The sequence below is a fragment of the Lontra canadensis genome, unplaced genomic scaffold (assembly GCF_010015895.1).
Source record: "Lontra canadensis isolate GAN:19392208 unplaced genomic scaffold, GSC_riverotter_1.0 scaffold200, whole genome shotgun sequence".
Taxonomy (NCBI): domain Eukaryota; kingdom Metazoa; phylum Chordata; class Mammalia; order Carnivora; family Mustelidae; genus Lontra; species Lontra canadensis.
The window spans coordinates 67,242-168,744 of NW_022631194.1; the positions used below are offsets into that span (position 1 = coordinate 67,242).

The 101,503-nt window shown below is 47.3% G+C and overlaps 8 protein-coding genes, 1 long non-coding RNA gene and 1 other non-coding gene across 25 annotated transcripts; 8 read left to right on the plus strand and 2 right to left on the minus strand.

The window, feature by feature from the left end:
* The first annotated feature begins 1,199 nt into the window (after nt 1-1,199).
* Nucleotides 1,200-20,547, plus strand: LIX1L (limb and CNS expressed 1 like). Of its 2 annotated transcripts, none has more exons than XM_032848156.1 (6): nt 1,200-1,590; nt 9,467-9,630; nt 12,778-12,918; nt 19,153-19,248; nt 19,520-19,597; nt 20,149-20,547. In XM_032848156.1, the coding sequence occupies exons 1-6, from the start codon at nt 1,299-1,301 to the stop codon at nt 20,389-20,391; spliced, it is 1,014 nt and encodes a 337-aa protein (XP_032704047.1). In that variant the 5' UTR covers nt 1,200-1,298; the 3' UTR covers nt 20,392-20,547. The 2 variants fall into 2 exon arrangements, with proteins under 2 accessions (XP_032704047.1, XP_032704048.1); XM_032848157.1 differs by having other exon boundaries at nt 19,520-19,613; nt 20,149-20,308.
* LOC116861554 lies at nt 10,761-10,867 on the plus strand. The gene has a single exon (XR_004381512.1). It is a non-coding gene; the product is annotated as a U6 spliceosomal RNA (small nuclear RNA).
* Nucleotides 20,548-23,169: 2,622 nt separating the features above from the next.
* Nucleotides 23,170-23,765, plus strand: LOC116861531. Its single transcript, XR_004381507.1, has 2 exons — nt 23,170-23,319; nt 23,551-23,765. It is a non-coding gene; the product is annotated as an uncharacterized LOC116861531 (long non-coding RNA).
* Nucleotides 23,766-26,323: 2,558 nt separating this feature from the next.
* On the plus strand, nt 26,324-28,026 carry RBM8A (RNA binding motif protein 8A). 2 transcript variants are annotated; one of them, XM_032848162.1, is made up of 6 exons: nt 26,324-26,456; nt 26,735-26,794; nt 26,915-26,992; nt 27,177-27,313; nt 27,623-27,759; nt 27,857-28,026. In XM_032848162.1, exons 1-6 carry the CDS (start codon nt 26,390-26,392, stop codon nt 27,900-27,902), a joined length of 525 nt encoding a protein of 174 aa, XP_032704053.1. In that variant the 5' UTR covers nt 26,324-26,389; the 3' UTR covers nt 27,903-28,026. The 2 variants fall into 2 exon arrangements, with proteins under 2 accessions (XP_032704053.1, XP_032704054.1); XM_032848163.1 differs by having other exon boundaries at nt 26,918-26,992.
* LOC116861530 (gonadotropin-releasing hormone II receptor-like) lies at nt 27,202-34,566 on the minus strand. Of its 2 annotated transcripts, none has more exons than XM_032848165.1 (3): nt 32,462-32,971; nt 29,291-29,498; nt 27,202-28,778 (listed from the first exon to the last, which is right to left on the minus strand). In XM_032848165.1, exons 1-3 carry the CDS (start codon nt 32,969-32,971, stop codon nt 28,366-28,368), a joined length of 1,131 nt encoding a protein of 376 aa, XP_032704056.1. In that variant the 3' UTR covers nt 27,202-28,365. The 2 variants fall into 2 exon arrangements, with proteins under 2 accessions (XP_032704056.1, XP_032704055.1); XM_032848164.1 differs by lacking the exon at nt 27,202-28,778 and adding an exon at nt 34,490-34,566 and having other exon boundaries at nt 29,075-29,498; nt 32,462-32,682.
* PEX11B (peroxisomal biogenesis factor 11 beta) lies at nt 33,583-39,087 on the plus strand. Of its 3 annotated transcripts, none has more exons than XM_032848158.1 (4): nt 33,583-33,703; nt 34,511-34,626; nt 35,043-35,244; nt 37,885-39,087. In XM_032848158.1, the coding sequence occupies exons 1-4, from the start codon at nt 33,648-33,650 to the stop codon at nt 38,288-38,290; spliced, it is 780 nt and encodes a 259-aa protein (XP_032704049.1). In that variant the 5' UTR covers nt 33,583-33,647; the 3' UTR covers nt 38,291-39,087. The 3 variants fall into 3 exon arrangements, with proteins under 3 accessions (XP_032704049.1, XP_032704050.1, XP_032704051.1); XM_032848159.1 differs by lacking the exon at nt 33,583-33,703 and adding an exon at nt 33,739-33,892; XM_032848160.1 differs by lacking the exon at nt 33,583-33,703 and adding an exon at nt 34,246-34,370.
* Nucleotides 39,088-39,856: 769 nt separating this feature from the next.
* ITGA10 (integrin subunit alpha 10) lies at nt 39,857-54,433 on the plus strand. Of its 4 annotated transcripts, XM_032848155.1 has the most exons (30): nt 39,860-39,987; nt 41,986-42,097; nt 42,282-42,391; nt 42,589-42,680; nt 42,912-43,026; nt 43,760-43,887; nt 44,064-44,212; nt 44,737-44,887; nt 45,085-45,250; nt 45,382-45,455; nt 45,695-45,839; nt 46,025-46,173; nt 46,399-46,542; nt 46,689-46,892; nt 47,350-47,480; nt 48,062-48,228; nt 48,321-48,463; nt 48,861-48,974; nt 49,174-49,259; nt 49,408-49,549; nt 49,721-49,813; nt 49,971-50,047; nt 50,155-50,244; nt 50,677-50,755; nt 50,900-51,013; nt 51,435-51,515; nt 51,658-51,771; nt 53,095-53,190; nt 53,469-53,582; nt 53,880-54,433. In XM_032848155.1, the coding sequence occupies exons 1-30, from the start codon at nt 39,936-39,938 to the stop codon at nt 53,943-53,945; spliced, it is 3,498 nt and encodes a 1,165-aa protein (XP_032704046.1). In that variant the 5' UTR covers nt 39,860-39,935; the 3' UTR covers nt 53,946-54,433. The 4 variants fall into 4 exon arrangements, 3 of the variants coding, with proteins under 3 accessions (XP_032704044.1, XP_032704045.1, XP_032704046.1); XM_032848153.1 differs by having other exon boundaries at nt 39,858-39,987; nt 49,408-49,813; XM_032848154.1 differs by having other exon boundaries at nt 39,858-39,987; nt 46,692-46,892; nt 49,408-49,813.
* A 13,221-nt stretch (nt 54,434-67,654) lies between these two features.
* On the plus strand, nt 67,655-84,558 carry ANKRD35 (ankyrin repeat domain 35). The gene is made up of 15 exons (XM_032848166.1): nt 67,655-67,669; nt 67,904-68,024; nt 73,114-73,244; nt 73,980-74,068; nt 74,424-74,488; nt 75,504-75,561; nt 75,754-75,824; nt 76,099-76,205; nt 76,815-77,002; nt 77,637-77,674; nt 77,841-79,841; nt 81,557-81,646; nt 82,649-82,714; nt 83,684-83,783; nt 84,318-84,558. Exons 2-14 carry the CDS (start codon nt 67,986-67,988, stop codon nt 83,744-83,746), a joined length of 3,006 nt encoding a protein of 1,001 aa, XP_032704057.1. The 5' UTR covers nt 67,655-67,669; nt 67,904-67,985; the 3' UTR covers nt 83,747-83,783; nt 84,318-84,558.
* A 3,428-nt stretch (nt 84,559-87,986) lies between these two features.
* PIAS3 (protein inhibitor of activated STAT 3) lies at nt 87,987-98,292 on the plus strand. Of its 3 annotated transcripts, none has more exons than XM_032848109.1 (14): nt 87,987-88,155; nt 90,784-91,201; nt 91,356-91,440; nt 91,644-91,694; nt 91,934-92,024; nt 92,542-92,676; nt 92,883-92,988; nt 93,881-93,954; nt 94,089-94,249; nt 95,599-95,732; nt 95,813-95,981; nt 96,147-96,280; nt 96,470-96,507; nt 97,120-98,292. In XM_032848109.1, exons 2-14 carry the CDS (start codon nt 90,787-90,789, stop codon nt 97,384-97,386), a joined length of 1,860 nt encoding a protein of 619 aa, XP_032704000.1. In that variant the 5' UTR covers nt 87,987-88,155; nt 90,784-90,786; the 3' UTR covers nt 97,387-98,292. The 3 variants fall into 3 exon arrangements, with proteins under 3 accessions (XP_032704000.1, XP_032703999.1, XP_032703998.1); XM_032848108.1 differs by lacking the exon at nt 87,987-88,155 and adding an exon at nt 88,735-88,867; XM_032848107.1 differs by lacking the exon at nt 87,987-88,155 and adding an exon at nt 90,362-90,465.
* On the minus strand, nt 95,857-100,860 carry NUDT17 (nudix hydrolase 17). Of its 6 annotated transcripts, none has more exons than XR_004381502.1 (8): nt 100,666-100,860; nt 100,295-100,481; nt 100,014-100,039; nt 99,790-99,882; nt 99,427-99,525; nt 99,065-99,201; nt 98,524-98,671; nt 95,857-95,968 (listed from the first exon to the last, which is right to left on the minus strand). XR_004381502.1 is itself a non-coding variant. In XM_032848110.1 (8 exons), the coding sequence occupies exons 1-8, from the start codon at nt 100,855-100,857 to the stop codon at nt 95,965-95,967; spliced, it is 891 nt and encodes a 296-aa protein (XP_032704001.1). In that variant the 5' UTR covers nt 100,858-100,860; the 3' UTR covers nt 95,857-95,964. The 6 variants fall into 6 exon arrangements, 5 of the variants coding, with proteins under 5 accessions (XP_032704001.1, XP_032704006.1, XP_032704004.1 ...); XM_032848110.1 differs by having other exon boundaries at nt 98,524-98,676; XM_032848115.1 differs by lacking the exon at nt 98,524-98,671 and having other exon boundaries at nt 95,877-95,968.
* Nucleotides 100,861-101,503: the final 643 nt, after the last annotated feature.

Here is a 101,503-nt window from a genome sequence, read left to right on the forward strand (position 1 = left end):
TTTAACCCACTGAGCCACCCAGGAGCCCCTTAAAAAACATTTTTAGTTATGTGAGCTCTACACACAAAGTGGGGCTCAAACTCACAACCCTGAGATCATGAGTAGCATGCTTTTCTGACTGAGCCAGCCAGGTGCCCCCGTTTTTGTTTTTGTTTTTTTTCCTACTTCTGACTTTTCTTTCCCCATCCTGAGCCACTGCAGAGGGAGGAAAAGGAGAGAGAGAAAAGTAGTAAAACCTCACCTAGGTAAGAATGGCATGATGGTTAACTGACAAAGGATGTGTAGTATGTATCTGTGTGTGTATGTGTGTACAAGAGTAATCTGAAGAACCCAGCCTAACAAGTTATCGACAGGGTAACTGTCTTAATCTGCCCCTAGACTTCTCAGTTTTCTGCTTTCTGCATATATTCTTATTATTCCTCACTCTAATGGGAGGTAAGGGAGCAGCCCATTCCACTCTTTCTCTTGATTTCCCCCAATCAGAGTAGGTAAAATCAGAAAATTACCTAACGATGTGTGATATAACGAAAAGATCAAAATATTGGGAATCAAAAGACCTATGTCTGAACCCCTCTTTGCCACCTCCTAGCTTTAATTTTGAGCAATTTATCTAGCCTCTCTTAGTGTCCATTTCCTTATCTGTAAAGTAATAAAATCTAGTCGTTGTGATTATTAAATAAGACAATGCACTAAAGTATACTGCGCAGTGCCCGACATATAGTAAGCATATGGTCATTAAATGTATTCTTTCCTTGTTTTAGCTCCACCGCCCATTGCATGTGATCTTGGACAACTCCCGTAACTTATCTATTTCCTCATCTCCATCCATGAAATGAAGTCGTCAGACAAATGATCCCTAAAAATCCTCTTACTCTGTCTACAATTCTCCTCAGCCTGACATCCAGGACTCCCCCCGCCTTCAGTACGCCCCTCCCCGCCCGCCCCACGGCAAGCTTCGTTCCAGGGGTCTGGCTTGCTTTCCAGTACTCCCCGCAGGACTCGGAAGAAGCGCCCAAGATAAGCTTCTCCCTTATAAAGAGTATCGCTTTTTCTCTTTGCAATTGGTTGCCCAGAACCTCCGCCCTCCTCAATGATTTGCCTATGGCAGAGCTGGAGCCCTCCAGTTCCCGCCCAGTCTCTGGTGATTGGCATAGAACCGGGCTCGTCCCCGCCCCCTCTTGACTGACGGCTGGGCCCCGGCACCGCCTCAGTCCCTGGGCGCTCGCTGGAGGGGGTGGCTGGGACCGTTAGCTCGCCAGGCTGGCAGGCTCCGGGCCGCTACTCCACTGGCGGCCGAGATGGAGACGATGCGAGCACAGCGACTGCAGCCTGGAGTGGGCACCAGCGGGAGGGGTACTCTGCGAGCGCTTCGGCCCGGAGTGACTGGGGCGGCGGTTACCACCGCCACACCCCCAGCAGGGCCCCCGCCCGCACCGCCGCCCCCTGCACCGCCCCCGCCGCCCCTGCTCCTAGCCGGGGCCCCTGGGCTGCCGCTGCCCCCGGGCGCTGCCGGCAGCCCGGCGGTGCTGCGGGAGGCCGTGGAGGCCGTGGTGAGGAGCTTCGCCAAGCACACGCAGGGCTATGGCCGAGGTGAGTCTGCGGGTCTGGCCTCCTGCGGGACACCGTCTGTAAAGGAGCCTTGCTCCCATAGTCCTCTGGATCGCTTTTTCTGGCGCAGAGCCCTCACATGCATTTCCTTTTGGGGAGTTTCCTTCTGGGCTACACACACACACACACAGAGGCACACGCGCGCGCGCGCGCGCGCACACACACACACACACACACACACCGGCACACACTCATACACACGTCTCACCCACTCCCCTTTATTGAGTTAATACTATATTGCTAATATATTCTCCAGGGACCCCTTTTTACAAATACAGCCATCTTTTCTTCCCACCCTTTCTCCTTCAGAAATGGAATTCTTCCTGTAGCTTAACATCCCTTTGCCTTTGAGGACCAGTCCCCATTGTGTAGGATCCTATCCTTTATGTCAGCTTTAAGACATTTCTCATCCATACCCTCTCAATCTTTCTGTTGTGATTTTGGCAATTCCTGGGCTCCCCTATTAACTTATTCCACCTCCTTAATCTTTTTTTTTTTTTTTTAAGATTTTTATTTTCTTAAGTGATCTCTGCTCCTAATATGGGACTCAGATTTACAACCCCGGGATCAAGAATCAGATGCTCCACACACTGAGCCAGTCAGGTGCCCATCCGCCTCCTTAATCTTGACTTTTGAATTATTTTCTTACTTATCCTGACTCTGAAATTTCCAGTGCAACTTCGGATTTGCTGGGGAGTTAGGTGATGCCTTCACAAGTCACTTATAATTGTGCTTTTGAATCTGGAACCATACTACTGAGCCCACACCAGCTTCCTATGACTTAGTATCTCACTTTGGTGTCCTTTTTAGTATGGAGCCTCACAACTTTGGCCTCTCTGCCTGTCTGGCTCTGTTTTCCTGGCCCTTGCCCAGGAACTGAGGATAAATCCTAGGCCTTGGCTCTCTCAATGTTAAATTCTGTGGAAATGAGCCAGGCAGAAACCCTATTTCCATTAGAAACCTTCATTTTACATATGCCTAATTTCTAGGGTTTCTGAGAAGGGGAATGTGACGGTTTTCTTTGTTGTTTATGTTTAATTAGTGCAGATTTTCCTGCATTTGAGCTCCAGATTTATAGTGTAACAAGGAACACAATACAGTGAGGGGTGTGGGATTCAAAATGTAGGTCTGGCATTTCTGAGACATCACTTCTTTCTGCTTCTTAAATCCTGCCTGAGCTGAAAGTGACTATATCTCTAACTTTCTAGTAAGACAATAATACAGAGAAAGGTTGTAAGGCCTTCTCAATGGACAGCAGTGACTTTTTTTCCCCCCTCCTATGAAACTGTAGTGAAAAGAGCATATGCGGGTTTTGGAGTCAGACAAATGTGAATTAAATCCCAGATTAAATCTCTGTCACTTGCCAGCTATGTTTTTGGGGAAGTGACAACTTCACCACACTTCAGTTTCCTCAAGGGTTACAAGGGGGATTAAATGAGATATTACAGCTGACACATAATGGGTACCTTCTATAAATGATGAGAATCGCCTCAGATTTGTTGGTTCATCTTTTCTTGGAAAGAACAGGTCTCATTTTCTCCCATTCTTCAATCCAAACAGTGTAAACACAAAGATTCCTATGAAAACAGATTTTTTTTTAGCTCCATTTGTTAGATGTGCCCAATGATACGTTTCCCATTACTTTCCTTTTGTTCTTCAACATTTTGAACTGCTACCATGGGGCTGGCACTCTGCTAGGTGCTTGGAATGCAAATGCATGTGATTCTGAAATTCATCACGAAGGAATATCATTATTTGTCTAGTTAAATTCCTAGATTTAACAGGGCTTCGTGATGGAACTGTCATCAGCTATGGTCCTGCTGCTTCCAGTCTTTTTAAGTTGAGACCAAGGGAAGGTCTTTTCCTCTGGGCATAGGAGCAGTCATCCTCACGAAACATTCCTCTTAGAAACTTACAGGCGTTTATTAGAATTGTAGAGGAATGAACCATTTTTCATGTCTGTGTTACCTAGAGAGCCTCTGGTTTGGCATCTAAACTGAGTGTCCTGTAAAACCTTTTTCATTTCCTTAGACAGGATGAAGGAGCAAGGGGATTTTACTGACAAAGAGCAATCAGTCAGGCTTCAGACTCTGTGGTGATGCCTTCCTCCAACCTCCCTACCTCCCACCGCACTCCCCATTATTTCTGAGTTTCTCATTTCCAGTCTGGGTGTCCCGCCAGTACTTTGGGAGAATTTGGCAGATAGTTCAGCTTCAGACAAGCAGAATCTCTGCCGATTTGGCTCAGAAGTCCTTCACCACATGGAATTGCTTATTCTGCTTCAATTAATGGGCAAAACTGCCATTGGCATGTACCCATGTACCCTTGTGACTGATGGCCTGGTATTTGGGGGCTGGCACTATTCCCCTGAGTATAATTTACTTTGATCTTTGCCCAGACCTTTATCTGATCCAGCAGTGCTTTACTGTATCTTCTGCAATTCACATCCTTCACCTTCTTTCTGACTGCTTCAAATTTACCTTTTCTGCCTTTAGATTTACCTGCATCCGTATAGGACCTCAGCATTTATTTTGAAAACACAAAAATGAAACTATTCTATTATTTCACTTGTTTGTCCTATATCTCCCCCTCAAAACACACACCCCAGTCTCCACCCAAGACACACACCTAGCTCAGTACGCTGTAAGATCTTTTTTTTTTTTTTAAGATTTTATTTATTTATTTGACAGGCAGAGATCACAAGTAGGCAGAGAGAGGAAGGGAAGCAGGCTCCCCACTGAGCAGAGAGCCCGATGCGGGGCTCGATGCAGGGCTCGATCCCAGGACCCTGAAATCATGACCTGAGCCGAAGGCAGAGGCTTTGACCCCCTGAGCCACCCAGGCACCCCAGTATGCTGTAGGATCTTAATTAGCTTGTAGTGTATAGAGTTTGAAATCAGAGTACCTCACCCCGTGAAACAGTGGCTGTGTAATTGTGGATAAATCGCTTAATCTCTCTAGGCCTCATCTACTTCATTCATTCAACAAGTACTTATTGATCACCAGATGCAGTTGTGAACAAGACAGATACTCCGTCCCTATCTTCATGGAACTCACAGTCCACAAGTATGTGTGAGGGTTAATGGTGCAGTAAGGCAAGATAGGGCAATTGACAGAGGGTCAGCTTTGAAGCAAACAAACATTGGTTCTAAAATCCTGGTCCAGCCACCATGGCCTGTTCCTTAATTTGTTCACTTTTTTTTTGTTTGTTTTTTGTTGTTTAAGATTTTATTGTCAAGTAATCTCTACACCCAACATCGGGCTCAAACTCACAATTCCGAAATCAAGAGTTGCATGTCCTGCTGAATGAGTCTGCCAGGTGTCTTCTTGTTCACTTTTTGCAAAATGGGTATTATAATACTTACCTTGATAGTTTAGTTTTGTGTGGATTAAATGAGATAATGAGCACATAGTTGGTACTCAGTGAGTGGTTGCTATTATTATTATGCTTTTGGAAACCCTTTGAAAACTGTAGGTGAGAGGTATTGGTAGCATTCGCATTTCCTTTGCCCCTTTTTGCACGTGACATGTAGTCCCCTTCTAATGTTTGACAACTGGCAGTCACTTTCCTTACCCTGTAACTTCTGCATTGCCCTCTTCAAGCGCATCATTTCAGAATTATTGTTCTCCCTTTATATCACAGTATGGCTACATGATTGGAAGTTCTGCCCAGCTGCTTCCCTAGGTTGAACAAATGGACCTTGTGTAGTATTTTCTGTTTAGTTATTGTTCCTTTTCATTGGAATCACAGACAAGTTCTTTATGTACAAGTGATTGTGGGGCTAAATTGATAGTCTGAATATTTCCATTTTGGGGGATGTTGGATTAGACCCTATATTAGTTTCCTGTAGCTGCTCTAACAAATTATTGCAAATTTGGGGCGGGGGGGCTTACCACAACAGAAATTTATTCTTTCACAGTTCTGGAGTCCCCATCCCAAGATCCTTAATCACATCTGCAAAGTTTTTGCTACCTAAGGTAACATTCACAGTTTTAAGGATTAGGGCATGGACATCTTAGCAGGGGGCATTTTTCAGCCTCCCATAGTCCTTGTCATAAGTCACAGTCATCTTGTCATCCCTCCCTTCAAATAAGACTATGCACTGGGCCATCAGGGGCACATTCTCTTTTAGCCCAGCATCTCCAGTTACTTCTAAAAAGCAATTGTAGTTGTCAGATGTGTCTGTACTACAGACACAGACCTGCTGACCCCTTGATTTTGGTCCATCATTACTTCTGGACTTCTGGCCTCCAGAACTGTGAAAGAACATATACACATGATTTCATTGTGGGTTTTAGGGGGCTTGTGAACTCCCATGAAGTTCAGTCATGGACTTGATCTTGGACCCTGGGTTAAGAATCCCAAATTGGAAAGAACCCTGGCATCAGGATGTCTGAATTCAGTCCCTAGCTCTGCCACAGCAGGTGACCTCAAGCAGGTCACTTCCCCTTTTGTAGCCTGAGTTCAGATGATCTCTGAAATCCCTGTCAGCTCTAAAGATCAATGAGTCTGTGAGCAGTTTCAAATGAGGATCACAATTAATTGCTCTTCTCCTGATCATTCTGCCCAATTTCCCATTTCATCCATTTCTGAAACAAGACTCCCCATTTCCTTTGGCTTTGAGTAATCATTAAAAAATAGTCCTGTGCTGTGAGCCAAGAGAAATTTAACTGGCAATAGACTGGATATAGGCTTTTTAATAGGACCTTCCCGGTTGCAGTGGTTTCCTCCCCTTTCCCTTTATTTCAATATTCTCCCTGTTATGTGCATGTCAGGAAAACTGTCACCCAGTGCATTGTGCTAAATTGTCTCAAAGAGGGAACTGGGGCTGAAAAGATCTCAGTGGAAAGGACAAAAAGATGGCTAAGCTTTCTGGGCCCAGTGACCTTTGAAGAGCCCCTGCCAAAACTAAGGGTGGGAAAGACAGAGTTTCCTTTTCATGCTGCCTTTTAATGGAAGAATGAACACTGTAAGAAGTCAGATACAGGGTGTTAGGAAAGAGCTTGTGCGCCTTTCACACCGCGGCTGAAGCAAGGAGTGCTTGCTTCAGTTGCAGAGCAGGTGAGCTAATGGTTGTTGCTGGCAACAAGATTCTGGATGCCTCATTGGCCGGCAAGGTGTATTATTCATCTCTGCATCTTGAATGCTCAGAATAGAGCTAGGGACATATTATGTGCTCACATTTCTGCCTAATGTGTGTTTGGCAGCCATGAAAATGTGCTATTCATATCTCCTGCTGCAGGGGCATAACTGACAGCCTTAAGCTGCTGTCCTCTCTGTGTCCATCACCTCGTGTGCACTGAGGCCACACATCCTGTGGCTGCCCTCCCCCTCCAATCAGTGACAAGGCCTAGCAGGGACAATAACTCACGCACATCCTGGTGATATGTGGATTTCTTTTGGCTTGGGGGCTTCCCACTGGCCTGGCCAAACCTTTCTTGGAACTACGCTGCCAACTGAGATTCTCACATCCAGACCTCATTCCTTCCCACAGCCTCTTCTACAGGTGTCATACCTTCAACATCATCCGAAGCCTCTGCCGTCTCCTACTTCCTCCACAATAAATCTCTTGCTTGTCTGTCCCATCTTGGTGTCTTCTCCTTGGCAGACCTAAACTAACACACTATAAAAGAATGAATAAGTCCTTGTAACTACGAGTAGAGAGCGGCCATGTTGGGGGATATGGGAGAATGCATGTGATCATTTATTATGATGAGGCTCTTGTTAAAGCCACTTGAAATGTTTGGAACCCTGCAGTCAAAGTGATCCTTTCCGAAGGAAAACTGATTTCAGCCTAAACCCTTCAATGGCTTCCCGCTGCTCTTAAGATAAAGCCAGTGTTCTGATGAGGCTTGCAAGGTTCACTTTGGTCTGGTCCCTGCTAACTTTTGCAGTCTCACTTGCATTACACTTGCCCTCACTCTCTCTTTTCGAGCCACACTTGTCCCTTTATTTGCCATCTTCTCTGCTGCTACAGAGCCTTTGGGTATGTTGTTCCTTCTGTTCAGAGCTCTATTCTCTCACCTTTTTGCCTAGTGAATTCATACTCATATCTGTACTTCAATATCACTTTGTCAGTGTAGCTTGCTTTGATCTTCTCAACGAGGTCAGATGCCTCCATGACATTTCCCATCATCTACCAAACTCCCTTATAGTGCTTATCAAGGTTGCGGTTTTTCATTTGTTTGAGGGTCTCTGGTTAATCTCTCTCCCTCTTTAGACTGTAAATTGCATAAGGAGACGGAACAGGATATGGTTTTGCTCACTATTGTCGCCTAGCATCCGGCAAGTAGTCTAGCACAGAGTAGGTACTCAATACATAATTGTGCAATTATTGAGCCCAAGTATTGGGGGAGGAGGGGACTGTTCTGGAATACAGTATTTTGAGTCTGGTTTTGAGTTTTGAGATTGATTTTACCCTCATATATTAGCAGATTACTGTTTGACAGATGGTGGCGGAAGTCAAGAGACTTCTGGGTCAGAGACAGAGGACTTAATTACTCACAGTACAGCAGGTAGCATAAACATCAGATTTGTTTGCATCAGCTCCCCTTGCCTCCCACATCTGATGCGAAGGGTTCAGGTGCGTGCTCCTGTAGGCCACGTGTTGCATTACAGAAGAACAAACACTGAGTTTGGGGAACTTGCCATGTCTTAGTAGGGAGTAAGCAGGCTTGTTCTTTGTCCCAGAGGAAGACATTACCTCATCCTTCAGGTTTCTTGCTGCAAACACAGTCCTGAGAAATGGCCCAAGGAAAGAGCAACCAAGTCCTTAAAATCTTGGCATACCCAGCAAGATGGAAAGGAGCATAAGAGACCTGTGAAGGAGTGTTCCTCCAAAAATCACTTTTACCTAGGGAAATCCTCAGAAGAGAAATTCATGCTCTTGCTCTCTCTCTTTCTCTCTCTCTCTCTCTCTCTCTCTCACACACACACACAGTATAGTATATATATACACAAAATGTATAATATTCCAGGATGGGAAAGGAATCTGGCTATGGGTTTGCTCACCAGAAGCATGGACCTGTGATGGCTAAAAGGGCCACATTTCTTTGAGTGTCAGTATTGCACAAAGGTTAGGAACATTGACTCTGGAACCAAGATAGACTGGATTTGAATTCTTACTCTGCTACTTTCTAGCTGTTACATCCTTTTTTTCAAAAAAAATTATTTATTTGTTTGAGAATGAGAGAAAGAGAGAGAGACTGAGTTGGGGGAAGAGGCAGAGGCAGAGGCAGAGGGAAAAGCAGGCTCCCCGCTGAGCAGGGATTCCTCCCCTGCCCGCCAATGCATGGGGGGGGCGGGGGGGGGGCCTGGATCCCTGGACCCTAGAATCATGACCCAAGCCTAAGGCAACCACTTAACTGACTGAGCCACCCAGGCACCCCTAGCTGTTACATCCTTGGGCAAGTTATTTAACTTGCCTGTGTCTCATTTCACTCATCTGTAAAATGGGGGCACAACACACAGGAAGAGTTCGGTAAATGCACTTCTCATTGTGCTGGTGATTATTATTCTAGGCCACCTGACCAACTGTGGAATGATCTAATGGCACTTCATCAGGCAGGGATAATGGTCTGCTGACCTGGAAACTCTGCCTCCAATATTTTAGTTATTCTGCTTTGGTGCTTAGGACTAATCGAAATGTGAACCAGCGAGATGGGGAGGGAGGCCAGGCATATACTGGTCTTGCTATGCAAATACCTTAATCAGAGTCTAGGTTTATTAATTTAAATGCTTTTAAGTGGTGATAAGGAGCTAAGGCAGGTTAGACTCTTGATATACATACAGCTGGCAGATACTGTCTTGAAACGTAGAACCACTCATTGCTGAACTTAACTGCTTCTCTTTTTGTAGTGAATGTGGTGGAGGCACTTCAGGAATTCTGGCAGATGAAGCAGTCCCGTGGGGCAGACTTGAAGAATGGGGCTCTGGTGGTTTATGAGATGGTTCCCTCCAACAGTCCTCCTTACGTCTGCTATGTCACTCTGCCTGGGGGAAGCTGCTTTGGGAGTTTCCAGGTAAGAGTTGCAAGCAGGCAGTAGCAAAGATAAATGCTTGGCTGCTAGTAGTGGTTTTCTCCATCACTTTGGCCATTTTTTGGTGTCTGAAATCACATATTTGAGCACCTGAACCAGTTCTGGGCAGATCATTCTGGTAAGCCTCTGAGGTTCATTTAGCCACAAAAGAACCTCGGTAGCTTCTCTTCCAGCCTCCAAAAAACCACGTCCACTTTCAATCGGATCCCTTATGAATAGGCCCTTTCTCTGTGTATCAGACTACCAGCACCTAGCCCATGTTCTAATCTGGCCATCCATCTTCCTACCATCTCGATTTGAGAACACAGAATAGTATTCCTTGCCCCCAGGGTTTCTTCATAGGCAATTACTAAAAGAAAGCAATGTTTCAGTTCTTTAAGAGGTCAAAGGGGAGGGACTATGTATGGTGGAGATAGTACTCATCTAAGAGAAGATCCAAATTCTTATTTTCCTCACTGCCAGGAGGGCAAGTCAGGTAAATTCTCTGGGCCTCAGTTTGCCCATCTATAACAAGAAGGAGATAAGTTAGATTATTTTTAAAATCTTTCTAGTGCTAGCACTCTACAGTTCTGTGAAAGAACTGTGATATAGGATGATGAACAGTGGTTGCTGTTATAGGATAATAAGAAATTTGACTAGCAGTCTTTGTTGACTTCCACCGTGACGTACTGTGGCCAGGGCCAAGAAGTTGCAGAAGGTGATGGTGCAGTCCATCATCCTCATCTTCAGATATTTGCAAAATAGATCTCTAATTCAGATCTGGCTTCATAAGCAAGCGAACATGCGGATTGAGGGCTGTATCACTGGTTTTGATGAGTACATGAACCTTGTATTAGAGGATGCCAAAGAGATTCGTTTTAGAACAAAGTCAAGAAAACAACTGGGTCAGAACATGTTAAAAGGAGATAATATTACCCTGCTCCAAGGTGTCTCCAAACTAGAAATGATCAGTGAAGTGAGAAATTTTCGAGAAGACCATGTAGTTTGTTTTTTTAGAGGTCGCTTGTTGGGAGTAGTTCTAAAACATTTGTTTGTATTGTTTTGGTTACCTTTAAGTTATTACCAGAGCACAATAAATGCTGTGGGATTGTTTTTATTTAAAAAAAAGAAGAGGGCTCACTTCGGCAGCACATATACTGCAACTGGAACGATACAGAGAAGATTAGCATGGCCCTTGTACAAGGATAACATGCAAATTCGTAAAGTGTTCCACATTTTTGAATCGTTGAACACTGAATAACTAATGATGTACTGTGTGCTGGCTAACTGAACATAATGACAAAAGAAAGGAAAAGAAATTTGACTAGTGTGAATATTGTCAATCAAAGATTCTTTGACATCACCCATAGGAAGGTAGCCTTCTGAAATGTCAACTTAGAGTCTGAATAGAAATTTAGAGGAGATATCTGATAGACATTTTGTTGTGTTTTATGGTTTGTATAACCCTTTGTCAAAGTTATAACCCCTGCTATGTGCTTCCAGAGCCCCTTGAACTTCCCTTATCATGTCACTTATCACAACATATCATAATTGATTATCTCACCTAGTGGATTATGCTTGGTGGAGGCAGAGATAGTATCTGTCTTCTTTCTTGTTCAATTTTAAATCCTTACTACCAACTCAGCACCCAGCAAAGAGTAGGCACTTAATAAATCCATGGCATGAATGAGGGCCATTGTGGTTCAGCTCCTGCCTCAAACAGAAAAGTCCTAAAGAGACTTCATTTCAAATACAGTGACTAAATTTTTTCCCTCAGAGGCCCAGCCATTTCAGAGAAATAAATATATGCTCATGATGACTAATGTTTATACTTTCTCTTCTAGAGAATAAGATCTTCCTTCTCTCAGGTCATCTTATTACTGAATAAGGATCTGATAATTTTATGGTGATGTCCATAACTGGACCATCATAGTAATTTGATTTCTGTCCCCCCCACAAAGAATAGAATTATCTATCTTGGCTTCTTTTAGCTTATACCTCTTATGTCCATTTTGGCAGGTGAAATTTCTCCTGGTGGTTTTCTTCGTGGATGACTTTTCAGGAATAGCACTACACTGTAGAATGAACAGCAGGCTAGTGAGTAGAGAGACAGGCTAGTGAACAGAGAAATTGAAGAAGATGACTTAAGGTTAATGCACCAACTACCATATTCTGAGAGACCTGTCAGCTCAAAGAAATTGGGAGTTATCGATACTGAGGGTAGCTAATTAGTGAACATACACTGATCGACTTTTAAAAACTGTAACATTACTTCCTTCCTTTCCTCTAACCCTAATCATAAATGATAGAGGCCACAGAGGACTTTGAGGCTGCCAGTGATGATGATGATGAATTATAAAGGAATGTTATAGTGCCTGAGGATTTAAGGTTGAGTGATTTAAGACTTCTGAAAATCAGACTTGTTCTATGATACCCATGTTGGATACAACGTAAAAAACATGAATTAACTTTTAATTTTTTCTTGGTTTGTTCAGGTCAGCTTTCCTTCCCCTTGGGGGAAGGAAAGACTGGGGAAAAAAAAAGACTATAAATTCCTTCAGATCTTGGACTCTGTTCAAGGATAGCTCATTGACTCACGGCATTACTGGGGGAAATGCCGGCTTGAAGCTAAAAGCAAAGTCCAAGAACCCCAGATGGGTGCTTCTGGTAGAGACTAGAGTTCTTCTCTGCAGAAGCAACCTAGACACAGATTTGTTCTACTCTTAGGGTATCTAGAGGCATGAAGACAAATCTTGCCTGTGCACAGAACAGGAGAACAAGATAGAGATTTTGAACGGGCTGGGCAGAATCTGGCTTTTGAGTAATGAATTCTGTCGACAGTTTAAACAGGGATATTTTTTATATCCAGTGGTTATGTGCTGACTTCAGCAGCCTTCCTCATTCTGCATTCAATTTGGTATGAGCTATCGCCGTCTCCAGTTCCTTAATGACTTCAGGATGTTGAATCAAAATTATGTTTCCAAATGCCTCAACCATTTTACAATACAAACTTTGGAGGTTGTGCTGAATGAACTGATTTATCCGAAGACTGTCCCAGCCTCTTCTTTCCCAGTGTTTCCCCTCCCACCATTCCTTCTGCTCTCTTAGATATACGCATGGACATGTTTTCTCTTTCTCTGCTCTCCCTAGTTTTGCCCTACAAAAGCTGAGGCCCGGCGGAGTGCTGCAAAGATTGCACTGATGAACTCTGTGTTTAATGAACATCCTTCCCGAAGAATTACTGATGAGTTCATTGAGAAGAGTGTCTCTGAAGCTCTGGCGTCTTTCAATGTAAGTTACTGGGAGTTGAAAGGAAGGAGAGTGGGGGTTGGAAAAACTGGCTGGTTGGGAAGTCTTGTAAATCACTGGAAAACAGAGCAACAATTCTTTTCTTTCCTGTCTGTACCTCCTTCTGTTTATTCTCTATCGCTCTTGTGTATTATATGTTCCCTATGTCTCAGTCACTGATTCTATGTGTATGTTTATGTTTTTGTTGCTATTTTTCTGCTTTCATTATGTCTCTTTGGTATCTGGAAACCTTTAATTCAAGATCTATGGAATTTTAGAGATAATCCAAAATAAAAACTGAGCTTGAATTCTACTTTTCCCAATTTTGGTGTAAGAACTTACTCCCTGGGGCGCCTGGGTGGTTCAGTGGGTTAAGCCTCGGCCTTCAGCTCAGGTCATGATCTCAGGGTCCTGGGATCAAGCCGGAATTGGGCTCTCTGCTCAGCAGGGAGCCTGCTCTCCCCCCCACCCCCAATGCCCTGCCTGCCTCTGCCTACTTGTGATCTCTCTCTCTGTCAAATAAACAAATAAAATCTTAAAAAAAAAATTACTCCTGTCTTCTTCCAATGTTTGTTTTGTTTGTTTGTTTGCTTATGAAGTCTTCATGCCTAGCATGGAGCCCAGTGTGGGTTTGAACTCTTGACCCTGAGATACAAACTTGAGCTGAGGTCCAGAGTCGGACGCTTAACTGACTGAGCCACATAGGCACCCCTGTTTTTTTGTTGTTGTTGTTATTCTTTTTTTTTTATATGCCTGTTCTTATTGCCACTTGTCTCCCTTAGTTCATCTATTAATAAAGAACACTTTATAATATAGTGTCATATTTCCTTTTTTCCTTTCTAGGAATGGGGTGGATAATTTATTTACTCCCCTCAAAAAGGATGTCTATTCTTTCAAGTGATGATGATAATGATAACCATAGCTAATCCTAATTGAGTATTTACTTTGTGCCAGGGATGATTCCAGGGGATTTATATGTACTTTATTTCATTTTATCATCACAATAACAGCTGAGGTATATGAACTGTTTTTACCCCTATTTTACAGATGAGGAAACTAAAAATATGGAAGTGCAATTTTGCCCGAAGGGATGTAGCTAGGAAGTGATAGAGCCACGACTGGAGCCCAATTGGACTTAGAATTTTCTAACTCAGGAGTACATCTTAGATGTGAATGCTGCCTTCTTTCTTCCTTTCCACAAGTTCACTGATAGGGTGATGAAGTTAGACAAATTCTCTGTTTCTGTTCTCTTTGAATTTAAGATGTAATTACATGTACTAAACCACTTTGATTATCTGTTCATGTATTTATTAGTGTTGAACACTTTATTTTATTTTTTTTAAAGATTTATTTATTTATTTGACAGAGAGAGAGAGACAATGAGAGCAGGTACACGAGCAGGGGGAGTGGGAGAAGGAGGCTCGGCAGGGAGCCTGGAGCCCATTGTGGGGCTCAATTCCAGGACCCAGGACCCCGGAATTATGACCTGCGCTGAAGACAGACGCTTAACAACTGAGCCACCCAGGCACCCCTGTTGAACACTTTAAATCATAAATTGGCTTCCCTCTGTTACCCAGGACCTATATGATTTTCTCCCATTTCTCTTTGCCCCAGTCAGCAGTATCTACAGGGAATAAAAACAATTTTTATATTAATCAAATTCAATTAAAATTAGGAAAGTACAGGGGCGCCTGGGTGGCTCAGTGGGTTAAGCCGCTGCCTTCGGCTCGGGTCATGATCTCAGGGTCCTGGGATCGAGTCCCGCATCGGGCTCTCTGCTCAGCGGGGAGCCTGCTTCTCTCTCTCTCTCTCTCTCTGCCTGCCTCTGTGTCTACTTGTGATCTCTCTCTGTCAAATAAATAAATAAAATATTTTAAAAAAATTAGGAAAGTACATTTATCACTTTACATTTATCACAGTACATTTATTAAGTCACCTAATGTATTATACAATGAAACATTAGTTTGGGTTATAGAAAGCAAGGGTTCATCATTTTGAAATTATGGTTCTACTAGTTATGTGACTTCAAGTAAGTTACTTAATCTAAATCTCAATTTCCTCATCTGTAACAATTATACCTATCCCATAGGATTATTGGATAGAAGAGCATATATTCAAGCACTTAGCGTATGTTACTTGTTTAGATGCCTTTGGTCGCAAGTAATAGAAAAATCTCACTTCAAACTGACTTAGGGGAATAAATCAAGAAAGAAAATTTATTCTCTTACGTGATAGGAAGTTCAGAAGTAAAGATTTCAGGGCTGGTTGATTCCATGGATCAAGAATGTGAATGTCATCATTTACTGGCCTAAATTCTTTCCATCTCTCCTCTCAGCCATCCTCTAGATATTGGCTTTGTCCTTGGGCTGGCTTCCCTTAGGATGGAGGACAGCTACAGAATTTCAGACATTAAAACAGACATAACTACAGTTAGAGATGGAAAGAGACCATTTTTCTTTCTTTCCTCTCTTTCTTTCTCTTTATTTTTTTAAAATTTTATATCACCTTTTTAAAGATTTTATTTATTTATTTGACAGACAGAGATCACAAGTAGACAGAGAGGCAGGCAGAGAGAGGAGGGGGAGCCTGCCTCTCTGTCTACTTGTGATCTCTGTCTGTCAAATAAATAAGAGAGAGAGCCCCATGTGGGGCTCGATCCCAGGATCCTGAGATCATGACCTGAGCCAAAGGCAGAGGCTTTAACCCACTCAGCCACCCAGGCACCCCCTCTTTATTTTTTTAAAGTAGGCTCCACACCAAACCCAATGTGGGGTTTGAACTCAGGACCTTGGGATTCAAGAGTCACATGCTCTACCAAATGAGCCAGCCAGGTGCTCTGAAACTTCTAGTATCTCTTCAGTAGTAAGGAGTCTCTTCCCAGAAACCCTCTGGCCCAGAAACCCTCCAGCAGACCTCTCTCCTACCTCCCAATGGCCAAAATTCCCACCTTAAAACCAATTACAAGCAAAAAGGGTTAGGATTTACCCAGTGGAATTAGAGGATAAAATCATTCTTCCCTGAGAGAGATGCATGGGAGATGGGTAGGTAGTGGAACAAGATTAAGATTCTGTAGTAGGGAAGAAGGAAATAGATGTCATCGGCAATGTCTACTACAAAGCATTTAGGCAGTATAAATTAGTATTATTCCTGCCATTATTTCTATTTGATTAACCCCTCAAAATTGAGAACTTGATAGATTTCTCATTAATTTCCCAGTAGAATTGCCATATCCCAAGTAACATTGATTTGGTATTAGCCATGGGTAAAAGGTGATGTTCACATTTCTTTGCTTTCAGCCTTTATTCTTTTAAAGTCCTGACTTGGAGACTGTATGTCTTGACAAATCACCCAGCCTCTGTAGGTCTGAGTTTCTTCATTTGTAAAATGAATAGGTTGAATTAAATTAACTCTAATTTCTTTGCAATAATATTCTAATGTTCCTACCATGTATGAAGTATTCTGTGATTAAATGTGTATTGAATAAATCGGGTTCATTTATAGCCATGTTAGATGTAGAAGTGTGACAGGAGGAAGATCTTGTGGGTCAACTTGTGGCACAACTTGTGGGTCATGCCACTTTGGTGTACTTCGAATAGGTTTCTGTTGTGCCATAATACTGAGCGCCTCTGCTTTCAAGGGACTGAGAAAGGCCAAGGGCAGATGGCCTTCTCTGCTAGCAGCCTCTTCTGTATACCCCAGTTGGTTGTACAGAGGTGATCATTACTTTCTATGTACTGTACCATGGAAAATTCTGGAGGTACTGAATAAGGCATCATATTGAATATTACAGGAAAAATGAAACTGGTTGCTTGCATCAGGGCCATAAATGCTAATAGTGAAGATTACCTTTTTCTTCCCTCCCTCTAGCTTTTCATTTTTAAATCCAAATTTTGTGATCTTTGCTTTGCCATGAAGGTTAACTATATGTTGGCGTGTTGTTTATCATGAGCCACAAAACAGTATGGGTTGATCCTATGTAGTTTTGACTTCTTGTTGACCCTAGCAGAGTGAAAACAAATAATAAGCTAGCACTTATGATATACTTACTGAGTGCATTGAATTATTTTATATGTAGTACATATATAGTAACCCCCCATGAAAAGTACCCCATAATGAACTGAATTTGGATTTGGATATAACTTGATTGGCTCCTGACCTCTACCTAGTCCCATTTCTCAAAAAGAGTAGAATCTTAGGTGTAGGGCAGGAATGATCATGTAGAATGAGCTAGAAAGAGCAGGCAACTTCTCAGGAAGCAGGAAGAGAAAGTTGGGTACTTGTGTTCCCAGTAGTCTCCTGGCTTTATTTTCCTGGATCAGGTTGACAAAAGGCCATCAATAAACCAGGACATGCCCTTATTTTGGAAGTCCCAGACAATGCCCAGGTTTGGAATTATCTCTAATAATGTTAAACCACGGGGTGCCTGAGTGGCTCAGTGGGTTAAGCCTCTGCCTTCGGCTCAGGTCATGATCTCAGGGTCCTGGGATCTAGACCTGCATCAGGTTCTCTGCTCAGCAGGGAGCCTGCTCTACCCCCCACCCCACTGCCTGCCTTTCTGTCTGCCTCTCTGCATACTTGTGATCTCTGTCAAATAAATAAATAAAATCTTAAAAAAATAATAATAATGTTAAACCACCACCAAACAGCACAAAACCAGAGCCAGTACCAGAATGTATTTGGATTGTGTAACTGGATACCCAGCCTAATGTAACAATGTACCACATTTTATATAATTGGAGTTTTAAGACCACATGTATCCCTTCTTAAAAAATTTTAATTTTTTATTTTTTAAAAGATACTTATTTACTTGAGGGAGAGAGCACAAGCAACAGAGATGGGCAGAGGGAGAGAGAGAAGCAGGTTCCCTGCTGAGCAGGGAGCCTGATGTGGGGTTCGATCCCAGGACCCTGGGACCATGACCTGAGCTAAAGGCAGACACTTAACGGACTGAGCCACCTGGGCACCCCAGTAATTTTTTAATTTAATTCCCAAAACAGTCTTAGGAGATGGATCTGTGATTATTCCTGTTTTACAGATGAGGACACAGAGGAACAGAGAAGTTAAATGAATGATTTCACCAAGGCTTCTCAACTAGTAGGAGATCCAGTCCATGTTCTTAACTTCTGTACTGTATTGTTTTTTGCACAGGACAATGTATCTTAGTTGTACCCTTACAGGGTCATGTTACCAATAAGACACAAGAGGCAAATGTCCAGGAGGCCAAACTGCTACCCAGAATTTACCATGCTGATGGCTCCTACTGTTTCCCTTGAAAATGCATTTGCCCAGTTACCCTTTAGGCTAGTCCAATCCTGTATGCTGAGCTCACTCTGTTATTTTGACTAAATCAGGGTTCTTCTCTCTGTCCAGTGTTCCCTCTTTGTAAGATAGGAAAAATCAGATTGGCCTCTGTCACCTGAGTTAGTATGTGTGATGACTTTGGAGTCCTCTAGGTCTGTGGTGACCAGAATAGCCATCAGCCACCATGTAGCTTTTTAGCACTTGATATGTGGCTAGTGTGAATTGAGATGTCCTGTAAGCATGAAAGAGACATCAGATTTTGAAATCTTAGTATAAGACAAAGAATGTAAAAATATTTCATTAAAAAGTTTTATGCTGGGGTGCCTGGGTGGCTCAGTGTGTTAAAGCCTGTGTCTTCAGCTCAGGTCATGATCCCAGGGTCCTGGGATTGAGCCCCGCATCAGGCTCTCTGCTCAGCGGGGAGCCTGCTTCCTCCTCTCTCTCTCTGCCTGCCTCTCTGCCTACTTGTGATCTCTGTCTGTCAAATAATAAATGAAATCTTAAAAAAAAAAGTTTTATGCTAATTATAGTTTAAGATAGTATTTTGAATATATTAGCTTAAATAAAACATGCTCTTAACATTAGTTTTACGTGTTTAATGTGGCAACTAGGAATTTTTTTTTTAAGATTTATTTTTTTATTTAGAGAGAGAACTTACAAATGCTCGCAGGGGGTTGGGGGGGCAGAAGGAGAGGAAGAGAGAAACCCAAGCATGCTGTGCTGAGCGCAGAGCCCTACACAGATGGATCCCACAACCCTGAGATCTCGACCCAAGCCTAAACCAAGAGTCAGACGTTCAACTCACTGCGCCACCCAGGTGCCCCTAGGAAATTTTAAATTAGGTTGGGGCTTGCATTATAGTTCCCCTGGACAGTGCTGCTTGAGGCGATAATCCTGATTGAAAATCTATTTGTCTTTTCCTTTCCTCTGTTACAGGGCAACAGGGAGGAAGCTGACAACCCAAATACAGGGATTGGTGCTTTCCGATTCATGCTGGAATCCAATAAGGGCAAGTCAATGTTGGAGTTCCAGGTACTTTTCCATGTACTTCTCTGACTCTGGTGACACAGATCAACCTGCGGATAGATACTAATCCCTAAGTCACTGATACTCAGTTGAAAGGGAAGGGAAAGAGGATTAGAATATTTTTCAAAATATAAAGACCTTCCTTTCCCAAAGGGCGTATCAGAGATGGTATGAGATGTTTACAAAAATACATTTTGTAAGAGGTTTCGCATGTAATTCTAATGCAAACTCCCCATATAAAATCACTGTCCTGACGCTTCATATCTTCTTCCCCCAGGAACTAATGACAGTTTTTCAGCTGCTGCACTGGAATGGCAGCCTTAAGGCCATGAGGGAAAGACAGTGCTCTCGGCAGGTAAGAGGTTCTATAGGTAAGTGCAAGGAGTGTGGCAGAAGAACTATTTTGAGGGGGCTGTTAGAAATAAGCAGGCCTATAGTTACCAGGTTGTGAATACTGAAAGTCTCCCTTAGAGGGCCCTCTTCATTCCTATCATCTTTGTAATTTAGATCTTAGCTGTGATTCTTTTGCTGAACTTGCTTCTTCCACCAGGCAGTTGCCTTAAGAATCTCCTTAGAGGACTTCGGTGCGAACTTCAGTTAGGACTCCAAGGTTAAGAGTTCCTAGTCCTGGGGCGCCTGGGTGGCTTAGTGGATTAAGCCTCTGCCTTCAGCTCAGGTCATGTTCTCAGGATCCTGGAATTGAGCCCCAGATTGGGCTCTCTGCTCAGCAGGGAGCCTGCTTCCCCCTCTCTGCCTGCTGCTACTTGTGATCTTTCTCTCTCTCTCTGTCAAATAAATAAATAAAATCTTAAAAAAGAAAAAAAAAAAGAGTTCCTAGTCCTGTTGGGCCAATGTGGTGTGAACCCTGACATCGTCAGTGATCTTCATATTCCTTTCCCCTTCCAGGAAGTGTTGGCTCATTATTCACACCGGGCTTTGGATGATGATATTCGCCACCAAATGGCATTGGACTGGGTGAGCCGGGAGCAGAGTGTGCCAGGGGCACTGTCTAGAGAGCTGGCCTCTACTGAGCGGGAGCTGGATGAAGCCCGGCTGGCAGGCAAGGAGCTGCGCTTCCACAAGGAGAAGAAGGATATTCTCCTGCTGGCTGCTGGGCAGTTGGGCAATATGCATTCTTCCAACTGTTAGGTGTCCACTCACATACTCCCTGTCCTCTCTCGGCCCTTTTTTTTTAATAATGTCTTTTCTAAGACTTAGTTGATTTCTGTACATACTTTCTCAGTTTTATACTTTAAAATATAGATATATATATGTATATGTATAAATTCTACACTTGGATTCCTATTTGCTGAGAGATCCCTTTTCTTCTGGTTTTTGGATGTCGTTTCATTTGAAACATCACCACTCCACTTTGTAAGAAGAGGAGGCTGTCTTCAGAGCTTGTTGGCTTTTACCCTTCCAGTAACTCTGTGTAGTCATTTCAATAGCACAAGATGATTGACAAAGTGTTCTTATAATATGACAGGGAGCTTGAATAAGGATTATGTGCCCCACCCTCACTCTCATTCCTTTCTCTTGGATTCCAGACAGGGTATGAGTATGAAGCTTTTGGCTTTGGTTTATCTTGAGCTGAGCCTACTTGATAGAGTTGTTCCTCCAGCAACTAGATATTTCCTAGCCTAGACTCCCCCCACCCGACCACCACCACCTTACTCCTTTTCTGCCTTCAAGTGGTACTTCACTTTGAGACTGGTGTCTTATTGTTAAAACCATTCCTGAGAAACTTCCCAGAAAGAGGAGAGGAATTATAAACACAACCCATAGGTGTTTATCACCTAAATTACTTCTGGGGCATAGATACCATATCAAGCTGGTCATCGAGCTTTCCAGATGAGCTTTCTCCGGAAAGGGTCAGTGTTGAAGCTGCTTATCTTCAAGTATTCCCGTTTCTCTCCTTCTCCCCTGCTCACCCAGCTTAGCTGAGTCCAGTATTTAGACCTTCCTGCCTGCTGAAATTGGTAGAGGGAAAACATTTCCCTACTCCCACTCCTCCCATCATTTCACTCTTTGGAAACAGCTGTCCTGTTTGGCGAGGGCCATGTTCCTCTCTCTCCCTCAAAGTTGCTGCTATTTGCTACCTTAGATGTCCATGGATTCAGTTGTTTTCTCTCTTTTCTTTCTTCTTCTTCCATGTTGATTATTAGAGCGTGAGTCAATCAGGAAAAGGAGCCTAGCATTATGGCACTTCCTAATTGGAACCTTGGGAGACTGCAGGAGGGCAAAGAGGCTCAATGATCAAATATTTGTGTTTTTAAGACTCCCTCTCCTGGTGCCCCCCAACCCCTGTTCCTGTCCTGGGTAAATAGGAGAGAAATGATAGGGAGTACAGCTGGGAGAATTTTTTGTAGGTCTCTCAAAGACACACTTCCCCTTGTTTCTGTAATCTCCTTTATATTGTATTATAGTTCAGTGCACTTTCTAAAATGTGCTTGGGAAGTTTCATGTTTCTGCAATTGGAATTTCCATTTAATGATGATACACTTTGTTTTTAGAAATAGGTTAGGAAATAGGCCACAATTTGCTCTTTTGGACCAGATAGGGATAAGATGAAAGTCAGCTTTTTGGCCTTCGAAATCATCTTGGTGACTAGTTCATATGGGATCAGTGGTAAGGAGTCTAGCAACTGTTTTAGTGTTTGAAAGGGATCTCTTTGAATTCTCCAAGCCCCATCTCTATACACCACGGAGCACTAATACGGTCGGAATAGAGGCTCCTACATTAAATAATAGGTATGTCTGTTCAGATTTTATTCATATTTATAATCCAGAAATCCTAAACCCTCATTTTTCCTATGCTCCTTTCTCTGGAAAGCGTGAAGTGGTGTGAGTTTTGGGAAGAATTTCTTCTTGCACCTCCTGGATTGATTATTTTTCTCAAATAACAACCATAAGATCCCAAAGAACTTGAGGAAAAATTGTTCCCTGATCTGTCATTTTCATTGTTACAAGAATTTACTTATCTTTTTAGTAGTTTCTATGTATTTTATATGTATAATTTTATACAATTAAAAATAGATTTTTGTCTAGTGAGCTACATTGACTCTTTTTTTTTTTTAAGATTGTATTTATTTACTTGACAGAGAGAGATACAGCAAGAGAGGGAACACCAGCTGGAGAGTGGGAGAGGGAGAAGCAGGCTTCCTGCTGAGCAGGGAGCCCGATGTGGGTTCGATATGGGGCTTGATCCCAGGACCCTGGGATCATGACCTGAGCTGAAGGCAGACAGTTAACAACTGAGCCACCCAAGCACTCCACATTGACTCTTTCTTGAGACCTATGTATCAGAGAAGCTCTAAAATGACCCATTCTTTTACAAGTATACTAAAACAGAATTTTGATTAGTATTTTTTGGATGGTAGAAATAAGATTGTACTGCTGGGGGAAGGCATTCTAACTTCCCTTCTCCAGACATTTGAGGAACCCAGATTTTGTCACTGATCCTTTCTTCTCAATCTCTACCCATTTCCGCTGACAATCTCACCCACCATGGTGACTTCAACTCTATAATACACACCATTCTCAAATCTATTTCTTTCACCCTTTCCAGCTTTTACATATGCATTTCCATACACTGGACATCACTACCTGAATTTATGACACAAGCTCTTTGAACTCATATTCAAAATAAAAGCTATTTCCACACATGCTCCTCTTTGCCTCCCCAAATCTGTTATTAGGATTGTTATCTACCTGTCTATCTAAGCTAGAATCTTAGGTCCATACTTGACTTTTCCCTACCATGATCTAATCAGTCACTATTGAGTTTACCTCCTATATAAACTAAAAAAAAGAAAGAAAAAGATTTATTTATTTATTTAAAAGAGAGAGAATGCGAGCAGGGTGAGGAGCAAAGGGAGAGAGAGAGAATCCTCAAGCAGACTTCCTGCCAAGTGCAGAGCCTGACCCAGGGCCCAATCCCAGGACCCTGAGATCATGACCTGAGCCAGACACTTAACTGGCTGAGCCACCCAGGCACTCCCTACATAAACTTCTTAATCTGTCTTGTCCATATCCACTGCCTTTCAGTAATTTATCATTTCTGGGCTGGAGCACTGCAGTAGCTTCTTTTTTTTTTTTTTTTTTAAAGATTTTATTTATTTATTTGACAGAGAGATCACAAGCAGGCAGAGAGGCAGGCAGAGAGAGAGGAGGAAGCAGGCTCCCTGCTGAGCAGAGAGCCCGATGCGGGGCTCGATCCCAGGACTCCAAGATCATGACCTGAGCCGAAGGCATGACCTGAGCCGAAGGCAGCGGCTTAACCCACTGAGCCACCCAGGCGCCCCTGCAGTAGCTTCTTAACTAGCCTCCGTCTTCATTCTTTACATCCTCCACACTATTGCTAGATTTGTTTCTAAAATACTTAGTACTGTACCACTAACTTGGTTAAACCATCACTTAGCTATCTTTGTCTTTAGCAGCATTCCCCAAAGTTTCATGTGTGAACCCTTGGTATTGAGACAATTTTAGGTGGTAGATGGGCAAATATTTTTAATTTTAAAATTTTTTAAAAATTTATTTATTTTTTTATTTGAGAGAGAGAGAAAGCATGAGAGATCACCAGTAGGAGGTAGGGGCAGAGGGAGAAGCAGACTCCCTGCTATGCAGGGAGCCTGAAAGGCAGACGCTTAACTGACTTAGCCACCCAGACACCCACATTTTTCATTTTTATTTAGTTATAGTCTAATCTGAAACTGTCATAGAAAAAAATACAGATTTTACATTTATGCCAGTGATATTTAAACTCAGTATAAACAAGTCAGTCTACTTAATTAACAAGTCAGTCTACTTAAGGAAAAATACTAATCAAGGAACAGCATGGGGGACTATCTGTGATTGAGAAAAATCATGAATACTCAAATACTTGAAGTTGAGAAATTACTGCCTACAAGATAGAATTCCAAAATTCTTAGCATGGCATACATTTTGGCCCCAACCTGTACTTTCAGCTTTATCTCCTAACCACACAGCATCAGGCAAACAGAATTTCTTGCCATTCTGGGATCTGTTCCTTCAATAAGTATCAAATGTCTGTGAGCCAGACACTGGTCTAAACTGTTAAGGATATCATAAATAAGAGTGTCTGCCATAAGGATTACACTCTAATGGGAAATCAACAATAAACAAGATAGAAAGTAAACAAGGTTAATTAGATCAGCATTTAAGCTCTGTGAAGGAAATAAACACAGTGACAGATAATAGAGAACCCTTCGATTCTGTTAGTATTTTGGGGAGACCTAAAGGATGAGGCTGAATGAGCCATGTGAAGAGCTGGAGCAAGAGCATCAGGAACAGGAAGTTCTAGAAGTCCTGAGATGGGAAAGGAGACAACATAATTGAGGGAAAATATAGGAAGAGCTTAATGAGAGGGAATTTGGTGATGGAAGTTGTTGTAAAGAGGCAGAGCAGGTGGTGTTTGAATTTTATTCCAAGTGCAAAAATAAGGAAAGGTTTTTGGTAGGGATGTGACCAGCTGATTTTTACAAAGATCACACTACCTACCGTGGTGAATGGGTTAGTGTCTCTTAGTCTCAGTACAAGTGCTTCGCCTGGAAAACTACCCAGTCTAAAAGGCCCAGTTCAAATGGAAGCCTTCTTATTCCCAGTCCTATTATAAACTTGCTTTATACTGCCATAACAATTTTATGACAGCAATTATCACTCTCATAATATAGATAAAATGATTGTTAATAATGTAATTATTTTTCCCTCTATTGCCAGCACCTTCTCTTATTAGATATACACATTATAACTGTTTGATTAAAAAATTAATAAGTAAGTGAATGTGCAGTCCACTATCGTTGAAGGCCTACATCAGGATTGCAGAATTTGGGGGCAATATGGGTTTGGCCTCCTAGGCAAAAAACTCCTAGGTTTTTAACATGAAATACCTGCACCATTCCCGAAGATGCTAAAGTCCCTATTTTGTTTACAGCTATGATTTTTTCCCCCTTAATTTCCGGAGGTGGTGGGTGTTAGGTCCCCCCCAAAATGGGTACCCCAATAATAGGTCTGTGATTAAAGGAGCGAGACTGATACAAAGCAAAGGTCAAGCAAAGCTTTATTTCACGCCAAGCATCAAGAATCAGACTGACCATCAAACAGACAGGTCAGGGACGCCCCTTACAGAGGACAACCCCTCCTTCCTTTCCAGACTAAACTTTTATAGAGCAAAGGCCATGTGGTTGGGCCTGGCCACACACAGGTGGCTAACTGAATTACAATGCACCCCACAGTAGCCATGGAAACTAGCCCATCACCTAGGTAGCTAGGAGACAGTATGCGCCCCCACTGATTCAATACCTCCACCTGGCCTGACCCACCCTTGTACTTGGGCTTTGTTACCTGGAGCTGGTTTCCGGGACTTGTTTTTAAGTCCCCTGGGTGAAGGGGAGCAGGGACTGTTTAAGGGTTAAACAACAAAGTTATTGTTTAACCTCAATGGAAGCCTCTGACTAAAAATATAAAATAGGTCCTTAAAGTGGGAAGAGTTTGAGAGTTTATCTTAAAAGAAGAAGAAAAAAAAAAAAAAAAGCTGCAGCAGCAGCTTATACCTGTCTCACCAATCCTAGTTCAGGGACAACCAGGTCTGTTAGTTTCCTTGAGAGAGACATTCGGTGCTGCACGAACCAGAAGCAGCTTTTTGAGCCACCATTGCTGACTGAACTATTTTTTAAAAATGTTACATCACAGGTCCAGCTACTCCTCAGAACAGCGTATGGGTCTAGAATTTTTTAGAGCGAAAGACATTCTTCAAGTTCCATTTCCTAGTATGGAGTCCAAGGAGATGGAAAACAATCTTCTAATAAATTAGGCAGTGCCTCGCTGTCAGTAGTATTTCTCCTCGGCTGCCCTAATCAGTAGGAGACCGTTGCCTACACCTACCCACTAGCTGTCCCGTAGAGCGCTGTTCCATTCAGGTCACCACCTACTCAAGATGGCTACAGGAACACTTCCGTCATCTTCCCGAACTAGGCCCGCCTTCATTTGCGTATTTTCACCGCGCCGGGGGCGGGACTCAGAATTAGCTTTTGATTGGGCAACTTAACCAGCGACCTTTCCCCTCCGCGACAGTTTCCCGAGGTGCCTAGTGCCTGAGCGGCAAGGGCGAGAGTAAGAAGGCAGGCAAGATGGCGGACGTGCTGGATCTTCATGAGGCTGGGGGCGAGGATTTCGCCATGGATGAGGATGGGGACGGTGAGGACAGTGGAGGCGGCTGCGGGAAGCGGGGAAGGTGCGAGAGAAGGGAGTTAGTAGGAAAATAATTCCCTTTCCCGGCAGGGAGGATGGGAGTCGGGGAACCGGGTTTCGGTTGGATTAGAGAGTGCGCCCCCTTCGGGAGGAATGGGGGCGGGACCGGGAAGGGAATGGGACTGAAGGTGGTGTGGGGCTGCTTTCAGATCTGTCTCTAAAGAGACTATTGGTACAAATACCCGTTATTTTTGTTACTCATTCTTTTACTTCTGGGGCTCCAGAGAGCATCCACAAACTAAAAGAAAAGGCGAAGAAACGGAAGGGCCGCGGCTTTGGCTCCGGTGAGTGTGGGGAAAATGGGTCTAGAATGGCGACAGATACGAGTTTTGGAGTCCCCGTTCAGACTCATGGGGAACAGTGGGAGAATGGGTTTCTGGTGATCTCTTGTATGTTCCCTATAGAAGAAGGGTCTCGAGCGCGGATGCGTGAGGATTATGACAGCGTGGAGCAGGATGGTGATGAACCTGGACCACAACGCTGTAAGTAAAATGGAGCCTGTAGGGATCTGTGTTTGTAGTGAATTATGGACCAATGAAATAAAGTCCAGTAGGAATGGGGTCGGATATACCTTAACCAATCTCAGGAATCCCCTCTTACTCCACTCTTTGTGATCTTGTTTGAAGTTTTTCTCTTGTGCTCAAACCTCCCTCCCTTCCCCAACAGCTGTTGAAGGCTGGATTCTGTTTGTCACTGGAGTCCATGAGGAAGCCACTGAAGAAGACATCCATGACAAATTTGCAGAGTATGGGGAAATAAAAAACATCCACCTCAATCTGGACAGGCGTACAGGATACCTGAAGGTATCCTAAGTGATACCCTATTGCTTCTCTCCCCCATAACCTTTAGACAGCATTGATAATTCTCCCATGTTTGCTGTGATTGGCCAAGAGCAAAGTTGAAATAAAATGAGATTGAAAATTGATTTTGTCAGACATAGCAAAGAGATGGAAGCATTTTGTATATACAATAAGGATATATGAGGTATATTTGTTGTTTAAAAGGTACAGAATTTTGTATTTGGGTATGAGTTTAGATTTGAGGAAGAAGATGCTTAGGTGATGTTTGGTGGAATATGAGGGTTTTGATCTCTGTCTTTTCTCTTGTCCCAGGGGTATACTCTAGTTGAGTATGAAACATACAAGGAGGCCCAGGCTGCTATGGAGGGACTCAATGGCCAGGATTTGATGGGACAGCCGATCAGTGTGGACTGGTGTTTTGTTCGGGGTCCACCTAAGGGCAAGAGGAGGTAAAGTGGAGAGGGGAAAATCTTGGTGAAGAGTCATAAGCAAAACAGAATAAGGACGTTGTATTATGTTCTCTGATGGGCCCTTCCTTTTCCCTAGAGGTGGCCGAAGACGCAGCAGGAGTCCAGACCGGAGGCGGCGCTGACAGGTCCTCTGTTGTCCAGATGTTCTCTCCAGAGATTCTGTTTGACCATGCAGCCTTGGAGAAATAGGGCTGGGATGGAACTCACCATGTTTATATTTAATCTCTCACCCTACTTGCTTAGTGGGTTTGGTTTTTTTTTTTTTTTTTTTTTTTTTGAGTTACGAATAAATGTCCCATTTTTGTTTTGTACATTTAAAATTATTTTCCTCTTCTAACATTGCAAGTTCCGAAGCACTATTTACAGTAAGGCAGTATAGGTCACTGTGAAGATGCTTCTAGGGCCTCAATTCTGTGTGAATTTCTACATTAAATATAGTCTCAAGTCTTAGCTAGGATCAAAGTAGAGACACTGCTCAGTACTTTTTCTTGGAAGCTAAGAGAGCAGGGGTGGAAGTGATGTGTCCTTGTGATATTAAAGCATAATTGTTTTGTTCCTATATACTCTGTACCATGCAGATGGATGTTATAGGAATGTCTCTTTTGTTTCTCCTGTCCTTCCTGCTGCCATATTTGTTTGTACTTGCAGCTGTCTAAGGGCTTGAATATCCTGTTGGGGCATTCTCTCAGAACCTTTTTCCCTGGAAGAGTCTGTACTGACTTCTTCTTGCCTTCTTCGGCAGCCAAGGGTAAAGGCCCCATAGAGGAGAGGATCCAGAGGAGCATTGAGGAGGCCAAAAAGGAAAAGGATGTGGCTGAGGCTTGGGGGGACTTCGGTTAGCATGGTGGGAGAGAACCAGTACCACAGCCCCAGCAGGTAATAAGGTGTCCAGCAGAGGATGAAAGTCACCAAGACGAGTAGGGCCAGTCGCAAGGCCCGCAGACGAACACGGGAGCGATTGTCTAAGGAGCGACGGAGGGCAAATTTACCGGCAGGGGCTGGGAATTTAGAAAACATACTCAAATTCAGAACCATTCAGCTTCTGAATTGAGTGTAGGCTGAACAGGCAGGGATGATGAGCTGGAGTTCTCCTGATATAAGGAAGAGAATGTAGCAAATAGGAGGTAATGTTACACATCCTCTTCCCTTCCCAGATTGGGACTAAATGCTCCCCCCTTCTCCCCCAGGGATTATGACAGACATGCTGGAGGAAAGGTTTTGATTGGGGTATGGTGTTAGGAAGCTACTGAGACTACCTGGAGACCTGATGGTATCTAAGACTAAATATTGACCACCTTTCTCCTTAATCCTTGCCCAGCTAACTCAACAATGAAGGGTGGCTAGAGGCTGGTTAGAATTGAAGGCATTTAGAAAATACTTGCAGCATCAGATGCTAGAGGGATGGTTACAATGTCACTTCTGGTTTGCTAGAAAACTATCAGATCAGTAAATGAGGCTAGAGGCAATAGTTCTGAGGGTATGGGTTAGGGCCTGGGGATTGGAGTCTCACCATGGTTCCCCTTCTTTGTCTGGAGACTAGATACACTGAGGACAATGCGGCTATAGCAGATGGTCATGACAGTCTGTGGCAGCAGAAAGAGGCAGAAGGTGAAGAGGTTATAGGTGATTTCTTGCCATCGAGCCTTGAAGCTGCCTTTGGTGACACACTGAGTGAAGGGGACTGGGCCAGCTCGGCGGACGGTGTGGAACAGGAACAGCTGGAGTGGAGTTTGAGGACTATTAGAAGTGGTCCTCCTTCATCCTTCTCACTAGTCGTACTTTCCCAGTTCATCCTTAATTCTCTGCAGAGCTGGGTAGTGCTGAGTTCATCTATAGTGCCATATTTAAAAGGTTAAAAACTTGAGATTCCGTTTTCCCTTTAGGCTACAGAGCTAATCAAGTTTGTTAAATCCCGGGATTTAAAGAATCTTGCCTTTACAAGTACTGTTCTAACATTGCACTTCGTAAAATTTCTACCACCTCACCAACATTTTTAGCTGAAGTGTTTTTTGTTTTTTTTTTTTTTGATGTGTCTAATTCTGTGGAAAAAGAAATTTTGTATAAATGGGTGCTGCTAAAATTTCAGGCCATTTTGCAGCCACTCTGTGAAGTGACCTTTAGTGATAGTCTTATGTACAATAATTATAACAGTGAAACAATGTTAAGTAATAAAATTTAACATTTTCCAAATGCTGTTGGCTGCCCCTCCCCCTTTTTGGTAAATTGCTGAGTTTTTGGTTTGAATCCTAAAGAGTATTTTTCAGTTAAGAGCTTCAGGGTTAATACCTTGGTTCAGATAAGGCAGACTGAGTCACTATTAGTTTGATAAAAGGCAAGCTTAGTGGTCTTGGATTCCCAGATATAAGGCATTTGGGAAAGTGATTTCAGCAATGAGGAACTTTTAGGAAAGGTGAATAGTATCAGCCACAGACACAACTGAATGGCTTGGGGTTAAGATCAGCTTACTCTGAGCTAGCCGGGGAATGGTTTTTCCCCTTCCCATCTTGAGTCCATATATTTGTAGGGTTTTTGGTTGGTTGGTTTTGTTTTGCACTGTCCCTAGATACATCTGATAGATTGTGAAAAGGGGTTTAAAAATAAGCAAGGCTTCTGGACTTAGAGTTTGGTCTGTACTTCTGCCTTTCCTTCCCCCTATTATATGCAGTTTACCACCTATTATATAAAGCTTCCTTTCAACCACTTGTGATACTTAGAAACTTGAGCCTTCAAAGATAATTTCTGACTTTTCCAGTACTCCCTCACCACACTAACACCACACTTAAGAAGAGGGTTTTTTATTGACATATTAGTCCTGGAAGGTAGGATTAATATTTTAAATAGAACATACGGTAATGCAGAATTTATACAAGAGGATGCTAATTTGGAACCAAAAATACCATCTTTTACACATGTATCATAATGTTATCAGTTTGCCATTGAAGCAAATGGAGATTACAGTTGTCAGAATGTAACAAAGGATGAAACTCCTATCCAATATCTTGTGGCCAATAGGTTTCAAGTGATTTAGCCAAAGTCATACAGCTAGTTAGTAGTAGAGCTTAGACTCAGAAAAAACAAAAAAATGCAACAGAAACAGGCTTCTACCTCCCAGTCCACATCTAAAATTTGCTTCATATAAACAACTTTAATACCTTTTGCACTGAGGCAGCAATGCTTCTTTTTAAAGCTTTGGGTAGCAGAGGTTCCTGCTTGCAACATTGTTGGAAACGTTATTTTTTGCCTTAGAACTATAGTCAGACTAACTTTTGGTAGTTCTATTTCTAATATTTGAGGATTTAGGGATCAAATTTTAAATCTGATTCTATAATGCATTATTCCAGAGCCCCTTCTAGGTAGAAAATCCTAGTCCTGGTCTCCCAAGATGCTGCTCTACTCCTTCCCCCAGAGGGTGATGTGGTTTTGATTTTTGGTCTTAAAGGAATTGCTTCATATTTCCTTCTTTTCTATATTTCTAGTTCATTATCAATACATAATATGTGATAACTGGTACTCAAGTTCGGATGCTCTGTTTTCTTTCCAGTTTTCACGATAAAGCTAGAGTAAAAAAATACAAATCTGATATGTCACTTTCTACCTTTTACCTTAGTCTCTCTCCACTGTCCTCAGGAAAAAGTACAAGCTTAATATCTGGAACCTGGCTCTTCCTTCCCATCCAGGCTCATTACTCACCCATTTTCTTTTTTTTTTCTTTTTTTTTTTTCTTTTTTTTTTTTTTTAAAGATTTTATTTATTTATTTGCCAGAGACAGAGGGAGAGAGAGTGAGCAAGCACAGGCAGACAGAGAGGCAGGCAGAGGCAGAGGGAGAAGCAGGCTCCCCGCCAAGCAAGGAGCCCGATGTGGGACTCGATCCCAGGACGCTGGGATCATGACCTAAGCCGAAGGCAGCCGCTTAACCAACTGAGCCACCCAGGCGTCCCAACTCACCCATTTTCTAGCCCTCAACTTTAGCTACAACCACTTTGAATTCCTCTACCTTCCACCCTCCCCAGCATTCCTCCTGCTTTAACTTGTCTAAAGCCTCTCCTATTTTAATAAAATAAAAAATCAGTTGTAATGTCTTTGAGAAGTTTTCCCTGACTGTCCAAGAGTGCGTCAGACATCCTCATTGTTCTTTTAGCTTCTATTGTCACCTTTAGTATAATGCTTGACTGCATACTGTATTATAATTACATACTAATATGCCTTCTGCTCTAGTCTGAGTTTCCTGAATGCAGCTCTTCACTGCTCAGTCCTTGATAGAGCATTAGAGTGTGTCTAGGGGTGATGTACATTATTTTTTGAGTGGATGAGTGACTACCGCAGAGTTTTAACCAAAGCCCCTGACTTCACTATCTTCTTTATAGACCCACACACATGTTTCATCCCTACAGTTTTCTGCAACAATCTGCTAAAAAAGCTGGGAGGATGCAAAGAGATGAAAGCCAAGCATAGGGAAACAAAGCTAAGGGAAGAGGCATAGATAGGGTACTACTTTGAAGACAAAGGCTCTTAATGGAGATACAGATTAACATGCTGTGATCTTAATTTGCAAAACAGCAGAGGCTCCCCTCTGAGGATTAGTGGGTGACCATGGTCAAGCACACCGCTTGACTCCAAGCGCTCATGTTGTTTACCCAGATTCTTGTCACCTCTAGCCTTGGGTCCCAACAAGTCACTCACCTGGGGCAAGGCAAGCAGGAAACTAAGTCCCCAGGCTGTCCCTAGAAGTTTCCTTCCAGCTGGGCGGGGTCCAAGCAGGTGGAGTACGGCTCCCTTTCGGTCATGTCCAATGACCACAGGCAGGAAAGCTGCAGCATACATGGCCATTAGTTTCAGGAACATGAGTGTCCGACATGCGATGTCCCCGGCCAGCCACTGAACAGTGATATTCCAGATGGCATCTAGAGGCATAACCACAAAAGTGACTAGTAAGTCAGCAGCTGCTAAGTGGGCAAAGAGTCGTCGTACAGGGGAGGGACAGAGTCGGCTGGGTTGTGGCCGAGTCACTGACCACAGGACAGCCAAGTTCCCTCCAGCTGAAGAAATGAATAGCACAATAGTCACTCCCACTCGGAGCTTGGCTGCAGCTGAGAAGGTGGGCAGCTCTGAGCCCTCTACCTCTACTCCTGATCCCGCCCAGACCTCCTCCTCCTCCTCTAACCCCCGAGGGGTGCCATTGCCTGCAGACATGGTGACCTGGAAGGGAAAGGGGTGGGATGATGAAGTGTAAATATGAAGAGGTGAGCTTCGTGCACTGATTCTTCGCCCTCCTCCTGATTAGGATCTGAAGCTGGTTATTGAGAGTTTCGTCCATTAAAGCCTCTGTCTCTGGAGACTCTCCATCTGTGTCCTGGAGGTCACCTGCCCAACTGCCAGGGTCCCGCAGGGAACAGGGATCTGGTGCTGGCTTCTACTTCCATAGACTTCTTTAGCCCCTACAGCCCTGGGTTCGGCCGCAGCGCATGTGTGCGTGTGTGTTTGTGTGTGTGTTAGGGGTGTTTGGGAGCACCCCGGGGACAACCCCAACCCAGCCTCGCAGGCGAGATACTGCTGTGCCTTTTCGCCCCGCCCCTACTGCAAGCCCCGCCCCGGTCCTGAATATTTAAAGAGGAATGTACCGCCGGAGGCGTGCTTAGGAAATAGTGGCCATCCGATAAGGGTATGCTGTGATGGAGACACACCAAAAAACACGCCGGTATTGGTCCAGAGACACACGCTTCTTGATCTAGATTCCGAGGCCCGTCCCCTTCGCTTTCTTTTCTAGCGATGTTTGTCCCTCGCGAGACACCGTTGATTGTCCAGGAGGCGTGACTAGGGGCGGGAAGTGGGGCGGGAGCGGGGTTGCGGAGCTGGGGCTGCCGCTGTCATGGACGCCTGGGTTCGCTTCAGTGCTCAGAGCCAGGCCCGGGAGCGGCTGTGTAGGTGCGGCCCGAATAGGAATGGGGGTGGGGACAGAGGAGGATCCTCGTGAGGCGAGGTCCGTTCATACTACGGGGGTCAAAAAGGGTCAGCTCGGGCTACGGGGGCCCGGACGGACCGCCAGGCACTGATTTGAGCGGGCCGTGAGGAGATGATTCGTTTTTTGCTCACCGGAAAGATGGGGAAACTGAGGCACGAGTGGCCCAGCGGGGAGGCCGCTAAGGGTGGCCATGTCCACATAAGACCTACACTTTACTCACTGGGCGGTGGTGGCGTGAGGAGCATTCGCCCCGCGGTGGATAGCGGGACTCTGCCCCCCAGGGCTGAGTGGCTCTAAGTTCCCTTGTCCCCTCACCCTGTTGTCATCCGGGAACTCCTCTGCCTCCTCCTTGTCTTCCGGTTTCGATTCAGCTAGAGGGCTGAAACCTCCTAGTTAACCTACTCTGAAGAATAATCTCTCCACCTGTCCCCCACTCCCTTATATGTCAGGTATATACTCACCCTGATGTGCTCATGATGGGCCGACCCCCCTGGTGCCTTCACAGTCTACTTCAGACTTCATCATTGTCAAATCTCTTATTTTCTCAACTCCAAATAATGCCCCCAACTCCTTTTCTAGGCTGCTTTTTATCCTTACGCTTTTCCCTTCCCCTGGCATGAAGGAGAAACGGTAAGAAATGGGCATAAAGAGAAGGAAGGGGAATGTTCGCAAATGGGGAAAAGGGGAAGTCAGTACTTTCCTTTTGGAAGACATTTTTGAGAGGTAGCTTAGGGATGTCTCCACCTTACCTTGCCTGGCCTCTTCTCCAGGGCCGCCCAGTATGCCTGCTCCCTTCTTGGCCATGCACTTCAGAAACATGGGGCCAGTCCGGAGTTACAGAAGCAAATTCGACAACTGGAGGGTCACCTGAGCCTAGGAAGAAAGCGTAAGTAACCATGCTTTTGCTTTATTACTCCAACACTTCCTCCGTCCCCAGCTTCTCCCTTAGCCCTTCCTTCCTGTTCTTGACCTTCTCTGCCAGTTCTTACCCCTTATTTAGGTCTGCACTTATCCTCTGCATGCCTCTTGGTTGAGATAAGAGAGCAGGGGTAAGAAACTAGTGAAGGACAAGTTGTAGAAAACCAAACTGAAACACAAAGGGCAAGTTGGAGAAAACCAAACTGAAACACAAATTAAAATTTGAAGAAAAAAAATTTTTGAGCTGTTTCTCTTCTTAAAAAAAAAATTGTAATTATTGTTTCTATCACTTCTCGACTTTCACTTTCTTGCTTCCTCTTTCTCTGTGTCTCACTCTCTGTCTCTATTTCCAAATCCTTGCTTCTCCTTACTAATCTCCACAAGTTCTACGCCTGGGTAACTCAGCGGATGCTCTTGAGTCAGCCAAACGAGCTGTGCACTTATCAGATGTTGTCCTGCGATTCTGCATCACCGTTAGTCACCTCAATCGAGCCTTGTACTTCGCCTGTGACAATGTCCTGTGGGCTGGAAAATCTGGACTAGCCCCTCGTGTGGATCAGGAGAAGTGGGCCCAGCGTTCATTCAGGTTTGATATCCTTTTATCCTACAAGAACTTTTGTTTTTTCCATACTGCATAACTTGCCTTTTATGAGCAAAAGATCTTTCAGGGTCTTCCCAGAATATACACATCTTAATCACTCGGCTTCCAATCTTCATTTAGATTTTAAACTATCAGAGAATAGTGAATGGAGGCAGATGGAAGACAGATGCTCTTCCATGATGAATGACTAAGATTGGGCAAGATAAGTTATTATATTGCTTTAAATCTGCTTCTATCTATGCCACAGGTTATGCCTCTCACTGCCTGCTTGTTCTTTCATTCTAAAAATATTTAGGAAGTGCTTACTATGGGCCAGAGAATAAAGCAGAGAGTCAGATATGGTTCCCATTCTCACTAAGCTTCTAGTCTAGTGGGGGAGTCATATTAAGACAACTACCAAACCAGTTATTTTTGGAAATGTACAGGTGTTAGGAGATATATAACAAAGGGAGCTGATTTGGATTGAAAAGCCAGGGAAGAACTCTTTGAGAAGTAATGTTTTAGTTCAGACTTGAGGTGTGAATACAAGTTGGTCAAAGCAAACAGTAGCAGAGAAGAACTTCTCAGACAGAAGATATCCCATTCTAAGGCTTCAAACCAAGAAAAATTTTGTCAAATTAGAGAAATAGAAAGAAAGCCAGCATGATGGAGAGTGTCGAGTGAAGGACATAAGTTTGAACTGGAGATGTGGAGGGGACCAGTTCATTCATGCCAGGCCTCTTTGGCAGTGGTAGGATTTTTTGGTTTAGTTTTGTTTAAATTTTATCCTAAGTGCAATGGGTTCTGAACAGGGATGTGACATGATTCAAATTGTGTTTAAAGAAGATCTCTCTTGCTGTAGTGGAAAATGGATTGCAGTAGGGCAGAAGAGGAGGAGATGCCCTAATATGGTCAAGAGATGATGTTGGTTTAGACTAAGGTGCCTCCCAGGTGCCCCTAGATTTCATTTAAAATGGGATGTGGGGCGCCTGGGTGGCTCAGTGGGTTAAGCCTCTGCCATCGGCTCAGGTCATGATCCCAGGATTCTGGGATCGAGCCCCGCATCCTGGTCTCTGCTCAGCGGGGAGCCTGCTTCCCTTCTTCTCTCTGCCTGCCTCTCTGCCTACTTGTGATCTGTCAAATAAATAAAATCTTAAAAAAAATGAAATAAAATAAAAATAAAATGGGATAGGAAGGAAGCCATGGAGAGTTTTAAGAAGTGAAGGTAATGATGTGATTTATTATGTGAAATTAGATTGTTGGGTGCAGGGGCAAGAGTGGCCATGGAGAGACAAGTTACATGACTAAAGTGGTCATGTAACTTTAGTTTGAGCAAGAGGTGCTTGTGGCTGAGACTGTGCTGGTGGGCTGTAAGAGGAAGATGTGATTGGATTCAGGATGTGTTTTGGAGGTAGGACAATTATATTGAGTACAGACCACTATTGTCAGAGTGGATTTAAAAAAAACATGGACCGTTGGGGTGCCTGGGTGGCTCAGTCATTTGAGCATTGAACTCTTGGCTTCTGGTCAGGTCACGATCTCATGGTTGTTCGGTTGGTCGTGGGATCTCATGAGCCCCCTTCACTCCCCACCTTGGGCTCTGTGCTCAGTGGGAGTCTGCTTCAGATTCGTTCTCCCTTTCCCGCTGCCCCTCCTCACTCATGCTCTCTCTCTAAAATAAATAAATGAAATCTTAAAAAAAACAAACCAAAACTGTTCATTGGTTCATTTGCTTGTTTTTTAAGAAGGTTCCATGCCCAGCGCAGAGCACAATGTAGGGGGGCCTGAACCTAGATTAAGACCTAAACTGAGACCAAGTGTTGGACACTTAACTGACTGAGCCACCCAGGTGTCCCTGTTTGTTTGTTTAAGATTTACTTATTTATTTGTCATAGAGCACACAAGCAGGAGGAGTGGCAGGTAGAGGGAGATGGAGAAGCAGGCTCCCTGCTGAGCAAGTTGGTGTGGGCTGGGGGGGAGGGGAACTCCATCCCAGGACGCTGGGATCATTACCTGAGCCAAGGGCAAACGTTTAACCAACTGAGCTGCTGGCCAGGTGTCCCTGTTTGTTTGTTTTTTAGGTAATCTCTACACCCAACGTGGGGCTCAAACTCACAACCCCAAGATGAAGAGTAACTTTACTGACTGAGCCAACCAGGAGCCCCAAACATAAACTGTTTTTAAGGAATTGATAAATCTAACACATTTAGCAAGTTGCTTAACATTTTGGGCCTCGCTTTTTGTTTTTGTTTGTTTGTTTTAACAAAAGTATGGGATTTAAAAGATCCATAATGTGTCTGGGTCTCTGAAACAGCTGAAGCTTGTTCTCTGAAAACATTTGCATTATTATAGTTCAGGTTGAGTGTGTGTGGCTGATGGGTTGCCAAGTGGACGACTGAAATTTAAGGGTTTTCTTGGAAGGTTTGATTATGCTTCTGACTTTAAGCCAGGATCTTAAGGTACATGTAAACACAGATTAGTTACAGAAAGCTGGGGTAGTGGACAGTAGCACTTACTGCTGGTGTTCTTATGCATAATTCCTCTGTACTTACTCTGTGCTGTGGGGGGGAAATGTTTAAGCCTTCTGTTTGATATGCCAAGTGGTTATATGTGCCCTTACTGACTCTTCTGGCCTGTTTATCTCAGGTACTATCTGTTTTCCCTCATCATGAATTTGAGCCGTGATGCTTACGAGATTCGCCTACTAATGGAGCAAGAGTCTTCAGCTTGTAGCCGGCGACTGAAGGGTTCTGGGGGAGGAGTCCCAGGAGGAGTTGAAACTGCAGGACCTGGGAGTCCAGGAACTCCAGGAGGAAGCTTGCCTCAGCTGGCTCTCAAGCTTCAGCTCCAAGTCCTGCTCTTGGCTCGGGTCCTTCGAGGTCATCCCCCACTTCTGCTGGATGTGGTCAGAAATGCCTGTGATCTTTTCATTCCACTGGACAAACTAGGCCTCTGGCGCTGTGGCCCTGGGATTGTGGGGCTTTGTGGCCTTGTGTCCTCCATCCTGTCTATTCTTACTCTAATCTGCCCTTGGCTACGACTCAAGCCCTGATATTCTGGTACAGGATGAGGAGGGGATCTGAATTGGTAAGACGGAGTCTAAGATCATCCCCAGCGTACCAGCCTCATTTTAATTCTACTCCTTTGTTAAAGTTGAAATGCCAAGATTTGGGGAGTAGAGGGAGGAGCTTTGGGGAAGGTGAGGTGAAGAAAGGTAACTTGTGAAGTCAATGGGATGATTCTAATGTTCAGACATTCTGGAGCTTTTGCTTTTTCCTCCTTCATTGCAATGTCTATGTCTCTTTTGACCCTTTTTACTTTGTGTTTCTTAAGTCTATATAAGATTCTGTCTCTGCATTTTTTTTTCCCACCTTCTCAGTTTGCTGTCCCAGGAATTTGATCAGCAGAATTACTTTCTTTGGTAGGGGAGGTAGAAGGTCTGTAAGGTTCTAACTGCCTTCTTTTTTCTCACAAAGGCTGCTTGTGGCAGATTTTACCCCCTTCAGATGCCACCAAATCATAATTCTAGAGACTTTATGTCCCAGTGGATTCTCCCCTCATGCACCAGAGACTGTTTGATACTTCCTCCTTCATGTCTACCTCACCAGCCTCCCTCATGACTTGGCCCTTCCCTCTACTCACACCTGCAGATTTCTGCTTACACTTTTATTTCAGGGCTTTGTTCCCTAGCCTCTTGTCACCCCTTCTTCGCCTATCCAGAAGGATGCTCTGTCTAGCATCTTGCTGTAAATATTGTACAGTGATTCTGTGTAAATAGCTGTGGCCGTGCCCACAATGGAGAGCAAGCCTTCCAGGTCAGCATATTAAAGATCAGTTTGCTCATCAGTATCTGGTCTGGTCCTGTGTGTTCTGGTCATCTGAAGTCTCTAATTCCTGTTACTGTGGTGTGGGTGTTCCGTGGGATTAGCCACTAATATCATCACCCAGAGACTTTTTTTGAACACCTACACTATGCAGTGTATATACTGAAGAGGTAGAGATACAAAGAGCTAAGAAGCTCCACGGTCCCAACTTTAGAAGTTTATAGCCTACTTAAGAATATGGGGTCTAATATTAAAGTAATTATACTGGTTCCACAACCCACACCCCATACCAGTTCATAATTTCTAGTGCCTCCAAAAGCTATAATGCCACAAGGCCTCAGAGTCTGAGTCACAGACAGAACTAAGTGAAGTACAACTGGCAAGGTTTGGTTTCTGGGCTGGCTGTGTTCACATGTTGGGACTCCCCTGGATGGGAGGGGAAATGATATCACTGTCGCCAGCTCTTTCATTTTCCATATCCCAAGGTGAGATAAATAAGGTTAAGAAGTAAAAAGTCTCTGTCTCCCACGCCTACTGTCTATTCCAAACCTGAGGAAAGCATTAACTGCCCAGCAACAGACAACAAAGGATAGAAAAAAAGGAAGAGAAAGAAACTGCAGAAGTCAAGACTTGTGCTCTTTGGATATTGAGATGATGCCTCCAGGGGGCAGCACCAGAGCAGAGAAATTAGCTAAGATCGCTCAGTCTTTCTTTCCTTGGTCTGGGGCTCCCGGGAGTTCCCACCATCACTCCTCCCATTTTATTTTTAGCTGCCAGTGGGAGGGGGCAGGATGGGAGGGAAAGTAAAGAAAACAGAAAAGGAGAGGGACAGAGGCACAGAGGACTTCTCACTCGGACAGAGAACAGACAGGCATGGAACTCGCCCTCATCCCTCACCTGCTTTTGCCAGTGATGTTCCTGACAGGTGAGGAAGGTTAACTTGGTTCCTGGTGGGGAAGGAAGGTCTATGGGTGGTTTGGCATTGGGAACTTCAAGGTTAAAATCTTTGGAGTTAGGTGATAAGTTAACACTTGATTCTGTGGGTCGTGTGTGTGTGTGTGTGTGCATGTTTGTGTGTTTGTGCAAGTTTTCATTCTTATGCCCGCACATATGAGTGCTTCGGGAATGAGACTGGCAGGTCGTTGCGTTAGATTTGTATCCCATTATCTAAAATCTTTATCCTAAGCTCTGGAGGAGTGAGTGGACCAAAAGGAAGTATGATGTGACCTTCCACGTGGCTAGTCTGATTCCTATTCTCCTCCCAACTTCCTTCTACCCTTGGTGGTCTCTGGAGCCCGAGGCATAACTAACTCTGGTGAGAACTCAGTTTATCTAACCAATGAGCTACGGTTGCTAGTCATACAGCCCTGCCAGTTTCCTGGATGCAAAAAGACTCACATAGAAAACACCTTTCTGAAGAGGAATGTGGTTTGAGACAGAGCTTATAGCCATGGTGGTGGGGGTGGCCTGAGAGCTAGTTGCTTGAAAGGAGAGAGCAGGGCAGGGAAGAACCATGGGAGGGACGAGAGGCTTGGAATTTTTCCTCACCAGTGCCCTATAATCTTTGTTTCCTAAAATACCAGCTCTGATTTCTTTACATTTTTTTAAAAGATTTTATTTATTTATTTGACACAGAGAGATCACAAGCAGGCAGAGAGGCAGGCAGAGACAGGGGGAGAAGTAGGCTCCTTGCTGAGCAGAGAGCCCTGTGCAGGGCTCGATCCCAGGACCCCAAGATCATGACCTGAACCAAAGGCAGACGCTTAACACACTGAGCCACCCAGGCAACCCTCTTTACATTTTTTAAATTTTATTTTATTTTTGGGACGCCTGGGTGGCTCAGTGGGTTAAAGCCTCTGCCTTTGGCTCAGGTCATGATCCCAGGGTCCTGGGATCGAGCCCCGCATCAGGCTCTCTGCTCAGCAGGGAGCCTACTTCCTCCCCCCTCTCCTCTGCCTGCCTCTCTGCCTACTTGTGATTTCTCTCTCTGTCAAATAAATAAAATCTTTAAAAAATTTTTTTAAATTTTATTTTTAAGTAAATTCTATGCCCAACATGGGGCTTGAACTCATAACCCTGAGGTTAAGGATAGCATGCTGTACTGACTGAGCCTGCCAGGTATCCCATTCCAGCTCTGATTTTAAAGGGATTGGTGTGAGTGGGGACAGGGAGAGAATCAGCTAGGACAAGAGTACAGGATATCTTTAGGGTGGGCTAAAAGTTAAGGAAGAAAGTCAGGTAAGCAGGGGGCAGTTGGGAGGGTGGATAAGTTAAAAAAGAAGTGGGCTGTGGGAAACTTTGGGGTGATGGGACCCTTGGTAAGGATGGTTGGCAAACCATGTGTGTGGGCAGGAGAGTGGCCCCACCCAGTGAATGACCAGTCAGGTTTTCAGGGCTGGAATCATGCAGGGAACTAGACAGTGGAGAAAGAGATTGAGAGTATGAAAATGACACTGGGAGTCCTGAAGAGACAGAAAGAGGAGAGACCAGCAGTACTCACTAGGCTCCTCTTGTCGTCCCTGAGTTCCCAAGTTTGGGGAGAATCTGGAAGGAACAGTAGTTCTGGGCTGCAGAAAGGCCCTCTCCCTCTTTGACTCTTGCAGCTTCTGGGGGAGGATGTGTAGGAGGAATGATGTGGAAAAGAGGAACCTGACCCTTCCAGACATGTCTGTGAATGAGATTTCAGGGATGGGAATGGAAATACAGCTGTGCACCAGCATGGCAGAGGGCCACAGGTTAGACATCTGGACCCAAACACAGGAAGGAGATCATCCTTGCTTGGAGCTCTGAGTATCTGTGTAAGAAATGGGGAGATAGACTGAGATCAAAATGTTCCCTCTGTGTTTCCTTTCTGGTTGTACCTCTCCCAGTATTTATTAGCCTCTCTGACCACATCCTCCTATCCTATGACCCTGCCCCTCAGGTCTGTGCTCCCCCTTTAATCTGGATGTGCATCACCCACGCCTATTCCCAGGGCCACCTGAGGCTGAATTCGGATATAGCGTCTTACAACATGTCGGGGGTGGACGTCGATGGTGAGAAGGAAACCAGAGGGCCGTGGGATTGGACTGTGGTAGAGCTCTTAAAGGGAAGGCAAGGCAGATGGGAATCTAAATGACTCTGGTCTTTTGGAATTGGCTTGCTACCCTTACACATTTTCCCTCCGGCCTGTCTCAAAGGTCATGTTCACAAAATGCTTATACTCATGTCCTCCTCCAGGATGCTGGTAGGTGCCCCCTGGGATGGGCCTTCAGGTGACAGAAGGGGTGATGTTTATCGCTGCCCTGTAGGAGGTTCCCACAGTGCTCCATGTTCCAAAGGCCACTTGGGTAAGAAGATGCCTCACTCTTCCCCTCCTAACCCCTAACCTGATAGGCTAGTAGCCACCTCATATTCACCTCCATATCCTACACACTCCCTTGTCTTTGACTTGATCCTGATCTCATCCTCTTTCCAAATTGCCCGAAATTCAAGAACCTCATAGGGGACCCCATGATCTCATTCTCTTCCATCCCCATCCAACCAGGTGACTATCCACTGGGAAATTCATCTCATCCTGCTATGAATATGCACCTGGGAATGTCTCTACTAGAGACAGACAATGATGGGGGATTCATGGTGAGCTAAGGGAAGGGTGGTGGTGGGGGTCTCTGAAGGATTTTGGCAGAGAAAAGAGCAGCATGGTAAGGGAATCTGATCCATGGGGAGGGTCAAGGTCAAGAAGTTTAAAACCCTAGAAAGCAAGGAGGGGAACCCCAGGGGGTGGTTCCAGTGCCTCCTGGTTCCTAGGGGCAGTGCTGAGAGTGTGCTCCCAAGCCCTGGGGGTAATACTCCCCCCACACCCCCCAGGCTTGTGCCCCTCTCTGGTCCCGTGCTTGTGGCTCCTCTGTCTTCAGTTCTGGGATATGTGCCCGTGTAGATGCTTCATTCCGGCCCCAGGGAAGCCTGGCACCCACCGCACAACGTAAGCAGAAGAAGGGCCTGAGGACTCAGTCCCAGAACCGGGTGCAGGGTGGGAAAAAGCTGGGGCAACAGAGTATGATGCTGGACAGGGGGCCTGCGTAGCTTTCCTCATTGTTTCCTAAGGTTCCATGTTTCCTAAAAGATTAGAATTCAGACTCTTTGCCAGGGCATCAAGACTCCATGAACAGATCTAACCAACTTCAAAAACTCAACTCTCACCGTATCCTTCCACACACTGTGCCTTGGCCATGGCATTTCCCTCCCCATTCTCCCCTTGTTATCTATTTTATACCTCCTGTCCTTTTGTTTAAAGTGTTCTCCATGCAAATGCCTTTTCTTATATTCTCCTCTCCTCCAATGTCTTCTGTTGCCACCTCCTTTGACTCCCTACCATCAGAACTGACCCTCTGTTGTCCTACAGTATTGGTGGTGCCCTGTTTTTACCTAGCCCTTAATTCCTCCTCCTCCTCCTTTCTTCTCCTTCTTCTTCCTCTTCTTCTCCCTCTTCTCCTACTTCTTCTCTTTCTTCTTCTAGTAAATTGTATGCATGCCTGTCTCCTCTTTTACTCATTTCTACATTGACCCAGGGCCTAGCACACTACCTTCCTTGCATGTTCAGAAGTGCCTAAAACGTGTTTGAATGGAATGTACACTCCTGTGACCTCTTCCCTTGTTGTCCCCATGCCCAATATCTTTCTACCCCTCTGGTCCTCATCGCAACCCCTTCCTCCTAGGCTGTCCCACCTACATGGATGTTGTCATCGTCTTGGATGGCTCCAACAGCATCTACCCCTGGTCTGAAGTTCAGACTTTCCTGCGAAGACTGGTAGGGAGACTGTTTATTGACCCAGAGCAGATACAGGTAAGAGATGGCAATATGGATGGCCTTGTAGGGGGAGAGATGGCAGGGATGGGGGAGGAGTGGAGGTGAATGTAGGCAGTGTCTTTGGGAGTATCCAAATGCCCCTCTCCCTGCCCTCACATACTGTCTTCTCCCTCAGAATATGCATTCCATGTGAGGGCGCACATTGTTTTCAGGTGGGACTTGTACAATATGGAGAGAGCCCTGTGCATGAGTGGTCCCTGGGAGATTTCCGAACCAAGGAAGAAGTGGTGAGGGCAGCGAGGAACCTGAGTCGACGAGAGGGACGAGAAACAAAGACTGCCCAAGCAATCCTGGTGGCCTGGTGAGGCACTGGGAAGGGGAGCCTGGGAGGCCAGAGTGAGGAGGGCCTGGAAGGGTTAGGGGAGGGTCTGGAGTACAGCACATCTCATCACATTCTTCAAAGTGTCTATGTTTGTGTCTTTCCATGTTTCTGATTTATTTATCACTGTAGCCGGAACTCTCCCTATCCCTGCACTCCCTGCCTTTGGGTTCTCCACCACTCATGTCCTATCCTGCTTGCCAAATATGATTCATACTCTCTGAGTGTGTCCTCTCTCCAATGGAATAGTTGCTGAATGAGCCTACGAGTAAATGGATTTTGTACTTATTTGCGTGGAGGATATGCCGCTCTATATGTTCTATGTCATTCAAACGTTTTAGTCCTTACTGTATGCCAGTCCCCTTGCCGGACACTGTCAGGGAGATGGACTAAAAGGCGATGCCGGACTTCAGTGACTGCTGACTGTGTGTGTGTGTGTGTGTGTGTGTGTGTGTGTGTGTTTGCATACACGTGATCACACCTCACTACTTTCTCTCTCTTCTCAGCACAGAAGGATTCAGTCCGTCCCGTGGGGGTCGACCAGAGGCTGCCCGGCTGCTGGTGGTTGTCACCGATGGAGAATCGCATGATGGGGAGGAGCTTCCTACAGCACTAAAGGCCTGTGAGGCTAGAAGAGTGACCCGCTATGGGATCGCGGTGAGAATGTCCTCTGGACCTGGTGGGATGGAGGGGGGTGGTGACACTGAGGACTGGGAACTTGAAGAAGATGGGCAGTAAGCACTTCCCAAAGATCAGCCATCTTTCCCTTCCTTCACTTTGACTGCATTCTTGGGCCAGCTCTGACATCTCCCTCCGCATAGCTAACTGACCCCACCTGGATCTCCTGTCCCCAGGTCCTTGGCCACTACCTCCGGAGACAGCGAGACCCCACCTCTTTCCTGTGGGAAATCAGGACGATCGCCAGTGACCCAGATGAGAGATTCTTCTTCAATGTCACCGATGAAGCTGCACTGACTGACATTGTAGATGCACTGGGAGACCGGATTTTTGGCCTTGAGGGTAATGACTACCCTGGAGAAATGAGGGACAGGGAGGGGGCAGGCTGGGTGTAGGTGGGGTTCTGTGGTGAGTTCAGTAAGTCAGAGGAGATGTCTTCCCTGATACTGCCTTGATGTTTTCTCATGCTCAAGGGTCCCATGGAGAAAATGAAAGCTCTTTTGGCCTGGAAATGTCTCAGATTGGTTTCTCTACTCATCGGCTGAAGGTTGGACAGACTCTGACCCTGCTGTGACCCCTCTCAACATCTGACTCCTCCCAACCTGAGACTCAGGCAACTTCACCCCAGGGCTCTTCTAGATTTCTCCTTTAACCAGTGTCCATGCTGACCCTTCCATGCCTTTCCAACAGATCCCAGCATACTCTTAGTGACTTCTCACTCCTGGGGTTTTTACTCCTCATTTCCTGTTGTCTTTTCAAGAGTCCCCATCTGTTTCTGCCCAACAGGATGGGATTCTCTTTGGAATGGTGGGGGCCTATGACTGGGGGGGCTCCGTGTTATGGCTTGAAGATGGTCACCGCCTTTTTCCCCCACGGACAGCCCTGGAAGATGAGTTCCCCCCTGCTTTGCAAAACCACGCAGCCTACTTGGGTGAGTAGCGGAGGGTTGCAGGTGATGAGGGGGTGAGGAGGAAATGTTTCACCAGTGGGGGGTATGAGAGCAGTGTGTCACCCATCTGCTAATTTCCTTGGGACCTCCTCCTGTGCCTTTAGGGAACCCTCCTACTCTGACCCCATCTTTTTACTCTTTCACCCCGATTCCTTGCCCACTTCTAGGTTACTCTGTTTCCTCCATGCTTTTGCGGGGTGGACGACGCCTCTTTCTCTCAGGGGCTCCTCGGTTTAGACATAGAGGAAAGGTCATCGCCTTCCAGCTTAAGAAAGATGGGGCTGTGAGGGTTGCCCAGAGCCTGCAGGGGGAGCAGGTAGGGCATCCAAGGGAGGGTGGGACCCTTGGAACCTGAGGGATCTTCAGGCTGTGGGGGAGGAAAGGGAAGGGCTAAGAGAGGAGCCTGAAAAGTCTGTTGAATTCTGGTTGGCAGAGTCTGTCAGGCATGTGAGGATGAGAAGGGCAGGCTGGCAGATACCTCTCAATTGTCCACAATCACCTTGTCTTTTCTCTGGGGTCACCACTCCCCACCGCTCCCCAGATTGGCTCCTACTTTGGCAGTGAGCTCTGCCCATTGGATACGGATGGGGATGGAACAACCGATGTCTTACTTGTGGGTGCCCCCATGTTCCTGGGACCCCAGAACAAGGAAACAGGACGTGTTTATGTGTATCTGGTGGGTCAGGTAAGACTTGCTGGGTCCCCCTTGAACTTGTCTGCAGAGGAGGGTGTGAAGGGGAGAAGGGAGGGAAGTTTCTTCCATTCACAGGCTGGCTGAGAGGCTGGGACTACCAGGCCAGATCAGCATCTTCTGTCTTCTCCCTCCACCAGCAGTCCTTGCTAACACTCCAGGGAATGCTTCAGCCAGAACCCCCCCAGGATGCTCGGTTTGGCTTTGCCATGGGTGCCCTTCCTGATTTGAACCAAGATGGTTTTGCTGATGTGGCTGTGGGGGCGCCCCTGGAGGATGGGCATCATGGAGCACTGTACCTGTATCATGGCACCCAGAGTGGGCTTAGGCCCCAGCCCGCCCAGGTCAGGAGTGTCCGGATAAAGCAGGGAAGTGGGTGGAAGGAAGGAGTAGGGGGTGTGCTCCTCGTTCATTGGTGTTTCCCTGACCTTGCAACCCAAAATGGACAAGTATTTTTTTTATCAGTAGTCGGGTAGGATACAGTTTGCTGTACTAGGGAGTCCTGGACACAGGCTAGTTTCTCTTATTCCTTCTTATTCTCTCTCTCTCTCCTTTTAAGATTTTATTTATTTGAGGGGGAGAGGCAGAGGAAGAAGCAGACTCTCCACTGAGGGAGCCCTATGCAGGGCTCTATACCAGGACTTTGGGGCCATGACTGGAGCCAAAGCCAGATGCTTAACCAACTGAGCCACCCAGGCGTCCCCCCCTTCTTATTCTCTTATTCCTTACTGTGTGCCAGGTGTGTGGCCTGGGTCCCCAGGCGTGAGTGTCCCTGCTCAGTTTCTCCTTTCTTCCTCTCAGAGGATTGCTGCCATCTCCATGCCACAGACCCTCAGCTACTTTGGCCGCAGTGTGGATGGCCGGCTGGATCTGGATGGAGATGACCTGGTAGATGTGGCTGTGGGGGCGCAGGGGGCAGCCGTCCTGCTCAGGTGAGCCGTCCCAGCCCAGGACTATAAGCTGTGAAAAGCAAGGGCTTGGGAGCCACAGACTGAGATTTGGATTTCTTTCTTTTCTTTTCTTTTTTTTTTTTTTTAAAGATTTCATTTATTTGCCAGAGAGAGTGAGCAAGGGAGAGCACAAGCCCAGGGGAGGGGCAGAGGGAGGGGAAGGAGCAGGCTTCCTGCTGGGATGATGCCCTGATCTGAATGTAGACACTTAACCTACCCCACGGAGCCACCCAGGCACCCTAGATTTGGATTTCTTGACCACTTTACTCTGCTCCTCCATTCCCTAGTTCTGAAAATGGGAACAATCACAGTGCCTACCTCGTAGGCTTGTTCTGAGGATTCAGTGCCCCAGTGGGGTAAAGATCTTGACGCGGTGCTTAGCGTACGGCAAGCATTTCTTCAATGTCAGCTATTCTCTTTCTGCCCGAAGATTCTGGGGAGGGTGACACCTGTACATCCAGCCCCTCGTTCTTGTCCTTGACCTTTGGGAGGCCAATACTGGGGACTGCCTTTTTCAAAGGGCTTTCCTCTTGGCTAGCATTTCTTCCCCACCCTGCTCCCAGCTCCCGGCCCATCGTCCACCTGGCCCCCTCCCTGGAGGTGACCCCGCCAGCCATCAGTGTGGTTCAGAGGGACTGCAGCCGGCGAGGCCAGGAGGCAGCCTGCCTATCTGCAGCCCTTTGTTTCCAAGTGACCTCGCGCACTCCTGGCCGCTGGGATCACCAATTCTGTGAGTGACCCAAGCATCCTAAGCACCTCTCAACCCAGCCTGCCTCGGTCCCTGGACCCCTCTTCACCCTCGCTCCTACCTGCCCCATCCAGATCTGCGCTTTACAGCATCCCTGGATGAGTGGACAGCGGGGGCACGCGCCGTGTTTGACGGCTCTGGCCAGAGACTGTCCCCACGGCGGCTCCGGCTCAGTGTGGGAAATGTCACTTGTGAGCAGCTGCACTTCCACGTGCTGGTGAGGAGGGGGTAATGCTTTGTTAGCCACAGGGCCTGGGAGCCAGGGGAAGGCTGACTGGAGGAGGAATTCCTGCTGGACTGGCCCAAAAGCCAAGGCCAAGGTGGGAAAGCGAGGAAGGTCAGCCTGATCTGGGTTTGAAGCCTAGCTCCGCCCTCTACTGCCTGTGAACTCTGGCAAGTCACACAGCCTGCACACCTCAGCTTCCTGGCCTCAGAGGAGGAGATACTAATAATAACTACGTCAAGGGAGTTGTGTTAGAATCCGGTATAATGGGATTGATACCTTAGGACAGTACCCAGCATACAGAAGGTGCTCAGTCATCCCATTGTGCCAGGGGCCAGGGTTATACACCTAAACCTGGCTCCCCATGATCCTCTACTCTGGTTTTCCTCAGGATACCTCCGATTACCTCCGGCCACTGGCCTTGACTGTGACCTTTGCATTGGACAACACCACGAAGCCGGGGCCTGTGCTGGATGAAGGCTCACCCACCTCCATAAGAAAGCTGGTCAGCGGTGCCAAGCCCTGCCCCACCCCTGGGTCCCAACACTGCCCCTCTCAGTGAATTTGAGAGACATGGAGGGTGGACACCTGATAGCACCGCAAAATTTGACCTGGGCCTCCGCTCTTCTCTTTTCACTTTGCCCCAATTCCATTCCTTTCTCCTTGCCTTCCTATCAGTCCTCAGCCCCTTCTTTCCCCTTTAGGTCCCCTTCTCAAAGGACTGTGGCCCTGACAATGAATGTGTCACAGACCTGGTGCTTCGGGCTAATATGGACATCAAAGGCTCCAGGTGAGACAGACATGAGCTAGCCCAACCAGGGTGACCTGAGACAGACGGGAAGGAACTTGAAGGGAGCAAGAGGGTTGTTTCTTGCCCAGGTAAGCAGAAGTGATGCTTTTCACAGCTTTTTCAACTCCTGGGCTCTCCCTTATCCTAGGAGGGACCCATTCGTGGTTCGAGGGGATCGGCAGAAAGTGTTGGTGTCAGCAACCCTGGAGAATAGGAAGGAAAATGCCTACAACACTAGCCTGAGTCTCAGCTTCTCTAGAAACCTCCACCTGGCCAGTTTCATGCCTCAGGTGCCTGGGGCAGAGGAGGTTTGGGAGGAGTCAGGGCGGGAGGAGAATGGAGATTGGGGTATTGACCTGGGCTGTGAAGGGCTCCAGAGAAAGGCTCAGTGTTTGGAGGCTGCAGGCAGGAGAGCCCCTGCAGCCTCAGCTCTGGCACCACCCCCACTCCTCTGCTCTCAGAGGGACAGCCCTGTGAAGGTGGAATGCACCACCCCTTCTCCCCATGTCCGGCTCTGCAGTGTGGGGCACCCTGCCTTTCGGACTGGAGCCAAGGTGAGTGGGGGCCCAGAACAAGAAAGAGAGAGCAGCTCTGAGACAGCAGGGGCCGGAATCTGCAGGGCCTGGGAATTTAGGGAAGGGGTACACAAGAGCTCCTGGTGCCCTGCTGGCCTCATGAAGAGGAAGAGACCATGACCCCATATGACCCCAGGTGACCTTCCTGCTGGAGTTTGAGTTTAGCTGCTCTTCCCTCCTGAGCCAGGTCCTTGTGAGGCTGACTGCCACCAGGTGAGAACAAAGGGAACTTCCTCCCAGGCCTCTCCTGTTGGGGCTTGTGAAGGGAAAGGGTATATGAGAGGGGGCTAGGACGTGAGCCTCTCCCTCTAACCCTACAGCAATAGCCTGGAGAGAAATGGGACCCTTCAAGATAACACAGCCCAGACCTCAGCCCACGTTCAATATGAACCCCACCTTCTATTCTCCAGGTATGGCTCATCTCCCTGCTAGCCCTCCATTCTGACCCCAGACTCATACTCTAAGTTTCCTTCCTTTTCTTCCATGTGTTTTGGTGTTTCCCCCAAACCCTTGGGGCTGCTCCATCTTTTTGCCCTCAATCCCACTCCAGTTGAAATTTTTAAGCAACTTACTTTCCTAGGTATAGTTATACCTATGCATCCTAGGTTTAGGGCTTTGCTCTAGGCCCTGGGGATTGCAGGTGGGGTGAGGGGTATGGGATGTGGCCATCAAGTTTGTGCCAAGTCCATGTCATATCCCATTTCGATCTTCTTTATGTACCACCATCTCTTTATCCATGTGCTGGTTCTGCCTTCCGTGAATCCATGTCTGTGGGTTGATCATGTGCCCCTGTGTCTGTGTCATGGCTGTGACTGTGTTCTTCTGACTTGGTGTCCACGCAGTGAGTCCACTCTGCACCGCTATGAGGTTCACCCATACGGGACCCTCCCGGTGGGTCCCGAATTCAAAACCACTCTTAGGGTGAGAAGCTGGAGGGACCTTGGCATAAGCAGGGGGAGGGGGAGGAGTCTCTTTTCATTTTCCAGTGGCACCTAGGGGAAAGGGGAACAGATGAGGAAGGAGCTTCTGTCTCCCACTTCTTCCCATTTCCAACCCTCCTCATAGGTTCAGAACCTTGGCTGCTATGTGGTCAGTGGCCTGGTCATCTCAGCCCTCCTTCCAGCTGTAGCCCATGGGGGCAATTACTTCCTGTCATTGTCTCAAGTCATCACAAACAATGTAAGTCTGGGCTAAGGGTGTATGGAACCCTACCACCTCAACCTGGTGAATTTCCCCAGTCCCTCTATCTGCTGGGTCACTGCTCTCAGGACCCCTCACCCTGGGGGACCTTTCTTTAACACATGTGGCATACGTGGGGAGTATACGTGGGAAGTGTGCTCCTGCTCAACCTGGAGTGGCTGGCCTCTCACCATCAAGAGGGTCACTCAAGGAGCGCCTGGGTGGCTCAGTCATTAAGCGTCTGTCTTCAGCTCGGGTCATGATCCTGGGATCCTGGGATTGAGCCCCGTGTGCAGCTCTCTGCTCAGCAGGAACCTTGCTTCTCCCTCTGCCACTCCCTCTGCTTGTGTTCCCTCTCTCGCTGTCTCTCTCTGTCAAATAAATAGATAAAGTCTTTAAAAAAGATTGCATCTCCCTGTAGGCAAGCTGCACGGTACAGAACCTGACCAAGCCCCCAAGGCCCACTGTGCACCCAGAGGAGTTTCAGCACACAAGCAGACTGGTATGAGTGACAAGAAGGTGAAGAAGATGTCCAGAGTGGGAATGCAGTAGGGAGTGGTAGACTTCAGAGACTTGGGACAGGGGAGTGGGGAGTAGGTGATTTTTCCACCCCAAGATCTTTATCTGGTTCTCTCTTCCGGCAGAATGGGACAAACACTCGCTGTCAGGTCGTGAGGTGCCATCTTGGGCGACTGGCAAAGGGGACTGAGGTCTCTGTTGGACTACTGAGGCTGGTTCACAATGAATTTTTCCGGAGGGTAAATCTTTTCTTCCACTCTTCTCTTCCACTCCTTCCTGGAACTTCATCCTAGTCTTTGGAAAAGACTCATGTTCAAGTTCTACCTTTGTCTCTCACGAGCTGTTGGACCTTAAGCAAGTTATTTAATGTCTCTCATTCTTTCTCTCCATCTCTAGAGTGGGGAAGATAATACCTACTTCATGGGGTTGTAAAGAATAAATGAATAATGAGATGGATTCATTAAAACTAGCTATTGTCCCTATATTTTCCTCTGTTTGTCATCCCTTGTGTTATATCAATAACCAACATTTATAGGATACCAAAATTTAGCTAATTAATTAATTACTTTTTTGTTTTTAAAAATTTTAAATAAAAAATATTTTGTTATTAATAATCTATCAAGAGCCTACTGTGTAAAAGGACCTGTATTAGGCAGACACTGAGGAGAATATCCCCAACCCTTAGCACCATGCCTAACTCATTATAGTGGCCCAATACATGTCTCTTAAATGAATGAATGGATAGTTGATATTACGTGCATGATAGGTATTGGAGGGTACTGGGAGGCAAGATTGTAGAGCTGAAACGGATCTAGGTTATGAAAGTTCTCCAAAGCTAGGGAGATGAAATTCAACTCAATGTGATAGGCAGTCAGGAGTCAGTGTGAGTTTCTAAGTAGGGAAATGACATCTTAATTATAACAGCTATTAATTATAACAGCTATAACAGCTATGAGTGGTGATTTACTGTGAATAGCACAAGATCCCTGGGATGTAGGCATATTTTATGGGAAAGTTAAGTCTGAGACACCATCCTTCTCCAAGTCTGGTTCTCTATCACTCTTTGGTATCCTTTTTTCATTCATTCATTTATTTTTTCAATAAAGCTTTATTGAGAAACCAGTGTGTACTTGAGAGTGTGTTAGGCACTAGGCACTAGAGACACAGATGTTTATGAGACAGAGCTCCTGACCTCAAGGATCTTCTAATCCGGTGGTGAAAGACAGAGATGTAAACAGAATGTTATGACCTAATCCAGGGTGACGGAGGTTAGAAGGAAACACTTCCTAATTCCCAGAGAGGATGAACTCTAAACTTCAACTTGAAGAAAGGGCAGGGGTTAGCCAAAGAAAGGGGAGCTAAATAATACTGGGTAGGGCAAACACATATATGAAGGGCCAGGGGCTCATCCCTCTATTACCCTTCCTCTCTTTCTCCATTGATCTTCAGCCTTTTCTTCTCGTCTAAAAGATGCTGGAAGTTATGCCTACCAGCCTCATCTTTGCTATTGGGGTTCTAAGACCACACCACCTATGATGGCTCATTTTCAATGTCTTCCACAGGCCAAATTCAAGTCTCTGACAGTGGTCAGCACCTTTGAGCTGGGAGCTAAGGAGGGCAGTGTCCTACAGCTGACAGAAGCCTCTCGTTGGAGTGAGGTGGGACAGGATCCTGAGTTTGAGAGCCATGGAAAGAGTGAGGGTGGGAATGCAGCAAGGGCACCTGGGGGGCTTTTTTAGAACAGAGATATCCTCATAAGGCAGCAGCTGGGGAGTCAGAAGGGATAAATCAGGACACTGGGGTCCCACTCCCTTTATTCCTGCCTCAGTTGCTTTCTTTTTATTCTATTTCGAGGCTTCTATTTCACCCTCATATGTGAGGTGAGGCTAACTGGGAGAAAGGATATCAGTACCAAACAGCTCTCCTCCCTATACAGAGTCTGCTGGAGGTGATTCAGACGCGCCCTGTCCTCATCTCCCTATGGATCCTCATTGGCAGTGTCCTGGGAGGGCTGCTCCTGCTTGCTCTCCTTGTCTTCTGTCTTTGGAAGGTAAGCACAGCTTTGGTGGTAAGTATGGGACATGACGCCCGTGAGTTGAGGGCTCCTGGAATATGGCAGGGAGAACTGGATTTGTGCTGGCCAGCTAAGTAGGCTATGGGTGTTCTGCCCGGATCTCTTCCACTATACTCTACAAATGTTGGCTGAATGAAACTAAGCCAAATAAAATAAACTAGAATCTCATTTTTGGGAGCAGAACAAAAGTGAAGATTTCAGATATGTCTGAGGGCCCTTGGCAAGGTCCCCAAGGAGGACATTGGGTGATGACTCTTCTCTCTTCCTCTACAGCTTGGGTTCTTTGCCCGAAAGAAAATCCCTGAGGAAGAAAAAAGAGAAGAGAAGTTAGAGCAATGAATGTAGAATAAAGCCCTAGAAAGTCCTCTTGGCAGCTTCTCCAAAAGACTTGAGTGAGAGCCGAGGTTTGGGGGCTCAGCTGGACAAGAAGAGCCTCTAGACTGTCTCCCCAGACCTGCAGCCTGACTTGACTTTTGAGTCATGAGGATGCTGCTGGCAAGAGATGAGGCCTTACCTCAGAAGACAAGGGCTGGCGCCCAAAGCAGAAACACTCTCCCTCTGTGCTTCCCTTCTCAGGATCCCGCTGCCACAGTCAATCCTGGGGCCTTGGTTGGGTGCCCCTTTTTCCTTATCCCCAGGAATCAATAATTTTTTTTGCCCAGGTTCCCTGGTATCTTTTAGATTCCCCCTACAATCCTCCCTCACATTTGGAAAGGGTGAGGGCAGATCCTCCTCCATTCCCTGCCTCTCACCTTCCTGTCTGCTCCCCACTCCACAGAAGGGAGCTGATGTTGGCTTCAAAAAGTAAAGTCAACATCTGCTGCTTTCCTGTGGAGTCTGGTGATTCAGAGAGCCGGATGGGGAGAGTCAACAGGAAAAAAGGAGGGAGGAGGAAAAGCCACAAGAGACATTCTGTACAATTCCAAGGAACAGAGAAGTCTTTAGACGGGCAACTGCCATCCCCCTGAAACCTGAGACTTCATGGTGCCCTGGCCCGCCCTCAGGTGCCTGTGAAACGGAGCTGCCCCAGGCCTTCGGGGCATGGGTTTCCCAACTCGAGGCCTTCCGTGGGAGCAAAGCCAGGGCAGGGCTCCTGATTCTCCGGAGCCACGGGCCCCCAGGTGGCTAGAGCTGGAATAGCAGAGAAGAGTCTCATTGCTTTGGTCATGGCCAGTGGACAGAGTTGGATACCCTGGGGAGTGTTTTCTCTTCTCTTGCGTCTCACACACTCAAGAGCCCTTCTTAGGGTCACCTTCTAGAAACCAGAGAGAAGGGAGACGATTTCCTCTTGATGGTGGGAAGCCCTTTCACCGGCTTTGGGAAGCAGCAGCTCCATGGGGGTCTAAACACCCCATAGACCCTAGTCAGGTCTGCATTGATGGAGAAGCCAAAGTGGGTGACAGGAGGACTCTGGGGAGCAAGCCCTTATCTGCTTATCATTGGTTGTGTGGCACAAATAGCTCCTAGGAAAATGTTTCTGGAGCCATTGAAGTCATTCCTGGTAGGGCTTCTCTGGTGGAATCAGTTTGCCAGCCCTTGCCTGATATTTACTGGAAAGTTCCAATTTCCATCTCTGGGTCACCTGGTGAGGTGGTCCTGACCGGTAGTAGAGCGAATTAGATTCTCCACCAATTACTGAATAACGTATATTTCTTTGTCATCAAGACTTTGGATACCAAAGTCTGTTATTGGTCTCCAAGCTGTGGCTCTGATGGCCATTTGAAGAATCTGCACCTGTTTTGTGCTGAGAGGAGAGGAGACCTGACGGGCAGTTGACCAGCAGCCACAGAACTTGTTCTTCAGGGCTGTTCTTGTGGCCTGGGCACAATGTTTATCTTGGGAAGTCTCTGGTCTTCTGCATAGGACATTGTCTCTGTTTCCTAGCAGTGCGGACAGCGTTTCAGATGGTCAGAACAAATAAAGTTCAGTGTCAAATTACGTCTGGCTCTCTTTGAGTTCCCTAGGATATGGACTGCTCAGGAATGGTGAGAGAAAGATTCTCGGATTGTCCGAGACCTTATACAGTTGAGTTCCTGGAAGGCAAAGTTATAAGATATAATGTTTTCTGTGATTCTCTCCCTGGAGATGTCTTCTAGCCTCCTGCAATCCTCACCTAGTTAAGTGACTACAGACTAAAAATTGTGTAGGTCTGGTAAGCACATAGGCCTATATTGAAACCCCAGGTCTGCCATTTATTAGCTGTGTGGTCTTGGGCGAGTCATAACTACCCTGAGGCTCACATAGCTGTAAGAGGTACAGTGATTAAGAATGAAGACAGAGGGGCACCTGGGTGGCTCAGTGGGTTAAAGCCTTTGCCTTCAGCTCAGGTCATGATCTCAGGGTCCTGGGATCAAGGGTCCTGGGATCGAGCCCCACATTAGGCTCTCTGTTCAGCAGGGAGCCTGCTGCCTGCCTGCCTCTCTGCCTACTTGTGATCTCTCTCTGTCAAATAAATAAATAAAATATTTTTAAAAAATGAAGACAGACTTGGGTTTAAATCTCAGCTAAACCACTTTTTGACCTTGGATGGATTTAATTTATTTAAGTCTTGGCTTTCTTGTCTTTAAACTTACTAAGGTTGTGAGGACCAAATGAGATAATTCAAGTAAAGTGAACATATACTAGATACTCAATAAAGGTTAACTGTTGTTATAAAAATATTTTGTTATAAAATAATCAGCCTTCCCTGTGTATCACAAGGATTAAGTCAGAAGGTCTATGGAAGCACCGGGTATGTTCCTAATCTGGTGACCCACCTCCCCTTCACACGGGCCCTGAAGATTTGTTTCTCCCGTGTGTTATTGTTTCCTGATACTAAATCTTATCCCATGCTTCATCCCCTTTGACATAAGCCCTCATGCTCACTAAGACCATTAGAAGGTTCTAGTGGTAGAAATCAAGTCTACTTGATTTTTTTTAGACATTGAGTGTTCTTCTAGTACCTTCAAGGGACATGTACATGTAAGCAACGGTCTTAGAAATAAGACCACGTCTCTCTCTCTCTCTGTTGCTTAACTCCAAAAATGGTGGATGGTCCGGCCAATAGGCAGAGACAACCATTCCGTGGCAAGCTGGTGAGTTATTTGTGGCAGGAGGAGTCCATGGTGACCCTCAGTACACTTCACATAAACTATTGCTTGATCAACCTTTGTGGAGCATACACTTTCTGATGTGGTGATGTGGACAGATCTCCCCCTCTTTATCCCCAATCAGCACCAAAAGGTAGATGGATTTCTTCGAGGACTGGTTCATCTAATTCTTTATCCATGTGATTAAAAGAGCATTTTAAATATTTTCCCCACCTAGAGGTCCCTCTCTTCTCTAGCCTTGAGCTCCAGAATGGGACTTTCTCTAACCCACCCTATCCTTCAGTAAGCTTGTTACCTCTTCCTTTGAGGCAGTGCTGTTTTGAGAAGCCACTGTGGAAAGAACAGGCTCGCCTCAGACACAGGAGTATCCCTTCCTTTCTTCTCTGTTGCTTCTTCATCCCCTCCTTCATCTTTCATTCATTCACTCATGAGCCATTAAGCACCTACCATGTGCCCGGCAATGAGAACAATATAAAACACCACTCCTACCACCAAAGAGCCCAGTCTTGTAGGAAAAACAAACATGGAAACAAATAATGGCAAAGGTGGTTGCTATGCAACGTGGCAGCAAGGATTAGAAGCGTGTCCTGCACAATAGGCTTTTTTGAGCAGGGGTGGCAGAGTTGTAAGGGAAATCTTTACAGAAAAGAAAGTGGCTTGGGGGACCACCAAGTGTGAGAGCAGGCGTTCCAGAGAGGATTAATCACCAGTGGGGAAGGGAGTGGTAGTGGCTTAGGACAGCCTGAACATGGGGCTGTTTGTGGACATGGGAGGGGGAGACTGGAGAAGGCGGGGTATGGCTTCTGCTGTGCCTTGTAAGCCACATGAAGAACTCAGCTTTAGCAAGTAGCCTTTCGGCTTCCAGAGACCTTTGAATGGTGGCTCTGGCCTCAGGGGAGAGAAGATGTTGGGGGATCTTTGAGCATGATAGTCAAGAAAGAATTTTTTTTTTAAGTAGGCTCCATGCCCAGCATGAGGCCTGAACTCACAGGCCTGAGATCAGGAGTCATGTGCCTCACTTACTGGGTCAGCCAGGTGCCCCAAGAAAGAATTCTTGAGACCCTGTATGATGCAGCTGAGTAAGCATTGGTAAGTAGGACAGGGGTAGGACCCGTGGGCAGAAGGAGCTGCACTTTTGCTGTATGAAGCTGGTGCTTATACGCTTAGCGCTCAGGAAGGAGAGGATGCACAGGGAGTATTAGATTGTAAGTATCGTCTTCAAATTTTTACTTGTAAAATTACCTTCTCAAGATTCTCTGCTGATTATCATTCAGTTCAATATTAACCTGGTAAAATTTACAGGCAGTGATGAGACCCTTTAAGAATGTAGTAACCAGGGATGTCTGAGTGGCTCAGTTGGTCATGATCATGATCTCAGGGTCCTGAGATTGAGTCCCTCATCAGACTCCCCGGTCAGTGGGGATCCTGCTTCTCCCTCTCCCTCTGCCTGCTGCTCCCACTGCTTGTGCTCTTTCTCTCTGTCAAATAAATAAACAAAAACTTAAAAAATAAAAAAGAATGCAGTAACCAGCACGAATTTGATCCTTACCAAATCTATGCAGACCATAGGTGATCTTTTGGGCTAAAGGTGAACATGTTTCTGCTTCTGTCCCTCATCATTTCCCCCTGATCAATCTTCGGCCCTTAAATCTTTAAGCTTGTTGAAAGACAAAGGGCTCATTTTTTAATGAGCTGACAGGGGTTGTAGAGATGTCCTTACCTACGGACTGATCTATCTCTACAAGTAACTATTATGGAAGTCCACTGCTGTAGAGTCCAGAGGGGACATTGGTTCGAGTAATAAGGCTCATCTATTGGCTGGGCAAAGGAGTCAAGAACTGCTTGCATGTATATCAAAAATAGGAGAGAACAAAGCAAAAGAGGCAACATATTAGAATTCATATTATAATAAAAATAAGAAGTGTGATAAGAAGACCCTTTAGGGTGGACCACAGTCCACCTCCTGACCAGGAATTTAACCAACCATTAAGACCTTTAAGACAATGGAGGGTCTTTAAGAGCACTGATTTGGTTATTTATATCAGTAAGTCATCCTGTTATATTTTTGTCATCATCTGGAATGTGGACACAACATTCTACTTTAATAATGTCACATGTTCCTCCTTATGCTGCTGTTAAGACATCTATTGCCATTCTATTTTGTAGAAATGCTTTACACATTGAGTTACTTTAGTGCTTAATAATGTAATGCTATTCTGAGAGTGCTATTGTGTATTTATCAAGGGCCTCAAGGTGCCACATGACATCTTCTAAAACTACTGATGGAAGAAAAATAGATGTCAGATGGTCATACCCATGGAACACAGATCTTGTCCCTCATTGTTTTAGATATGGAAGATTAGCAGGACTGGCACTAGTCTTAGTGCTATGGCCATGAACCCAGGCATAACTTGTAGTACATCTTCCAATCCAGCCTGGTGCAAACCATGGCCATAGATTTGGCCCACATAACCATTGTGTTCCATTAGGTGCTAGCCTTCTGACATCTGGTCACCTTGTCTAGTCAGTAGCAAACCAACGGGTTGCCGGTAAAATAATGGTAAGCTCACAGGCTTCTTGGAGGGAGCTATCTCATTTGGAAAGTCCTATTGGATCATGAATCAAAGGTATGGTTTTTCTGTTCCCAGCATAGTTGTCCTACTGTTGTTGTTGTTGCTTAGTTGTCCTACTGTAGGACTAAGCATATATATCTGTCCCATACTTGTAATCTTTCCTGACTGTCTTGATAGGAAGCACTACATACTCAGGGAATTTGTTGTCATGAGCCCATCTGTGGGTTGGCATGTTCAGTTAAAATTTTGATAGTTTGAGGGGCACCTGTGTGACTCAGTCAGTTAAGCATCTGCCTTGGGATCAGGTCATGATCTTGGGGTCCTGGGGTCGAGCCCTGCCTTGGGCTATCTGCTCAACAGGGAGTCTGCTTCTCCCTCTTGCTCTCGCTCACTCTCAAATAAATATATAAAAAATCTTAAAATTTTTTTTGATAGTTTGAGGATAAGAGAAAGCCTTCTCATGGCCTGGAGAGTCCCATGTAACATTTGCCATAGGCAAAGAAACATACTCTTTAGTAGTAGAAATATTCCTATATATGCTGGAATTGGAGTGACTTCATGTTGGGTTTGGTTAAATGTGACCACTGTATGCTTGGCTAAAGCCTCTACTTGTAATTTTTTAAAAAGATTTTATTTTATTTGTTTGACAGAGAGATCACAAGTAGTCAGAGAGGCAAGCAGAGAGAGAGGGGGAAGCAGGCTCCCTGCTGGATCCCAGGACCCTGAGATCATGAGATCATGAGATCATGACCTGGGCCAAAGGCAGAGAGGCTTAACTACTGAGCCACCCAGGCATCCCAAGCCTCTACTTGTAATTTTACATCTATAGATGTAAATATATATGTATATGTATATACATGTATATATACAGATATATATACCTGGTTCCCAGGTATGTATCCTGCTTCCCAGGATATATTTGGCTAAGGGATAAAACCATTAGGAAGCCTTCTTTGCCTGATATCCAGCCTTAACAATATCCTAATTTCAAGGAATCACTAGCAAGTGGGAGAGGACTCGTCCTAGGAGATTAGGGCATCCCCAAGTGCATTCTCCAATTCAATTATAGGGAAAATGGGGCCATCTGTCATCTCCACAAGTTCATAGTTAATCCCATGGAGTGGGTACGCTTTGATTTTTAACGAGTGATTTTGTTTTCCCAGGCACATAGAATCGATCAAGGTGACAACTGAGTTACACAATTTGGGGGGAGTCCATCCCATTGGCCAGGTGTTTAAATAATCATATGTCTGGGGCACCTGGATGGCTCAGTGGGTTAAGCTTCTGCCTTCGGCTCAGGTTATGATCTCAGGGTCCTGGGATTGAGCCCCGCATCCAGGTCTCTGCTTAGCGGGGAGCCTGGTTCCCCCCTCTCTCTGCCTGCCTCTCTGCCTACTTGTGCTCTCTCTCTCTGTCAAATAAATAAATAAAATCTTTATAAAAAAAGAATATTTTATCGTATTTCTGTAAGTCATGGAAGAGACTTTTAAGAGAAAAATCATCAATCTGGAAGAGCAAACATTAGAGAACCAGCAATATTTCAAAGAAGAGTCATAAAAAACTGTAATCTTCCTCAATTCACTCAGTCCTGTGTTGTTAATTTTTTATCTGAGTGCTGCTTTCCCATTAGTTCTGGAAATTCTTACCCAGTTCAATTCCATGATTTTAAAGATATCAAAAACCTATATTTATTAAAAGTCCTTTTTGTGAATCTCCTTGAAGACAAAATTCATTCTGCAAGAGCATCAGAACAAGCACTATAAATGGCTAGAGTCAAAAATAGACAAGGTTAGGGGTGCCTGGGTGGCTCAGTGGGTTAAGCCCCTGACTTTGGCTCAGGTCATGATCTCACGGTCCTGGGATCAAGCCCAAGAACTCTCTGCTCTCTGGGAGAGAGCACTCTCTGCTGAGCAGGGAGCCTCCTTCCCCCTCTCTCTCTGCCTGCCTCTCTGCCTAACTTGTGATCTCTCTGTCAAATAAATAAATAAAATCTTTAAAAAAATAGACAAGGTTAAAGATCTGATATGAGAATTCATTATAATGCAATTGATAAGGAAATCAGTTATTTTTGTGACACATAACAGTTTAATATTTAGAACGTCAAGTGATGACCTTATCCAAGAACATATTAAAACTTAAGGAATTTTGGGGTGCCTGGGTGGTTCAGTTGGCTAAGTTTCTGCCTTCAGGTCAGGTCATGATCTCAGGGTCCTGGGATCCTTGTTCAGTGGGGAGTCTGCTTCTCCTTCTCCTTCTGCCCCTTGCCTTGTGCTCTCTCTCTCTCTCCCGCTCTCAAATAAATAAAATATTTAAAAAACCAATAAACCTTAAGGAATTTCATATAATTTCTAGAACAGTTATAGCATTTACCTAAACAACATAACCTACAGCTTATCATTATTAGTTTGACAGTGCTTCTGGAGTAACTTAACATACCAAATAAGCCTAATTTGTCAAAAACTTCATTTACCATTTAAATCTCAGGAAGCTGGGTGCCTAGGTGGCTCAGTATGTTTAGCATCTTCCTTCAGCTCAGGTCATGATTTCAGGGTCCTGGGACCAAGCCCTGCATCTGGATCCCTGCTCAGTGGGGAGTCTGCTTCTCCCTCTCCCTTTGCCCCTCCCATGGAAATAAAATCTTTAATAAATAAATAAATAATCAACCAATCTCAGAAGTTTGTTAAAAACCTTAGAAAGTTTTATTTATTTTTAAATATATTTATTTATTTGACAGACAGAGATCACAAGTAGGCAGACAGGCAGGCAGAGAGAGGGGAGGGGGAGAAGCCTCCCTGCTGAGAAGAGAGCCCCAATGCGGGGGCTCGATCCCCGGGATCATGACCCAAGCCAAAGGCAGAGGCTTTAACCCACTGAGCCACCCAGGTGCCCCAAAACACCTCAGAAAGTTTTAAAGCACATATCTAAAAAGGATTACAGATTATAAATTTAATATTTATATTTAACCAAGTTAACAATAAGGGAATCTACAAGAAGCTGTATAGTTGTTAGCAAAACTGAGCTCCTTTAACATTGAGACCTTTTGACTTGCTTAAGTAACCAAAGACAAAACAGAAGCTTTGGTTTTTTGGGTTGACAGAAAGAAAAGAGAAAAAAACTGTTTACATTTTCTTATCACGAGCATACCAACAATCCAAGAACACTTTGTTGTTGTTGTTTCTTTAACAAAGAGAAAAGGAGAATTTCAATCCTATACCACCATACTTTTAAAATTCATTTCAAGCTTAGTCCTGACTGCACGTAAAATTCTTCCCCAAGGGAGAAAATGTTATATAGGAGGATTTCCAGCTGAATGATGATTGCAAGCTTTTTGAGACCAGGAACATGCTATTAATCTTTGCTGTCATAGAAATCATCTCTCAGGTACAGGTGGGAGACAAAAGGAGGCCGTGATCAACAGTGTGGCAGGAGAATGCCAGGACTTAGCTCACAGCAGAGGCTCCATACCTCTGTACCATCTACCCACCCAGCAACTGGGCTGGGAGAGAGGTTCTGTCTACATTGCATAAGTGAAGAAGCTGAGACTCAGGCCAAGCAAATGATGTCATACAACAACATAGAGTGGTGAACCTGAGATTAAAACTTGGATTTGTCTGGCTCTGAAATCTCTATGCCTTCCACAACAATAAACTCTAAGAGAGACGGAGGACCACCGTCACAGAACTGTAGAAATTGATCCAGTCACCAGATTATGAGATTGTTCAGAGGCCAGTATGGAACCTTGGGGTTTTCTTTCTCTTCTTGTTCTGATAGGTGCCTGCACTGATGCTTTTTGATAAATATGTGGCTTCCTTTTGATTCTAGAAAACACTAAGTCTCAATGACAAAGGATGCAGACTTCAGCAAACTAAGGATTATATAGTTATCACTAAGAGCTGAGCTGGAAAGACTGTTGTAGTGCAGCTAGTTCTTTCTGTAAAGACAGTAGGATTATAAAATCAAAAGACAAGAGGGTCTGTTTTCTGCTCAACCAAACATATCTAAAGCACATTAGAAGTTTGATGCGATATTTTGTGTTATTTTATGAAGTGCTGCATGGAATTATTACCTGGTTGCAAGAAAACATCATGTAAAATGAGAATATTAGAAATAAAAAAAAGAGCATGGATAAAGGTTAAAAAAAAATTATTTCCCAAAGATCTCCCTTTACAAGCCGTCTACAACTTCTTTTTTTTTTTTTTAAGATTTTATTTATTTATTTATTTGTCAGAGAGAGAGAGAACACAAGCAGGCAGAGTGGCAGGCAGAGGCAGAGAGAGAAGCAGGCTTCCTGCTGAGCAAGGAGCCCGATGTGGGACTCGATCCCAGGACCCTGGGATCATGACCTGAGCTGGAGGCAGCGGCTTAACCAAAGGAGCCACCCAGGCATCCCCGTCTACAACTTTTTCATTCAGATTTTGTCCTAAGGCTTTTCTCTCTAAACCACCAGTCTTGTTTTAGGATAAAATTATCTTCTTTTTCCCTCAACAAAGTGTACTTCCATTCTTTGTATCTTTCTTATATATTTCCTATTTTCCCAGATGCAAACTTGCTTATTTCCATGAATGCTAATTACATTTAGCAGAATTTTAACACTTAGAAACCTTAGTCTTCAGTGAAAACTAAGTAGAACCAACTCTGTACTGTCCATTACACCAAAATTCTTTAGATCTGAAACCCATGAATGCATCTCATAATTTCTAAAAACATGTTTTTCCACATAGTACAATCTTTCAATAAACCATAAATCACATTTACCAAGAGACCCAGTTATCCTCAGTTTCTCTGTGATAAGAAGCCAAAGCACATAAACCTATGTTCAGTAATCAATGCTTTAGTATTTTATCTTGTTTGGAAAAGATTTAGCTAGCCAATGAATTCAACTTCAAAGTTTCAGGTGGAAAGATTTTGAAAGCTGTTTTAACAATTACCCATGAGAACTTTATGAGACAGACATTAACTGTCATTTTAACCCATACTTGGGGACAAATTGCAACAGAAAAAACACGAGCTTATTTGACCGTTAGCAATCATTGGTAGAATAAAAGTTTTCTATTTAATCCTGATAACTCCAAAGACTTATCTACCTTAATTAAACTAACAAACTTACATTAGCTAAAATACTGAATATGTTGTAAAGGGTCAACCTAAAAGTCAGTCCATTTGTTTAAAAAGTCACTGTGACTTTTCACTTTTTTTCAACTTAAAAGGTCACTGTCAACTTATAGCACCTGTGGGGAAATCTGAAGTGGGCGGTTTAAGTTCAGGGAGGGGTGTAATACTAAATACTAAATAGTATTGAAGTTTAAGAACCCCTAAATGGGCCATTTTTCATTATTCTTCAGAGAATACTGAGGTCAGTCATTATCACAGAAGAAGATAAGGTGCTTCTTTCAATCCTCTTGTCCAAATAGACTCCAGTGTGTTAGAAGACAGCCCATAGGGGAATCCTTTGGGATTGAGGAAGTTGAATCCATAGTCAATTCCTACAAAATGAATGAGGAGAATACATTAACTAAGTGGGAGTCCGTTACCAAAATCCCCTTCAGCTTCTGAATGGTGTCCTGTCAGGAATACTGCCAAAGTTTCCTGTGGTTCAGAGCTGGGAAGTGTCCCCTTTTCTTGATGGCTCTGACACCTTTGTACTACCTGAGAAGGGATGTCGACCTCCCTTTGCTTCCGCATTGCAGGACCAGCGGGTCCCAGAGGATGGACTGAAACGCTGCAGAGATTGGGGTTGCCTCTTTCCATTTTGGGGGAGCCAATATATTTGACAACCAATAATAATATCCTTTGTAAGCCTTTATCATTAATGGGTCAGGTAGAGGTCCTGGCCTTTTTTAAGAAGGGGCAGCTATTTTTTTTTTAACATTTTAAAATTGAAATTCAATTAACTGGCGTGTCTGGGTGGCTCAGTTGGTTAAGTGTCTACCTTTGGCTCAGGTCATGATCCCATGGTAATGGGATCAAGTCCTGCATCCGGCTCCTTGCTCAGCAGGGAGTCTGCTTCTCCCTCTGCCTTCCACTCCCCCTGCTTGTGCTCTGTCTCTGTCAAATAAATAAAATATTAAAAAAAATAAATTCAATTAATTAACATATAATGTATTACTGGTTTCAGAGGTACAGGCCTGAGATTCATCCGTCTTATATAATACCCAGCGGCAGCTATTTTATATCATATTAAGCATCATATATCTAAGATAGAAGTACTTTCATCTGAGAGCAGGACCAAGAACACCAAACAGCCCATGCGTAAGGACAAAATGATAGATATGAGAAAAGGAAAGTATGGAACCCCTATCTAATCTGGGTAATCCCTCTTTCTTTCTTTCTCTCTTTCTTTTTTTTTTAATAAGTAGGCTCCATGCCCAATGTGGGGCTTGAAATCAGAACCCTGAGATCAAGAGCCACATGCTCTGCCAGCTGAGCAAGCCAGGCGCCCCCAGGCAACTTTGTTGTGAGCTTTATCCACAATCCAGTCCAAGGAAGCAGTCCTCTGTTGGGTGAGTGCTCCAACCAGGTGATAGCTCCCACCAGTCTCTTTTGGGAAGCACAGTCAGAGTGTCTTGGATTTTAGGCTCATCAAGGAATCACACCTGGTTATTTAGGCAGAAACCTTACATGGGAATCTTGAAATTGGCAGCTGTCCTAAAGACATATGTGGCCACCCCATGCCTGACCAGAATATATGCATTAAAAGAATAGGAAAAATAGGAGAGTCTGACTTCTGGGCCCAATGCCTTTAGGGTCGAGGTAATGGTGTCTCACCAGGCAGCCAGAGCCATAGTGTAACCATGGGCAAGAGGTCCTGTCCTGCATTCGTTCAAGACACATTCCAAAGGGTCGTACTATTCAGGACATCTCTGAAAAAGGATAGGTAAGAAACAAACACTGGGGGTAAAGATAGATTTACTAAGTTGCATCAATACTCACTCCTTTGGCTCTGTCCCAGCCACCAAAAATGTTGTGTGATCATTAAGCGATGGTCGAGAAAGAATTCTTCAGATGCAGCTTGGTAAGTTTATTTATTTAGTTATTTATTTAAAAGATTGCATTTATTTATTCAACAGACAGAGATCACAAGTAGGCAGAGAGAGAGAGAGAGGAGGAAGCAGGCTCCCCTCAGAGCAGAGAGCCCGATATGGGGCTCGATCCCAGGACCCCGGGATCATGACCTGAGCCAAAGGCAGAGGCCTTAACCCACTGAGCCACCCAGGCGCCCTGGTAAGTTTATTTAAGTAGCACACAGATAGGACCGTGGGCAGAAAGAGCTGCACTTTTGCTGTATGAAGCTGTTGGTTATATGCTTAGTGCTCAAGGGGGAGGGGACGTGCAGGGAGTTATTAAATCACAAATGTCTTCTTCAAATTTCTACTTTCACAAGATTTCTCTGGTGATTATCACTCATTTCCATATTAACTATCAGTGAGATTTACAGGAAGTCATGAGACCCTTTAAGAATGTAGCAACCATGGGGGGCACCTGGGTAGCTCAGGGGGTCAAGCCTCTGTCTTCAGCTCAGGTCATGATCTCAGGATCCTGGGATCCACCCCCTCATCGGACTCTCTGCTCATCAGGGAGCCTGCTTCCCCCCCCCGCCCCCCCCCCGTCTGCCTGTTTGCCTATTTGTGATCTCTCTGTCAAGTAAATAAATAAAATCTCAAAAAAGAAAAAAAAGTGTAGCAACCATCACATATTTGATCCTTATTGAAACTATGCAGGCTATAGGTAAGCCTTTCCGGCTAAAGGTGAACATTTTTCTGCCTCTATCCCTCAGCAAAGGACAGACAGGCAGACCAGTTAGCTGTAACTGATGGTCAAGCAAGAATTGCTGAGAATCTGAATTTAAAAGGGCAGTGGAAATAGCGAAGATGGTTTTGCGGGGTTTACTTCAGATGCGGCTGCTTAAAATAAGAATTCTCTCCTCCCACTGTGCTGTTTTCTAACTTAGAGGTTGCGTTGCAATATTAAGTCCGATCCCGCTCCCCTCAGGTTTTGTTTCCCAGATTGCGAAGGGTCATGCACCGTTCGTGCACAGTCCTCTGCTCTGCACCACCATCTCCTCTGGTTTCCAAACAGCTCTCTTCAAAGCCTCTTCTGTGCTTGGGTTTCTGGTCCGGGAATGGGGGAAGGAAGCAGAGGTAAACTACGCGGGCCAGAGGTCTCTGGATATAATAAGAGTGTCGTCACCAGCGGTTAAAGGCGACAGTAGGTGAGACCACAGCGCACCCAACGAATCCCGGACCTGCCGGCCTCCTGTAACCGCTCCTGGAGGGGCGGGCCCGAGGCGGGGCTTGGGGCGGAGCTGCACCTGAACCTTCGCGGGAAAGCGGGGCTGGGAGAGGAGTTTTAGCAACCCTGCGGGAGTGCTACCTTCTACCGAGTGGGTTGGAGCTGAAGACAGGTTTGGTTTGGGAGAGCAAGGTTTGAGACCAAGCCCAAGTCGCCGCCAAAGACTGCGGGCTTTTTGCTTCTGCAACGTCAGAGTCGGGCAGGGCCAGGGGCGGAGTTTTAAGTCTGTTTCTCGGCTTCTTGTATCCGATTGAAGCCGGAGGGACCTGGGGCGGGTCCTGGGGCGGGTCCTGGGGCGGGTACGGGGCGGGTCCCACTTGGCTTTTGACAGCTTGCTCTCGCATAGCCGCAGCCGAGTCCCTTGGGTTCGGGAACCTGTAGCCCCGCTCTCCGCGCGTCCCCGTCCCCCCGTGGCCCTGGCCCCGGCCATGAAGCGCTTCTTCTCCTGCTCCAGCTCACAGGTGGCGGTAGGTGCCAAAATGTCTGGGAGGATGGGGCTGGGGTCCAAGCCCTGTGGTGACAGAAGTTCTGAGTCCGGTCTTCATGCACTATCGCCTTTTCTCTTCCTGGGTCTTTCCAGCGCTTCCACTCCCGCAGTGCAGCCTGCCGGCCCTGCCTTCCTCAAGGCCCTGTCCGCTAGCCTCTGACTTGCCTTCCTAACCTCTGCCCTTCCCAAGTTCCTTTCCGTTGGTCTTTTCTTGTCGTCCTAGCATGTACACCTCCAACTTCTGAGATGTTTCCTGCAGCCCCTGCCCCTTCCCAAAGGCCCTGTCTACTTCTGCCATCTCCCAGTACTGAACACCTCTGAGCATCTGTCCTATCCCCAGCCCCTGCTCAGCCCCAAGTTCCGCTCTATGTCCCAAGTCCTGCCCCACGGCCCCATTTTCAGCCCTGACCTGTCCTCAGAATACTCTCCCATAGGGCTCTATCCTTGCTGTTTCCTCTCAGCCCAACAAAGGCCTGTGCCTTCCCCAAGCCCTATTTCATAGTCTCCTCTGTCCCTGCCCCCATCTCACCCCATGGCCCTTCCACTCCCATTCTCTCATCAGCACCACTGGGTCTCTGACATCATTCAAACCCTCTTTCCAATTGGTTGCTCCCACACCAGCAGTCTCCTCCTGTTCCCCGGTCAACCTCTGCCCCTCTCTTCCCAGCGGTTGTCCCACACCCCTTTTGCCCCGACTTCCATCTGCCTGCTCTCTGTGGGTTAATCTTGCAGTCCGCCATCCTGACAGGCCCTGGCAGAGGAGGCATAGCTGTCTGGCTGCTCCCCAGGGAACTGGGTAAGTTGCCCACAGAGTCCACCCTGGCCAGCTCACTGCAGTGTCTGGTTATCAGACTGGTTCTTGGGCCAGTCAAGGCCTTCCACCTGCTTCTCCCCAGAATTTTCCTTCATTCTAAACCCTCATCCAGTTGCTTAGGGCTTGTACTCTCTGCTTCCCTGGACTGAGTTGGGGAAAGATGACAGTAGGAGAAGAGGATAGAGTAGATATGCTCAGAGTTCCCAGTAGAAGTCACTTGACTCCCCCACGTTCTCCCAGAACCCAACACAAGGCTGATTATAGAAGGTGGGACACAGAGAGAGGGTGTAGCTGTTTCTTCCCTGCAGATCTCTTATAGAGAGACCTCCTATCTGGGGATGGTGTTTTCTGTGGAGATTGGGATTATGGCTCTTTTAGAAGTGAGGTAGCCAACAACCTGTGGACCTGTGGGAATACTACGCAGCCTAACCCGACTTACTGGTATCATTCATAAGCAAACATGAGAAATGCTCAGCTCACACTCTTCAAGGGCAGGCCGCGGAAGCTTGGAAGGGAGCGAGCTATGAGGCAAGAGTAGGACCTCTGTTGAGGCCTGTTCTTGTCCCACTTGCAACTGCTTCTTCACGTAGTCTCCACACGCGTAGATCAACCAATCAAAATGCATTATCTGGATGACTAGTATAGGTACCAGAAACAGAGGCAACTCAGACTCTGTCTTAACTGATAATGATTTTCTCATTCACATGGATTCTTCCCTAGTGACTGAAAGTCCTCCACACTTCCCTTTCCTTTCAGATCTGTGGAGTCTGCCTGCCCTTAGGAATGGGGAGATTATTTCATTTTTCCCGATTCTCCAATCCTTGGCTTCCAGTCTTTCCAAAGTTCTGGAAGGAGCAATGGACTGAATGTTGGAATCTGGAAATATCCATCCCTCTGCTCTTCACCCCAGCTCTACAGACTTTTGGCCATGAAGACTTTCCACCCATTCTAAACTCTCTTCAGTATAACAAGCTCATAGGAAGTAAATCAGGTGGCTTTAGAACTATCCAGCTGGAAAGAAAACTGGTTTCTCCGTCAGGATGGGATCGCAAAGAGCTTAAAACTAGGCCAGTGTCAGCTGCAAATTGTTTCCTCCTGAAACTTCCTCACCCTTATGATAAATTCCTCCACTCCCTGGGTGGCTAACCACTCTGAACCCGTTTGTCAGAGAAATAGTGTGACAGGCTTCCCGGCCACTCCCAAAACCTGGTTTCCAAGTCATGCCAGCGGACTGTCCCTGCCTGTCTCCATTCCCACCCCTGGGTCCAGGGCCAAAGCCCTGCCTCCTTTGATTGAGACCAGGACTGACAGTTCAGGGATCGTTTTCAAATTAATCTAAATTATCCAGAATATAGGAAGCTACACACACACACACACACACACACACACACACACACACACACCTAGCTCTTATGATCTCATTTTATTTTAGTCAAATAGAGGATGCCTTTGAGGGTTTCTTACATATTAGCTTACTCTGCCTATGTAGGAAGTGGACCAGAAAATAGCTTTAAACAGTTGGCGCTGAATCAGCTTGGAGGAATGTCAGTTGCATTAAAAAACAAAAAAACAAAACAGAAAACAAACAAAAAAACTAAATTGTGAGTCAGCTCCTGGTTCCTCTAGGACAGCCTTTCCATTTCCATTCACCTGTCCTACAGGTGTACCCACTCTTTCTCTCTGCTATTGGTGTGTTCCATCTCAATAGGAAGAGTAGGGGCACACAGCCAGAGATAAGGAGAGGTTGCAATTACTTCTACAAAAGCCCCCTAATCTTGGCTGCGGAAATACAAAGCTTATCCTTGGTTTTGACTCTGCTGATTAAAGTGATGATTGCTCCCCTGAGGCTGGGATGATAATCCAGGGCCTCTTTTCCGGAGGCACTGGGATGAGCGGTAGATGGATTTGGAATTCGGAAGCATCCCTCTGTCCTTCTTCACCCTAGCTCTGCAGAGGTTTGGCCATGATGAATTTTCCATCTCTTCTAAATTCTTAGTAGAACAAGATTATAGGAAATAAGTCAGGCAGATTTAGAGCTGTCTAGCTGGAAAGAAAAGTATCTACTTTGCTAAGGAGCCCCTTTACTGTCTCTACAGCCTGGCCGTTATACGTTTGCCGATACGGAGCAAGAGCTCTTCCTCTCGCTCCCCTGAAGGGAGAATTCTGACCCCTGAATTGCTGGCATATCCAAAATGTGCCCAGCAATGCTGGGAAGGATGGGGATTGGGATTAGCCTTTATCGTGCCCTGACTCTGTGGCCTGTTACATCACTAGGGAACTGAGGTTCAAAGAAGTTGTTACATGCCAAAATTCACAAGGATAGAAAGTGTTAGAATCAGGATTTTAAACAGACAACTTCAGATGGAGGTCAGCTGATGGCAGTGTCCCATGGGGGAGATATAATTATAGCTTCCAGTTTTTTTCTGAGGCTAACTGGTCCCCAAGGGACGTTAGATGATATTATTCCTAGGTCCCAGAGTCTATTTGGTATAGGGAGAAGTCATTTGGCTTATTTTGTCCTTTGAGAAACAACCTGTTCGGAGACTCTTCTCTGTGCAGGGAGTAGCGTCTGGGGGTGGGTGGCTTTGGCATGGAGGCAGTCTTAGACTGGTTACATGGTAATAAGAAACCTTCTTCCAGAACTCCGTAGCAGTGTGTGTGGTCTGGTGGTGTGAACTGGGAGTGGGTGCCAGGTGGCCTGGGTTCTAGTCTCAATTTTGCCCCTGTTTTGTGGTGTGACCTGGGACAGTTATCCAACCTCAGTGTGCTTCAGTTTCTTCTGCTCTCAAATAGATCCAATTATATCAGCCCTAACTCCTTTCCGGGGATGCTGAGAGGCTAATCGAAAGAGCACTGGAAAGGACTGTGAAGAATTACAAGAATTACCTTAGAATCCACCTAGCCTGAGATCATTTTATGGCTTGGGCATTTCAAAACTTCCCTGTTTTTGCTACATGATTTGCCCTGGCTGGGCAAACAGTATTTGAATATTGGTTATTTGGTTTCTGCAGACCCTATTTTTTCCCACCTCCTCCCAAGGCCTCTTTCTTGTTGAGATTACACCTCATAAAATCTAAGGTGCCACCAGCAATCCTTCACCACTTCCTGTTTGGTTATAAGAATACCATACCCTTGTATGGCCTTTTCCAGTTTATGAAGAGATTTTATATGCCTTATATGAGGTTAGCTCACTTAATGCTCACAACAGGATGAGGTAGTTATTATTTCCCACATGTCAAATATGAGGACACAGAGGTATTCAATCGCTTACCCTGGGTCAAAAAGCTGAGAAAGTAGCTGACCCAGGCCTTCACCTCAGGCCTGCTGACAAAATATTCATCCAGGAGTCTTTTCACCATCATACAGACTTTTGCATCCCTTCTTCCTTTCCCTTCATCTCTCTGGATCCAACCAGGCCTTTCTGGGCTTTCAGCCCTGGGTGTTTTTACACAGCTGTCTCTCATGCCCTGTGATACCTCAATTATTGTAATTACCCCCATCACCTGCAAAAAGTCAAGCTGGAATGATAGAACAATGCAAGCCCAGGTGTGGCTGTTGCTGGGGACAGCTGCTCCCTGCCAGGGAAAAGACGAGGGAGGGCAGGGGAGCTGCCTTTCGCTGCCTCCGCAGGCCTAGCCAGAGACCTATCTCTGCCTTTAGGTGGTTGTGCTTTGGAAGGGGAAGGGCAACCAGCTGAAGGGCATAAAGGGCATAGAAATGAGACTGGAAAAAAGAAACTCTGCTCCCCCTCCCAGTTTTGGGGCCCAATGCCCAAGGGCAGAGATGTAATGGCTGGGTATTTGGGCTCCTAGCTGTAACGTGAAGCTGGGTGCCTTGACTTCTCATAAATCTGAGGACAAGAGGCAGAACAGCCTGGGGAGGCAAGAGGTAATGTGAACCCCATCAGGAATGGTCAGCGTGGCTCAGTTTGCTCCAGCAAGACCCAGAGAGGAAAGGGGAAAGGAGTCATGGCTGGGATCACTCCGAACATGCGCACTTAACCCCAATAGTCACGTGATGACTTTAAAAAAAGGACATCTAAATACTACACTTTCAGTACTAGAACATGATTTTTAATCCAGGAGTCCAGGAGTCCAAGCACTTTTTGACCCAGGGCTGACAAAAGCCAGCAGTAGTCTCTCAGCGGCATTTGGATGTCCCTTTTCCTTTGCTGGGCACCCTAACCATCTCCTCCCTTCCTTTTCCCATCCCACTCCTGCCCTCTGTGTTCACACAACCCATGGCCCCTGACCAGGTGGAGAGATGGAACCGCAGTGATCAGAAGCTGCTGGAGGCGGTGCAGCGGGGGGATGTGGGGCGCGTGGCTGCCCTGGCCTCGAGGAAGTCAGCCCGGCCCACCAAGCTGAACTCGAATGGCCAGTCCCCGTAAGTGAGCCCTCCCAAGCACCCCCCCACCACCCCCCTTGATATGTGGTTACCATTAAAAGCCTTAAACCCGGAAGGAGGTAAGACCCGGGAAGCCCTACATCCCCAGGGCCATTTTTGTCTTGACCAGCAAGCATGTCTATCAGTGTTTGTTTGCTACACACCAAGGGCTGCACACAGTGAGGGAAGAGACATTGTCTCTGCGTCCCACCTGTCTCACAGTCCGGATTGACAGAACTGCCCCCCCCCGCCCCCAAAAAAGGAAAAGAAAAAGCAGAAAAGGACATAAAGCCCATGAAACAAACAGAAAACAGGTACACTCATTAAAGATAGCATCTATTTATTGCCCAAGTAGGAGGGTGTGTAGCTTGGGAAATTAGGAACAAAGTGGTAGTGGCCATGAGCCTCACATGGCTGGATGGAGTGATTAGGATGAGAGGGATATTATCCCTTGTCCTTTCCAGTGTCCAGCCCTCTTTTGTGTTCGAGCAATAGTCTAGCTTGCTCGAGACCTATGGCTCTCATTTCTGTCTTTGCTTCTAGCCCCCTCTGGCTTTGTGACAGTAGGCCACAGAGCCTTTTCCTCAGAAAGTCAGGCTATAGGGGAACTTCCCTGTCTAGTTTTGGGACTGGCTTTGGGGTGAAGGAGCATAGCAGGTAGTACTTATGAATATTCTTGTAGCTCTCATCCCCCAGCCCCCTCATCCTTCTGCCCCTTGGTCTTGATTCTGGCAGGTTCCATCTGGCAGCCTCCAAAGGCCTGACAGAATGTCTAACTATACTGCTTGCGAACGGGGCTGACATCAACAGCAAGAATGAGGATGGTGAGTTAGACCGTGCATTGGGCCCCACGGCAGGCCTCTCCCTTTAGAGCAACAGTGGTGGTGGGGGCCAACTCCTGGAGGTTCCGAGTGTAGCCCCCCACTTTTCTCCTCATCAGTTCTGGCTAGCATCCTCCCAGGGCGTCCCTCCCTGCAAGCTGGCTTTACCTCAACCCCCACTCCCACCTCTATCACAGGTACCAGGCACTCGGGGAACAGGAATTTCTGGCCCGTGGGGCTGAGAGCTTCTCTCTCTAATCTCCCCCTGATTATCTGTGCGTCTTTTGCCTTCCCTCTGTGTGAGTCATCGGCATGCGTGGGGCCACCCATCTTCCATCTCCCCTCTTTCTCTTTCCAGGAAGCACGGCCCTGCACCTGGCCACCATCTCCTGTCAGCCACAGTGTGTCAAAGTTCTGCTGCAGGTAGGAGCAACCTGTCAGTACTGCTTTAGTGAAGGGAACAAGTGGGCCCAGCATCTTCTATCTTGCTCTTGTAGTCACATGCGCTATTGGGTCAAATGGACCGCTCTCCTCCCCAGTAAGACAGGTGGTAATATGGGGCACCTGGGTGGCTCAGTGGGTTAAAGCCCCTGCCTTCGGTTCAGGTCATGATCCCAGGTCCTGGGATCGAGCCCCAGCATCGGGCTCTCTGCTCAGCAGGGAGCCTGCTTCCTCCTCTCTCTCTGCCTGCTTCTCTGCCTACCTGTGATCTCTGTCTGTCAAATAAATAAATAAAATCTTAAAAAAAAAAAAGACAGGTGGTAATCCTGCACTCATCAGTTCACAAGCATTAGGTAACACCTACTATGTGCAGATACCATGCTTAAGGCGGCCCTTGAGGGCAGGTCAGAAAGCAGAGTTCCCCAGGGGACTGCTGGCCAGTCCTCTGTAAGCCATCAGCAGAGCCCTTGATGGAGTGCTGAGTGGCTGGCAGGTGGAAGGAGGACAGAGGTGTTCAAATTCATCACACTTCCACTGTCTGCTTTTAAGGGACTTGCAGTCTAGGAGCACTAAAGGAAATATATATGTGAAATGACACGCAGAAAATCCAGAAACCGGTCTCCAAAAGTGCAAAAGGCACGGTTCAGCAGGCCACTGGGCAAATGGCTGTTCTGCTTTTGTTCTTCCTGGACCTTTCCAAGTTCCCCAATGCTTATCCTGAAGTACCCTGCGTGGACTCAGATATCATTTTCCCTAACATGCTTATGGGTCTATTGTCTGATTTTTCTTAGGCCCTAGTTTTAAGAACTGGGGCTGAAATTCAAGGCTGCCTATAATCTGCAAGGAGTGGACTGGCTCCCCTAGTAGTTGGGCAGAGCCATGGTCCTCCTTCCCTTTCCTGTAGTGCTATGGAAGTTGGGGAGCCAACGGGGGCGGGGTATGGGATAAGGATGGTACCACCATGCCCCATGCTGCTTCCCTTTGTGGCTGTTTGCAGCATGGTGCCAACGAAGATGCTGTGGATGCAGAAAATCGTAGTCCGTTGCACTGGGCAGGTGTGTGCTGGGGACAGGGGGTGGGGGTTGGGGGGAAGCAGGGCTGTAGAGACCATGGGGCAGAAGGCAGGGGGTGGGGGATGACATTTGGAGAGCAGGACAGATTGAATGGTTGGAGGGAATGCTGGGTCATAATCTGACTAAGTGTCCTTCCTGCTTCTTCTTAACCTAATCATCCTTCACTCTTCCCAGCCTCCTCTGGCTGTGCCTCCAGTGTGCTCCTGCTGTGTGACCATGAAGCCTTCCTGGATGTCCTGGATAATGTGAGTGTCTGCTGGGCAGGGCCCTGCACCGGGAGGCTGCTGCTCTCTCTGAGCTTGACTGGCTAAGCTCTGGGAGGGGGAGGGTGGGACAAGGGGGGCATGCCTCCTCTTCCTTCTCCCCCTGCTCCTCCACCTTTCCCTCCCAGGAGAGGTTTTTTTTTTTTTTTTTTTTTTGGAGGAGGGCTTTTCTTTTGGAGAGGTGTTGGGAGAGGACATTTGGTAGAATTGTCAAGCCCCTGGCTCCTCGTGACCTCCATTCCCACAATCTGTGCAGGACGGACGGACACCCCTGATGATTGCATCACTGGGGGGTCATGCAGCTATCTGCTCACAGCTACTGCAGAGAGGTGCCCGAGTTAATGTCACAGACAAGGACGACAAGTGAGCCTTCCCCATCTCCCCAGCCCAAACCCAGGCATTGACCACTCTAGAAAGGAGCTGCTGGGCAAACATGTGTGCGCATGGGCGTGTATGTGTGCGTGTGTTTTGCGGAAGAAAGATTGGTCTCTGTTTTCCTGGGAACCTCCTTCCTTCTGAGAAGTTGTTTGGAAGAGCTACATGCTGCTTTGCACTTTTCCTCTCGGGGAGCTGAGAAAGTTTTACTTAGACTTTCCTATTTAGCTGCTACCACCACCATCTTCCCAGCATATATGACCTTGGAAGTCGAATGAATACTTCTGGATCCATTAGTTCAATTTACTGGTTTCAAACCATCATCTAAACAATGGGATTCTTTTTCCAATAAAGAATTTATGTGGAACCTCGATAAAGAAAAGATGAAAATAGGGCCCTTCTACTTGGCTCTTGGCTTTCTGATGCTGCAGCTCCAAGGCAGTGTGGTCTGGTCTCATGCCTTGTTGTTGGCTGGTGTGGGTCTGTGGTTCTCCTCACCACACAGAGTGAGATCTGATTCCGTGAGTGGAATTTCTAGAAGCAGGACTCCTGGATTTCCTGGGGAAAGCCTTTGCCCAGCTTTGTCCCCACTCACAGATCAGCTCTAATCCTGGCCTGTGAGAAAGGCAGCGCCGAGGTGGCGGAACTGCTCCTGAGCCATGGGGCAGACGTAGGGGCGATGGATGGCACAGGGCACGACGCTCTGCATTATGCTCTTCGCACTCAAGACAAAGTGTTGTGTCGGCTGCTGCAGCAGGCTCTGAACCGGCGCGGGCAGCGGGGAGGTAAAGTTGAGTCCCTTTTGTAACTTCACAGTTCTCCTTGAGAGCCTTAGCATCCAGGAATCTGCTTAGAATGCCATTTATTCCCATTGAAATAATCCCTCTGACAAAGAATTTTTACTTGATTTTAGAGTTTAACTTATTGATTGCTGCTACTGTGAAATGACCCCAAATTCCCAAAGCATGGTCACAAAAGTCCTTAATACAGCCTTGTGTCCCTCAGAAGGCAACTCTGGCTCGACTACCTCTATGTTTATGAGTTGTGATTGTTCATCTATTTGTGTGGTTTGCCAGTCACCCTCCATCTCCCTTGCTAGACTGGAAAGCCCTCAGATGACAGGCCACTGCTGTTTTGCTCCACACTGAGATCCTGGTGCCCATCAGTGCCTGGCACCACGCCCACTAAATAAGTGAGCAAACAAAATGAACAAGCTGGCCAGTCTCCAGGATAAGGGAACCAAGGATACTGGATGCTTGGGGACCCATTCAACAGGGGTGGCTCCCAGCACCATGAAGACATGTGTGGGAAGGGTCCTGACACAGGGGGAATGTTCTTCTCAGAAAAAGTTTGAAGATAAAGCGTGGGCTAGAAAAGGACCTGTCTCCACTCTCATTTTCCCTGTGATTTCTCGCATAGGTCAGGGGCTTGTTCAACATCCAGATCTTGCATCCCAGGTAAGACCCTATGTGCCTTTTGCTTCCGACCCACCCTAGGCTTTCCCACTGGGGTTTCCCCTAGGTAGAGATTCTTGGGGTCATCGAGAGAGTCTAAGAGAAGAAAACCCCTCCTGGGTCTTGGCTACCTACCTGCCTTTAGTTCACTATTCCTTTTTCTATGTAGGCCTCCCCATCTGAGCCTCAGGTGGGTTCTCCACCTAAGAGCCCATGGAGAGCAGAGCCCGAGGAGGAGCAGGAGGAAGAGGAAGAGGAGGAAGACCCATGCCCAGATGAGTGGAGGTGGAAGTATGAAGAGGAGCAGAGGAAGGTTTCTCAGTTGGAGCAGGAGCTGGTGCAAAAGACTGAAGAGGCGAAGGCTCAGGCTGCAGCCTACCTGGGCCTGGAGAACCAGATTCGAGAGCAGGTGCAGGAGCTGGGGCTCCTCCTAGCTCAAGAGCCTGGAGCTCCTGGAGGGCAGGGCTCTAGTCTTCGGCCTGGAGGAGATGGCATGGAACAGGGCTGTCCCTTGGGCCTGCTGGCCGAGCGCATTCAAGAGCTAAGGAAACAGCAGCAGGCAGCAGCCGCAGTGGCAACCAAGCCAGCATTAGCTTCTAGGAAGGCTGAGGATTCAGCCTCGGGGGGCATTCAGCATGAAGCCCAAGGAAGTCTCCAGCCAGAAGAACAAGAGCCACCCCAGAGCCCAAGGAAAGCCACAGGACAGCAGCTGAGTGCCAATGGTGGACAGGCCCTTGGCCGGGATGGTACTGAAGAGCCATGTGCTGGTCAGAAAGAGAGGCCCCAGGCCCCTGGGGCTGACCCAATAGGCACAGCGGCTGAACCCATGGGCCCAGCAGCCATGAATCAGCTCCTGCTACAGCTGAGGGAGGAGGTGGCTGCCGTGTGGCGAGAAAAGGATGCTGCCCGGGGGGCTTTGTCAAGACCGGTCCTGGAGGGGGCTCTGGGGACACCCCAGGTGGAGGCTGCAGCCGCTGCCTGGGAGAAGATGGAGGCCAGGCTAGAGCAGGTGCTGGTGAGGCTGGATCGGGCAAAGGCAGGATTACAGGGCAAACCTCAGGCCCCTGCCCAGGAGCCCAGAGAGGGAGCCCCAAAGGCAGGCCTGGTGACCATCACCAAAGAGAATGAAGGGAAGGAGAAGAAGGCTCCTGGGGCCCGGGGAGAGCCTTTGGGGGCCCCTGGAGGGGAACGGCTACCCGGAGGCGGTCCGGCTAAGGGCCAGCTGGAGAAGGAGGTAGCAGCACTGAGACGGAGCAATAGCAACTTGCTGGAGGAGCTGGGGGAGCTGGGGCAGGAGAGGCAGCGGTTGCAGGGGGAGCTGCAGTCCCTGAGCCAGCGGCTCCAGCGGGATTTCGTTCCCAAGCCAGAGGCGCAGGTCCAGCTGCAGCAGTTGCGGCGGAGTGTGGGGCTGCTGACGGACGAACTGGCCATGGAGAAGGAGGCCACCGAGAAGCTGCGGAAGCGCCTGGCCTCTCAGAGCAGTGGCCTCCAAGGGCTGTGGGACTACCTGCCACCAGACCTGGTGGGAAAGGGGAGTGCTGGGCGCGCGGCGGCGCCTCTGGAGGAGCTGCAGACCTGCATCAGCACCCTGGTGGAGCAGCACCGCGAGGCCCAGAAGGGGCTGGCTCGCCTGGAGGAGGAAAACCAGCAGCTGCGGGGGACCCCGGCCCCACGCGGGGGGCCGGGCACCTTGTCAGAGGCCCCCGCACCGCCCCAGGTGGCGGCTCTGGAGCAAGACCTGGGGAAGCTGGAGGAAGAGCTGCGGGCCGTCCAGGCCACGATGAGCGGGAAGAGCCAGGAGATCGGGAAGCTGAAGCAGCTGCTCTACCAGGCCACCGAGGAAGTGGCCGAGCTGCGGGCCCGGGAGGCCGCCAGCCTGAGGCAGCACGAGAAAACCCGCGGTTCGCTGGTGGCCCAGGCTCAGGCGTGGGGCCAGGAGCTGAAGGCCCTGCTGGAAAAGTATAACACAGCGTGCCGGGAGATGGCTCGGCTGCGCCAGGCGGTGGCGGAGGAGCGGCGGCGGAGCGGGGACCTGGCGACACGCGCGGCCGAGCAGGAGCGCCAGGCTGGCGAGCTGCGCGCGCGCTCCCAGCAGTTTGAGCAAACAGCCGAGCAGTTCCGAGACAAGGTGGACCATCTCATTGGGGCTTGCCGGGACAAGGAGGCCAAGGTGAGCAGGCTGGGCAGCCGGCAGGGAAGGTAAGCGGCCCTGTGTTGAGGGGTTGTTAGCCTGCCTCTGTCTTTGTGTTGTCAGCTTAATACCTGTAACGGAGCACCTGTGGTTTGCAAGGACACTTGTGTTCCCCGGCGTCGCGTCTTGGGTCTCGTTTCTCGTTTCTCCAGGATTTGGGGTTGATATTAGCGGTGAGGCTAAGGTATAAACAGAAGAGAGAAGGGGGCTTAAGTGCTACAGTTGGGGATTCAGGGTTCAGAAGCAGTGCGGTCGGAGCCAGCTAGCTACTGCCTTGGAGGGATTATGGTTATGAGCACTTTCACTTAAAAAGTAGATTAGCCCAGGTTGCTGGGGTTTTGCTAGGGTTCTGGGGAGGTAACTGGGGGGCTGATGGGGGTTAGAAAAGTAGACTAGCCTCTAGCTCCTCTTCTCCTCCCCTCCCCCCACCCACTTCAGTCAGAGGGAGTTCTACAGATTTCCATTGGCAAAGAGAACACCAAATCAAATAAAAACGTTTGAAAACCACTGTGTTAGAAACCGGAGTTTCCCAAGGATTGCTCCAGAACTCAGTGTAAAGGCTGTACGTTTCTAGGAGGCATGTTTTATGAATCATAAAAAAATCCATTTATGAATGAATTTAGTAATTTTATTTATTTATTTATTTATTTATTTATAAGATTTTATTTATTTGACACAGAAAGAGAGACAGCCAGAAAGGGAACACAAGCAGGGGGAGTAAGAGAGGGAGAATCAGGGTCCTGGGGCTCTCTGCTCAGCGGGGAACCTGCTTCCCCCTCTCTCTCTGCCTGCCTCTCTGCCTACTTGTGATCTCTCTCTATCAAAATAAATAATATTTTAAAAAAGATATAGGAAGTATATGTTTTGTATAATACAGAGGGCACACAAAGAGAAGGAATGTTATACAGAATAGCAATCAGTGTGCATGGGGCAGATTAAAGAAAGGAGGAATTTTGTGTTGGTGTTGAAGGAAAAGATGATGTAGATAAATGGCAAAAGAAAATAGTGTAGTTTGACGTTGGGTTTGAAATTCAGTTTCAAAATTTACTGCTTGATCTTGGGTGAGTTCTCTAAAGCCTCCAAATCTCATCTAAGACTTAGTTTTCTCATCTCTACTACAGGGATAATGATAGGGTTGTCAGGAAGATTACATTAATAAGACATTATATTTAAAATACTAGAAATGCTTTTTGGTAAATGGTAAGCACTCAATAAATAAAAGTGAGCTATTTTTATAATTCCTACTGCCACCATTCCTATTACTGCTGGTTATCAGTAACGAAGTTTGTGCCTCAGTCTCACAAACCACAAAAACAAAACTCATCTCTTATTTCTTGGTGGTCAACAGCCATGAGTAGGGCAGGATCCAGTGCAGACTTCAGAGCATGGGCCATGAATTCAAAGAGATCTTGGTTCAAATCATTATTTCATTACTTACTAGCTGTATGATTTTAACAAGTCACTTAAGTCAGTCTCATCTACAAAATGTGAATACTAATACTTCCCTCAGTGAAGTATTGTTCTCCTCAGAACAGAAGAAGAAATGTCTTGAGTATTAATTGAGACAATGTGTGTAAAAGTACCTGGCATATATTACATACCCACTAAAAGGAAACTGACCTTGACCGTGGGTGGTACTGGGGTGGCAAATGACTTGGGCCACTTCAGTTGCCTTTCTTTCCTTGTGGCATCAGATCAAGGAATTGTTGAAGAAGCTGGAGCAGCTTTCAGAGGAGGTCTTAGCGGTTCGGGGAGAAAATGCTCGCCTTGCCCTACAGCTTCAGGTATGTTCTGGCCCTCAGAGAAATAGACGCTGCTAGAGAAGAGGGTGGCCAGTGGAAGTGATGTATGTGTGGGAAAGAGTCTAGGAATTGTAGAGGCCTGGTCAGGCAGTGGTCTAGGCTGGGCCAGTGGTAGGCCAAGGGAGCCTACTTGGCATAGCTGACCACTTCTTTCTTCTTCTTTTTTTAATTTTTAAATTTTTGTTTAAATTAATTTCATTAACATATAGTGTATTATTTGTTTCAGGAGTAGAATTTAGTGATTCATCAATTGCATACAACACCCAGTGCTCATTCCATCAAGTGCCCTCCTTAGTGCTCATCACCTAATTACCCCATCCTCTCACCCACCTTCCCTCCAGCAACCCGTTTGTTTGTTCTCTACAGTTAAGGGTCTCTTATGTTTTGCCTCCCTCTCTGTTTTTATCTTATTTTATTTGTCCTTCCCTTCCCCTATGTTCATCTGTTTTCTTAAATTCCACATCTGAGTGAAATCATATGGTATTTGTCTTTTTCTGACTTATTTTGATTAGTATAATACCCTCTAGTTCCACCCCCATAGTTGCAAATGGCAAGATTTCATTCTTTTTGATGGTTGAGTAATATTCCATTATATAATCTCTACATCTATATAGATGTAGATATCGGTATAGATATATACCACATCTTTATCTATTCATCTGTCTATGGACATTTGGGCTCTTTCCATAGTTTGGCTTTTGTAGACATTGCTGCTATAAACATTAAGTGCATGTGCCTCTTCGAATCACTGTGTTTGCATCCTTCGCATAAATACCTAGTAGTGCAATTGCTGAATCGTAGGGTGGTTCTATTTTAACTTTTTTGGGAACCTCCATACTGTTTTCCAGAGTGGCTGCACCAGTTTGCATTCCCACCCACAACTGACCACTATTTTTCCTCATCCTTGGTGGGGGGTGGTAGTATGTGTGTCAGGGTGGGTGTGCTAGGGTGGGCACAAGATCTCTCACTGATGGTCACTCCTAGGATTCCCAGAAGAATCACGACGAGATCATCTCCACCTATAGGAACCATCTGCTGAATGCCGCGCAGGTGAGCATGGGAAGAGGTAGAGATAGCACACTGGGCAGGGGGTGTTGCATTTGGGATTCCTCCTTTTACCTGCATATACCTGTCATTTCTTGGAAATTTGGACTTTATTTTTTAAAATATTTTATTTATTTGACAGAGATCACAAGTAGGCAGAGAGGCAGGCGGGGGTGGGGATGGGGTGGAGCAGGCTCCCTGCTGAGCAGAGAGCCTGATGAGGGGCTCAATCCCAGGACCCTGGGATCATGACCTGAGCTGAAGGCAGAGGCTTTAACCCACTGAGCGACCCAGGTGCCCCTGGACTTTATTTTTTTAAAACAGATTTCATTTATTTATTTGACACAGAGAGAGAGACAGTGAGGAAGGGAACACAAGCAGAGGAAGTAGGAGAGGGAGAAGCAGGCTCCCCACAGAGTAGGGAGCCCTACTCAGGGCTCAATCCCAGGGACTTAGCCACCTGGGCACCCTGGAAAGTTGGACTTTAAATGTTCCAGTGCCAGGTCTCTGGATCTCTTTAGGTAGATCAAAAGAGGTTGTGCATGAACGTGAGTGGGGAGAGGTGTTTGTCCCTCCTTGTCAATTCCCTGGTCTACTGGAAGGCCTTTTCCTGTCCCTTACGCCTTTTCTCAGTTTTAGCCTGAGCCAAATTATCCCTCACTAAGGAAGAAGAGATGGGTCATTTGCTTCTTTATTAGGAAGAATGATAGCTACAAAGAATTGAACACTTGTTGTCTATCAGGTGCTCTGCTTCATATTCACGGTCTTTTTTTTTTTTAAACCCTCACAGCAGTCCCAGCAAGTAGACATCTTTATCTTCCTTGTAAAGACTAGGAGACAGCCATGGAGAAGTCACACACTGTAAACCAGGGCACAGATGAAAGAGTGTTCCACGAAACCACAGAATGTTCCCTTGCCTGTCTCTCCTGATTTCCTGTTCTTCACCTCCTCTTCCTTCCTTCCCACCACTTACAGGGCTACATGGAACAAGATGTGTACAATATTTTGCTGCGTATCCTCAGCATCCAGGAGGAGTGAGACAGCCATGGCCTGAGGGATGTGTGATTTCTCTGTGGTGAGTTGTGGGTCTGGGTGATGAGGGAAGGAACCCGGAGAAAGGACTTGGGCAAAGAGGCTTAGGGATGGGACTTGGAGTGTCCTTTTGCCCCATGCAGTGGCGGCTGACACTGGGGAGCCCTGAGGGTTGTGGAGCATATGAAGTGAGATTAATTGAGAAGACACAATCTGGGGACTCCCTGGGTAGAGGCAGAATCAGGGAATAGGTAGACCGAAGGGGTCTGATGTGGGAAGATGAGGACTGAAAAGGCTGGCTGAGTTGCTCTCCTAAGGCCCAGTCTAGAGACAGCCATGGTAGCAGAGTGGCAAGGAGTGGTTTGCTAGGGCGGGACTCTAGAACCCCAGACTCTCTCCTTCACTCGCATACCATTCATTCAGAGGGTAGTCACCTCTGACTCTTATTGCTGCCCCTGTGCACATGGTCATTTTCTCCCGTCCAGGTGGATGACATCCCGCCTTTCATCTTGCCATGGTGGGAGGAGGCTGGGGAGGTGGAAATGTGTGCATTTCACCCTTGAATTTCTTCTTTCAGGGAGTAAGAGCGTCCCTGGTTGCCAGAGGCTCCACCAGGTTGGGGAGGAGGAGGGGGCAGTTGGTGGGGATGGGTGGGTGGGGTTTCACCTGACATTGTGGATCCCAGACCTGAAAACCTGAAGCCTGGAGTCAGCACGGATGAGACCAGAGGAGGGGCACATGGAGGCCAGCTCTATGGAAAATAAAGCAGGAGGCATGTAGTGTTGGGTGTCATGGTTTTCTCTGCTTAAAGGGGAGTGAGGGGAGGAATCTTTCTCATTCTCATTCCTTTTTTTTTTTTTTAATCACAAATGGCTCCAAAAGTCTGCAGCTTTCAAACTTGGATTATGATCCACAGTAAGAAATACGCTTTGTATCGTTAGTGCATATATCTGAAATAGTAATTACCCTTACTCTTTTCGCTCTATGATTGTCTCTGCTGTTACACTTCAGCAAAAAAAAAAATACACAATAGACCCACTAATGGGCCAAAACCCACGACTGAAAAACAGCTTTCTGTGAAAATGGAGATGGACACTCTTTCTCAAATCTGTCTCTAATCTTTTTTCTCCGTCTTGCGATTCCTGCGTCCACTATCTTTTTTAAGAAGGAGAAATTGAGAGACCTGGATTTCCTTCAAGCTGTACAATCTAAAATATTTGATCCTGTGTCATACCCTGCATCTAGATCTGAGGCACAAGGGCTCACGTGGTCTGTGTTCTTTGCCCAGGTACAAAGTGAGGTGAAAAGTTGGATTCCTGGAAAAGGGAGGAAGGGATACTCAGAGCTGGCATCTTCCCTCCAGTTCTGTTAGACTGAAAAAAATTTATCTCTCTTGCCCACTTCCCATGGGTCTCCTCCCCTTCCTGTCCCTCTACCCGCCAGACTGCTAGGTGAGAGAGAGGCAGCAAATTCCTCCCCAGTCTGGAACTGCGGTTTGGATTCCTCCCTGGTCCTTCTCCCAGCCCGCCCCCTACTGGGTTTTGCTGGGTAGGAGGACTCGGTTTGGCCGTAGAGAGCCACACTGGGTTGGAAGGAGAGTGGTGAGGGCCTGCTGCGGAAGGGACCACCCCAGGGCTGTGGGGGGTTTGGCCCAGAAGAGAGCAGCTGTGTAGATTGCGTCCTAGAGAAGATGAGGATCAGCTTTGGGATTTGTATGGATGGGCACAGGACTGCTTTAAAGCAGGAAGAATGGAGACAGGAGAGGTTGGTGGGGAAAGAGAGGGTACAGCTGTGGGAAGAAGGGCATCAAAAGATCCAAGTTCCCCATGAAGGGGAACAGATCCTCTCTTTTCCTTCTTGCTCTTTGAGTTACCAAAGAATATAAAAGAACTATTACAGGGGTGCTTGGGTGCCTGGATGGCTCAGTGGGTTAAAGCCTCTGCTTTCGGCTCAGGTCATGATCCCAGGGTTCTGGGATCTAGCCCCTTGTCGGGCTCTCTGCTCAGCAGGGAGCCTGCCTCCTCCTCTCTCTCTCTGCCTACTTGTGATCTCTGTCTGTCAAGTAAATAAATGAAATCTTTTTTTTTTTTTAAAGGACTATTACAATCATTATTTATGGAGTGCGGGGTGGGAAGAATGAAAAAACTGCTGAGAGAGAGAGAAAGAGAGAGAGGAGTCCACACAGGGGGAGAGTGTTTGGCTAAGTTTCAGTGTGAGTTAGGAGGCAACTTTGGTAGTGGAAACTGATCCCAGGATGGCTGAGCTATGGGAATGGTCAGCGGTGTGAATATTAACACAGGATGGAATGTTCCCAGCCCCTGGTCTTTCCAAACAGTCTTCCTCTGTATAACCCCATAAACTCTTACCCCAACAACCCCAAGCCCTGAAATTTTCCTTGATTTCATAAACAAATCTTTGTTTCCTAAAGTAACTCTAGTCCTACTGTTCTCCCCGTTCCTGTTAGGCTGTCTTGTCTAATAGGACTTAGGTAGGTACTTCCTACTCCTTTTTCTCTTCCTTGTTCCTCAGGCTTCAGATGTAAGAGTATATGGGTGAGTGTAGGTGAAGCGCGGTCGCCACAATGGGGTCAGACTGTATCTTTGAATGCCTCCAATCAGAACATGGTCCTGATTTGTAGTTTCCCTCCTTTGTCAGATAACAATTAATTTAACTGACATTGAACGAGTCTACTATGGGCCAGGCACTGGGGATAGAGAGTGAGCATCACAGAAAAAATTCTTGTCCTTGCTGAGCTGGGATACAGGATCAAATTCAGGCACCCTGTTTCCTACTTTTTTGTTATCCTGTAGGGATGCTGGAACTTATAACCTCAAATTAACTATTAAAGGAGATCCCTTCTTTATCCCTCCTTTATGAAACCACTAAGATTCAAGGTGAAGTTGACTTTTTTTCTTTTACATTTTTACAGCTTTAATGAGTTATCATAATTGATATTCAATAAACTGCAAGTACTTTGATAAGTTTTGACACATGTGTATACCCATAAAACTATCACACAATCATGGTAATGAACATGTCTATCACTCCCAGAGAATACTCCCCCCTTTTTTTTTAATCCTCTCTATCCTCCTCCTCTCCAATCACTGAAAATTCTAGAAGATAAAAACTAATCCATAGTAACTTTGGACCTGGAGGGCTGAACAGAACAAAAGCTCGGGGCCTGATGAAGACAACTGGGGTTTAGAACCGAATACTTGAGCTTGAATTTAGCTTTAAGTCCCACCATTGCTGGAAGCAAAGCATCAGGGAAAGAACCTGAGTGTAGGGGAAGGTGCAGATCTTCCCCAGGGATACAACCCACAGAGTAGCTAGGCATGGTCCAATTCAGCAGGTACCTGGGGGTATTGCCAGGCTGGTACCTTCATTCTTGTGGCTTGGAAGGGGTCTCATGGGAAGGATTATACTGAAGGTTTAAGCTAAATGAGAGGGTTATTCATATTATTTATGATTATTTTATGACAATTATAGGTTTGTCTTGTTGCCGCTGCTAGATGGAGAGCTCCTGCAAGGCTTTTTATGTCCTCAGCACCTAACAATCTCTGAACAGCATTCTAATGTTTGTTGAACAAATGACATTATTGCTTTGGTCCCAGCCACTAACTATAAAATGCTATGACTTTTTCCATTAGGTAGGTTGGGTAAACGGCCCTAAAATTGGTGCTTTCATGGTACCTGCATGTGAGTGATGAGCTTGGTTGAGAAAGGGGTCTCTGGAAGGTCAAAGGCTTTGGAAGAAGAGCAGGCAGTTCAGAGGGGAGCAGAAAGATGAATTTTGAGGGTAAGAAAACCTCCCCCTCTGTTCACCTTCAGCTACATCAAAAGCTTGGGGTCTCTGGTGACGTTCTATTTGGGGTAGGAGGATGGGGGACCACAGGTAGAGTTGGCGCTTAAGTACACTTTGGATTCTCGCAGCCCAGGCTTTCTCCCAAGCAGAAGAGCCTCATTTCAAGTAGGAACCTCTTTCTGTGGGCAGATCCCCGTCCATCCGGCCACATTTGCAGCAGGACTCCACCCCAGGCGGGTACACTAGCACAAGGGGTCGGAGCAAGAGCGAGAAAGATGAGATCCAAGAACGTCCTCCCTCCTGACCCGCTCACTCGAGGAGTTAATCTCTCCGCGCGCTGCTAAGAATCCCTCCCTCTCCAGCCTCAGACTCCGCCCCCTCCCTCAGTCGCTGAGGTCCTGGCGGGCTCACCCCGGAGGGGGCGGCCCCAGCCCCAGCGCTGGGCCGGGCGGAGCTCCCGTCCAGGCGGAGCTGCGGCCGCAGCGTCCAGCTGCGGGACCGACCTCCAGCCTTGTAGACAGCGGGAGTGGCGCTGGGCCCCCTCCCCCCACCTCCCCAGTCCACCCTCCGAGCCTCCCGAGCTCCCTCCCCGCTCCCTGCAACTGTGCTGGTAAGTCCCGCTCATCGCACCAAACTTTTTTGCTGCCGAGTTTGAGTCCTACCGCGGGACCACGAGCAACACCGTAGCTAGTTGGTGGGGGTGGGGGCTGGGGGGGGGAGCGTAGGATTGAGAACAGCCGTCTAGAAATGAACTATTCACAACTCCATAGCTTCTCTGAAATGATTCAGATCTCACGTATTTCCCGAGTTGGTAGAACTCTTGACTTTAGCTGGTTAAACTTGTAGAGGAGATGACGGTATTCGCTCCAACTCCGCCACCCCTCCCCCATGTCTCTTAAAATTTAGCAGTTCTCGATACTTTCCCTCCATATTTCAAGTATCTTTGGCTCCCTAAAAGCTCATCTCCTCCCAGCTCTGGCGTGGCAAAGCCCCCTCCCCCAGGCACTTCGGGTCCGCCTCCTCTTCGTTACCCCCGGGAACCCCGCGATCTTTCGGGCTACGCTCCCTCCGGTCTTGCACCGGGGCCAAAGACGTGGTGGGGCTGGGTCCGGCGGTGGAGGGAGGGGCTGAGGCTGGGGCCTGTCCGGAGCCGGGCGGGCGGGGCCGGGAAGGGGAGGTGTAGGGGGCCGGACGGGGCGGAGCAGGCGGCATTTGCGGCCGGCGCTGGGGTGGAGAGTTGTGCGCCGGTCCCTGGGCCTGAGCTCCGGCTCGGGCTCGGGCGCCTGCGATGTCTCAAGATGGCGGAGCTGGGCGAATTAAAGGTACCGGCCCCCTCCCCCATCCCCATCTGGACTGAGCCCGGCGGTACGCCGAGTCAGGGAAGCGACCGAGACTGGGTGCTGAGGGCTCGGGTGGGGGCTGGAGACGTGGCGGAGACTAGCTGCTGTGGGTGGGAGCGAAGTGGCTGTGGGCGAGGACCCGGCTGCGGCGGGTCTCCGGGGGCGGGGCCGCGGGGCAGATGTAGGGGTGGGGCCGAGGGGAATTGCAGCTGTTGGGGGCCGAGGCGCAGGGGGCGGGGACGCAGGGGGAAAAAGTCGGATTTGGTAGTTGGGGCAGATGGAGGAGGAGGGCCAGGGGTAAAAGCCGCTATAGAGGCATAGGGGGCGAGTTGATCGAGGCCAAGAGATGCCACAGTAGGGGGCGGATGTGGGGATGGGACTGGGGGCAGCTGTATGGGAGGCTCCTGGGGAGATGCAGCTGAGAGGATGGAAGCTTTGGGGCTGCTTTTGGGATCGGAGCCTTGAGAAGTAACAGTAGGCGGCTGAGATCTAGGGGGCGGGGCTGTGCGGGCGGCTAGATCGAGGGGTGGGGCAGAAGCATCCTGGAGGCTCCGAGGAAGCTGTCTTAGTGAATCGGTGTCTTTGGGCAGAGACCGAGGAGTGCGAAACTATGGGATAGAAAGGGGGAGGTTCTTGACAAAGCTAATGGAGAAATAAAAACAGGACAGAGGAAATAGGGTGGGAGAAAGATGGAAGAACCAAGTTTTTCATCACGTTCCTCAAAAGGGGCCCAAAGCCATAAAACCTCCTTTGACGGGGCGAATTGTGGAGGGCTAGCAAGGCCTGCCCATGACAGGGTCTCCCAGAGATTCACAGAAGGGTGTCCTTTCAGGAGAGAGTTTTTGGTGCCCTCCTACTGCCACGCAGTCTTGAGGGTAACCATATCTGTGGACATCTCACAGAACCTTGAACCGCTGGGTTCATCCCCCTGCCTCCTGGCTTTGTTCTGTTTTTTGAAATGGAGCCATAGTCCTTGGTGGGCTTGAGGTCTAGTCACTGGGCCCAGCTGCCTTTAGGAGAACTTGCAGTTCTGCACCCTGGCTCAGAGGCCCCACGCTTTCTCCTCATCCACCCATCTGCTTAGAGCTTTGCCCTCACCTCTTCCACCGCTGTGGAGGGAGAGGATCATTTATTTTCTCTATGTAGGAGAGAAACAGGATATTAGTTCCTGGCAGATGGAGTAAACAGATAAACAAGAGGGTGGCCTGGACTCAGTAATTTACTGTTAACCTCTTTGCGGCAAGTTTTGGTCCTTTGCCTCCCAGAAAAATAGGACCGAGGGAGGGGTATTCATGTAAATGATGCTTAGAAAGGATTTGGGGGGAGTTACAAGCATTGAACCCTGACCTGAAAACCCTGGCCACAAATGCTTCAGAGGCTTGGGGAAAATAGCTGAGGTAGCTTGAAGTGTTGGGAGGGGTGTGCTGTGGGGCTCTCTGGCCTGAATCCTCTTCTCCCCCTCCTTCTCCCTGTCTCCTATGCTCTTCCCAAGAGGCTGGGATGGGTGTGAGAGTCTGAGAAAGAACAGGAGAGGAGATAAGCAGCTTAAAGGAGCATCCAGGCTCAAGGCAGGGATGGAGGTAGGCGGTAGAGCACCCATCGGTGTGCCTGTGGCTGGCTTGCTGTCTGCACCCTGCTCCGCCTGGCTGACCTACAGGCGTGGGGAAATAGAGTTCCTCAAGCTATGGGGGGCTAGTGGTAAGGTTGACCTGAGGGTTCCTGAAATGGGACTGAGATGTCCCTTTGGCTAGATGGACTGTGTGGCAGTAATCCATTGTCTGCAGAGCGTCTTTCTGATGAGTGCCCCTGGGGAGGGGTGTGGGGAAGGGACACTGCCTACTTGGTAGCTCAGCCCCAGCCTCCTTGGCAGTATTCTTGAGTGTCTCTGTTCTTCACAGCATATGGTGATGAGCTTCCGGGTGTCTGAGCTTCAGGTGCTGCTTGGCTTTGCTGGCCGGAACAAGAGTGGACGGAAGCACGAGCTCCTGGCCAAGGCCCTGCACCTCCTCAAGTCCAGCTGTGCCCCCAGTGTCCAGATGAAGATCAAAGAGCTTTACCGCCGACGCTTTCCCCGGAAGACTCTGGGGCCCTCTGATCTCTCCCTTCTCTCTCTGCCCCCTGGAACCCCTCCAGTTGGCTCCCCAGGTCCTCTAGCTCCTATTCCCCCGGCCCTCTTGGCCCCTGGCACCCTGCTGGGCCCCAAGCGTGAAGTGGACATGCACCCCCCTCTGCCCCAGCCTGTGCACCCTGATGTCACCATGAAACCGTTGCCCTTCTATGAAGTCTATGCGGAGCTCATCCGGCCCACCACCCTCGGTATGGCTCTGTCTTTCTCAGGTTTCCTGCATCCATACCGCTCGCCCAAGCCTTTCTTAGACTTTAGTCCTGTGGGATCAGCGGCCTGGGTTGGGGGCAGCATCTGTGGCTGCCTGTCACAGATTCAGGAATAACTGCCCCTTTGTGTTCTCAGCGTCCACTTCTAGCCAGCGGTTCGAAGAGGCACACTTTACCTTTGCCCTCACGCCCCAGCAGGTGCAGCAGATTCTCACGTCCAGGTACCTATCTCCCAACCCTTCTACCTCATCCCAGGGTGGTGAACCCTGGACTCTGTTCTCCGACACTCTTCTCTTCTGTCTTGCTCTCCTGCCTGTCCCCATCTTCCTGCACCTGCTTTGTCTCATTCTCTTGTGCGTCTCTTCTCAGCCCTGCCCTCTGGGGGCCATATCCTGACATGTCTCCCTCTCCTTCCCTGTCACAGAGAGGTTCTCCCAGGAGCCAAATGTGACTATACTATACAAGTGCAGCTAAGGTGAGTTGATCCTCCTCCCTTCCCTGCTGGGCTCTGTGGGGTGGGGCGTGGGGGCTGGTGGAGGGAATGCCATCAGGGTGTGCTGGACACGGCTAGGAGACAGCACTGCTCTGCCACGTCCACCCCAACCCTGGGACTCATTGGGTGCTAAGGGCTGCAGGTGCAGACATTCCCTGCCTTTCTGCCAGAAAGAAGAAACCATCTCTCCCACCCTCTCATCCTTTCTCCTCTCTTACCAGGTTCTGTCTCTGTGAGACCAGCTGTCCCCAGGAGGATTATTTTCCCCCCAACCTCTTTGTCAAGGTCAATGGGAAACTGTGCCCCCTGCCGGTAAATGCTCTTCCCTTCTTCTGGCCACGACCCCTTCCCTCTTTCAGTTCTTAAATGTTCAGTGCAAACCTATTACGAAGGAGCCATGCCTAGCACGGTGCCTGGGTATGTCATAGGCTGTCCATTCACTAAGGGATTAACATAATCTAAAGAATACTGAGATAGGGCTGATGCACAAAGGGTTCTGTCAGAATCCAAAGAGGCACATTGGTTCAACCCAGAGGTTGAGGGAAGACTTCTGTGAAGTGATGACTTCAGAGCTAAGAGTTGGAAGAAGTGGGGCATCCCTATTCTTCCTCCTCAGGAACTCAGGAAGTAGGTTTCTGTTTCCCTGGTCAATGAATAAGCACTCCTTTGTCCCCAGGAACGAACCCCCCACACAACCCTCGATAGTGCTGTAGTTTTGCGAGTCACTGAATGGGCCCCCATGTCCTTGGTCACTGAGCGAGCTGGTCTTCCCTCTAGGAAGTGAGTAACTTGAGATAAAAATGTCTTGACCTATGTCTGCCTTCCCCAGGGTTACCTTCCCCCTACCAAGAATGGGGCTGAGCCCAAGAGGCCTAGCCGCCCCATCAACATCACACCTCTGGCTCGTCTCTCGGCCACTGTTCCCAACACCATTGTGGTCAACTGGTCATCTGAGTTTGGACGGGTGAGCAGGGCTGGGGCAGGGAACCTAGAGAAGCCTGCAGGGTGTGAGGGCGACAGCATCCAGTGTTGGAGTTGGGGAAAACATCATCTTCTTTGTGGGTCTTCCTGCCCTAACCCGCTGTCTGTGGTCCTCCTGGGACAGAGGGTCGGGAAGGCGGTGGTGATGTGCAGAGCAGAGGCTAATTGCCTCCCTCTCTCTCCATGTAGAACTACTCCTTGTCTGTGTACCTGGTGAGGCAGCTGACTGCAGGGACCCTTCTACAGAAACTCAGAGCAAAGGGTATCCGGAACCCAGACCACTCTCGGGCACTGAGTGAGTAACACCCTGCCCCTCTTTCCCCCCTGATCTGGATCCGAGTCTCCCTGGTCCTCCAGCCTTTATGGTCAGACCCATCCCCCTCTTGTGACAGTACACCTCACATCACACACGAACCCCAACCCTACTCCTAGCCCCTTACCAGTCTTTGTTGTTGAGAAGTCAGCCCAATCTCAGGCACTGAGGGACACCCTTGAGTTCTCAATTATACATCTGCTTTGCACCTCATAGACCCTGCTTCTAGCTTCTTTAGACTGGAGGCTTGTTTTAAAAAAGATTTTATTTATTTATTTGAGAATGAGAGAGCACGAGTGGGGTGAGGGGCAGAGAGAGAAGCAAACTCCCCGCTGAGCCACTGAGCCTCCCAGGTGCCCCTAGACTGGCAAGAGTCTTGGGGATCCTCTGATCTGGGTACCTGGGTGGCTCAGTCATTAAACATCTGCCTTTGACTGAGGTCATGATCCCAGTGTCCTGGGATAGAGCCCCACATCAGGCTCCCTGCTTCGTGGGAAGCCTGCTTCTCCCTCTCCCACTGACCCTGCTTCTGTTCCCTCTCTCGCTATGTCTCTCCCTGTCAAATAAACAAATAAAAATCTTTAAAAAAATAAAAAATAAAAAATGAAGAAAAAGGATCCTCTGATCTAACCCTCTTGTGATGCTTCAGTTCCCTTTAAGTCATATCTGTCCCAGTGTCCCACAGCTGTGTTTAAGCATCTTCAGGGACGGGGAACTCTCCCTCACAGCCAGTCTTCATGTGACATCCCTCCGGCCCCCAAAGGCACTCTGCGTGGCTGCCTCTCAGCCAGTTGTCTGCTTCTGGCCTCACCGCTTCCTGGGCTTCATCTCCAGCTTTGCTGACCCCGTGGCTCTGGCCTCATTCTTGTTTCAGTCAAGGAGAAATTGACCGCTGACCCGGACAGTGAGGTGGCCACTACGAGTCTCCGGGTGTCACTCATGTGCCCGGTGGGTACAAGGGAGATGAGAAGGGGGAGGGGTTGCTGGGTTAAACTCTGGACCCAGATGAGGGCTCCTAGGGCGACCAGAGTAAGGCTTCCTGGGATGTGGGGACTCTGACCAGAGAACTCCTCTCTTCTCAGCTAGGGAAGATGCGCCTGACAGTCCCTTGTCGGGCCCTCACCTGCGCCCACCTGCAGAGCTTCGATGCTGCCCTTTATCTACAGATGAATGAGAAGAAGCCAACATGGACATGTCCTGTTTGTGACAAGAAGGCTCCTTATGAATCTCTTATCATTGATGGGTAGGGCCACTCTGCTTTGTCTTACCTAGGACCTCCACTAGCAACCCCCGCCCATCTATATATCGTGAGACCTTCCTTCCCCTCCCATGAACCCCATTTCTTCACCTATCAATCCCTTTATATGTATAGGTATAATTTTTTACCTTTATAATATACAGTTGACCCTTGAACAGTGTAGGTCCACTTTACACATTTTTTTTCAATACAGCACAGTACATGTAAATGTATTTCCTCTTTATGATTTTCTTAATATTTTTATTTTGTCTAGCTTACTGTATTATAAGAATGCAGTATATGATACACATAACATACAAAATGTGTGTTAATTGATTGTTGATGATATTGGTAAGGCTTTTGGTCAACCGTAGGCTGTTGTTATTTAAGTTTTGGGGAGAGTCAAAAGTTATCCATGAATTTTTTTTTTTAAATAGTAAAGACTTAAAAAAAAAAAAAGATTTATTTATTTACTTGTGAGAGAGAGAGAGAGAGAGAGCGCATGTGCTTGTGGGGCAGGTGAGAGAGAATATTAAGCAGGCTGTATGCCCAAAGTGGAGCCTGACATGGGGCTCGATCTCATGACCCTGAGATCACAACCCGAGCAGAAACCAAGAGTAGGATGCTCAACTGCCTGCGCCCCCTAGGCACCCCATCCAAGGATTTTTGATTGTGTGGGTCAGCGCTCTTAATCCCCATGTTGTTCATGGTCAACTGTATATATTTCCAACATTGAGGATTTAAAGCATTAGGCATCATGCTGCGAACTTTGCATGCCTCATCGCATTGAATCCTCATAATTAACCTTGTGAGATGGGTATGGTCATTACAGGTGAGGAAGCTGAGGCCTAGAGAGATTATCTTGCTCAAAGTTCTCATTGTTACTAAGTGGCAGAGTCAGTGCATTGAACTGATACAATATATCTCCTAGAACAACTACCTGACCTCTCATTGACAATGGCAAAAAAGTTCTTCTGAGGGCCTGGATGTACTGATTTTGCTAATCCCAACCCCCGTCCAGAGCCTAAATGACGGTCCTTGTTCCCAGTGCCCTCTTTGAGACGGTTTATAGAGTTTGGTATCTTTGCTCCTTTTGTCTTGTTGCAAGTACTACATGAAAGGTGTGCTTAGAATGTTTGGAAAATTTAGCATTTAAAGTTGGCAAATCTCTTTTATATTACCTTACTTTATTTGATTCCGACAACTCAAGAGTTGGTAGAGTGAATAATGTCCCTGTTTTACAGACAAGGAAACCTCAGTTCCTGAGGTTCAGGAAGGTGAGTCCCAGAACTCCCCGGCTACTGTTCCCAGCCATCTCCCAGCCCCATGAATTCCCATCTCTCCCCTTCCCCCAGCTTATTCATGGAGATACTTAATTCCTGTTCGGATTGTGATGAGATCCAGTTCATGGAAGATGGATCCTGGTGCCCAATGAAACCCAAGAAGGAGGCATCTGAGGTTTGCCCCCCGCCAGGGTATGGGCTGGATGGTGAGTGACCCCCTGTCCCCCAGCTGAACTATATCTTGGATGGCTTCGTCTCTGAGACACAGTCCTCTTACCACCTGCAGGCCTCCAGTACAGCCCAGTCCAAGAGGGCAATCCATCAGAGAATAAGAAGAAGGTTGAAGTTATTGACTTGACAATAGAGAGTTCGTCAGATGAGGAGGACCTGCCCCCGACCAAAAAGCACTGTCCTGTCACCTCAACTGCCATCCCAGCGCTACCTGGAAGCAAAGGGTATGAGGAAATAGGCTGAGTCCACGGCAGAGGGGCAGAGAAAGAAGTCAGGAATGCCTTCTGATCACTGGACAAACCCTGGGGCAGAGAGGGGACTCAGGAGGCTGAGCTGGGTAAGGGCATCTGTCGTTCGCTGCTGCCCCAGCTCTTCCTCTCTCCTCACAGAGTCCTGACATCTGGTCACCAGCCATCTTCGGTGCTACGGAGCCCTGCTATGGGCACACTGGGCGGGGATTTCCTATCCAGTCTCCCACTACATGAGTACCCACCTGCTTTCCCACTGGGGGCTGATATCCAAGGTAGGACACTGATCACAAGGTGGGCTGTTCCTTGCCACAGCTGCCCCCAAACGAGATCAGAACCCCTGTTCCTTTTCAAAGACTTCTGGCTCTCTTGCAAAGGCTATAATCCAAGGGACTTCTTTGCAGGTTTTTTTGGCCATGAGGGGTCAGACAGGAGATTGATTCTGATTTTTCTTTTCTTACCAGGTTTAGATTTGTTTTCTTTCCTCCAGACTGAAAGTCAGGTAAGTGGTCTCTTCTCCCATGAAGCTATCAGATCTCAGAAGATTCCTTTCTAGGCACTGATACCCTGCCCTCCCCCGCCCATTTTCCCTTGAGACCTAAATCTGCTTCTTTGTGAGGAAAGGCAGGGGCTGGGGGACAGGGGGTGGGCAGTTTATTTCCCTACTGGACCCTACCTGTGCTTCTTCGGATTCTCACCCATGTCTTCTTTGATCTCCTGTTACTGTTCTGTCTTGAGTTTTTAAAATTCTGCCTCCGACTGCTCTCCCTCCAACCACCCTCTCACCGCCCCCACCCCCCCCCCCCCCCCCCCCCCCCCCCACACACACAGAGTCATGTGCACTTGAGCGCTGTGCCTGCCCCAGAGGGACATTCCATGCATTTCAGATGCCCACAAGGCCAAAAACCTAGCAAGCTGGAGGGGCTGTCTCAAGGCAGGGAGTAGGGGCAGGGCATGGGTGGGGTGGGGAAGTGGGGGACAGAGAGTCTCCCCTGCTTCTCAGAGGCTATTTGGGGATCCAAGGGGTTTGATTTATCCCAGGATATTTCTGAGATGACTGGGAGGTGGGTGAAGTCAGGAGAAAATCTTAAACTGTGCCCTTGATTCCTCCCAGCACTATGGTCCCTCCGTCATCACCTCGCTAGATGAACAGGATGCCCTTGGCCACTTCTTCCAGTACCGAGGGACCCCTTCCCACTTCCTGGGCCCACTGGCCCCCACATTGGGGAGCTCTCACCGCAGCACCACTCCAGCACCCCCTCCTGGCCGTGTCAGTAGCATTGTGGCCCCTGGGGGGGCCTTGAGGGAGGGGCCTGGAGGACCCCTATCCTCAGGTCCCTCTTTGACTGGCTGCCGGTCAGACATCATTTCCCTGGACTGAGTCCCCTGGACGATGGAAACTTCATTGCCTCCCAACACTGAGCAAGTACTTTGTGGAGTCCAGATTCCTGGCTACTCTGACCCCTCAGGGGCCTTTGGCCCGAGGTCAGAAAGACCTTCATGGATACCTGATTTTGGCCTTCTCTCTGCCTAACAAGGCCAGCACCCAAAGGGTTAATATTTAACCTCTTTTTAAGGACATTTGGGTTCTATTTTTGGAAATGTTCTTTAGATGGCTGGCACATTCCTTTGGGTATGTTAACCTGGGCAGTGGGAGGCACATGGGTTGGGGTGTGAGGTGGGGGAGGGGCCGAATTGGCTGGAGCCTCATGGGGAAAGGGTCTTTCTCTTGTCCCCTAGATGCCCTCTCTTCCCCAAACCTATGGTTCTGTTCCTTCCCCACATCCATTGTCTCTTCATGTCCATTCCGTTCTCTTTGGTCAGACAGACAGGTAGAGAAGCTGAGACAGGCAGAAATAGGGACAGAGAACTCTATTTTGGGTTGTAGATTTTTTTGTACATAAACAAGAAAAACCAAAATACTCCAAAGATGATTTCCCCTGCTTCCTACTTCCCAGTATGACTGAGGAGGACATAAGGCCTTAGCTCTGATCCCCATTGATTTGGGAGCAGGGCCTGGCCTGTTGCCTGGGTCTCTCTCTATTTATATATTTAAGTTCACAATGTTTCATATGCTGACCAGCTTGGGCCATGAGCTTCAAAAGGCCCATGGCCCCATGGTTAGGTCTGGCTCATTCTGCACCTTTTCTGGGAGGGGGGAAGACCTCATGCTCTCCCCATTCTCCTTTTTCAGGCTCCTCCAGGGCCTAGGGCCTATGTTGTAATTTTACTTTTTATTCTCAAAGTTGTAGCAAAGTTCTTACCCATAATAAAGGTTGTAAATGTCTGTGAGTGTCTTGGAGGTGGGCTGGGGCCAGGGGGATTATGCACTTTCATTTCCAGAGCCCTGGTTTGCGGGGAGGGGGCCCATGTTCTATTCTTCCTTGCAGACCCTGGGCCTACTTTCACATGGGAGGGGTGTCCCACTGAGGAGTTCCGGGAGCATTTGTTCTTTCTTCCTCTCCCTCATAGAGCATTCAGCCCAATGTCACAGAGCCCTCAAGTCCTTTACCCTTACCTGCCCAGATGTTGCAGCCAGAGCCTGAGGGCAAACTTCGTCCCAGAGCTGACCCTCTCTTTTCCTTCAGCTGTGGTTGGGGTTGTCCGCAGCAGCGTGGACACCGGCAAGGCCAGGGGTCGAGCTCCTCCATCCTCCTTTAGTTCTACTATACTGCATAATGACGGCTCCTGTCTGGGCTGTGCTCCTGTCAGTGGCTTAGCCCTCTTCCATGGAACCCTCCCAGCCACAGGAGTAGAGGGGTGGGTGGGAGTTCCCCTCATTTACCGAAAGGAACAGGTTCAAGGAGGGTTAAATGACTTGCCCCTTTGGGGGAGTGGGACTCAAACCCAGGTGGTCAGTGCTAGCCAGCTGAAGCAGGAACCCTTGGAGTTGGATGGACAGTGTCTTTGGTATCATGTGCCCCCTTCATCATCAGCTGACCAGCCCACTCCCTAAATCTCCCCCAGGACACAAAACTCCCCCGCTGAGGAGGGGAAAGAGGTGGGACTATTCAATGAGTATGTGTTGGTGTGCTGGAGGGTCAGACCAAAGCTCTTACAGGATGGAAGGTGGTAGCTCCTGGGGGAGATGCCTGGATGTCTCTGTACCATCCTCCATGGTGGCCACTGCAGCTGCTACATCTGGTCCCAGCCACATAAAGGCGCTCACCTCATTTGGGTTTGGTTGGATCCGGGCCTGGGCCAGATAGTTAGATCCCTTAGCTGTGGCCTCTCTTAGGAGGCCTGTTTTTGATTGTGGCCTACCCACAAGTGGAATGGGGAGAGACTTGGGACAGGGGTAAGGGCGGGGGGGAGGCTATTGGATTTCTTGGTTATCTCTGACTGACCCCCCCCCTGCCGTCACAGAATTAGTCTGCTTGGGTCTCAAGCCCCCATTTCCTTCCTGCACTGTCAGCCCTACCTGCAGCTGCTGCTGTGACTCCTGGGAGACCACGAGAAGATAGAGAATGATGTGATGGTATTTGGGGAGACCCCAGCTCAGCCTCGGAGGGTAGGCAGACTAGGAGAGAATACAGCAAAAATGAGAACTTCCTAATTCTTTTTGAGACTTTGTAAATATAGCTGAAGAAGTAGAGGGTAGAGATGGTGCAGAAGGGACATAGGTGGGGATTGTGGGATTGGGGACTCCAAACCATCCACCCACAGTTAATCGTTTCTCCTCTGGCCCAGGCAGGTGTAGGGCTGTTCTTTGGCTTTGGTGGGTTCAAAGTTGTTGAGGGCTCGGTTAAATAAGGAAGGGACCTTTTCCAGGTTCCTGTCTCACCTCCCATAACCCCAGAGGAACCCAAGAGAACTGGTCCTGGGGCAGCTGCAATCCACTCTCCTCCCAAAGCTCTCGGAGCCCTCCGTCCAACAGCTGGGAATGAGAGCACAGGTCTCCTTCAAGTCCTTTGTTTGCCCCTTCCTCAGCCCACACCCAAGGCAGGCCGAGGCGGAGGTCTCTGGTTTCCGGGCCTCCAGTGAAGGTCGGGTTAGCTGATTGGTTACCTCTTCATCAAGTTCCACGTGCCCACCTGCAACAACAGTGGGACCAATAGGTAAGTGGTGATGGTCTTGGTCAGGAACCACCCCCCCCCCCATCACCACCCACCCCCACACTATACTACCCCTCTCCTCCAGTTGGTGTAGATGCCATTGCAACTCTTGTGAAAAGGGGACTCACCGTATTTGTAGGCCGGCCTCTCTGTCTTCCTGAGACTGGGACTAGCACTATTGGTGAAGGGCCACTTTCTTCCCTGAACTTGGAATTCTGTTCTCAGGGCACTCACCTGGGGGTACCCAGAGGTTGGGAGAAAGGCTGAGGGTGCTTGTCCTTCGGGTTAACAAGATAGTCTGGTCGCTGGACTGCAGAATGACGGCCACACCCAGATCCACACCTCGATTCGTGGGCAGCTCAGTCCCCCGAGCCCTGAGCTGCTGCTGGTCCAGTGCCACAAAAGGGCAGAAAGGGGGTCGCTGGCGGGGGTGCAGGAGGTCGGTAGCCGTTTGGTTTAAGGCTTCAGAAGCCGGGCAAAAATCGGGCAACGCCGCGCGATGGGGGAGGAGATCGAGTCTGACCGAGCCTGGCCTCTGGCGCCAGCTCCACACCCCACCCCCGACCCCACTCCTGCCCCCCCCCCCCCCTCCCCTTTCTCCTGACCTGGAGCGGAAGTGTGGTCGAAGCGCCTGGGAATGGCCGGTCCGAGAGGACGAGTCGTCCTCGCTTAAAGCCGCAGTGCGTGGGCCACGGCCCGAGCCCCGGCCCGGCGCCCAGGAGGCGACACACACTCTGCGCGAAGCTCGGCGACACGGGGCGCCCGGACAGGAGCAGCAGCACCCGCGAGGCGGCCATAACGCGGCTCCTGGGCCGCAGTCCTCCTGGCGCCCTCTGCTGGCCCAGCGGTGCCGCCCCGAGTGTTGGGCCCGGTCGGAGAGGCCGCGGAAATGTAGGCAGAAGCCTTGGGGATGAGCCAAGGGCGCAATGCTAGTAAATGACAAAGAAGAAAGCCTCTAATCCCTCGGCTCCTCTTCTCCCCCCCTCTTCTCTTTAGGAGAGTGATTCAGACTGGATAATTTCTCAACTCACATGTTCCCTCCCACCAGCCACGGGCCGTGTATACTTAAGCACCCCTTGGTAGCTCTATACACCTATCTGCTGTAGTAGGTGTCACCTCAAATTAGTGTCTTGACCAGACACCCAGGAGACATTCTTTTCCCCTCCCCTCTCTTTCTTCTCACTAAAATGGCAACCCAGTGCAACAGATTCTATCTCCTTAAAATTTCTCGGATGTCTTGCTCTCTACTCATATTCTGCCAGATACTATTGCACATCTCCAAATAGTCCTTCCTCTACCAGTTCATTCTCTAGGGTGCTTCCAGAGTGATCTTTCTCAAACACAGATCTCATCATCTTGCTTCCCACTGCTTAGAAGATAAACTACTAAGCACAGTATATTGAGGACCCCCTCACCCCCAACCCCAGCCCTTGCTCCTGCGGG

Bases quoted from the DNA above. Each gene is read 5' to 3' on its own strand.
- LIX1L (XM_032848156.1), top strand. From the start codon at position 1,299: ATGGAGACGATGCGAGCACAGCGACTGCAGCCTGGAGTGGGCACCAGC. The intron at 12,919-19,152 runs GTAAGTTACTGG...CCTCTGTTACAG, and splicing joins AAGCTCTGGCGTCTTTCAAT to GGCAACAGGGAGGAAGCTGA. The intron at 19,249-19,519 runs GTACTTTTCCAT...TTCTTCCCCCAG, and splicing joins AGTCAATGTTGGAGTTCCAG to GAACTAATGACAGTTTTTCA.
- RBM8A (XM_032848162.1), top strand. From the start codon at position 26,390: ATGGCGGACGTGCTGGATCTTCATGAGGCTGGGGGCGAGGATTTCGCC. The intron at 26,457-26,734 runs GTGAGGACAGTG...CTGGGGCTCCAG, and splicing joins CATGGATGAGGATGGGGACG to AGAGCATCCACAAACTAAAA. The intron at 27,314-27,622 runs GTATCCTAAGTG...CTCTTGTCCCAG, and splicing joins GGCGTACAGGATACCTGAAG to GGGTATACTCTAGTTGAGTA.
- LOC116861530 (XM_032848165.1), bottom strand. From the start codon at position 32,971: ATGTCTGCAGGCAATGGCACCCCTCGGGGGTTAGAGGAGGAGGAGGAG. The intron at 29,499-32,461 runs GTGAGTGACTTG...ACTCCACTCCAG, and splicing joins TCCTGCTTGCCTTGCCCCAG to CTGTTCCTGTTCCACACCGT. The intron at 28,779-29,290 runs GTGAGACTCCAA...CTAAATTCCCAG, and splicing joins GACAAAGAAGGGGAACCATG to CCCCTGCCGGTAAATTTGCC.
- PEX11B (XM_032848158.1), top strand. From the start codon at position 33,648: ATGGACGCCTGGGTTCGCTTCAGTGCTCAGAGCCAGGCCCGGGAGCGG. The intron at 33,704-34,510 runs GTGCGGCCCGAA...CCTCTTCTCCAG, and splicing joins GCCCGGGAGCGGCTGTGTAG to GGCCGCCCAGTATGCCTGCT. The intron at 34,627-35,042 runs GTAAGTAACCAT...AATCTCCACAAG, and splicing joins CCTGAGCCTAGGAAGAAAGC to TTCTACGCCTGGGTAACTCA.
- ITGA10 (XM_032848153.1), top strand. From the start codon at position 39,936: ATGGAACTCGCCCTCATCCCTCACCTGCTTTTGCCAGTGATGTTCCTG. The intron at 45,456-45,694 runs GTTGGACAGACT...TCTGCCCAACAG, and splicing joins TCTCTACTCATCGGCTGAAG to GATGGGATTCTCTTTGGAAT. The intron at 46,543-46,688 runs GTAAGACTTGCT...TCCCTCCACCAG, and splicing joins ATGTGTATCTGGTGGGTCAG to CAGTCCTTGCTAACACTCCA.
- ANKRD35 (XM_032848166.1), top strand. From the start codon at position 67,986: ATGAAGCGCTTCTTCTCCTGCTCCAGCTCACAGGTGGCG. The intron at 81,647-82,648 runs GTATGTTCTGGC...GGTCACTCCTAG, and splicing joins GCCTTGCCCTACAGCTTCAG to GATTCCCAGAAGAATCACGA. The intron at 82,715-83,683 runs GTGAGCATGGGA...CACCACTTACAG, and splicing joins ATCTGCTGAATGCCGCGCAG to GGCTACATGGAACAAGATGT.
- PIAS3 (XM_032848107.1), top strand. From the start codon at position 90,364: ATGCTCTTCCCAAGAGGCTGGGATGGGTGTGAGAGTCTGAGAAAGAAC. The intron at 91,441-91,643 runs GTACCTATCTCC...TCCCTGTCACAG, and splicing joins CAGCAGATTCTCACGTCCAG to AGAGGTTCTCCCAGGAGCCA. The intron at 92,989-93,880 runs GTGAGTAACACC...TTCTTGTTTCAG, and splicing joins AGACCACTCTCGGGCACTGA to TCAAGGAGAAATTGACCGCT.
- NUDT17 (XM_032848110.1), bottom strand. From the start codon at position 100,857: ATGGCCGCCTCGCGGGTGCTGCTGCTCCTGTCCGGGCGCCCCGTGTCG. The intron at 99,526-99,789 runs GTGAGACAGGAA...ATTCTCTCCTAG, and splicing joins TTCCTCTGGGGTTATGGGAG to TCTGCCTACCCTCCGAGGCT. The intron at 99,202-99,426 runs GTAGGGCTGACA...TATCTGGCCCAG, and splicing joins AGTCACAGCAGCAGCTGCAG to GCCCGGATCCAACCAAACCC.